Raw genomic sequence first — 126788 nt, 5'->3', positions numbered from 1 at the left:
TCTTCCCCCAGGGCAGTGCTGGGGGAGAAGAGCCTGCGGTTAAAAGCTCTTGAGTGAACTGATACTGCTACAGAGTTAGTTTTCCCTCTGACCTTTCTCCGAGAGTAGGTGTTTCTGCCTCCAAAACAAGCAGAGACTCTACGATGGAGGCTGGTGCTGCTTTGCTCCCGCTGAGGTGGTGTGAGGCTCTGAGGATGGCAGCGCTAGATTCTGAGGCTGCACCCTGAGTTGGACCCAAAGTACCTGCAAAAGGCACAACAGCTCAGGCTGATCTTCTGTGAGCAAAGCTGGGCACCTCTACACTTTAAGTATCCTGTCTCTAGTCTCTCCTTTCTCCATTTTGTAGGTCCCTTTACTTGTGCTGAGTCCTCCGTTGAGTCTATGCACCAGTAACATCCTTTTTGTCAGCTCGTTTCTAGCTTGCTGTAGGTTTTTCCCCCTCTAATTCAACCCTTCTGGAAAGAATTGAAGCCTATTTATAGCCTATAAAATACATAAGCGAGGCAGATGAAAATTCAGGTCTTTTATCACTCAGCCATTAAATTCCTGAATTGTTCACTGTACCTTTCCTCAGATCCACTGGTGACTGAACCATTCCCTGAGCTTGGAAGAGTTACAAACAGGAGGAACTAAGTATATTGCCCATAAATAGTAATTAAAGAAGCACCTAACGTGGGAGAATGTGTTTAGATCTCCCTCAGCATAGAGAGTTAAGGTCTGCCCATAAGCTGAGTGTCCTGCCTAGTGAGGTAACTGGCATGAGGGTGTGGTTTAAATGGCTTAGCATCCTACCTGCAGGCAGGCATGAAGGGTTAAAACTAACAATGCAAAGTTGAGCTCCAGCTGCCTTACCACAGCAGCTAAATCCAGGAATTTCCTGCACCAGAAAGTGTGAAGCAAACACTGATGTAGCCTGTCATTAGCCATACTAGACCAGGGGCTTGATTATGGGGGTGCAATAGTCCTGACTGCTTAGACATGACATCAGATAGGACTGAGTTCTAGCTTCACCTACAAGCATACAATTCTTTTCTAGCCCAATGTAGGTTTGAATCTTTGTGAGAGGAAATCAACTTCGGCTCCAAGGCCAACAAACACCTCACCATCATGCCAGGGCTCTGAGGATCAGGGTGCTTTCTAGAAGGGCAAGAGCAGTGGGCAGGAAATTCCCTGAGAGAGAAGAGGAGGTGAACTTGCCTCTCACACACTTGGTAAGCAGCAGCACTGCCATTTTAGAAGCAAGTTGCTTTTCTGTGTCAGGGCAGACTTGACCTGTAAATGACACCAAATTGCCAGAAGGCAGCAAGCAGGTTTGAGCAATGAGTTCAATGTGCATCAGTATCGCAGGATCAGAGTGGTAGGGGTTGGAAGGGACATCTGAAGATCATCCACTCCAATCCCCTGCTAGAGCAGGGTCACCGCAGGAACACATCCAGGTGGGTTTGGAACACCTCCACAGAAGGAGACTCCACACCCTCCCTGGGCAGCCTGTTCCAGTGCTCTGCCACCCCCCAAGTGAAGATTTTTCCCTGTGTGTTTGTGTGGAACCTCCTATGTTCCCCTTTGTGTCTGCTGCCCCTTGTCCTGTCACTGGACATGAGTGAGTCTGGCTCCACCCTCCTGACACTCACCCTTTAGATGTTGATAAGCATTGAGAAGATCTCCCCCTTAGTGTCCTCCAGGCTGAACAGTCACAGCTCTCAGCCTCCCTTCATAAGGCAGATAGATGTTCCAGACTCTCATCATCTTAGTGGCTCTTCACTGGGCTCTCCAGTAGCTCCTCGTCCTTCTCAAACTGAGGAGCACAGAACTGGGCACAATACTCCACATGAGGCCTCACCAGGGCAGAGCAGAGCAGAGGTGGAGAACCTCTCTTGACCTGCTGACCACACTCTTCTTAATACACCCCAGAATACCACTGGCCTTCTTGGCCACAAGGGCACATTGCTGGCTCACGGTCAACCTGTTGTCCACCAGGACTCACAGGTCTTTTTCTCCAGAACAGGTCAGCCCCCAAGCTGTCCTGCTGCACGGGGCTGCTCTTCCCCAGATGCTGGACTCCACATTTGCCCTTGCTGGATTTCATTAGGTTTCTCTCTGCCCAGCTCTCCAGCCTGCCCACATCTCCCTGACTCCAAGCTGAACACAGTGATACTGGCCACAGACAATGGCTATGGATCCAGTTCCTATGCTTGAAACCCCCTACCCAAGTACAGAGTAAGGATATTGTTTGCTGTGTCCTGGTTACCCATTTTCTGGGTCTAACTCCTGCTTCTTGTGTGTGCTGGGCTGGATTGGCATGGGACATCCTCTTCTGCCAAGCATAAAGAGGTGCTTTCTTGTGTTCAGCTCTGAAAATTATCCCTTCCCTCCTGTAAAGCAGTAGAGATATGAAATCATCCATGCTCCTGTAAAGCAGTAGAGATATGAAATCACCTCCTCCACTCTGGGGCTGAGGTGAACAGGTTATTAATATTTTAATAGCTTGTGCTTTGAAACCAGCACGCTCTAAAGTGCATTGTTGGGTACTTCCCTGAGAGCTCAAATGAATCTAAAGACAAAACCCACAATCTCTTCTGTGCCTTGGCTGTTTTTTTTCTGGATCCTGAAGAGAAGCAGAGTGTTAAAGATGCAAAGTTATTGCCTGAAGCGTTTTTCAGAGGGGAGAAAACAAAACCAAAACGGCAGGGGAAGATGTCGTTGAGGATACAGCATGATTTATAGCAGGAGTTAAGTTCTGCCCACACCATGCCATGAAAGATAGTGCAGAGAGGGCAGAGATGTCACCACCTAAGGCTCCTTCAGAAGGAGAAGATACAGAGTTATCATGCTGAGCCTGTCAGCTCGGTGCCCTTTGCTTCACCTTTCCTTAAGCCCTGCAGAGCACAGCCCTGTGCTATCTGGATTTGGAATTTTTTCAACACATACTTTGTGTGTTTCTAGACATGTACCTCCAGAATCAAATGAGCTTCACTTCCATGAAGTCCCTGAAACACTGCAGTTCTGCAGAGAGGTCACAGGCTCACAGGATGTTAGGGCTTGGAATGGACCTCTGGGGATCTTTGAGTTCAACTCCCCTGCCAGAGCAGCACCAGAGAATCTAGCACAGGTTGCACCGAACACATCCAGACAGGGCTGGAAAGGCTCCAGAGAAGGAGACTCCACAACCTCTCTGGGCTGCCTGTGCCAGGGCTCTGGGACTCTTAACAGTCAAGAAGTTCTTCATTGTGTTGGGATGGAACTTCTGTGCTGCAGTTTCCATCCATTGGTTCTTGTCCTATCCCAGGGCACAAGTGAGCAGAGGCTGTCTCTGTCCCTTCCTTCCTGACCCCCAGCCCTCAGATATTTATAGACGTTGCTCAGATCCTCTCTCAGCCTTCTCCTCTGCAGACTCTCAGCCCCAGGGCTCTCAGCCTTTCCTCCTCAGGCAGTGCTCCAGTACCTGCATCATCCTTGTATCCCTTTGTTGGACTCTCTCCAGCAGATCCCTGTCCCTCTTGAACTGGGGAGCCCAGAGCTGGATGCAACATTCCAGATGAGTCCTCACCAGGGAAGAGTAAAGGGGGAGAAGAACCTCCCTCCGTCTGCTGGACCCTTGTCACTACTTGTCACCCTGCAACCTACTCCACAGTTTTGCAGGGATGCCTACAGACACTTGTGAAGTTCATGTTGTCTTAGAACCTGATGGCTAAAATTCACTGCATCTAGATGCCCACCTTGCTCAGAAATCAGCCCATAGTGCACCTTTAAATAGTACTCGTTAATCAGGAGAGTATTAGCATAATTTTGATTTAATGGGGGAGAATGTATCAGGTGCAAAGTTATTAATTGGATTGAACCCAGATGTTAAAATAGCTGAGTTTTAATAATGTCTCAGCCTTGAATAGCTCAGAAGTAAAGAGGGTTCCAGTTGCTGGATTTAAGAATTTGTGATTCCTAAGAAACTTTGGTGCTTCAGCTGTTTTCCTGCTCTGAAATCAACGTATGGAACTTGGTGGGAAGTGGCTGAAATTGACTCTTCAAAGCTGGCTTCCCAGACTATGAAGCCTGGATGGCTCTCAGGGTTAGAGAACAGGTAACCTTCAGCCTTGGGCTGGCAGAGCATGGCAGAACCTGAGAGGTTAACCACATTTCAGGTAACACTTTAGGTGGAATTTCTATCCCAGATTTAAAAAGTCTTCAGCTCTCATCCAGTCACCCTGGCTGCCAGTGGAGAGAAGCAGACATTCCTGGAGGTGCTTGGGCCTCTTCTGTGATGGTCTGGGAGCTACCTGACCCCCCACTCTGATGAAATCAGCCAGGCTAGCCTCAGCCAGCTGGAAATTCAGGATTGAAGCTTTATATTCACAGCTTAGCACAGTAAGCAAGCAGATATTTACAATCTATTGCAGCTATATACAGAAACATACAAGTTAAAGGTAATACACAAACACAGCAGCCCTCTCAGAAAGCAGAGTCCCCAGGAGGGGCTCCCAACCACCCTTCCACCTTCTTTCCACCCCTCTACCTTATCCCAGAGTTTGCCTTATGTGCAAGGTGAGTTTAGAGGATCAGCCAGGGGAGCTAGAAGCAGAAGGATTAGTTACACAGAAGCAACCCAGGGAGAAATACAGACTCTGACAGACAGAGATACACACACTGTCTTATCTGTGTTTTGTTCTTGCTTTCATACAGCAAGCCTGTGAGTGAAGTACACATCACCACAGTTTCCTTTTCACAGCCTAGAATATCCTTTTTCTCATTAAAACATTCCAATTAACTCCCAAAGCATCACATCATCTCAGACTGGGGTGAGCTGAAGAAGGTGAGTCCCTTTGTAGGTTGTTTGTGCCTTCCCATGGACTATAAAAGGTCAAGAGGATAACCATCTCATACCTGAGTGTAAGGAAGTCAGGCACTGAAGAAAGGAACTTGAGTGTTGTTTTTCATTAATGAGAACTTCTCAGCAATGTCCAGCTCCATTTGTGCCATCTTCAATCAAAGCTAAAAAGAGGAAGCCATTCTATGATCCCCTGAATGTATGAATCTAAGCTACACATTGACATTACAGCAACAATCCTTATGTGACACTAAAGTTCACAGAATCAATCACAGGATGCCAGGTTGGAAGGCACCCCAAGGATCTTGGAGGTCTCTTCCAACCTGGTTGCTTCTATGATCATCTGGGCCAACCTTTCTAGGTGATAGTGGAGTTGAAATGAGCTGCCCCAGCACCCTGGCAAGCTGAGGAGTGTTTAAACTGACCAGTGTAGGGGAATCCAGCACTTCCCTTGGAGGATAATTCCAATGTCCAATTGACCTCATGGCAATAAATCTTCTTCTGGATTCCAGTGGGAATTTCCTAGGGGTAACTTGTCCCCAGCTGCTAGGGACAGGAGCGTGTAAGCCATAACTGAAAATCCTACATGTGTGGGAGAAACAAGATTATATCACACCAGCCTGGAATGGGTATTAAATGTCTTGCCAGCCTTGCAAGCTCTCTGCAATTGGAAGTCTGATCAATAACTATTGTGGGCTTACCCCACGAGTGGCATGAGTCATATTTTCTGACGCCTTGAGCTTTTACTGCCTGGCCCCTGAAGCCAGGAGTTGTAGGGTGACACCCAAAATGGTGAAAAAAGGTGAAAGTAATAAGATTTATAGGGAAGGCTGCATCTGAAATGACTTCCAGCTTCTGTACAGCAACTTAACTGGAGGCCTGAGATATTAGAGGCAGTACATTTTTCTTCCAGTTTCTTGGTTCTTCCTTTACTTCTGTGCAGAGGCTGAGCACCTGGTGTTAGATGAATTATTGACATTGTGACATCCCAGCCTTATCTCTGTGGGTGCTGAGCAGCTGAAATACACTGAAACCAAAAGGGGGTGGTGTGTCTGCGCTCCTGAAAACTGAGCCAGAAGCTCTCTAAAACGAGAATGGGATCTTCATCTTTTCTGAAGTGGCATCATTCTCTGCACTCAGCGTTGCTGAGGCCACACCTGGAGAACTGGGGTCAGATTTGGGACTGCAACACTGCACTGCAACAAAGATATTGAGGTGCTGAAGCATGTCTAGAGAAGGGCAGCAAAGCTGGTGAAGGGTCTCGAGAACAGGACTAGGGAGGATGCTGAGGGAACTGGGGGTGTTTAGTGTGGAGAAGAGGAGGCTGAGGGAACTGGGGGTGTTTAGTGTGGAGAAGAGGAGGCTGAGGGAACTGGGGGTGTTTAGTGTGGAGAAGAGAAGGCTGAGGGAAGTGGGGGTGTTTAGTGTGGAGAAGAGAAGGCTGAGGGAAGTGGGGGTGTTTAGTGTGGAGAAGAGAAGGCTGAGGGAACTGGGGGTGTTTAGTGTGGAGAAGAGAAGGCTGAGGGAACTGGGGGTGTTTAGTGTGGAGAAGAGAAGGCTGAGGGAACTGGGGGTGTTTAGTGTGGAGAAGAGAAGGCTGAGGGAAGTGGGGGTGTTTAGTGTGGAGAAGAGAAGGCTGAGGGAACGGGGGGTGTTTAGTGTGGAGAAGAGAAGGCTGAGGGAAGTGGGGGTGTTTAGTGTGGAGAAGAGAAGGCTGAGGGAAGTGGGGGTGTTTAGTGTGGAGAAGAGGAGGCTGAGGGAACTGGGGGTGTTTAGTGTGGAGAAGAGAAGGCTGAGGGAAGTGGGGGTGTTTAGTGTGGAGAAGAGGAGGCTGAGGGAACTGGGGGTGTTTAGTGTGGAGAAGAGAAGGCTGAGGGAACTGGGGGTGTTTAGTGTGGAGAAGAGAAGGCTGAGGGAACTGGGGGTGTTTAGTGTGGAGAAGAGGAGGCTGAGGGAACTGGGGGTGTTTAGTGTGGAGAAGAGAAGGCTGAGGGAACTGGGGGTGTTTAGTGTGGAGAAGAGGAGGCTGAGGGAAGTGGGGGTGTTTAGTGTGGAGGAGGCTGAGGGGAGCCCTCACTGCTCTCTAGAGCTCCTTGAAAGAAGGTTGGAATGAAGTGGGGGTCAGTCGACTGTCCCCAGTAACAAGTGCTAGAATGCTAGGAAATGGCCTCGACTGCCCCAGGGGAGGTTTAGGTTGGAGATTAGAAGAAACTTCTTGACTGAAAGGATTCTCAAAGACTGGCACAGGCTGCCCAGGGAGGTGGTTGAGTCCTCACCCCTGGGAGTGTTTGAAAGCAGCAGAGATGTGGTGCTGAGGGACACGGCTCAGCATCAGCCTCTCTAACTCGAGAATGGTTGGACTCATGCTCCTAAATGGCATTTCTAAAAGAGATTTTCCAAGAAAGATTCTCTAATGATCTGATGCCATCCCAGCATATGATGACACTTCATCACCAATTGTGTTTTCTTGAGAGCTGTTAGTAAATTTGTGTTGTAATTGGAAATACAAATGAGTACCTGGGAGGTACCTATCAATTAAACAGCTGGATGCAAACCACTGAAGACATTTCAGTCAGCTTTGCTGTCAGTCACAGTTGAGTTAGCTCAGGAAAAAGCCCACCCCATGCTGCACAGCTGCTGTGTACACATACAACTGTGCTTTAAGCCACCACATGTATTTGGCCACTGTATTCTAGTGTGAATTACCATGCAGGACAGTGTAGGTGTAGAATAGAAGGAAATGGAAAGGCCACCTGGTTCCAGTGGAAGAGATCTTAAAAATGAACTGCATTGCACTTCCCAGGCTCCCAGCAGATTTTCAGCTATTTAAGGCTCTGTGTGTGTGTTCCAACATGAGCCTTTTCATTTCCATTTATCTAAGACTGGGCTTTTTTGAACAGAGGGACTGGGAGATGGAACTTTGTGAGTCATGCGCTTGGCTCGCTCAAGCTTTGAGGATAAGAATACCACCAGTCTTAGGTAGCAGTGGTCCTCCATGTCAAGCCAAGAAGAGGAGCAATAATCAGATACAAAATCAGTTGTGAAATGATAAATGTGAAAGGCTGGGGGGAAATACGAAAAGCAAACACAAAGAGGGACACCTGAGCTCCACTGGCATTACTCTTTCATGTGCTCCTGGGCACAAGGCAGTCTTTCAAGCTTAGAAACGTCTTGTGGGTGGGGTAAACAACAGGACAGACACTAAAGCTAGGCCAGGTTTTGATCCTGGCTTCACATGATTTTAATTTTAGCTCCTCAGCAATAGGAACTGTGATTCATACAGCCTATTGTTTTTGTTGCCCCAGTGAAATCATGAACTTGCAGAGAGTGCAGGTTAAAGCTCAGCTGACTGAAATGTCTTCAGTCGTTTGCAGCCAAGCCTCAGACTGTTGTGGGCAGAAGAGAATCTCTACATACAGAACTCTTGAGATGGTTTTTCCTTTGAAATGGTAGATTGGTATCTTTTCTGCAGTTTAAATACTAATGCAAATAAAATCTGTGTGCACCTTTGAAATGCCCCAGCAATGAATAATCACATGTTAGAGCTTACCGGTTTGAAAGCCTGCAGCTGTCCTGCCAATGCTACCTACTTTTCTCTTGGTAGAAACTTCCTCAGAGAAGCAGAAATGTTGAGGAGGAACATCAAATACTTCCAATTTTGCTTCTTTTTGTCCTTCAAGAGAAGGAGTATACTGGGGGTAGTCCAAGGAGGTGGGGTCACAGCAAATCATACTGGCTTCTGGGTTTCTCTGAAGTCCAGGGATGCAGAAGAAGGATCATTTCTGCTTCAAAAGCTGGATATTTTTAGTGAGCAGGGAGGCTTTTATCAACAAAAGGATGTCCAAAGCACTCACAAGCTGAGCTCCTATCTGCAGGAAAACATTTCTCCTCAGCTGCTGGATACTCAAGAAAGGAGAGAAAATGATTTGCTGTAAAAAAGAATAAAAAGAGAATCTCTTCCTTCATCCCTTCTGTGGTCAGACACTTGAGGAGAAACACCTTTGGATGTGCTCACAGGGCAGGGGCTTCATCTGGCAGCTAAAAAAGTCTTTTGGGTGGCTGCCTCTGGAATCATGAAGTCAGGGATGGTTGTTGTGATGTTTTCCTTGGTTTGTGTGCAAATTTTGCAGTTGTGTTGAACAGGAATCATAGCATCACAGAATTGGTTTTGTTGGAAAAGACTGCTGAGATCATTGAGTCCAACTGTCAGCCTAACACCACCATGGCCATTAAACTGGGTCCCCTTGTGCCTTGGCCACAGGTTTCTTGAACACCTCCAGGGATGGTGATGCCTGGGATCACCAGAGACGCTTGTTGGGGATTGCCTTTAGCTTCTGAACTTGCTTCAACTTCAGACTGACTTTGGAATTCCCTCCAGATCAGGTTTGCAGTCTGTGGTTCATTCAAGGAATAGGGAAGTTGGTGTGGAAACTCCCTTGTAACTGCATTGCCATTCAACAAAGACTTCTCTCTCAGTGCAGAACCTGTGTTGGTCCTTTGCCCCTCAGCTGCTGTGTGGCACTGGCTGCTCCTTCCTGCCATGTTTGGCTTTGCCCAACATTGGCCCAGGCAGATACATCTCATGTCATCAAAGAGAGGAATTCCTGGCTGGAAAGCAGCCAGGAGGAAAGGGACCCGAGGGTACTGATAGATAGTAGCTGAACATGAGGCAGCAGTGTGCCCAGGTGGCCAAGAGAGCCAATGGCATCCTGGCCTGGATCAGGAACAGTGTGGCCAGTAGGACAAGGGAGGTTCCTCTTCCCCTGTACTCAGCACTGGTCAGGCCACACCTTGAGTGCTGTGTCCAGTTCTGGGCCCCTCAATTCAAGAGAGATGTTGAGGTGCTGGAAGGTGTCCAGAGAAGAGCGACAAAGCTGGTGAAAGGCCTGGAACACAAACTCTATAGGGAGAGGCTGAGGGAGCTGGGGCTGTTTAGCCTGGAGAAGAGGAGGCTCAGGGGTGACCTCAGTGCTGTCTACAACTACCTGAAGGGAGATTGTAGCCAGGAGGGGGGTGGCCTCTTCTCCCAGGCAACCAGCAATAGAACAAGGGGACACAGTCTCAAGTTGTGCCAGGGTAGGTATAGGCTGGATGTTAGGAGGAAGTTGTTGGCAGAGAGAGTGATTGGCATTGGAATGGGCTGCCCAGGGAGGTGGTGGAGGCACCATCCCTGGAGGTGTTCAAGAAGAGACTGGCTGAGGCACTTGGTGCCATGGTCTGGTTGATTGGACAGGGCTGGGTGCTAAGTTGGACTGCATGAGCTTGGAGATCTCTTCCAACCTGGCTGATTCTATGATTCTATGCAGTGTCTCTGTGTGCTTTTATTACTGCAGCGTCTTTGCCACCCTACTCCAGGCCTTTGATGTCCTGCTCAGAGCATGAGCACAGTAAAGCAAGAGGGATTTTTCTAAAAGCAATATGACTGCAATTGTTTAAAAATAGCTTTTATCTCCAGAAAACATATCAAACTTTCTCTTTTATGGCTTAAAGATTTGCTGTTGTGGCAGACTTAATCCATCTGATGAGTCCACGTTCAGCATTCTGGCAAATACCATCAGCCCTGTAGTGTTTTCTTGCTGTGTTTCTGTGTTTCTTTCATCCTGATGAAAATCTGGCAACCATGTATCGGTCTTGAAGAGAAATGGACTGTTCTGACACAGACATTAAAAGCCATGTGTTTCATTTACTGAAGGTGAAATCCCCTTTTTTTTGTTTTGAAGACAAAAGGCAGATGTTCTTGAACAAAAAGGTGCAGCTGGGTAATGAGTTTGGCAGTCTCAGAGAGGAAAAAGGAAAGGATTGACCATACAAAAGTCACAGGGCAGATGGAAAGCCTTTTTTGTGGTGGTAAAAAAGACAAGTCCCCTGCCTCCTTTCTAAAAGCAACCTGTGCAATGACCATAGAGTCACAGAATGGGCTGGGTTGGAAGGCACCTCCAAAGGTCATCCAGTCCAACCACCTCTGCAGTAAGCAGAGGCATCCTCCACTAGACGAGGCTGCCTAAAGCCCTGGTGAGTCTCACCTTGAGTATCTCCATGGGCAACCTGTTCCAGTGTTCCACCACCCTCACGGTGCAGAACTTGTTTCTAACATCCAATCTAAATCTGCTGTTCTCTAGTTTGAAGCCAGTGGTTGAACACTGGAAGATCTGCTTTCCATGACTGCTTTCTTGCTCCTGAATCCTCAGTTTGTATTCTTTAACGTCCCTTGTCTGCCAGATATTCTAAGGCCCTTTGAAGTGCAGCAGCATGGTCTATTTTCAGGCTGTACTCCCATGCAGAGCTCCAGTATGCACTGCAAAGCTTTGGGGGAGGGATTCTGTCCCCTGAAAAAAGGTGAAGCACATTGCTAAGTACTACAAAATAATGAAGATAAAGGAAAGCAGAGAGATTCTAGATGAAAACACATACACAGATAACTGATAGTCTTGCATGTGATGTTGAGTCTGCTGAAGGGGATCATAGTTAACAAGCACTGTTAAATAGATTTCAGTCCCTGATTCTGTGCAGTGCCTGGAGCAGCAGAACTAACCTTTTCTGGTCCTCAGAGGGTGCAGGTCAGAGCTTATCCTATGGAGTGGTGTAGAATCATACAACTGTTTCTGTTGGAGAAGACCTGCAAGACCATAGAGTCCAACTGTCAACCCCCAGGGCCATTAAACCATGCCCCCAAATGCCTGGTCCACGCAGTTCTTGAACACCTCAGGGCTGGGGACTCCACCACCTCCCTGGGCAGCCTGTTCCAACCCCTGAGCACTCTGGCAGCAAAGAAATTTTTCCAAACCTCCAACCTAAACCTCCCTTGGTGCCACTTCAGGCCATTTCTTCTCATCCTGTCACCAGGGAGATGAGACTGACCCCCACCTCACTCCAGCCTCCTTGCAGGGAGTTGTAGAGAGCCAGAAGCTTCCTTTTCTCCAGACTAACCAATCCCAGTTCCTTCAGCTGCTCTTCCCCAGCCCTATTCTCCACACCCTTCAACCAGCTTGTTGCCCTTTTCTGGGCCCCCTGCAGCCCCTCAATGTCCTTGTAGAGAGAGGCCCAAAACTGAACCCAGTATTTGAGGTGTGGCCTCACCAGTGCTGAGTACAGAGGGACAATGCCTTCTCTGGCCCAGCTGGCCACACTACTGCCTACCCAAGCCAGGATGCTGTTGGCCTCCTGGGATACCTGGGCACACACTGGCTCATCTTCAGCCAGCTGTCGACCAGCACCCCCAGGTCCTTGTCTGCCAGACAGCTTTCCAGCCACTCTGCCACAAGTCTGGAGCATTCATGGAGCTGTTGTGACCCAAGTGCAGCACTTGGCACTTGTGCATCTCCTGTTGCAGGAAGGGAAAAAAAAACCTTTTAAGTGATGCTGTAGCCACTGCTGCCTCATGCTGGTAGCTGTAGTACATTGCTAGACCCTGACTATGTTCTTGGATCCCTGCATCCTTTCTTAGTGGCAGCAGTTGCAGGAACGACTTGGAATGTGCAAATTACTGCAGTAAGGGAGGTTCTCCTCTCCCTCTAATCTGCCCTAGTGAGACCCCATCTTGAGTACTGCATTCAGCTGTGGGCTCCCCAGTTGAAGAGGGACAGGGATCTGCTGGAGAGAGTCCAAGGGAGGGCTGTGAGGATGATGAGGGGACTGAGCACTGCTTGATGAGGAGAGGCTGAGGGCCCTGGAGCTGTTTAGTCTGGAGAAGAGAAGACTGAGAGGGTATTGAATCAATGTTTATCAATATCTGAGGGCTGGGGTCGGGGTGGGGGGACACAGACTCTGCTCACTGCTATCTGGGACAGGACAAGGAGCAATGGATGGAAGCTGCAGCACAGGAGGTTCCAGCTCAACACAAGGGGCAACTTCTTTATTGGAAGTGTCCCAGAGCCCTGGCACAGGCTGCCCAGAGAGGCTGTGGAGTCTCCTTCCATGGAGCCTTTCAAGGTCTGTCTGGATGTGTTGCTGTGTGACCTGTGCTAGATTGTGTGGTCCTGCTCTGGCAGGGGGTTGGAGTGGATGATCTCTTTGGGCCCCTTCCAACCCCTGACATCCTGTGAGCCTATAAGCCTGTAAGGTGTCCAGTGGAACACTTGAATACTTCATGTGTCAGGTAACTTAGAACTCTACTTAATTGGTGTTCATACAACACATTTAATTATGGCCTACTACAAGGCAGGACATCATTACCTGCTCTCCAAAGGGTAATCTGTAATGAGCAAGGTTACCCTTACAGCTGATGATGTGAGATCATCTGTGAGTCATCAGCTGAAGTGACACACCCAAGGTCAGGCCTTATCTCTGTGTGTCCATGACAGCTCTTCAGTTCCAGGTAAGACTTTTGGTTGTCTCTTTAGTATGAACTTTGAGTGGTCAGCCTCAGCACAAGGGTCTTAATCATACCACAGAATGGTTTGAGTTGGGAGGGACCTCACAGCTCATCTAGTTCCATGGGCAGAGACATGTTCCACTAGATCAGGTTGCTCGAGGCCACATCTAGGCTGGCCTTAAACACTTTGAGGAAGGGGAATGAATTTGTTCATTAATAAAGGAATTAGCAATAGCAAGATTAAAATGAAAAGCTTGTGTACTTTCAGCTGATGTCTATTCATTTGTATAGATCACTCTAACAAATCTCAGACCTTCCCTAAATATAACAGTTGTTAAATTATGATAATCATGCAGCTATACAAAATGTCACCCTTTGGACCTCCTGTTCAGCAGAAATGCTAAGTGAAGTGCTAAGATGTGCTGCTGAACCCTTCCAGCTCACTCAGCAGAGACACCATCAGAGGATGGCTTCTAAGCAAGGGAAAAATGCACAACACAAATGGATTCCAACTGCATCTGAAGGAAAGGTATTGCTGGACAGGTGTCTTCTGCTGCTGTCCCCAAGGAAGAATGTGCTTAGACTTGCACACTAATAAACACTTTGTTTCATTTCTAATTTGGGGCTGTTTCCCACAAGATCAGCACAGAGTTCTTCTGTCTCCCTGATGGTTCTGAAGTCCCCTGTAAATCAAAACACTGCAAGCAATTTACAGCTTCCTCTGGTTTCAGCTGAATCTTGCTGCCTGCGCCTCCGATAACCACGGAGCTGATTTCCCTCCCTGAATGTCACACCAGCATTGGAATTTATTCCTGTCAGTGTTACACAAGCTCCTTACATTCTCTGTGACTTTCTCTCTTTGCATTTCAATAGTTGAGGACGAGGTTTCATGTCCTTCACGAGACGTGACAGATTTAACCAAGCTCTTTTAAGTGGCTCTCTAATTTCAGGCAGGTTTGCATGACACTGATGCTGTAATTCCAGACTACAATTCTGAGCTTTTTCATCACTTTTTGTAGCACACATTTCCATAACCTACTTGTATCATACAAAAGGAAAGAAAGAAAAAAACATTTCCTATGGCTTTTTTCTTTCCCTTTTTTGCCTGAAGATGTAATTTACCAATTGCAGCAAGCTCCCTTCTCCCTGTACAGAGGCAGAGTTGTCAGCACATGGAATGTGGGTTTCCTTCTGCATCCCTGCGATGTGTCTGGTGGCTGTAGGCAGAGAGAGCATTTCTGTCTGGGTGAAGTGGGTCTGATCCAATGCAGTATGACTCAGGTCTAGCTTGGCCAAGTCATATGGCCTCCAAGGGCTTTGTTTCCCTAGCTATAAGATGCAGATAATGTACTGGCCTTGTTTTAAAGTGACAGCAGATTTAGAGAGGTGAAGCACTCCTAAAAGAACCTTTCTTTTGGTCATGTCCTGCAGCCCTGGAGCTTGGTTAGGGTGGAACTATTTGTGCTTTCTAAAATATCTATCTGCTTTGTATCTATTTTTAGCAGGTGGCATGGATTTTGAGGCTCAAGGAAACACTTGCTTCCTGCCCTTGAGAGCAGCTCTCTCTCAGTGTTGACCCTTTCCAGCATCAAGCTGGCCAGATACTGGAGAGATTCTGGCATGACTCATCCTGGAGCTGCTCAGGGGAGCAGAATTGGAAGGCATGGAGATGTTCCCACTTCTGATCCCATTTCTGGCTGAGACTGAAATACCACATGTGGCTTAGTTTCTGTATCTCCTAAGCTGAAGACCAACTGGTCTTCACACACCTAACTCACAAACCTGCCTGGGGGCTTTAGAAGACAGCCTGATGCATAGCTCCAGATTACCTTGTGCAAGATACGACTCAGAACCATCGATATGAGAAACAGCAATTAACAAGGAACTCTCACTACTGCTCTCCTCAAGCTTCAATCCATTCCCTCTCATCCTGTCACTCCAAGCCCTTCAAAACATAGAATCATAGAATCAAGCACGTTGGAAGAGACCTCCAAGCTCACCCAGTCCAACCTAGCACCCAGCCCTGCCCAAGCAACCAGACCATGGCACTAAGTGCCCCAGCCAGGCTTGGCTTCAACACCTCCAGCCACACAGACTCCACCACCTCCTGGGCAGCCCATTCCAATGCCAATCACTCTCTCTGACAACAACTTCCTAACAACATCCAGCCTAGACCTGCCCTGGCACAGCTTGAGACTGTGTCCCCTTCTTCTGTTGCTGATTGCCTGGCAGAAGAGCCCAACCCCACCTGGCTACAGCCTCCCTGCAGGTAGCTGCAGACAGCAGTGAGCTCTGCCCTGAGCCTCCTCTGCTGCAGGCTGCACACCCCCAGCTCCCTCAGCCTCTCCTCATAGGGCTGTGCTCCAATCCCTCCCCAGTCTTCAGATACTGAAATAAAGCTCTAAGGTCTCCCTGGAGCCTTCTCTCCTCGAGGCTGAACAGCCCCAGCTCTTCTCAGCCTGTCCTCACAGGAGAGGTTCTCCAGCACTCTGATCATCTTTGTGGCCCTCCTCTAGACCCACTCCAGCAGGTCTATGTCTCTCTTGTGTTATGAGTTCCACAGCTGAATGAGAGTTGTGAAATACCAGAACAGGTAGCCCAGAGATGTGGTTGAGGCCTCATCCTTGGTAATACTCAAGGTCAAACTTGCTGTGGCTCTGGGTGACCTGCTCTAGTTGGAGGTGTCCCTGCTGCCTGCAGAGGGGTTACCTTTTAGGGTCCCTTCCAATCTGATGCATTCTGTGATTCTGTGTCAGATGAAGGATGCTAGCCTAGCTGTATTTCAAGTCTAATTCCATGTGTCCCCTATCAGGATTCCTCTTTCATGACCACAAAAAACATGCATATGCTCAATAGCTCTTCAGCAGTGGAGATGAAAGATTGGTATTGGAAGTGTTCAAGAAAAGCCTGGATGAGGCACTTGGTCCCATGGTCTGGTTGACTGGATAGGGCTGGGGGATAGGTTGGACTGGATGAGCTTGGAGGTCTCTTCCAACCTGCTTGATTCTGTGATTTTATGATTCTATGATTCTATTGTTTGACAGCAGTTTGGATGTGCCTGCAACTTTTTCAGCGCTCAAAATGAGATCAAATTTTTACATGTCACAGAGTCACAGACTGCCAGGCTGGAAGGGATGCCAAGGCTCATCTGGGCCAACATTTCTAGGTGATGGTGGAGTTGAAATGAGCTGCCCCAGCACTCTGGCAAGCTGAGTCTTGAAACTGTCCAGTGTAGAGAAATCCACTGCTGACCCTGGGAGATGATTGCAATGTCTGACTGCTCTCTGGGGAAAACATTTTCTTCTGCACTCCAATGGGAATCTCCCCAGCAGTCACTTGTCCTCATCACTCCTTGTGTTTTCCAGGGCACTCTCTGTAAAAAGGGAGTCTCCCCCTCCTGGTAGCCATCCTTTATGTCCTGGTCCACGGCAGTAAGGTCTCCCCTAAGCTTTTTCTTCTCAAGGCTGAACGAACCCAGCTCTCAACCTGTCCTCACGAACTAACCAAACTCTCTAAGGAGCACCACATTAGAACCATTACATTAGAATTGTTCTCTACCAAGCCTTGATGCCTTGTGAAAGGGTTTCATGAGGAGTCAACCTCCTACACAGGGATTAAATCTGCAAACATCTCTGTATCAGGTATAGACACATGAATCAAGGCTGTGCAAATGGATGCAGACAGTCATCTTCTAGAAATGGTTACAGTTCTCAGCTTCAGCTCTGAGTGGGAGGCTGTTATTGAAATAATTTCCTCCCATGGAGAGGAACAACATACGTATTTTGTCTTGCCAAAGAGGACCAGAGAGGAGAACCACATGTCTGGGACTTGGAGAAAGAGCCTGGAGCCCAGATCTGTGCAACACCTGAAAGCATTCACAGAATCACAGCACTGGTTTGGTTGGAAAAGACCTCCAAGATCATCAAGTTCAACCATCAACCTAACACTACCAAGGCCATTTGGGTGGTTCAGAGGACAGCCTGGGCTCAGCAGTCTGCAGAGCCTATCTGCTCCTGGAGAGGACAACACTGGATACTGCTAAGGGAGTGTAGGGTATTCTACAGATGGTGAGACACTGGAATAGGTTGATCAGGGAGGCTGTGGATGTCCCCTCCCTGGAGCTGTTTCAAGGCCAGGCTGGATGAGGTCTTGAGCAACCTGGGCTAGTTGAAGGTCTCTCTGCCCATGGCAGGGAGGTTGGAACTCGGTGGTCTTTGAGGTTCCTTCCAACTCAAACCATTCTGTGATTCAATGATTCATCCTACAACTGCCTCTGATAAGACATCTTCATTAGAGATAGCCTACATTAAAAGCCAAAAATCCAACCCACAACACAGGCCTAGGAAAGGTGTCCAGGAACAATGCAGCCTCCTGACCACTTGTGAAGTTTCATGTGTCTGGCTGCCCTGGGAGAAAAAGCAGGCTAAAAGCAGAATGTTTCCTGAGCTAAGCAATGTTTGTTCCCACATCTTCTAGGAGAGAGTGGATTGTCCCTGGCTTTCAACTGGAAGCTAGAAACACACCATCCTTTGTTCTTTCACCTCTCACGAGAAAGTCACACAGACTGAAGCTTTGCTCAGCAAATACATTAAGGTTTTTTACTTGACAGTTTTATCTTCATATTAGCTGCCTCTCTCTCAGCAGCACGGTGGATGAAGACTGTTACTTTGCTGCACTTCACCCTTTCCTTGCTAGGGAAAAAACTCCCCCAAACTACCACAGAACCACAGAATTAACCAGATTGGAAAAGACCTCTAAGATCATCAAGTCCAACCTATCAATTAACCCTTCTAATGAACTAAACCATGGCACTAAGTGCCTCATCCAGCTTCCTTTTAAACACCTCCAGAGATGGTGATTCCACCACCTCCCTGGGCAGCCCATTCCAGTGCCAATCACTCTTGCTGTGAAGAATTTGTCCCTAATGTCCAGCCTAAACCTGCCCTGATGCAGTTTGAGACTGTGTCCCCTTGTTCTGTCACTGGGTGCCTGGGAGAAGAGACCACCCCCTGCCTGGCTATAACCTCCTTTCAGGTAGTTGTAGATAGCAATGAGGCCTCCCCTGAGCCTCCTCTTCTCCAGGCTGAACAACCCCAGCTCCCTCAGCCACTTGTTGTAGGGCTGTGCTCCTGCCCCCTCACCAGCCTTGGTGCCCTTCTCTGGACACGTTCAAGCACCTATATAAAACCATAAGCACTGAGTAGATTTCAAAGACAGAGTTGCAGACTCAACAGGTACTGTCTGTTAGTGGAGAACTGAAGTTCAAACATTTCAAGGCTTCCTGTTTCTCCTTACCCTCTGTACTACTTGCTGTGTGGAGCTGTTCAATCACAGCAGCTACAGCCTGCTCACTGCCTGTGTCTGTTTTGAGTAATCACAAAAATGCAACCAACTTCACCTTTTGTATTTGACCTCAGCAGACTCTCACTTAAAATTTGCATGTCTCTTTCCTGTGTTTTGCAAGAGTTCTGCAGCTGCTGAGACTGGTCTGGGTGGATGCCAGTACATCAAGGCCTGGGCTCAACTCTTAGGCTTGCAGTTACCCCAACATAAATATATTTAGTGTCACCCTCTTGGCTAAGTGCTGTTTTAGGCATTTGTTTGGGAGGTGAGTAGGCAGAAGGAATTTAAAGGCTGCTGCCTTCTCATTTTAGGGAAGCAAACTCCAAGAGCTGGCCCAGAATGTCTCCTTCTCTGCCAGCAGCAGCATCTGGGAGGGGCACAGGCAGCAAAAGCACTGCTGGCCTTGTTGCCCCGGTGCAGCCTTCCCTCTGAGGAGGATGTGAGCTTCACTCCTCATGTTCACTGACACCTTGTCTGCTGTCACCACCACAAGGCTGATGTCTCTCTAATAGTGGTGTCTCCCTAATAGTGGTGTCTCCCTTAGGACAGCTGTTCACACAGCCTTTAAAGTGAATGCAGAGGACACACTTAGGACTTCCTTCCCCATCTGTCAAGAAAAATTGATCTCCCCCTACTCAGGCAGACTACCTTTTAGAAGCACCACCTCTTGCCACTGCAACTAATTAAGAAGCAAGCACAGATGGCTTGGTAAGTGACTTAATTTGGAAGCAGCTGATTAGAAGAGTCCCATTGTAAGTAACAGTTCAATACCTGGCATCTAGAACTAACCTGATCAGCAGCTCTTCTCACAGCTCACCTGCCTCTGGAAATGCCATCTGTGTGCTGTGGCCAGGTATGGCAGCTTTACTGTAAATACATGTCTTAAGCAAAGGAGACAGCAAAACTCAGCTGGCCTGACACAAAACACCAACCACCAGCTACACAGAGCTCTGTTCACATGGCATGTCAGAAAAGCATGAAAGCAACCACAAACCTTTGAGTTCGTGGTCACCATCAGCACACAGAAACACATCTCCAGTCGTTGCCTTAGGCTCTGACTTGCTCAGTGCCATGAACCATTACCAAAAACCCTCCAGAACTTCCAAACCCTTTTCTCTTCAGCAAACACACAGCTCTGCCACTTCCCTGACACTTCAGGACAAGGTGTTGTGATCCCTTTTAAACAACACCACCAAAATAAGTGTCAGAAAAATCAATGTCACTACAGATCACTGGGATTTGTCATCATTTATTGCAGTCAGCTGCAGGAGTAGTAAAGTTTTATAACAGTCTAAGGTTCTTTCCCAACATCTGCTACCAGAAAGGGTAATTTTGCTCTGATCCAATTATATCATAAACCTTTGTGGTTTAATTTCATCAAATCAGGTTTGAAAGCCCTTCCAAACGAGGCAATACACAGCAAATGTTTTAACTGTAGAGTGCAACTTTATGTATTTGGTATTAAAGTGATTACAGAGCAATTCCTTCAGGCAATAAAGGCTGCATCATTTTAACAGTGCACCAAATCTGTGCAAACTAGCAGAAACAAGTTCAACCTCAGAAAAAGAAAGCACAACATCCAGCTTTTTAGGAGAGGAAGTTAAAGAGAGAAGCAGGCATCACAGAATTATGGAATGGTTTGGGTTGAAAGAGATCATTGAGTTCCAAATCCTCTGCCATGGGCAGGGGCATCTCCCACTAGCTCAGGTTGCTCAAGGCCTCATCCAGCTTGGTCTTGAACACCTTCAGGGAGGGGGCATCCACAACCTTCCATGGCAACTTGTTCCAGTGTCTCCCTACCCTCACTGTAAAGAATTTCTTCCTAATCTCCAGTCTAAATCTGCCCTCCTCAAGCTTCAATCCACTGCCTCTCATCCTGTCACCACAAGCCCCTGTAAAAAGTCTCTCCTCAGCTTTCTTGTAGCCCCCTTTAGGTACGGGAAGGCTGCTCTAAGGTCTCTCTGCAGCCTTCTCTTCTCCAGGCTGAACAGGCACAGCCTGTTCCCATAGGGGAGGTCCTCCAGCCCTCTGATCATCTTTGTGGCCTCCTCTGGACCTGCTTCAAGTCTGATGTCCTTCTTGTGCTGGGGGCACCAGAACTGGATGCAGTGCTGCAGGAGGGGTCTCACAAGAGCAGAGAGACAGAACCCCCTCCCTGTCCTGCTGCTCTCAACGCTTCTGATCAGCCCAGGACACAGCTGCCTTCTGGGCTGCAAGTGACCACTGCTATCTCATATTGAGTTTGCCATCAACTGAGACCCTGAAGTCCTTCTCCTCCAGACTGCTACTGAACCACTCCTCATCCAGCCTGGATTTGTGCTACAGCACTACAAGGATTTGCTTAGAAAGGCTGAAATTTTTCCCTTTGTCTTGCAGAAATATAACAGAAAAAGGATCCAACCCCTGCTGCTTTACACTAACAGAGACCTACAAAAATAGATTCCAGCAGTATTTGTGATAAAAACATTTCTGTGGCTAATCTAATGCCTTATGCCACAAGCCTAATGCTGTAAGTCAAGGAATTGCTCATATTAATCACTTGGGAAGAGCAGGAAGACAGCAGTGAAAAAGTGCTGAAATGCTTCTTTCCTAACTGCAGACACTGCAAGAAAACAGACCAGAAATGATGCTTTGTGCCCTGTGCTATCACTGCATGCAAACCATGATCACTTTTGATAGATGCCATATGAGATTTTACTGAACCATAGATTCACAGAAGCAGTTTGGCTGGAAGAAATCTTTAAGGTCAAGTCCAACCATTACCTAACTCTACCAAGTCCAGTGCAGCACCACAGGATCTTATTTTTGACTTCATTATTACCAGTGCTGCTCTTTTTTGGCAAACACCAGCTTGCCAGACCATACAAAAGGCCCTTTAGCATCCACTCTTTTGCTGTTGCCTGCTATTTCCCCAGAATGTAGAGGAACCAGATGAAGTTCAACAAGGACAAGTGTAGACTCCACCAGTACAGTCTGGGAGGTGATCTGCTGGAGAGCAGCCCTGTGGAGAGGGACCTGGGGGTCCTGGGGGCTAACAAGTTAACCACAGCACAGCAATGTGCCCTGGTGGCCAAGAAGGCCAATGGGATGCTGGGGTGTATTAGGAGGAGTGTGTCCAGCAGATCAAGGGAGGTTCTCCTCCTCCTCTACTCTGCCTTGCTGAGACCTCATCTTGAGTACTGCCTTCAGTTTTGGGCTCCCCAGTTGAAGAGGGACAGAGATCTGCTGGAGAGAGTCCAGCAGAGGGCTTCAAGGATAATGAGGGGACTGGAGGGCATGGCTGATGAGGAGAGGGACCTGGGACTTTTTAGTCTGGAGAAAAGAAGACTTAGAGGGGATTTGATCAATGTTTATAAGTATCTGAAGGATGCCAGGAGAGGGGGGGACAGGCTCTGCTCACTGCTCCCTGAGATAGGAGAAGGAGCAACGGGTGTAAGTTGCAGCAAAAGAGGTTCTGCCTCAATACAAGGGGCAACTTCTTGACTGTAAGGGTCCCAGAGCACTGGCACAGGCTGCCCAGAGAGGCTGTGGAGTCTCCTTCTCTGGAGCCTCTCAAGGCTTGTCTGGCTGTGTTGCTGTGTGACCTGAGGTAGATTGTGTGGTCCTGCTCTGGCAGGGGGGTTGGAGTAGATGATCTCTTTGGGCCCCTTCCAACCCCTGACATCCTGTGATCCTATGTTCAGTTTCTTACTTTTTACTGACACATTCCCTAACCACATTATGCAAATACTCAGTGGCTTGGCACTAGCTTGGCAGGTGGCAATTCAAAGGGCCTGGGAAAGCAAGGCTGGTTTGTTACATGCCAAAACCCAAAGCTCTGCAGCCAGGGAGAACTGCAGCTGCAGTCTGTGCCGAAGGTGACAATTAGAATTGAAAATCAGGAATGTGAGGAAGTGGCACTAGGTAAGGTGTGCTGGGAAGGGTAAAGCCTGGTAGGAGAAGATAATGAGCTCACGTGAGAAGCTGTGGGTAAGGAGAGGAAGGTTTAGCATGAAAAAGTATCTGTGGTAGCATTGCTGCCTCTTCGCTAATTAAGATGTTCAGCCTGTTAATAACACTGCAGAAAAGGCAGAAGTTCCCAATTAAAATTTCTGCTTCCTGTTTGGAAAGGTAGTGTGGGATGAGTGTTTTCCAAGTCACCACACCAATTGCAGAAGCAGAAAACTAGCAGAAGTATTTTAATGAGCAGCCTATCTGCAAGCTGAGAGATGGCTGACCCAGCGCATCTTCGGCTAGCTGGAAACATCACTTACCCTGGGAAACCAAACTGCTGCCTTGCAGAAAGGAAGCTGGGGTGAAGTTCTGGGCCCCTCAATTCAAGAGAGATGTTGAGGTGCTGGAAGGTGTCCAGAGAAGGGCGACAAAGCTGGTGAGGGGCCTGGAACACAAACCCTATGAGGAGAGGCTGAGGGAGCTGGGGGTGTGCAGCCTGGAGAAGAGGAGGCTCAGGGGTGACCTCGTTGCTGTCTACAACTACCTGAAGGGAGGTTGTAGCCAGGTGGGGGGTGGCCTCTTCTCCCAGGCAACCAGCAATAGAACAAGGGGACACAGTCTCAAGTTGTGCCAGGGAAAGTATAGGCTGGGTGTTAGGAGGAAGTTCTTCACAGAGAGTGATTGGCATTGGAATGGGCTGCCCAGGGAGGTGGTGGAGGCACCATCCTTGGAGGTGTTCAAGAAAAGACTGGCTGAGGCACTTAGTGCCATGGTCTGGTTGACTGGATAGGGCTGAGGGATAGGTTGGACTGGATGAGCTTAGAGGTCTCTTCCAACCTGGTTGATTTCTATGATTCTATGAACCAGGTAGAAATGTAGACCAGGTTCCAATACTCAAACCATGCTGCAGAATGCTTCCAGAAAAGCAAAGATTCAAAATGTCACCAGCACTGATTAACAGCTGCTGTGGAACCCAGGATTTGGTTAAAACTCACTTTGCTCTCCAAGGAGGTATTTGGTTGGTAATAGTGTAACTGAACGGACACAGTGCTTCTGCAGAGCAGGACTGCAGTGACTCAAACACTCAGAGGTAGCATGAGACTATGGCAGTACAACACCCACTGTGCCACAAGCTGGCAGATCTCAAGAAGCTCCCTCACCCACTGCACACTGAGTGAGCTCTAGGGAGGTTGTACAGATTTGTGATAGAATCACAGAACACTTCTGGATGGAAAAGACCTTTACGATCAAGTCCAACCATTCTCCACCTCAGGCTGGTGCTAAACCATCTCTCTCAGCACCACATCTCTGTGGCTTTTAAGCAATAGGGATTCAAGCACCTCCCTGTTCCAGTCTTTGAACCAGGACTAACACACTTTGATTGCTCTAATAAAATCATGCCAAAGGCAAAGCTGGGCAAAGCCATGATCTTACATAGCACATCAAGTAGAGCCACCTTTCATTCAGGTATGACAGCAAAAAGATAAACCATCCACACAGGGAAAAGAAATGAGGCCAGAAAACAGGATATTGTCCTGGGCTCCCCAAGAAACTTTTCATAGGATGGGTTGGAAAGGTCCTTAGAGATCATCCATCTCCAACCCTCCTGCCATGGGCAGGGACACCTCCCACTAGCCCAGGTTGCTCAAGGCCTCATGCAAGCTGGCCTTGAACATCTCCAGGCAGAGGGCATCCACAGCCTCCCTGGGCAATTTGTTCCACCACCCTCACTGTAAAGAATTGTCTCCCCACTCTCACTGTAAAGAATTCCTTCCTAATCTCCAGTCTGAATCTCCCCTCCTCCAGCTTCAATCCATTCTCAGTTGTAATGGCCACTGTGAGGCTGTGGCAAAAGCAGCTAAAAGGAATCATCAATAGGCAAGCTGGAATGTGTAGAGTAAGAGAGGCTGGAACATCAGCAAAACACCAGGAAGGGATGAAGAAAACATTTGAAGACTAGAGATCCACTTGCCCAGGTCCTCAGAAAGAACCTGCAGAGAAGCAGAGCCTATGTTCACACACTTCAATAATGACAGCTTATTGTTATTAGGAGGCACCCACACAAGTGGTAGATTTAGACTCTACTACAGTGTTTACAACTAGGCAAATTCCTGAACGAAGAACTGAGCTCAGTTTGACTGAAATTTCGATTCCAGACCTGTAGGATCAGGCCAGCTAACATCCTTGAGGCCCCTTTAACCAGGTGTCAGGAAACAAGGTTATTTTTCCCTAGGTAGCCTTTAGCCAGATTTCCACCTCTGAAGCAAACGACAACACAAGGAACAGGCAATGAGCAAGGCTGTATGAACAGCGCTTCAGAATCACACACAGAGCACCCCTACAATCACCAGCTGACATGCCTGGAATTAAGTCCCTGCTTCCATCATAACATTTACAGCCATCACTCTGAGTCAAAGTGGAGTTTCCATCTCCATAGAGGACAGAAGCCCCAGCCTGCTCCAATGGAGACAGAGGGGCTGGCTCCACTAAGTCAGCAAGCACCAATCTCCTCAGAGGTGGCTCTAATTTTGATGAGCAGTACCAGGCTCATGAACTGTAAACCTTCCACCACCTTGAATACCACATCCACCTCCGGTATCCATATCATAAGAGAGACACAGAGCTGCTGGAGTGAGTCCAGGAGGCCACAAAGATGATCCAAGGACTACAGCACCTCTGATGTGTGGACATGCTGAAGGAGCTGGGGTTGTTCGGCCTGAAGAAGCCTCCAGGAGGACCTCCAGGAAGCCTATAGGAAGGCTGGAGAGGGATTCTTCACAGGGGTGTCTAGCAACAGGACAAGGGTGAATGGTTTGAAGCTGAGGGAGAGTAGGGTTAGACTGGATCAGTACACAAAGCAAGTAACAGCTCCAAAATGTGAACTGCAGAGTAGTGTTTATTTACATAACATCCCTTCAAAAATCCACCACAAGCATGACAGAAAGGAGAAGCTTCCAAACAAACCAAGGGGGGCTTTTCTGTACCTTTTATTGTTCAACAACCAGCAGTATTTCATCAGCAGTACAGACACATTTACACATTAAAAATCTATACAGCGTCCTTTTCGCTCCCAGTCTCCGTACCGTGTAGGTTCAGGGCCTTTTGGTCCACCCCTCTCTTTTGTAACAGGATTGATCCCATCAGGGAACTCTAAAATGACAGAGAAATTTCATCACAATGCCCACAATGTTAGAATGCTGACAAGCACAACAATGCCAGAGTCACAGAACTGTCAAGATTGGAAGGGACCTCAAGCATCATCCAGTTAATGCCCCTGCCATGGGCACAGACACTTCACACTAGACCAAGTTGCCCAGAGCCACATCCAGCCTGGCCTTTAAATCATCCAGGTATGAGGCTTCCACCACGAGCCACATCCAGCCTGGCCTTTAAATCATCCAGGGATGAGGCTTCCACCACCTCCCTGGGCAAGCTGTTCCAGCATCTCACCACCCTCATGGTGAAGAACTTCTTCCTAACATCCAATCTGAATCTTCTCATTTATAGTTTTGCTACATTCCCCCAGCCCTATCACTACCTGATACCCTAAGAAGTCCCTCCCCAGCTTTCTTGGAGCCTGCCTTCAGTTACTGGAAAGCCACCATAAGGTCTCCTTGGAGCCTTCTCTTCTCCAAGCTGAACAATTCCAGGTCTCAACCTGTGACGTCTGCCTCTCAGGTTCATTTCCAAATGCAAACCCAATTCTCTTTTCTTTTTAAAAGGCAGCCTCGAGTCAAACATTTCCCACAGTCAGGCAAAAGTCATTTCAGAGCTTTTTTCATCTGACTACAGCCAGCAACATAAATCATCATATTCAGTTATGCAAATAAAAAAGCAACTCCATGCCCACAGGCACTAAAGCCCCAGCTTCTCACAAACTCACAGCAAGAACTCGTGTCCCTCAGGTATGCTGACTGCCTGTTTGCTACAGCTAAAGCATCAAGTCACACTCTGCAATTGCTCAGGGGGTCCAATTTTAAGCACTCAGGTTTTAATTTTAGCTTGAATTTCAGTCAAGATTCTGTTCCTCTGTTTAAAACATCACATTTTCATGGATGCTGAAGAAGAAAGCACATTGATATTCATCAACACCATACTAGATACTACAATCACAGAAGATACTGCAAGATCTCAAATAGCTAAATTAGACTTTTTAACCTTCTAAAACTTAAATCTAAGCCCACTAAGTCTGAGTCTGGAGGACAGGTCTTGTGAGGACCAGCTGGAGCTGGAGAAAAGGAGGCTGTGAGGAGACCTTCTCACTCCACTGCTCCCTGCAATGAGGTTGGAGCCTTCTCCCTACTGAGAAGTGACAGAATGAGAGGAGTTGACCTCAAATTGTACCAGGGGAGGTTTAAGTTGGTTATCAGAAGAAACCTCTTGACTAAAAGGTTTCTCAAAGATTGGAACAGGCTGCCCAGGGACGTGGTTAAATCCTCATCTGTGCAAGTGTTTAAACACTGCAGAGATGTGGTGCTGAGGGACGTGGTTTAGCACCAGCCTCACCAGTTAATTAATGGACTGGATGACCTTAAAGGTCTTTTTCAACCAAAATAGTTCTTTGATTCTAAGTCACAGGTTTGCCTTTTCAGAAGAGAAGACTTTTTAAAAGTGGGGTGTGAATGGGACTCTCAGATCCACCCTGGGTGACCCTGTTTTGGCACAGGGGTTGGACACTGACACTGTGATGTCTCTGATAAGCCATATGCTTATCTTACACATCAGCAGTACTTCTGTCTCCATCACTCTACTTGTTCATGCCATCTACTGTAATGCCAGGAGGCTACCTGCAGCTTGCAGCTAACATCCTTATAGCACTCTGTGCTCCCTTACTCAGGGTCTCCACTCAAAGAATCATAGAATCAACCAAGTTGGAAGAGACCTCCACGATCATCCAGTCCAACCTAGCACTCAGCCCTATCCAGTCAATTAGACCATGGCACTAAGTGCCTCATCCAGTCTTTTCTTGAACACCTCCAGGGACGGTTCCTCCACCTCCTCCCTGGGCAGCCCATTCAAATCCAATCACTCTCTCTGTGAAGAACTTCCTCCTAACATCCAGCCTATACTTACCCCGGCACAACTTGAGACTGTGTCCCCTTGTTCTATTGCTGGTTGCCTGGGAGAAGAGGCCACCCCCCACCTAGCTACAATATCCCTTCAGGCAGTTGTAGACAGCAGAGTCTGAGTAGTAACTCAGGTCACCTATGCTACACCATGGCCACCCCACTTGGCATCGCCCAGCCATGAAGTGCTTTTTGGCACAGCACCACCCTTGTCCGGACGCTCTCTCACCCTGCAGCTGACTGCAGGGCTCCCTGAAGCTCCCTGTACCCCACACCTTGCCTTAGCCAGGCTGACTTCCAGTCTCCCATACACTGCCTAACTCTGGGCTCTCTCAGTCAGATCCCCAACTCAGCCCTCGTGAGCAACACCAGAGGTTTACAATGAGGAAAGACAAGAGAAGGCTTGGAGAGCAGAGGAAAAGGAGAGTGATGGAGGGGACTCCTGCAGCTACAGGCCATACAGAGTGACACATCAGGATGCCTGCTTCAAAATACACGCTGGCCGGGGTAGGTGCACCTGAGCACCTCTGGCAGAATGAGGAGCACAAACAGATCTCATATTATTCTGTAGATGTCACCATCCCAACATCCAGGCACTGCTGATGTACTGACAGTGGATGCAGAAGAAAAAATTCCTCACCATAGCTACACAGCTGTGGGAATTCAAATAGCCAGCTGGAAACTCTTGTTTCCTAATTACACAACAGGCAGTCAGCACTCAACCAACTACTGCTGGTGTTACGACTTAAAAACATCCAGGTGCAGCTAAATTTAAAGCCTGAAGAAACCTTGAGCTCTAAATGCAGAACACCTCAACAAGAAAAAGCAAAAGATAATCATTATGCATTTATTTTAAATGAAGCAGTGAGGGCATTTCTTTTCCTGGGAATAAAAGGGCAAGAATTAAATAGCTGCTTGCACAGTAACTCCAACTCTGAGTCAGTTCTCAAGTGAGTCACAATCTGAAATTGCCTGCAACCATTTTCAGAGATGATACTATAATTTTTCAGTGGTTTTTTATGTCACTTGGATATTTGGTAGTAATCTATTAATGTACTGAAAAAGCTCATCCTAGAGACTTTGAAATTAATCAAACTGGGTTATCACCAGTGGTGAACAGCAGCAGAACATCACACCATGCTGAATAAGAGAAAGGGCAACTACAAGTTTTAGTTAAAACAGCTCATTAAAAAGAATTTATATCTTTCTCCTGAGGAAAATAAAAAGTAGTACGTTTTTTTAGTGACTTCTGCCTCAGTCTCATCAGCTTCTCTGAATGCAGCTCCATGAAGGCAACACAAACAGCAGGTTGTTAGGTCTCCCTGGGCCCCATCTCAGAATCATAGAACCATAGAATCCAGCAGGTTGGAAGAGAGCTCCAAGATCATCCAGTCCAACCTATCCCCCAGCCCTGCCCAGTCAACCAGACCACGTCACTAAGTGCCTCATGCAGTCTTGTCTTGAAGACCTCCAGGGACGCTGGCTCCACCACCTGCCTGGGCAGCCCATTCCAATGCCAATCACTCTCTCTGACAACAACTTCCTCCTAACACCCAGCCTATACTTTCCCTGGCACAACTTGAGACTGTGTCCCCTTGTTCTATTGCTGGTTGCCTGGGAGAAGAGACCAACCCCTACCTGGCTACAGTGTCCCTTCAGAAGTGCTCAGTAAATCCAGTACCTGTTACTGCTTTTCCAAACACCACTGCAAGACTGAGAGAAAGCCTGACCATGAAACAGAGCATGACTCAGAACAGGCTTTATGGGTAGTAAAATTAGCTGCTTTCCTCAGGAGTTTATGACTGCCATGTACAGCTGGAGGATAGACCAGCAGCAATGACATTTCTCAGCATCATGCAATGGGTTATGGCAGGTATCTGAGCCCCAGCCTTGCTCAAAGTAAGGCTAAGTCATGCAGGAAAATGTTGCTGTCTCCAAGAGCAGAGGGGTCACAGATTCCCCAGGTGACTTGTTAACAGCGATTGACCAGCTTGGTCTCAAAGACTTTTCCCCTCATATGCCATTGGCTCCAACTTGTGCCCACTGCCCTGTCTTGATGCTTCTAATGAGAGCCAAAAGCTTCAGAAGTGAACCTGAGGAGTGCTGAATGCCCACCCGCTTCCCTCAGACTGTGACCAGCTGAGTCTTGTCTTCAAAGCACATCTGTTGGCTTTGCACAACTTAACTTACTTTCCAGGGGCTCCCTCTCTAGACTGGACTCCTCTGGTTCATCAAATCTCCCTACTGGCAGCTTCGGTTTCTTAAGTGGTTGCTTAGCAGGTTGAGGTCTTCCTCCTGACTTAGTGCTGGTGCTCCTCAGAGAGCTGCAAAGCAGCGCTGCCCCTAGCAAACAAACAGAGAGAAGCAGCATTCATGTGAGAGTTTAACACTGAACAGCTCCATGAGTGTTGAGAGCACCTCTGAAAACCCCTCGCTTCAGACAGCAGAGGACAAGAAAACAAATCCCCAATATTAGTTGAACATTCAACTGCCAAACACCCAAGAAATCAGCACAGATAACTATTTTTGGCCCTGGAAACATATGCAGGCAAAAATGGTGTTAGTTGTGTAACTCAGTTCATATAAATAGTGTACTTTAAATGGCTGAAACTTATCTTCACTGCTATCTTCTTGCATTTGGGACTCTGAATAGTAATTATGCTAGCATAGACTGGGACATTCTGTTTTCCCAGAGAAAAGTCCTAACCTCCCCCAAGAAGCCTGTCGATTTCCAGCCCTTGGCTCCTTTCCAGCAGCTTTGGAGTCAGAGAAAAGCTTCTGCTTTCCCCCAAAGTTAAAAAAACCCAAACCAAATGTTGTTGTTCCCTTAGTAACAGTGCTTCCAGAATGCTGGTAGAGAATGGTTGGGTTTCCCTTATGATGGGAAAAGAATTCAGCCAGCAGGACAAACTTGAAGCACACTTTAAGTTCCATTATGTAACTGCATTCAAATCACAGAATTTTCAGGGTGGGAAGGTGCCTCAAGGATCCAACCCCCCTGTCATGGACAGGGACACTTCCCACTAGATGAAGTTGCCCAGAACCACATCCAGCCTGGCCATAAAAATATCCAGGGATAAGGTTTGACCACCTCCCTGGGCACCCTGTTCCAGTATCTCACCACCCTCATGGTGATGAACTTTATCCTAACATCCAATCTGAACCTCCCCTAGCTTGGATTCATTCCCTCCCAGTCCTGTCACTACCCGACACCCTAAAAAGTCCCTCACCAGCTTTCTTGTGGCCCCCTTAACATAATGGAAGGCCACAATAAAGCCTCCTTGGAGCATTCCCCTCTTCAAACTGAATCACCCCCAACTCTTTCAGCCTGTCCTCAAAGGATAGGAGCTCCAGCCCTCTGATCATCCTCATGGCCCTTCTCTGGACATGCTCCAGCTCCAATTCAAAGCATAACCTTTGGCATTTTTTTTTCCTCTTTCAAGCCCTACTAACGTTTTGTTTTAATGTAAATACAAGCCTCCATGTAGGGAAACCTACTAATATCCACACTCAAGCTTGCTCAAAAAAATGGAGGTGCACAGCTATCCATTTGTAATTCCAGAGTCATAACCAATCAAACCTTCCTCATGAAGCTCTCCCCAAATGACTGATATTGCTGCAGCTGGTTAAAAAGCACACAGTGCCCACAGAGTACCCTGTAAAACCATTTCAGCTGTGGACACTTGCCTAAAGCAGCTCTGACTTCACTGAAGGAGGAAGATACAGCCACAAATCCTCCCTGCGCCTGCCTGGCCGCAAGGCACTTGAAAGAACCTTTATCGTACCTTGCTGAAGAGCATCAGGACACCTTCTCAGGCAGCAGGGATTTGACTCACCAGCCAACAATGCAGTTGCATTCCCAGAATCTGCATATTCATGTATTCTAAACTACCACAACCTTAGCATGAAACCCTCCAGCCACATAAACTGTGTTATGCCTGCCAGCTGTTGCCAATGGCCCAAAGGAATCAGTTATTTCCTTTCTGGCTTTGCACAGACCACAGTGGAGCAACAACAGTGAAGAATCTCATCTTTATGCATACATTGGATCTCTCCACTCTTGCCAAGCATCTTGTCACACCAGCAAGCTGGAAGAGTAGCCAATACATTAAATCAAAGCTGATACCCTAGTCCAAGGTCAGAAAAGTCAGATTTAAGGCACTGATATGAAATTGATTCTCTCAGTCAGCAAATGCAAAATTCATTCTGCTGTTTGCTGTACTTGATCTTGTTGACCAAGACAGAGCACTCTTGACACAAAGGTGGCCAAAGCTCAACACTAAGCACCTCTGGAGGTGAAATTCATGATTATCAGTAAACCACATTCTACAAACTGATCTTTGACTCCCTCATCCTTAGTCATCCAGTTTTTTAATCCTATAGCTGAATTTGGAAAGAAGGTGAAAATTCCAAGTTGTTACATCTGCTGCACAGCTAACATCCACCACACCCAAGTCTTCTGCAGTGGTCCACAGACCATGATATATGCAGGCTACTTTATTTGTCCTCCAGCCTCAGTTCTTCCACAGGTAAACCTCCTGCATTTTCTCACAGAAAAGGGCACAGAATTGTAACAGCACAGAAAGAAAACTTCTGGAATCAAGTGACAGCAGGCCTGCAGTATCAGAAAAAAAACATTAATAGCTAGAAAATATTAATACACAGAATGCTATTACCAGGAAAGCACATCAATGGATAGTATTCCAGAACATCTGGAGTCAGTCATGAGGTTTGAGAGCAGTAGGCCTGCAGTTATCAGAGAAATAGTACCTAGAAAATATGAGCCCCTGGATCATTAATAGCAGGAAATAGAAACATCTAATAACCCAGAACTGCTGTAACCAATAATGAGGTTTGATAGCAGTGGGCCTGCAATACCAGAAAACACAGTACCTAGAAAATTAGAGTATCTGGAATATTAACAGCAGCAAACAGAAACATACAATAGCCCAGAACTTCTGTGATCAATAATGAGGTTTCATAGAACCAAGCAGGTTGGCAGAGAGCTCCAAGCTCAGCCAGCACAACCTAGCACCCAGCCCTGGCCAACCAACCAGACCATGGCACTAAGTGCCCCAGCCAGGCTTGGCTGCAACACCTCCAGCCACACAGACTCCACCACCTCCCTGGGCAGCCCATTCCAATGCCAATCACTCTCTCTGCCAGGAACTTCCTAACAACATCCAGCCTAGACCTGCCCTGCCACAACTTGAGACTCTGTCCCCTTGTTCTGGTGCTGGGTGCCTGGCAGCAGAGCCCAACCCCACCTGGCTACAGCCTCCAGTGGGTCTGCAATATCAGAAAGGTTAATATCTAGGGAAGATAAACGACTAACACATTAGTATCAGAAAACACCTAACATTCCCCAACTTCTGGGATTCACAGTAAGGTTTGACAGCAGTTAAGTTTGCAGTATCAGGAAAACGATTACAGTAAAACAGCGATATACAGACTGTTGGTGTAAGGGTTCAGGTACAGCATGCCAGAACCTCTGCAATCAACAGCGAGGTTTTGACAGCGCCCAGTTTGCAGTATCGGGGGAAAGATTAATCTGGAGAACCCCCCGAAAAACACAGAAAGCGGCAAAGCTGTAAAATAAATGAGGGAGACGGAGGGCATGGAAGGAACACAACTGTGTCGTCCGCCCCCGCCCCTGGGCCATGCCGCGGGCGGGAGAAGCGGAGCGCACCCCGCGGGGCTGCACCCGCCGCCATCTTAGGCACCCCTCGGCAGCCCCACCGCACCGGCAGCCGCCCCTCCGGCGCCAGGAGAGGGGACACAGCAGAGGAGCCCCTCCGCCCGCAAAGCCAGGCCCCTCCCGTCCTCCGCCCGCCGCTTACTCGCTGCTCTGGGCGCTCCGAGCAGCAGCCGCAAAGCCATGGCCACGCCGACCCGAGACCCATGAAGAGTCTGCGGCGCAGCCGCAAATGGCGGAGGCGGGCAGGGGCGGAGCGAGCGCGGCCTGCCACCGAGCCCGGCCCTGCCCCCTGCAGGGGGGAGGCGGGAAACGCAGGGCGGCCCCTGCCAGCCAGGGCAGCTCCTGTCAGCCAGGGCAGCTCCTGCCAGCCAGGGCGGCCCCGGCCAGCCAGGGCGGCCCCGGCCAGCCAGGGCAGCTCTTGCCAGCCAGGGCGGCCCCTGTCAGCCAGGGCAGCTCCTGTCAGCCAGGGAGGCTCCTGCCAGTCAGGGCAGCTCCTGTCAGCCAGGGAGGCTCCTGCCAGTCAGGGCAGCTCCTGTCAGCCACGGAGGCTCCTGCCAATCAGGGCAGCTCCTGTCAGCCAGGGCAGCTCTTGCCAGCCAGGGCGGCCCCTGTCAGCCAGGGCAGCTCCTGTCAGCTAGGGAGGCTCCTGCCAGTCAGGGCAGCTCCTGTCAGCCACGGAGGCTCCTGCCAATCAGGGCAGCTCCTGTCAGCCAGGGCAGCTCTTGCCAGCCAGGGCGGCCCCTGTCAGCCAGGGCGGCTGCCGGCGCGCCGCTATCTGCGTGCGGACTAAGGACTCTGGATGAGGCACTCGGTGCCATGGTCCAGTTGACTGGATAGGGCTGGGGGTTAGGTTGGACTGGATGAGCTTGGAGGTCTCTTCCAACCTGGTTGATTCTGTGATCCTGATTGTATGATTCTGTGGCTCTCCTCAGTGGCGATAAGGAACCTCCTCTGGCACAAATACCGCCTGGGCTGACGGAGCGGAGCTGCAGTCAAATCAGCTCCACTTCTCGTTCTGAATACGGCAACGTTTGCTTTGCCCTCACTCCTCTGCCTTCCGCACGCCAGAACGAGAATCACTCTGCCCGCAAATACTGAACCGCAGGAGGTGACTTTAAGGCGGTAGAGGCATTTTTGTGTTCATATCTGCAGCGTTTAAGAAAGTAAACCTCCGTGGGTAAATTGGCAGCAGCAGCAGCAGCAGCAATGCTCGGCTGAATTTATTGCACTGCATCTGGCAGTGCCTGCACACTCCAAGGGATTAAATTTAACTGACTGCCTTATGGGTGACATTTCCCCGCTCAGCTTTTTATGACATGGTTAATTGAACATGAAAGACCCAAAATAACGGCAAGTCTTTCTTGTAATTCTGACAGCAAGATGCTGGGCCTCTGGATCTGAGAGAACGAAGAGGAATGTTGGTGGCTTATGCAGGGGGGAAAAAAGCTCTTCTACCCCAAAGCAGCAAGAAATCCCCCCACAGATCTTACCCTGATCAGTAAACGATGATGAAATCCTTCCCTTCAAGACACTTACACCCAGCTGTCTGCAGACACCAAGTCACACTAAGCTCTGCTCCCAGGCCACTTCATACGGTCCATGAACGATCGCCCTAAAAGTGCCATCTCGAATGGTGAGCATGAAATAACAATGTAAGACTAATTAGGAACTGCTCTACCTCAAAATAAGCTGGAGGGGAGGAGGTGTCTTCAAAACATTCTTCCCCCTCCCTTCCTAGTCTTCATTTAATGTGCAGCTGTAAAAGTGCAAAATTCACTTTCCACTCCTGAATGAGGTATTTTTGGTTGAGGAGGAATTAAATCTGAACATTGGTAAATAGAAGAATGTAGCAGCCCCAGGCACGCATCCAGGCTGGGTGCAGAGTGGGTCAAGAGCAGCCCTGAAGAAAGAGCCTTGGGGGTGTTGGGTGCTGAGCAGCTCCCCAGGAGCCAGCAGTGCCCTCCTGCAGCCCAGCAGGCAGCTGTGTGCTGGCTGCAGCCAGAGCAGTGTGGGCAGAGGACAAGAGAGGGGATCCTGCCCCTTGGCTCTGCTCGGCTCAGACCTCACCTCCAATCCTGCCTCGAGTGCTGCTGTCCCCAGCAGGACATAGAGCTGCTGGAGTGAGCTCAGATGAAGACACAAAGATGCTCCAAGGGCTGGAGCAGCTCTGCTGTGTGGACAGGCTGAGGGAGCTGGGGGGGTGCAGCCTGAAGAAGACTCCATTTAGAGCTGCCTCTCAACACCTGAAGGGATCCTACAGGAAGGTTGCAGAGGGATGTTCCATAAAAGTGTCTAGAGACAGGACAAGGGGGAACGGTTTGAAACTGGGGGAAAGCAGGGACAGATTGGAACTGAGGAAGTTCTTCACTAAGAGGGTGGTGAGACTGTGGAACAGGCTGCCCAGGGAGGTTTTGGCTGCCTCCTCCCTGGGGGTGTTCAAAGCCAGGTTGGATGAGGCCTTGAGTCTAGCTGAGAGGCATCCCTGCCAATGGCAGAGGCTGGAGTGGATCTCTAAGGTCCTTTCCAACCTGAGCCACTCTGTGGTTCTGCCAGGGTATTTCTGCTTTGCTAACCACAGAGACATGCTTCCACCGTGGGATTTCCAGAGAGACACAGCAAGACAGACGTGTTTCAGCAGTGAAAGAATCAATACTTCTGTGCTGGGACTGCTTCAGCTTCCTCATTACGAATCAAGGAACATTCTGTAGACCTACCTCTCTAAACTGACACTCAAAATTCAGCCAACAGCCACCAACTATTATAGTGTGAAAGAAAAGACAATTGAGATGCCAGAAGGTAATTTACATATTTAGAACTTAGCAACACTGTCATAGTAAGAAATGATTAAGAAATAATAATCATAATTGTTAATTAAAGCAGACATTGTTATAGTGGGAAGACAGAAGGACACGGGATTCTAAAAAAAGACTCTTTTTAAGTGTCCATTGCCAAGCTGTAGATGCTCATTTGAGCAGGAGGGGGGAAAAAAAAGGGTATGACAAAGATTGCATTATACAAGAAAATGAAAATCACTTCATTATAAACTCTTATTGCTCTGTTCATTTTGAATAATACAAAATTATTAACTACATGAAAAAAAAAACCAAAACCAAACAAACTCACAACCCCAAACCCCCCAAAAAATAAAACCTCCCCAGAATTTTGGTAATTAGCAGAAGGTTTTGCTTTCTTTAATTGCTTCCATCAGAGCCATTTGTTCATTTTATTAACAGCAGATGCAATAACACAAGGCTAAAAAGAAACATGCAGTATACAACCAATCTCTAGTTTGCAGAATAAAAACAATTAGTGAATGCACAAGGAACTCTTTCCCTCCCCCCCACCTCCCTCAACTTCAGTTTGAAACAGGAAAAAGGGAAGGAAGGAGAACCCCAACTTAATGCTGTGCAGCACCAGTAGAAAGTCAGTAGACCTTGGACATTCCTGTATATCAAACCCCCTTTTGCCTGCGTCATTGGACAGGTCAAGTGTACAAGATTGTCCTGTTGCATGATTTGTATTTACAACGCTTTGTAGTCAATAAAACATCTGAACAGTATTATTTAAAAATTGCTTGTAACTGATAAAAGTATTGCAGAAATCTCTACCATTTCCTTCTGTGATGCAGACGGAAGAAGTCTGTGCAAAACTGTCCACGTTCACCTGGAGAACCGGCAGAGGAAGGAGCCATCTTCAGACCTCGACGATTGGAAGGCAGCTGTCATTAAACATGAGCAAAGATCCTCAGTTGCCATTTGCTTCTGAAAAGTGAAGTGTTCCAGTAAGAAAACTCAGCATGTAAACTACCACAGCTCTGAGATCAGTAGAAAGTCTCCTCCCACAGGCTATTTACCGACCAGGAGAAGGACGTGGCAGGAAAGCGCTAAGCTGTGGTGAAGTCTTGACAAAGACCCATGGACAAAGCAATTCTCAAACCTCCACTATTTCAGCAGCTCGTTGTGTTTCCAGTTTCAACTTCTTACAGTGCTAAAATACAACAAATGAACGCTTAAGACCTTCTGAGAACTTTAAAATCCAATTTATTTCCACATCTAAAGCCTCTTGGGGGGGAAAAAAAAATATGGAACCAAGTAACAATGACTTCTGTCGTCTAAGAGCTGAGAAATAAACCAACCAAACCCACTCACTGTGCTTTAATCTCCAAATAGGTACCCAAAATGAAGGAGGGGGGGAAAAAAAAAGTAATAGAAAAGTAAAAAGAAACAAAGAAAAAAAAATATTGCACAGCCACATTACCTAGAAAGTAAAAGTTGATGTTAAAAAGCCCTAAGTGTGGATGATATAAATTATCTTCCATATAAAAAGTATAAATATCTCTTAAAATACAGCTGCAGCTAGACTTTAATACCACACATTATTTGATTCATCTGTTAATGAGGTAATAAACCAAAGTTTTGTTTTCTTTCGTTTTCTCTACTGAAAATATTTGAGGGCAGCAACGAGAAAGAACTTCTCTAGAAAGATTTCTGAATCCAGGACCGCGATGTGCGCGGCTCTGCCGATCAGGGAGTCTGCCGTGTTGGGCAGCGCGTTGATCACGTTGTAGCGAACCAGATTGCACTCCTTCTTCTGAAGAACTGGAAGGAGCAGGTTCTGGATCATTTCAGCATAAATTGGTCCTGGAGAGGAAGAAGAAAAAGTTGGACTGTGTGAATTTCCAGGCAGAAATAACACTTGGCAGAATCACAGAGGTTGGAAGGGATCTCTAGAGATCATCGATGCCCTCCTGCCTGGAGGTTTTCAAGGTCAGGTTGGATGAGGTCTTGAGCAGCAGTCTAGTTGAGAGGTGCTCCTGCCCATGGTGGGGAGCCTGGAGAAGAGAAGGCTTCTAGGAGACCTTGCAGTAGCCTTCCAGATTCTGAAGTGGGCTATAGGAGGGCTGGGGAGGGACTACTGAGAAGGTCTTGTAATGCCAGGATGAGGAGGAATGGGCTTAAACTGGAAGCAGGGAGATTGAAACTGTATGTTAGGAAGAAGTTCTTTCCAGTGAGGGTGGTGAGACACTGGCACAGGTTGCCCAGGGAGGTTGTGGAGCACAGAATCACAGATCTTCGATCACATTCCGGGCTTCTGTGCTCCACAACCTCCCTAGAGGTGTTCAAGGCCAGGCTGGATGAGGCCTTGAGTGACCTGTTCTAGTGGGAGGTGACCCTGCATATGGCAGGGAGTTGGAGCTGGATGAACTTTGAGGTCCCTTCCAACCTAAACCATTCTATGATCCTATGATGTCTAAGATCCCCCCCAACCTAAGCCATCCTAGGATTCCTTACCTGATTGTTTATCCTTTAAAGCTGTTTTACACATCTCAATGCGAGCTGAGTGATACGGAACGTAACGATCCTGCAGAGATCCTACCAACACAATGTTCTTGAAGTAATGAAGACCTACAGAAAAAGAGGAAAAGGTATCCATTAGAGCAAATCCCAGGACAGAGGGGGGACAGAGTGGCTGGAGAGCAGGTAGGAAGATGGAGGCCTGGGAGTACTGATAGATATTAGGCTGAAGATGAGCCATCAGTGTGTCCAGGTGGGCAGCAGAGCCAATGGCATCCTGGGCTGGCTCAGGAGCAGTGTGGGCAGCAGGACAAGGGAGGTTCTTCTGCCCCTGTGCTCAGCACTGCTCAGGCCACCCCTGGAGTGCTGTGTCCAGTTCTGGGCTCCTCAATTCAAGAGAGATGTTGAGGTGCTGGAAGGTGTTTGGAGAAGGGCAGCAAGGCTGGGGAGGGGCCTGGAGCACAGCCCTGTGAGGAGAGGCTGAGGGAGCTGGGGGTGTGCAGCCTGCAGCAGAGGAGGCTCAGAGCTCATTGCTGCCTGCAGCTGCCTGCAGGGAGGCTGTAGCCAGGTGGGGTTGGGCTCTGCTGCCAGGGAAGCAGCACCAGAACAAGGGGACAGAGTCTGCAGTTGTGCCAGGGCAGGTCTAGGCTGGATGTTAGGAGGAAGTTGTTGGCAGAGAGGGAGATTGGCATGGGAATGGGCTGCCCAGGGAGCTGGTGGAGCCTGTGTGGCTGGAGGTGTTGAAGCCAAGCCTGGCTGGGGCACTTAGTGCCATGGTCTGGTTGACTGGCCAGGGCTGGGTGATCTTGGAGGTCTCTTCCAACCTGCTTGATTCTATGATTCTATGACAATTAGTACAAACTAATGAATATATTCCAATATGATTAATATAGCCTAATATAATTAATGTGGCCCTAATATAATACATTCTAATACATGAATTTAATTAATATAGAAATAATTTATATAGAAATATCATGTATATAGAAGGACAATCCAGAAATATAATTTATATAGCAATATAATTTATATGTACTGCATCATTGTCTGTGTTATTATCATTAATAATTTCACAGCTGAAATTTGGCACCAATTTATTAAAACATCTTGCACTAAAAGGCAAAATCTCCCAACTGCCTTCAACAGAGGTAGAGAATTACAGGATGTTTGCATCTTTTTGTCTGCACATACTGCAATCTATAGAGGCATGACCCAGTTGTGATGTTTCCCATTTCATGGAATCATAGAATAGTTTGGGTTGGAAGGGACCTTCAAGATCATCCAGTTCCAACCCCTCTGCCATGGGCAGGGATACCTTCTACTAGCCCAGGTTGCTCAAGGCCTTATCCAGCCTGGCTTTGAACACCTCCAGGGAGGGGATGTCCATGACCTCCCTGGGCAACCTGTTCCAGTGTCTCACCACCCTCACTGTAAAGAAGTTTCTCCTTATACTGAGGTAGAAGCTGCTGTGTTCCAGCTTGTATCTGGTAGTCTTTGTCCCATCATTGGGCACCACCAAAGAGAGTCTGGCACCTTCATCTTGACATCCACCCCTCAGATATTTATAGCTGTTGCTAAGATCCCCTCTCAGCCTTCTCCTCTCAAGACTAAACAGCTACAGATCTCTCTTCATAGCTGAGATGTTTAAGTCCCTTCACCATCCTTGTAGCTCTCTATTGGACTCTCTCCAGCAGATCCCTGCCTCTCTTGAACTGGGGAGGCCAGAACTGGACACAGTATTGCAGGTGTGGTTTCACCAGGGCAGAGAAGAGGGGGAGGAGAACCTCTCTAGGCCTGCTGGAGGCACTGTTGTTGATGCACCCCAGGATGCCATGGGCAGTCTAAGAGATAAGAGAGTCTGGTCTGCTGGGCATTCTGTTTTGGTCACAGTGACTCCTTTCTATGCTGTATATGCTGGTTGACTAAAGATCCTGCTTTGGCTTTGTTTTAGACATAACAAGGATCAGGAATCTCTTGTGATGATGTAATGAGGTAGGGATTGGTCTCTTCTCCCTAATATCAAGTGACAGAACGAGAGGAAGTGGCCTCAAGTTGCACCAGTGATGTGCCAACAAATCAGCTGGCATTTCCTAAGCTACCTGACTTCTACGTTTGATGTTGGAAAGCAAACATGAAGGTGCAGCTATCACTTACAGAAAATACTGAAGCATAACCAATTAATTAAGAGGAAACAGTAATCAGGAGCTGTGCAAATTCCAGAGCTTGTTGCTGAATCCCTGCATGGGACCAAGCAGCACTGGTTTCAAAGAACACTTACCTCATTGCCAGTTATCCCTTTAAGGACAGGTCTCAGGAATTGCAATTATGTAAGTTTTGGGACAAATGTCAACTATTTCAGCTTCAAAATGGAGTTTGGTTTATCCCTGGCCACCATACATAGGTAATGAAAGATGACTGGTTAGCAGAAACTCAGCCTGACAGGGTGCTGGGCCAGCTCATTTCAACTCCCCCATAACCTAGAAAGGTTCAATCAGATGATACTTGGGGTCCCTTCTAACCTGGCATTCTGTGGCTTGTAGAATATCTTAGAATGGCTTAGGTTGGAAGAGACCTCAGAGATCATCTACTCCAACCTCCCTGCCGTGGGGCAGAGATACTTCTCAACTAGCCTTGGCTCAAGGCCTCACCCATCCTAGCCTTGAACACCTCCCAGGACACAACCTCCTTGGGCAACCTGTTCCAGAGTCTCACTACCCTCACACTGAAGAACTTCTTTAGCTCCAGTCTAACCCTGCTCTGCCTCAGCTTTGAACCATCCCCTCTTGTCCTGTCTCTAGAAATCCTCATGAACAGTCCCTCTGCAGCCTTCTTGTAGGATCCCTTCAGCTACTGAAAGGCAGCTCTAAGGTCTCTCATCCTATGACAGTGAAATTTCATTACCAAAGCAATGCAGAAATGTGCACCACGCATTTATTTCAAAGACAAAATTCTCTCCTCTGATTTAGACTGGATCTCAGGAACAAGTTCTTTACCATGAGGGTTGTGGAACACTGGAACAGGTTGCCTGGGGAGGTGGTTGGGGCCCCATCCTTGGAGATATTCAAGGTGAGGCTGGACAGGGCTCTGGGCAACCTGATCTAGTTGAGGATGTCCCTGCTGACTGCAAAGGGACTTGGACTAGATGACCTTTGGAGGTCCTTTCCAATCCAGACCATTCTATGATTCTAATTATTTCTAGGTTTCCTGGTCACATTTCTATATGGTGGCTTTCAAAGACAAAGTACCAAAGCAAGGACCCCCAAAGCAAGGACCCCCAAAGCAAGGACCCCCCCAAAGCTTACCTGCTTTTTTACTGAGTTTGTATAGGAAGGTTTGGCGTGGATCCGAATGGTCTCGACAGGTCAGCTGCAACAGAGACCCAGACTTCTTCCATTTCTGCATAAACCACAGTCCTGCATTGTTAGGTACAACATCAGTATAGAGCCACAACAGAACATGAAGACTCATTCAACATGAGCCAAATATGTAAAGTTCATATATTTAGCCTCTGAGATGTTAATTTTTTCCCTGTCAGCGATGTCAAGCCCAGAACTATTCACAGAATCAAGCAGGTTGGAAGAGAGCTCCAAGCTCATCCAGCCCAACCTAGCACCCAGCCCTGGCCAACCAACCAGACCATGGCACTAAGTGCCCCAGCCAGGCTTGGCTTCAACACCTCCAGGGATGGTGACTCCACCACCTCCCTGGGCAGCCCATTCCAATGGCAAAATTCTGATCATCCACTCCAACCTCCCTGCTGTGAGCAGGGACACTTCTCAACTAGATTTGATTGTTCAATCTCTCATCCCCCTAAGCTGATGGCAGTGGAAGAAGACTTTACCTGTGTTAACAAGAGCACTGCTGTTGTAGAGGGTACCAAGGTGTGGTCCAGACAGAGACAGGAAGGTGTGGAGTTTGCTGAGGTAATATTTAAATCGAGGTCTTGTGAGCACTGAACGGATTATTAAATTTCCCAGTGAGTGTCCAATAAAGCTGTTTAAAGAGAAGGGAAAATAAAAACAGAGAAAAATATAACTGGTGTCATAAAATGCTGGAAGAGCAGAGGGAGAACATCATCAAGTTTTCATTCAGCAGCCTGTATTTTAGGTGACACAAAACACAGCTTGTCCACATCTCCCAGGCTGCTTACAAACATGCTTCAGAGCTCCTTATACAGCACTCTTGGAACGCTGCATCTCCCACTCAAACTCCAGATGATTTCTAGGTGTATATCCCACTCAAACCAGAGGTTGTTCAGCCTGGAGAAGAAAAGGCTCCAGGGAGACCTAATAACAACCTTCCAGTACCTGAAGGGAGTCTACAAGAAGACCTGTAAATCTGGAGAGAGATTGTTTACAAAGGCCTGTAGTGACAGGGTGAGATGGGCAATGGCTTCAAACTAGAGCAGGTCAGGACTGGATGCTAAGAACAAGCTCTGCACCATGAGGGTGGTGCAACACTGCAACAGGTTCCCCAGGGAGGTGGTTGAGGACCCATCCCTGGAGGTATTCAAAGTGAGGTTCAACAGGGCTCTGAGCAACTTGATCTAGTTGAGGATGCTCCTGCTGGCTGCACAGAGGGTTGGACTGGATGACCTTTGGAGGTCATTTCCAACCCAGACTATTCTGTGATTATTTCTGGATTTCTTTCCCTTAGCACCAAGGCTTCAGGAAATATTTGATGAGCTGTGGTATGAGTGAATAAATTGCCACTTTAGTTTGTGTGTGAGACCCTCACTGTGTGTGAGAGTCACTGGGACAGCTTAGTGGAGAAGGATTCCAAAAGTAATCCTATAAGGAGAAAAATCATTACTTAACTGGATCTGATTAAAACAGAAGCAACATCTCAAATCTGCTTAACAGCTGGACCAAGGTAGGTGATGATCACTTTGAGGGAGGCAGGAGAATACATTTAGTTGTTTCTCCAGGGGGCAGATGGATGGGACTCCAGTCTTGTGTACCTAATTGTTATCACTACTTCATCTGAGGTGCCTACCATCAAACTCCCAAGTCTGTGTAAAGGGACATCACAGCACTGCAGCACTGCTTACAGATCTCTGCTGAGGTAAGGACCACAGCACCCTAAGCGCTGTCTTAAAGAAAAGGTAGATGATCTTGAGGGTCCCTTCCAACCCAACCCAACCTAACCCAGTCTATGAATCCACGGTGTCTGGGTTGCCTCCATGCCACACTTACATCCCTAAGATCACCTGCTCCTGTGACTAAATTCACCAGCCAAAAACCAGCTGAAGCAAAGCTACTGCTGATTGCTGGGCAGAATACTGAGCTAAAAACCTCTGCTCCCCTTTAACTGATTCCCAATAAAAAACTGCTGCCTCTGAAAGTTCCAATTTAAAGCTAAATGAGAACCTTCGATCCTTAGGTTGTGGAATGGCAGAGCCACTTCTGAGCGTTAGAGATGTCTACGACAGAATGAGCTACTTCTGCCTTGCCTCTTCCTTCTCCCTTCCAGTCTCAGCACAAGTGGAAGGTTTTCCTGTGTGCTTTTACTACTCCATGTTCAAAATTGCTGCAGCATCAGGAATTTTGCCACAGCTTGCAATGTTTACCTGACTGATCACAGAATGGTAGGGGTTGAAAGGGGCTCCTGGAGATTACTCAGTCCAGCCCCCCAGCCAGAGCAGGATCACCTAGGGCAGGTCACACAGGAATGCACTGAAATGGGTCTTGAAAGGCTCTAGAGAGGAGACTCCACAGCCCCTCTGGGCAGCCTGCTCCAGGGCTCTAGTAAAGAAGTTCTTCCTCATGTTGAGGTGGAGCTTCCTATGTTCCAGCTTGTGTCCTTTGCCTCTTGTCCTATCACAGGACACCACTGAAAAGAGTCTGGCACCTTCTTGACAGCCACCCTTCAGATATTTATAAACACTGAGATCTCCTCTCAGCCTTCTCTTCTCCAGACTGAGAATGGCCCCAGGGCTCTCAGCCTTTCTTCATAGCAGAGATGTTCAAATCCCTACATCATTCTTGTAGCTCTCCATTGGACTCTCTCTAGCATATCCCTGTCTCTCCTGAACTGAGGCACCCAACACTGGACACAGTATTACAGTTGTGGGCTCGCTAGTGCAGAGCAGGGAGACAGGAGAACCTCCCTAGACCTACTGGGCACACTTTTCTTGATGCACTCCAGACATTTAATAAGCTTTGATATTATTTTCTAACAGAGAAAGATTTAAGGGATTTGCTCAAATCAAAAATGGAAGTGGAGGAGAAGGAAAACCCTTCAAAGAGAGTTGTGAAAGTGCAGGACAAAAGCATGTCCCATGCTACTCCAGAGAGATACCTGCTGCGGTGGGCTGCAGCTCCCAACACCAGGTGGCACTGCTGTCAGCTCTGGAATAGCAGAGATCAGTTCAGACACTGAAGTAGCAGAGTGATGCTGGAGGGTTTCTGTGGCACAACTCGACTCATTCAGACCACAGTAAAACCTCACTCTTCTGTGCTAACAACTGCAAGCTGCTGTCCAAGCATCACAATTCACGGAAGAAAGAATTAAAATATCCCTCAAAAGCCACAGTCAAAGAGGTGCTGAAACAGTGAGCAGATGTTGTAACACCTACACAGCACTATCAGTGACTTCCATTTTTTTGTGAGCCAGTTAGTTAGGGAAGAGGATGTCCAGCTGCTTAATCCCACTGAGGATGAAGTCTGCTACAGGTCACCAGAAAACCAGCTAAGACCTGACAGGTGGAAAACAGCTTCTGAAACTACACTCTAAAAGCATGTGCTTTATTTCCTAGCTGTGTGATGGGCTGGAAAGGCTTCCATCCTCACAGGTACTCAAGACCTGAATGGGTAAGGCTGGGCCACAAAGATGATCAGAGGGCTGGAGCACCTCTCCTACAAAGACAGGCCGAGAGAGTTGGGGCGGTTCAGCCTGGAGAAGGCTTCAGGGAGACCTCTTAGCTGCAGTTCAGTATCTGAAGGGGGCTACAAGAAAGCTGGGGAGGGACTTCTTACAAAGGTTTGGTAGTGATAGGATGAGAAGGCATGGATTGAAGCTTGAAGAGGGCAGATTTAGACTAGAGAAATTCTCTGCAGTGAAGGTGGGGAGACACTGGAACAGGTTGCCCAAGGAGGCTGTGGATGCTCCCTCCCTGGAGGTGTTCAAGGACAGGCTGGATGAGGCCTTGAGCAACCTGTTCTAGTGGGAGGTGTCCCTGCCTATGGCAGGGAGATTGGAACTAGATGACCTTTAGGGTCCCTTCCAACTCAAACCATTCTAGACAGCAGCTCCTTCCATGCAGTGCTTAGCTCTGCCTTAACCCCATCAACAGGCCTGGGAGAGTTCCAACCGTGTGCAGTCTTCTTTCAGTGGCGATTTCCCTCTTTCCTCTTTGTCCTCCTCTCCCCTCCCTGAATTTCTCTTTCCTATCTCTTTTTGGGCCTGCTCCTGAGGCTGACAGTTTCAGCAGAAGGCAGGGCTCTAGTTTGCTTTCTCTAAGTGGCAGAGAAGGGACCTTACCTGATTTTTGCAAGGGTCAGGTTATAGATCTGTATATACTGGATGATTTCATCTAGGAGGCGATCTGTCATGGAATCAAAATCAGCAAAGGTATCGTTCTGCAAAACAAAAGTAAGCCACCAGTAACTCCATTTTCTGCTGCAGTAATACACATATCCTGCATTCACTCTGAGTTCTTGTTCCCCAGTGTTTTGATCAGCAGCACACAAACTCAAGCATCCACAATCACAAACACTACAGCCAGATATTGTGGTTTTTTTCCTGCCCATTTTTTCCTGTTTGGAAGATGGACTAAAGTGATACCCATTGTGCTGCAAGACCCATTTTCTTCTAATATAGCCAACCAAATCTTAGCACTACACAGCCAGCCTCACTCCTAAGCTTTCATCTGTACATAACCTTATCTGCAGTGAAACAGGAGAGCAAACTGCACATTCACAACTAAATCACGCTGCCCATGGAATAAAAATGAGACAAGTGCTGCAACAGCAGAAAGAATCTATGTTAGCACTCTTTATTCCCAACAAAACAACCCTGTAAAGCCTTATTCCCCCTTCATAGCTGAGTCTCTACAGGCATTACCAGCTGGACATCAAAAAAGAGGTAGGCAAAGGCTGCCTAAAACGTCTCAACACAAGCTCCAAAGGATCTGTGCTAAAATCTGTTGTGTTCAACATACTGATGAATGAGCTGGCAAAGGGAAGGAGGCGGTGTGAGATCATAGAATCAACCAGGTTGGAAGAGACCTCCAAGATCATCCAGTCCAACCTATCCCCCAGCCCTATCCAGTCAACCAGACCATGGCACCAGGTGCCTCATCCAGTCTTCTCTTGAACACCTCCAGGGATGGTGACTCCACCACCTCCCTGGGCAGCCCATTCCAATGCCAGCAAAGAGCCACGTCTGAAGATGTGCACTGGTCACTGCTTTGCAGAGCTGAAGATGTGCACTGGTCACTGCTTTGCAGAGCTGAGGTTTTGTTGGTTTTGTTCTTTGTACCTGATTCCTTTCAGACATCAGGAAATCTATCCTCCCTCCAGGCAGCCCCAGCTCTATGTAAGTCTTCACCAATCGGAGATCTGCGCTGTTACCTTAACAGGAAAAACAACCAAGAGTTAGAGACTGAAGTGAGCTTGCATTAAAAGCACTTAGAAGACTTAAATGAACTTGCTTTATATTTAAACACAGTTAATGATATCCTCAACCCTAATTAAAATGCAGAAAGCTGTAATCTGCAAAGCCAAAAGCGGTGACAAAGTGGGGCTGTAAAAATGACACTCAACACAGACATGGGTTTAGGAAGTCCTGTCCCTTTTTGTCTTAACATCCTGCAGATACACAGCACCCTGAACACTGCAGTCTTGAAGACCTCATTAATTGTGATAAAAGTCAATTAAAGAGCTCAGAGCTAGCTTAAGGAGCAAAGAATAAGGGCAAGCAGTAGGTATTTTGGTGGAATAAAAGGGCAGAGTGGGCTGTTAGCAGATAGATACATTTAGAGAGGTACCCAAACCAACAAATCACAGAGTATCTTTGGGTGGAAGAGACCCTCAAGATCACCCAGGTCCAACCTTTGTCCCAGCACTGCCAGGTCACCACTAGAGCACATCCCTAGCATTTCTCTACAGCAGCAGTCTTGTATGCTTTCAATTCATGAGCACCATTGCTGCCTTAATTACAGAACAAGGCTTTGATGCAAATCTGTTAGCAATGGGACAGAACTTGTATGAAGAACTCAGCACTTCAGGCTGCCTTGAGCAACCTGCCCTAGTGGGAGGTGTCCCTGCCCATACCAGGGGCTTGGAACTAGATGATCTTTAAGGTCTCTTCCAAGCCAAACCATTCCATAATTCTATTAAGTTGCTCAAGGCCTTGGTCTAGTGGGAGGTGTCTCTGCCCATACCAGGGAGTTGGAACTAAATGATCTTTAAGGTCCCTTCCAAGCCAAACCACTCTATAATTCTATTAAACTGCTCAAGGCCTTGGTCTAGTGGGAGGTGTCCCTGCCTATACCAGGGGGCTGGACCTAGATGATCTTTAAGGTCCCTTCCAAGCCAAACCACTCTATGATTTTACAATTCCAAGAGAAAATGGGTCTATGTGCATGAAAATTTTACTGAAGACAAATGTTACATAAACTTCTGAATTTAACTGATTCTGTGGAACAGGCTGCCAGGTGTAGTAGCAAAAAAGTCAGATTCCCATTCTATGGAACAGGCTGCCAGGTGTAGCAGCAGAAAGTCAGATTCCCATTCTGTGGAACAGGCTGCCAGGTGTAGCAGCAGAAAGTCAGATTCCCATTCTATGGAACAGGCTGCCAGGTGTAGCAGCAGAAAGTCAGATTCCCATTCTGTGGAACAGGCTGCCAGGTGTAGCAGCAGAAAGTCAGATTCCCATTCTGTGGAACAGGCTGCCAGGTGTAGCAGCAGAAAGTCAGATTCCCATTCTGTGGAACAGGCTGCCAGGTGTAGCAGCAGAAAGTCAGATTCCCATTCTGTGGAACAGGCTGCCAGGTGTAGCAGCAGAAAGTCAGATTCCCATTCTGTGGAACAGGCTGCCAGGTGTAGCAGCAGAAAGTCAGATTCCCATTTCCCTCCAGTGGCTATCTCAGAAAGGTTCCCTTCAGAGCTCAGATGACAAAAGCTAAACCCCAGGGGTAACCTGAACTGCTGTCTCACTCAGTATCACATTCCCCAGCCTACCATCCAGGCCATGGACACAGACTATGAGATGTATTCCTTCTTCTGAGCAGTCATCCTCTTCCATACTGAAATAAGGTATTGAAGAAGCCAGTTTGAAAACATCACTGTACATAAATCCAGGAAGTTTTAGTTGTTTCAATTCTTCTTTAGCCTGCAGGAAACTGGAACAAAACCATATTGACAATAAATCAAAATTTACTCACAGGGGTCTCCTAGGAGACAGTTTGCTACTTTATTCTTGCTTTGTCTTCTATGTAACTGACACAAAGGAAAACAGATTTAGCAATTCATTATCTTCAAGCCAGCTCCTCAAAATCTTTTTCACTGCAGCTTCCTACAGCCCTTTTTCCTGGGTAGCAAAATCCATCTATCAAGCTCTACTGACTCCTCCACTTTGAGCACCTCTGTGAACCCTGAGGGTTTCTGCAATCACTGGAAATCGTGGGTTAGCTCTGCTCTTGAGCAAGCAACAGCTTTGCTGAACTGCAGCAACAAGAAGCCAGCAATTAAAGCCAATCAGAAGTCGGGGCAGAGATTTCCAGTGACTTTTGGTAACCCTTGTCAAACTTAAAACCTATTTCCTAGCTCAGCAGAGAGCTGGAGCCAGGGCTGTAACTGCTCACCAGAAGTCCCTCTGGTAGGCTGAAGAACTGCTAACTTGATTCAGCAGAACTCAGACGCAGACCTCTGATCTTCTGCTTATTATCTGAGGATGTGCACTGTATGGTTTTTAACAGCTGAGCTCCCCATATGCTGAGTGTTCCTCCCTTTCTTCCCCTTCCCTTAGTTTTATTGTGTAGGACCTTCCTACCTCATTCACTGTGTATCAGCTTCCCTGCAGCACTTCAAACTTGATGCTTCTTCCCCTCCTTCTGTGTGCTCCCTCGCAGCCCCATGCTGTCCTCCATCCTTTCTACTTTTTGTTCTCTTTTCCCACTTAGCTCATTCCTCACTAACTGGCAAGAGAGAGCCTCAGTGAAGTCAGTCTCAACAGAAGCCACTGCAGTCAGTTGGTCTCACCACTCTGCAGCAGAAGTGACTTAGTTTGTACTCAAGGTCTCTCTCCTGAGCAGAATGTGCCAAGGTTGCTCTCTCCAGAGCAGATGGTGCCCTCCCCAACCTCAGTGATCCCACACTCCAGAAGACTCTGCTTTCCCCAAGGCCAACTCCTTGATTTTACTCCAAGTTCACTTTTAATGTTACAGAACAGCCTAAAAATAGTTCTCAGCTTTTCATCCCTTCCATTCCACACCAGTACCCACCCTCCAGCATTTCAGAAGCAGCTGCTCTGTCCACTTTAACCTGCTTTACTCCAGCACTGCTCAAAACTTTCTCCTGTTCTCAGCTGCTTACCATCATTTTTTTGCCTTTCTCTCTTTGGTTTTGCCTCTTTTCTAAGCTGCTTTCTGAGCACTGCAACACACAAAGCTGCCACACCTCATGCCCACACAGCTGCAGCATCCAAACTGCAGTGCACTGTGTTAGAGTCCTGTGCTCTCGGTTGGCTGTCTTAAGATTGAGAACTGAGGCTCCCATTGCACATCTGCTTCATTCAGCTCATTATTTGGACAACCTGTTACAGACTGATTTTGTTTTTAAACTCAAAGCACATCTTCTTATCATAGAATCAAGCAGGTTGGAAGAGAGCTCCAGGCTCATACAGCCCAACCTAGCACCCAGCCCTGGCCAGCCAACCAGACCATGGCACTAAGTGCCCCAGCCAGGCTTGGCTTCAACACCTCCAGCCACACAGACTCCACCACCTCCCTGGGCAGCCCATTCCAATGCCAATCACTCTCTCTGTGAAGAACTTCTTCCTAACATCCAGCCTATACTGCTGGATACAATGCTTATATTAACACTTTCCACTTCATAAAACATCATTTTTATGCTCAAAATTTTGCTTTACCACCAAAAAATTGATTGAAACTGGATGTTAGGAAGAAGTTGTTTGCAGTGAGGGTGATGAGACACTGGCACAGGTTGCCCAGGGAGGTTGTGGAGCACAGAAGCACAGAATGTGATGGAAGATCTTTCCAGTGAGGGTGGTAAGACAGGTTGTCCAGTGAGGTGGTGGAGCACAGAAGCAAAGAATGTGATCTTTGATCACATTCTTTGCTTCTGTGCTCCACCACCTCCCTGGAGGTGTTCAAGACCAGGTTGGACAAGGCCTTGAGTGACCTGTTCTAGTGGGAGGTGACCCTGCCTAAGGCAGGGGGTTGGAACTGGATGAGCTTTGAGGTCTCTTCCAATCTAAACCATTCTGTGAATTCAATGCTAAGACTCTTTCTGTCTGATCATCTAAAACATGATGCTGCTTGAGCAGGTGGAATCCAGGAGGCACATTCCAGGGGGCACTCTAAGCATGCTCCTTTCCCATAGCTACATCCCCTCCACCAGCCAACCCCTTAGTTTAAAACAATCACTTACGCTAACATTTGAGGTTTCGGAGAGCTTTCATACCAGCAAGCAGCCGAGGCTGAGCTGTAGGATGTGCTGCCTGGCTGCTGTGTAATTGCATCAGACCTAGTCCGTGCAGCACAGATCACGTTGCAAGGAGAGTCTCTCAGGGCAGAGGGGAAGGACAGACAGCCAGGAGCACAGACAGGAGGCACACTCATTCCATCTCGCAGGTGCCCGCCATCGATCCTTTCAGACCTCAGAGCTCTGTCTTCTGCTGAGCCATGATCCTGCTCAGCACTGACAGCTCCATCTAACAGGCTGTAGTCTGTTTCTTCATAATACCCATTTTCAATCATTTCTTGATCCTCCTCCTCCTCCTCCTCTTCCTCATCTTGCTGGGAAGAGCAAACCGTTTGCTTGGCGTACGTGTCCTTCTGCGGGCTAACAGGATTGCTGCTGTCCAGAGGCCAGATATCTGAAATGTCTGTGCTGCTTCGAGACCCAAAATAGTTTTCCACAAGCCCCTGCTTTACTATGTCAGTACTACTGGTTGGAGAAGGATTCTCAGTCCCAGTTTCACTCGGAGCTACTTCGGTCGTCTCCTTCGGTTCTAAAGGCTCGCTGTGTTTTCCTTCACTTGCTTCTCCAGCCTCAGGCGCTGCACTTGGAGCTGGAGAGCCTGAACCAGCAGACTGCTCACCCACACAGCCAGCTCCCAGGCTCAACTCAGCTCTTTCCTCTGCAGCCTTAGGCTCCCTTTCGGGACCCTGAGCAGCCTTGCAGGCTGTGCCAAGCTCTGCCTGCGGGCTGTAACTTCTTGCAGGGGCAGATGTGTCCTCACCTGCCACCGCTAAGCCTAAAAGATCCTTTGTTCCTGAGAGAGAGGAATGTACAGGCAGAGCTCTGTCACCCGAGCGCCCTGAAAGCGCAACGCACTCCTGCTGCGAAGCGCTGTTGCTTCTTCTGCTGTCACGGCATTTTGGCCAGTCCACCTCTCCCATATCTAACACCCTTTTGCTGTCACTTAGCTGGCACTCAGGTATTACAGAGATCTTTGAATTCTCCTCGGGTGACAGCTCGTCATCATCCGAGGGCAGGGAGTTGATGGATGTGAGGGATGATTGGATCTCGCTCACGGCGCTGGTGCTCTCCGTGCAGTGGCTCTCTAGCGCCGCTTTCACAGCACAGTCTGGCTTGAGTAAAAGCTGAGGAAATGCTCTCTCCCCGTTATGTGCACTTTGCCCTTGGACGTTGTCAAACACCTGGTCGGGGTTGGGGTGAGTCGCAAAGGAACTGGGTTCACTTTCTACCCCTGAGTCTGAAAACCTGGAGGAGGCGCAGGTTATGCTGACATCCGGTACCTTGGCGGCGTCGGCGCTGGCTGCAAGCTGACTTTCTTTGGTGGCAGGAGCAGCCTGATTGCTCTTCACTTTGGTCAGGATGTCACTGCTGTGTGGGACGTCTTCCTTTTCCAGCACTGCTTCCTGCTCTCCCAAAGTCAATGCATTTCCAGATTCCAAGGATTGGATGTTAGGTACCTGCAGGTTCCCTCCCTGTGCTCCATCGTGCGGAAGCTCAGCCCACGACCCGATGTGCACGGTGACCTTCTCCCCTTCATAGGGATCCTTAGCACTTGGTTTGACCTCAATTGTCCTGACTCCTGAGGGAGCTGGTTGACCTCCATGACAGCCTTCAAGTGTAGCTCTGGCCTGTAGAGCACTATCTGCCTGTAGAGCTCCAGAGCCAGGCTGGGAGATGGTAAGTCTACCAAACCCAGCCACGTTTTCACAGTGCAGGGGGCTAAGAGGACCTGGTTGGACACCTTCAGTCTTGGCAGCCTTCTCCTCAGATCCAGATGGCATAAATGGAAGTTCTCTTTGACTTATTTGCCTGCTGCAGGTCTTTGTATCACAAGGAAATGCACCTAATGCAGGGTCCAGCCCTTCACTGGCATTGGATGCAGTCCTGCCTTCTGAGCTTCGAGAGGCATCTTCCAGCGCTGCGCTTTTCAAACACTTGTAGCCCACTAAGACCACAGAGTCCTTAGAGTTCTGCTTCACAACTTTTTTTGTGGTTTCAGGTTTCATCGTTTTCATGAGCTTAGTAACCTTAACTTTGGATTTATTTGCATCTTCGTTCTTCCCTTTCAAAGTTTTTGTTAGCATCTTCTCACTTTCTGGATGCCAAAGGTTGGAGGCAGCTGCAGGTCTCATTTTCAGTTCAGGGCTAGTAAAACCAGCGACAAAACTTTCTTCAGCTTCAAATTTATCCAGTTTATTGGACTCTGACCTGGGGAGACTCTGAACTGCCAACCAGGGTACATCCACATCTTGCACCCAGGAGAAGAAAAAAAGAAAAAAGACTGCTTACAACAAGCTCATGCAGGTAACTGAAGCTGTAAACCACTAATTACAGAGCTCTATCAAGCCCTCAAAACTCAAAGTAAAGAAACATTTCTCCCACCCCTCTACTCTGCCCTAGGGAGACCACAGCTGGAGTATTCTGGGCTCCCCAGTTCAAGAGGGACAGGGAGCTACTGGAGAGTCTAACAGAGGCTACAAGGATGGAAGGACTGGTGCATGTCTGACGAGGAAAGGCTGAGCTCTAGGGCTGATTAGCCTGGAGAAGGGTGAGAGGGTATCTGATCAGTGTCTACAAATGTCTGAAGGGTAGGTGGCAAGAAGAAGGTGCCAGGCTCTTTCTGTGCTGCCCTGTGATAGGACAAGGCGCAATGGATGTAAACTGAGAAGGAATGGATGTCAAGGTGAGGGGGAACTTCTTTGCTGTGAGGGTGCTGGAGTTCTGGAGCAGGCTGCCCAGAGAGGTTGCAGAGTCTCCTTCACTGGAGACTTTCAAAAGCCACCTGGATGTGCTCCTCTGTGACCTGCCCTGAGTGATCCTGCTTGGGCAAGGGGGTTAGACTGGATGATCTCTGGGGGTTGCCTCCAACCCCCTATCATTCTATGATTTCCTAGCAGATAAACATCCCCTTGGAGCCAGAAAGAAACATATACATAGGAAAAAATACACCAGGCAGTGAGCTTTTACAGGGCTTTTTAACCCTCTCTTCAAAGAGAAAGCTGCACTGTGAGGTGAGTTTACCTTCAGTGATTGAATCCAAATAGCGATCTTCAAAGATGATAGGCAAGGAGTTCATATCTCCATCCAGTTCACTGCACTCGATGGGAAGGGGTGGAAGAGCACTGCAGAAAGAAGTGTTTTTGATGGCTGCACACATCTGTAGATGACTCTGAGCACTGCAAAAAGGAAAAAGAGTAGTCCTACATGAGAGAAGAACTGTTTGTTTTTACACCAACAGGCATCAGCAGCAGTTTAAATCACTTTATGAGAAGTTTTTTCTAACAGGCAGTTACTTAATAAGCTTTACAATCACAGAATCATAGAACCAAGCAGGTTGGAAGAGAGCTCCAAGCTCAGCCAGCCCAACCTAGCACCCAGCCCTGCCCAACCAACCAGACCATGGCACCAGGTGCCTCATCCAGTCTTCTCTTGAACACCTGCAGGGATGGCAACTCCACCACCTCCCTGGGCAGCCCATTCCAGTGCCAATCACTCTCTCTGCCAGGAACTTCCTCCTCACATCCAGCCTAGACCTGCCCTGGCACAGCTTCAGGCTGTGTCCCCTTCTTCTGGTGCTGGGTGCCTGGCAGCAGAGCCCAACCCCACTGGCTACAGCCTCCCTGCAGGCAGCTGCAGGCAGCAATGAGCTCTGCCCTGAGCCTCCTCTGCTGCAGGCTGCACCCCCCCAGCTCCCTCAGCCTCTCCTCACAGGGCTCTGCTCCAGGCCCCTCCCAGCCTTGCTGCCCTTCTCCAAACACCTTCCAGCACCTCAACATCTCTCTTGAATTGAGCAGCCCAGAACTGGACACAGCACTCAAGGGGTGGCCTGAGCAGTGCTGAGCACAGGGACAGAAGAACCTCCCTTGTCCTGCTGCCCACACTGCTCCTGAGCCAGCCCAGGATGCCATTGGCTCTGCTGCCCACCTAGGCACTGCTGCCTCATCTTCAGCTCTTCTCTCCCAGCACCCCCAGCTCCCTCTCTGCCTGGCTGCTCTCAGCCACTCTGGCGCCAGCCTGTAGTGCTGCTTGGGGTTGTTGTGGCCAAAGTGTAGAAGCCTGCACTTGGTGGCGTTACTTATAGTTTTTAATAGTTACTTAAGAGTAGCAGTTTAGTACTTTAGTAGTTACTTAATAGTTTCTTACATAACTGTCAGTAAAAAACAACAACTTCATATCTGTATTTGCAATCTGAGCTTCTCCCAACTTTTTACAGAGGATAGGCTACAAGAGTTGGGGCTCTTCAGCCTGGAGAAGAGAAGGCTTCCAGGAGACCCTGGAGTAGCCTTCCAGTATCTGAAGTGGGCTACAGATGGACAGGGGAGGGACTATTGACAAGGTCTTGTAATGACAGGACAAGTGGTAATGGGTTTAAACTGGCAGAGGAGAGATTGAAAGTGGATGCTAGGAAGAAGTTGTTCGCAGTGAGGGTGGTGAGACACTGGCACAGGCTGCCCAGGGAGGTTGTGGAGCACGGAAGCACCCGATGTGATCAAAGACCCCATTCTGTGCTTCTGTGCTCCACAACCTCCCTGGAGGTGCTCATGGCCAGGTTGGATGAGGCCTTGAGCAACCTCTTCTAGTGGGAGGTGTCCCTGCCTATGGCAGTGGGTTGGAACTGGATGAGCTTTGAGATCCCTTCCAGACTAAACCATTCTAAGTATTTTTGCAACCCACTACAATACTCCTCAAGATAAGCACATTGGATACTGTGCTACTTACTGTAGCTCCTGATAGGCAAGGGCAGCCTGCCTGGGATGCTCGAGACAGAAGAATGCCTCTGCAAACCTGCGCACCTGCAAGAGCCAAAAGGGAAGTTAGAACTCATTGTGTGTCCCATGCACTCTGGGAAAATCCACCAGCACTCCTCCACAGCAAGGTTACAACTTCTGTTTGGCCACATGGTTAGGCAGAGTGGGAGGGAAGAGGATGCCACAGACAAGAGCAGTGACTGAAAGGAGTGAGAGGGAGCGATATGAAATTCAGCTGCCTGCTGAAAACTTGATTACCAAGAAGTCAATCAATCAATCAATCAATCAATCAATCATCCCAATCAGGCTCAGCTGAAACAATAACACAAATATTAGGAGCTATGAGAAGAAAGGGAATGATTGAAGGACACTTCTGTGTGTGCTTGAGGATTACCTGCAGAAGTACAAACCCATTGGCCCCAAAATAGGGAGAACTGTGTCTCAGATTTTTCACTGAACATCTCCAGCCCACAGTAAGCTACTGGGCAAAAAACCATTCCCTTTGTAATCTTTCATGTAAAGCTTTTGAGTGCAGATGACAAAGACAATAACCAAATATATGCTGGTTATAAGCATTCCATTCACAGGCTCACAGGATATTAGGGATTGGAAGGGACCCAAGGAGATCATCGAGTCCAACCCCCCTGCTACAGCAGGACAATCCTATCTAACACAGATCACACAGGAACACATCCAGACAGGCCTTGAAAGGCTCCAGACAAGGAGACCACACAACCTCTCTGGGCAGCCTGTGCCAGGGCTCCAGCACCCTCAAAGGGAAAAAGTTATTCCTTCTGTTCCCATGCCACCTCCTCTGTTCCATCTTGCCCCCAGTGCCCCTTGCCCTGTCCTTGGCCATCTCTGAGCACAGCCTGGCTCCAGCCCTGCACATCTTTAGCACAGCACTGAGGGCAGCCCTCAGGCTTCTCTGCTCCAAGCTCCCAGCTCCAGCTCCCTCAGCCTGGCCTCACAGATGTTCCACTGCCTGCAGCAGCTTTGGGGCTCTGCACTGGACTCTTTCAAGCAGTTCCCTGAGGTCCTTCTTGAACTGAGGGGCCCAGAACTGGACACAACATTCCAGAAGTGGCCTCCCCAGGGCAGAGTAGAGTGGCATACAACAAAGACAATTTTACAGGTTAAAAGATGTATTTTAAACCACCTGCTGGTGGGGAGCAGACTGATCACTCATCTAAACTACTCACTTAAAAATGAGTAACACAGCATCAGGAACGTTGCCCAATCAGTAGGTGTCTATGGCTCAAGTTAAGAGCATGAAGGTGTTTCTCAGGAGGCAAGCAAGGTGGTTTGGACTTCAGAAGTGAGCATTCACATAAAGGAATTCTCTGCAGATGAGATCTTTAGAGTCCTGCCGCCCTCTCCAACAGAAAAGGAAGGCTTGGGGTATTTTTTGTTTGCAACAAACTTTGTTCACAATGAAGTAATTCTAGTGCCTTGGAAGGAAATCTCATTACCAGCTCCAGACAGCTCTTAGCCTAATAGCAATGGTATAAAAGGAGCTGAAAGCAAGCTCCAAAAGCCCACATAAATCAGTGTTATGGAGGGGAAAAAAAAGCCCCAAACAACAAACCAGCAGTAGCTGACTGTGTTTAATCACTGCTTAACTTACAGAAGGGCAGAGGCACTGGCTAGGAGGCTGCTGAAGAGGCTCTGCAGAACCACGAGGATCAGCTGGTGCTGCTGACTCAGGCTCTACCGACTTGGGCTGACTCCACAATGACTTTGCAGCAGGAAATTGTATCCATTGCCTCTAGACAGACTGCCATGGAATATGTACAGAGTGCCTGCATCTGCCAGTGAGTTCTCTTAGCTCTCAATTCCCAAGAAACTGAGAAGAATCAATTTGGACAAACACAGAATCGTTTTGGTTGGAAAAGACTTTTGAGTCCAACCATTCTCTACCTCTACCAAGGCTGGGGCCAAGCCATGGCCCTCAGCACCACACCTCTGCCTCTCTGAAACACCTCCAGGGATGGGGATTCAACCACCCCCTGGGGAGCCTATTTCACTTTTTGAGAACTCTTTCAGTCAAGAAGTTTCTTCTGATTTCCTACCTAAACCTCCCCTGGTGCAACTCAAGGCCATTTCTTCACATCCCATCACCTGTTCCTAAGAATAGACCAACACTCATCTTGCTCCAAGCCCCTTCCAGGGAACTGTAGAGTGAGGAGGTCCACCCTCAGCCTTTTTACCCCCCAGTCTAAACATCCTCAGTTCCCTCAACTACTCTTCACTCTTCTCCAGATCCTATACCAGCTTTGTTGCCCCTCTATGGACCCACTCCAGCATCAGAAGTGTCCTTGCAGTGAGTGCCCCACAACTGAACCCAGTCCTGCAGTTGTGGCCTCCTCTGCACCAAGCCCTTCCCTGCTGGGCAGCTTCCCAGCCACTCTGCCAAGCCTGTTCAGGGCACTGCTGTGCCCACAGTGCAGAACTCAGCACTTGGCCTTTTGCAGTCTCACTCCATTGGCCTTGTGCCATCGATCCAGCCTGCCCCTCTGTAGAGCCTTCCTACCCCCAAGGAGATCAAGACTGCCTCCTATCTTTGTGTCACCTGCAGAGCTAGTGAGGCTGAGCATGTTCAGACCTACCAGAAGATGTCAGTGTGGAACAGAGAGGTGAACCACTGCAGCATTCCAACTTTTCCTACTCTCAACACATCAGGCTCAGCACTCCCCTCAATAAACCAGAGCTGTGATGGATGTCTTAGCATACCCTAAAGCTCTCCTGTCTCAGTGGTGCTTAATATTCAAAGTACCTGACAATTAATTTCATATTTAAGGAAGGAAAACAAGAAGTAAAAATGTTAAAACAAGTGAAACCAAGAAGTAAAATTCTGAGAGAGTATTTTAAATTAGAAATAAATGTATTTCAACTTATTACTTAGAATAAATACAGTCCTGCATTAAAACCTCATTTTCAATCAACACTGCAGCAGAAGTAGCTGCTTGTAAGTCAGGTAGGTGCAAGTCATTGGACCAGGCACCAATACAGGTCAGGAGTTGTCTTGCTGGAAAGCAGCTCCATGGAGAAAGGCCTTGGCATGCCAGGGGACAGAAGTTCTCCACGGGACAGCAATGTGCCCTTGTGGCCAAGAGGGCCAATGGCATCCTGAGGTGCACCAAGAAAAGTGTCCAAAAGGTCTAGGGAGGTTCTTCTCCCCCTTTACTCTCACAGAATCACAGAATGAAGCAGGTTGGAAAAGACCTTCAAGATCATCGAGTCCAACCTATCACCTAAGCCTTCTAATTAACTAAGCCATGGCACTAAGTGCCTCGTGCAGCCTCCTCTTAAACACCTCCAGGGATGGGGACTCCACCACCTCCCTGGGCAGCCTATTCCAGTGACAATTACTCTTGCTGTGAAGAACCAACCAGACCATGGCACTAAGTGCCCCAGCCAGGCTTGGCTTCAACACCTCCAGCCACACAGACTCCACCACCTCCCTGGGCAGCCCATTCCAATGCCAATCACTCTCTCTGCCAGGAACTTCCTAACAACATCCAGCCTAGACCTGCCCTGGCACAGCTTCAGGCTGGGTCCCCTTCTTCTGGTGCTGGCTGCCTGGCAGCAGAGCCCAACCCCACCTGGCTACAGCCTCCCTGCAGGCAGCTGCAGACAGCAGTGAGCTCTGCCCTGAGCCTCCTCTGCTGCAGGCTGCACACCCCCCAGCTCCCTCAGCCTCTCCTCACAGGGCTCTGCTCCAGGCCCCTCCCCAGCCTTGCTGCCCTTCTCCAAACACCTTCCAGCACCTCAGCATCTCTCTCGAATGGAGGAGCCCAGAACTGGACACCGCACTCAAGGTTATAGCAACCCTCAAAATCTATCATCTCTAAAGAGTGGTAATACAAATCACAAATTGTTACACTAAGCACTACAAAAAAGGACCTAAAAATCAACCAACCAAAAGTCAAGGCTTAAATTTGGCATCTTCCTTAAATTAAAGGTTGCCTGAACTCATGGATGTTGGCTCCAGCTTCAGTGCAGGGTAGGCAGCCTGGTGGAGCTGTAGTTTCTTACCTACATTTTCTTTTACCTGCATTAGCAAAGCATTAACAGGAGCTCTTCATGTCTTGGGAGCACAGAAAATAAGTGTCACAGATGCAAATCACCCTTTGTAAAACTAATGATCATATTGCTGCTGCTCTTGAATCAGGTGGAATGTCCTTCTCAGTGCCATATTACTTCATTCTTAAGGAGTCAGCCTGCTTGCCCTTTGCTATCAGGCCCTAAATACAAAGTAAGTTTACAATTACCCATGTCCTGCATCTCCTTTTCAGCCCTTGATGTTTGGGGAGATAATAAAGTATCCAGTAACTGCAGCACTCAGTAAGCAAAAGCCACCAGACACTTCTTGCCACCATAAAAGAAGCTCAAGCTTGTTTCGAGCTGGGGTTGTTCAGCCTAAAGAAAAGAAGGCACCAGAGAGACCAGACAGTGGCCTGCCAGGACCTGAAAGAGGCCTTCAACAAGGCTAAAGAGGGACTGTTTGCAAAGGCCTGCAGGGATAGGATGAGGAACAATGGTTTGAAATGAGAGATTTAGATTGATGTTAGGAACAAGTTCTGCACCATCAGAGTAGTGAAACACTGGAAGAGCTTGCCCAGGGTTGAGGCTCCACCTCTAAACATATTCAAGGTGAGGCTCAACGGGGCTGTGGGCAACTTGATCTAGTTGAGGATGTCCCTGCTGACTGCAGAGGGGCTTGGACTGGATGAGCTTCAGAGGTCACTTCCAACCCAGAGCCTTCCATGATTCTATATATTCTCATTAACCAGACCTTAGAATGAGCTCTCTGTAAATGCTTGGACAAGAGAAATGCCTCCAGATCATCTCTTAAAATCATCTGTTCTCTAATGTGTGTGAGAGAAATGCAGAGGTGGTGAAGTCAGTAAACATTTGGGTTCATAACTGGGTATATTTCACTCTGAGAGTCAGTACTGCTGTGGTTTGCTATGTAGCAAGCCCCCAGCAACTTTATTTACACAGCTACAGATCAGCTGTCTGAGTAGCTATTCACTGGAGGTCTTTTTATACATTTGTACACACACTCACAGCTCTCCCTTACCAAAATCCCACTTAAGAGACTTTGCAAAGCTTGTGGAGGTCATAAATTCTTAATTGAGAAGGAGAAAAGACTTTGGCTTATGATGGAAGCAGGCAGCCTAAATGCAGCAGAGAAGTAAAATGCAGAGTGGGCAGCAGGGGTGGCTCCTGCAGAACAATATCTCATTCTGCACAAACAAATCTCATTGCACAGGCTGCAATTTGCCTTCTGAACTGCATTTCTGAATGAATTAGCTGGTTTGGAAACACAAATGATGTCATTTGCTGTATTAGATTCCAAGGAGAAGCTCTAACAACATGATGCACAAGCTAACAGATGCAGTCCAACAGCTCCCTTCATGACTGCAGTTTTCCTACCTAAAACTAGAAAAATGAGAAGCTGGAGTCTCACTCTGACAAAAATTGCCCTAACTGTGCCCCAGTAGGAGCATGGAGATGTCAGATGCTAAAGCCAGGGTCAATACTTACCCTCAAGGTGTGATGCTCTTGAGCTAGCAATGCTGTGACCTCCTCTTGCAAGGTAATGACCTCCAGAAATTGCCCCCAGAGAGCCATTAGAAGGGAGCAGAGCTGAGCAAGATTCATATTTATGAGTTCTGCCAGTTCATCAGGATTTTCCATTTTCTAAAGTCAGGAAAAAAGAGGTAAAAGATTAACAGATGAGACCACAATGTCCAGAGAAGAAGAAGAAGAAAGCAAAGTGAACTTTATCTTAGGGAGAATTTTAATGCACAAAGTCATTCCCAACTCAGAGCTCTTTTGTCTAAGGATCAGAACTGAATTAATCTGTGTTACAACACTAATAGATTGGTTTATGTTGCTTTAAAGAGTATCTGATTGTCTTGTAGGACTCCTGACCTTAAATTAAGGGTTCAATTACATTAAGAAACGTCTGACCTTGAATTGTAACTGTTGTTATCTTCTAACATGCAAAAGCCAGAGTGAGCCTGAAAGGAAGAGCAATCAGGCCCCAGAAAAATCGATCCTGGCTATGTCAGTCCAACTTTGGCACAATCATAACAGCTTCATAATGACATCTCCACCTCAGAGCAGTCACAAGAACACTCACACACCTACAGTCACTTTATGCATAATGGACAGGAGCCAACAGAGCTTGGCAGCCCAGAAGGCCAATAGCAAACCTGAGCTGCATCCAAAGCAGCGTGGGCAGAGATGGAGAGAGGGGATCCTGCCCCTGTGCTCTGCTGAGACCTCACCTGGAGTATTGTGTCCAGCTCTGGAGCCCTCAGCATATAAGAAAGACACAAATCTGATAAAGGAAGCCATGGAAATCATCAGGGGGCTGGAGAACCTCTGCTATGAGGGCAGGATGAGGGAGCTGGGGGTGTTCAGCCTGGAGAAGGCTCCAGGGAGACAGACCTAAGAGCAGCCTGCCAGTACCTGAGTGGGCTACAAGCAGGCTGCAGAGGGACTGTTTGCAAAGGGCTGCAGTGATAGGATATGGGAAAGTGGTTTGAAACGAGAGAAGATTTAGCTTGGATATTAGGAACAAGTTCTGCACCATGAGGATGGTGGAACACTGGAAGAGGTTGCCCAGGGAGGTGGTTGAGGCTCCCTCATTGGAGATATTCAAGGTGAGGTTGCACAGGGCTCTAAACAACCTGATCTAGTGGAGGATGTCCCTGCTGACTTGCAGGGGGTTGGACTGGATGAACTCTGCAGTTCCCTTCCAACCCAAACCATTCCAGGATTCTGGGACAATCAGAAAGTAAAAACAGTAAAGATCCAGCTCTGGTAATATTAAAGAGCAGGGAGAAGAAAGGAGTGCAAATATCCAAACACCAATTCAGCAGGAAAGAGTGGAAATTGTCACTCCTGGCAACAACTGCACCCAAAAAAAAGAAGATGGAAAAATAGAAACACACCTTAGCAAGCTAAGGGAGAAAGTGAAGAGTTCACAGGAGGTATGTAAACACAGAAACCCTTTTCATCATAGTCATGGAATCATTCTGGTCAGAAAAAACTCTTCAGACCATCAAGCCCACCTATTACCTAACTATGAAGGCTGGTGCTAAACCATGTCCCTCAGCACCACATCTCTGCCTCCCTGAAACAGAGATGGGGATTCAACCACCTCCCTAGGGAGCCTCTTCTACTCTTTAGGAACCCTTTCAGTGATGAAGTTTCTTCTAACACCCAACTTAAACCTCCCCTGGTGCAACTTGAGGCCATTTGCTCTCATTCTGTCCTTTGTTCCAAGGGAGAAGGGACCATGACCCATCTTGCTCCAACCTCCTTTCAGGGAGTTGTGGAGAGTGAGAAGGTCTTCCCTCCGCCTCTTCCTCTCCAGCCTAACCAACCTCAGGTGATCCTCCTCACCAGCCCTGTCCTCCAGACCCTTCAGCAGCTTTGCTGTCTTCCTCAGGACCTGTTCCAGCACCTCAATGTCTTTCTTGTAGAGAGGAGACCAAAACTGAAAGCACTCTTCAAGATGTGGCCTGATCAGCGCTGAGTAGAGGGGACAATCACTTCCCTGGTCCTGCTGCTTGTACTGTTGCTGATCCAGCCCAGAATGCTGTTGGCTTTCATAGAGAAGACTGTCAGCTGCCCCCAGGGAGCTAACTGTTAGCTCTGTCTCCAGTGACACAAGTCATTTGCTTTCAAGGCCAGGTCCTTGCACTTAGCTACTACTGCAGCAGCGAGGGTCAGGCAGCTGCTGTTCAGAAGCCAGGCAGATGGCTCACTCAGCAGCAAAGCATGGACAACCTCCCAGAGAAGTTCTACAACCTGTGCTTTAAGCCATGCTGTCACCACTGATTCAGCTGCTCAGCTGGGGCTAGCTGTGACTAAGAGGAGAGGAGACAAATCTAAGCTGAGGCAGACAGCTGTTTCCTTCGTGCAGGGAAAACAGGAGACAGCATCAGGAGGCCTGCCAGAGGAGAGGATGACTTGGAGAATCTGCTTTTGGGCAACCTACTACTACTGTTTCACCTTCTCTCTTTGTTATTTGAGACTATCAAAAGGAAAGAACTCAACATTCGAAATGCAGAGAAGTAAAAATGTGATTTTTATTCTATGTAATGCACCTTTCTAGGCTCTTCAGCTTCCTGACAGAAAAAGGTCACTGTGCCTACTACTGACATGCCAAGCCCCCAACTCACTTAGTGAAGCTTTGGAGGTAGCTGAGCAATTTCACAGAATGGCTCAGGCTGGAAGGGAGCTCAGAGATCATCTACTCCACCCTCTTCTGCATGGGCAGGGACACCTCTCAGCTAGGCTCAGCTGCTCAAGTACTCATCCAACCTGGCCTTCAACACCTCCAGAGAAGAGGCATTCAAAACTCCCCTGGGCAACCCATCCCAGTGTCCCACCACCCACATATTAGGATCCTTAGCTCCAGTCTAACACTGCTCTGCCTCAGCTTCAAACCATTCCCCCATGGCCTGTCTCTAGACACCCTCAGGAAAAGTCCCTATGCAGCCTCCCTGTAGGATCCACATCTTGAGTACTGTGTTCAGTTCTGGGCTCCTCAATTCAAGAGAGGCTGTAGCCAGTGGGGTTGGGCTCTGCTGCCAGGCAGCCAGCAACAGAAGAAGGGGACACAGCCTCAAGCTGTGCCAGGGCAGGTCTAGGCTGGATGTTGTTAGGAAGTTGTTGGCAGAGAGAGTGATTGGCATTGGAATGGGCTGCCCAGGGAGGTGGTGGAGTCTGTGTGGCTGGAGGGGTTGAAGCCAAGCCTGGCTGGGGCACTTAGTGCCATGGTCTGGTTGGTTGGGCAGGGCTGGGTGCTAGGTTGGGCTGGCTGAGCTTGGAGCTCTCTTCAAACCTGCTTGATTCCATGTGTCTATGATTACATCATTCCTTCAGATATTGGAAGGCAGCTCCTAGGTCCCCCTGGGGCCTTCTCCTCTGCAGGCTGCACCCCGCAGCTCCCTCACTCTGTCCTCACAGCAGAGCTGCTCCAGCCCTTGGATCATCTTTGTGGCCTCCTCTGGCCACACTCCAGCAGCTCTGTGTCCTTCTGCTGGAGACACCAGAACTCGAGGCAGGATTGGAGGTAAGGTCAGAGCAGAGCAGAGCCAAGGGGCAGGATCCCCACTCTCTTACCCTGCTCCCCACACTGCTCTGGCTGCAGCACAGCACACAACTGCCTGCTGGGCTGCAGGAGCGCACTGCTGGCTCATGGGGAGCTGCTCAGCAATCAATGCACCCAAGTTTCTTCCTTCATCTGAAATAAATGTTGGCAAAAGCCACTCAGTATTACCACTGGCACAAAGTGTTTCTTCCCAAGCTGTCCATGAAATTAGCCTACTCTCCTTTTCTAGTTACTTCACGTGGAAAGGAAGACATAAACTGGTACCTTTACTTCTTCACACAGTTCTGCAAGGCGAACTTCTACATCTATGTTTTCTGAAAGGTGAGAGGATAGAGCCATTGAAAAATGCACTTTCCAAGCTGCAGAGTAAAACCAGTTGTCCCACAAACCAATTTTACAAGGTGAAAACGACCCCAGCAGGTAAAACCTGAAGCCACATTAAGTGCCTGTGTCATCCTTAAGTCAAGTAACTCCTAAACTCTTATTAAAACCATTCCATAGCCATTTCTGAGCTTGAAGGCAGAGCACAAGCAACGAAAATATGGGTTGCAGTTGAGTATCAAGATCACTCTCCATGATACCCTGTCAAGGATCCCAATTTTTCCCTTCACAATTAGACTACACTTTAGATTTTACAGCTGGCAATGATCTGCTGAGACAATTTCTTGTCTATTGCCAATTAGACCAAGCTAATGCAGCTCCTCTTCTACCTCAGATTTTCCAGAGATGCCTTTTTCCAACACCATTTCTCTACAGGTAGGTTTATTTACCTCTGCCAATTTAAGTAACATTCTTTAATTGACTGAGGAATTCCATTTAGGAATTCTTTAATTGCCTGAGTGACTCTAATTCAGTCCAACAAAACTCCTCTCTAACCAATCTTTCTCTCAGTGTTAAGAGCAAATGGAATTTGTGTGGTGTGGCAGCTTAGACTGGATCTGACACTTGGGGGATTTAGTTATAAAGAAAAGAGATCTATTACTTCATGTAAGACCTTCCTCCTTGCTAATCATCCCTGCTCTACTTAAAGGATCTGTTTAATTAAAGAACAGTTTGGTACTGTGTTTTGATTCCCTTCTACAGTTAACAAGGGAAGGGCTCCATCTTCAGAATTGAGTAAAAAGCATTCAGCCTGGGGCCATGATCAACCTGCTCTAGTGCAGGTGTCCCTGCCCATGGCAGAGAGGTTGGAACTAGATGACCTTTGAGATCCCTTCCAACCCAAACCTATCTAAGATTCTATGATGTATAAACCCTAAAACTGTCTCTAACAATTTCTCCTTCAATTAATGTTGGAAATGTAGTATTAAAATTGTCTCTAACAACTTTTTCTCCTTCAATTAATGTTGGAAGTGTAGTATTAAAATTGTCTCTAACAACTTTTTCTCCTTCAATTAATGTTGGAAGTGTAGTATTAAAACTGCCTCTCACAACTATTCTTCCTTCCATCCATGTAGGAAGTGTAGTATTAAAACTGCCTCTCACAACTATTCCTCCTTCCATCCATGTAGGAAGTGTAGTATTAAAACTGCCTCTCACAACTATTCCTCCTTCCATCCATGTAGGAAGTGTAGTATTAAAACTGCCTCTCACAACTACTCCTCCTTCCATCCATGTTGGAAGTGTAGTATTAAAACTGCCTCTCACAACTATTCCTCCTTCCATCCATGTAGGAAGTGTAGTATTAAAACTGCCTCTCACAACTATCCCTCCTTCCATCCATGTAGGAAGTGTAGTATTAAAACTGCCTCTCACAACTATTCCTCCTTCCATCCATGTAGGAAGTGTAGTATTAAAACTGCCTCTCACAACTATTCCTCCTTCCATCCATGCAGGAAATGTAGTATTAAAACTGCCTCTCACAGCTATTCCTCCTTCCATCCATGCAGGAAATGTAGTATTAAAACTGCCTCTCACAACTATTCCTCCTTCCATCCATGTTGGAAGTGTAGTATTAAGGAAGAAACCAACAATGTTTCAGGGAAACATTCACTAACAAACTGCCTTGAAACCTGCAACAACAAATTTGGGATAGAGCTGATGAAGGAAGCTTTGCTGAATGGCAGCAGCACATTTACTTGGACTTGTCTAGGGATTGGCACCAGCTAAATGTGGGCAGTTTGTGCTGATTTTCACCTAATTGCACCCATTATAATGAAGGTTAAGCCTCATGCCAAAGCAGCTCATACAACCTTCTGAGAAACCACCCAAACTGCAGCAGTGCCTCAAGTTTGCAACATATTGCAAAGATACCAACACCTCTATTAGCTCAGTGCTACTTGATCATTACTCTGATAATTAATTATGAAACCAATTGAAGGCAGGATACAACTTTTGGTGTGTTTGTTGCCACACAGATTGTGCCACTAGGGAAAACAAAAATGATTTCTTTTTATTTCTGAGGCAGGTTCTTGACCTGATTTGCAAGCTCCAGAGATTTAAGTATCATTGTTTAATTGTCCAAGAATTCTGATTTAGTCAAATAAAACTGTTCATTATTCTACCTTATTTGTCATGCTGTGAGTGAGAACAGGCATTGAGCAACATTTAAAACTCTGATTTTTTAGGCAAAATCCCAAACTACAACTTTATATTAAAATAAAAGACAGATTAGAGACAATGCAAGACAAAAGGGAACAAAATACTAACATTCTACAGCAGCAATGCTCAACTCAGCAAGCAGCTGATGCAGCTTTGCTGGCTCTGCTAGAAATTGGGGTTTTTTGATCTCTAAAACAAACCCAAAACACATTTAAGAGATGATGCAGCTGATGACCTACCATGAGACTGAACTGCTGTTTTATTATTGTCCCATCACAAACTTTACCAGCACTGGCACCTTCTGCCCAGCACCAGGCCACCTTTCAAAGGGAGTAACTTGGATAAGGACCAATTCACCTTAAGCTTTGAGTATATCTTGGGTTATGTTTGGAAGAATTGAGCTTTGAGAGATCAGGAGTGACCTGTAAGATTTCTCAGGAAGTAAAGGTATGAATCTAATTGAGCCTGTGATGAATTAAATGAAATGACAAGGAAGGCTGCTGAGACACTGCTTGCCCAGGGAGCTTGTGGATGCCCCTTCCCTGGAGGCTGGATGAAGCCTTGTGCAACCTGGGCTAGTGGGAGCTGTCCCTGCCTATGGCAGGGGGGTTGGAATTGGATAATCTTTAAGGTCCCTTCCAACCTCAATCCCTTTATAAATCTATGAATCTCTAATTTTCATCTGTTTTGATGGTGACAACTGACTGAAATCTCGACCTGTTTAGAAAAGCAGGACAACAATAAACCCAAAAGCAGTCATAATTCCTCATTTTAGTAGCTGCATTTAATGATCTAAGCCTGGAAATAACTCAGTTCTGCAGACTTCTGAGCTCAGCAGACATTGGCTGCAGCTGAAAAGTGAAAAGAGCATTCCTATTTCCCAACCAAAGTAATATTTGCTAGGATTAAGGAGAAGAAGAGCTGTGATATTATTAGTACAAATCTGAGGGGTTATATCCCCCCCTGCTTTGCCAACATACCTAGGTAGGCGTCTCTCTGGGTTCGTGGATACTTTCTTCTGAGAAGGCGTTCATAAAGGACCTGCATGCTGGCCTTGGCTAGTTACAGGGATTGCACACACATCACTAGTTACTACACTCCTCCTCTTTTTTCCATCTCTGATTTATTATTTGCCTTTAAAGTTAGTAAAGAAAGCTTATTGCTAGCCTAGCAAATAGTGCAGTTAGAGCAGTACACGAAAGCATAGAGTCCTGCTGTAGTTTCTCGATTAGGCATGACTCAAGATACAGATTTAAGCAGCAGGTTTTTTATTCCCTCAACCCAACAGCAGCTTCATTTACACTCAGTGAATCCAACATTTGTCTGCACATGCTTCTGCAAAATCACTGTCCTGGCTTAAAACGATGGGGCAGAGCAATAGGAAAGCAAGTGGAGGAAACACTGTTAGAGAGGTGTTTATTCTAGAGCACAACAGGAACATAAATGGTGCTGCTGGGACTTAAAGAGCATTTGAGATTCTCCTCTGCAACGCTCACTTGAACTTCAGACATCAAAACCCCACTACAAAGCAGTTGATTTACTTTAAAAAGTGAAAAAAGAAACAAAAAAAATCAATGCAATTTCTAAATCAAAATGTTAAAACCAATGCCATTTCTGAATCAAAATGGAAAAAATCAATGCCATTTCTAAACCAAAATATTAAAATCAAGGTAATTTCTGAATGAAAGTGAAAAAAACCCAATGCAATTTCTAAATCAAAATCTTAAAATCAAGGTAATTTCTGAATGAAAATGAAAAACTCAATGCAATTTCTAAATCAAAATATTAAAATCAAGGCAATTTCTGAATGAAAGTGAAAAACTCAATGCAATTTCTAAATCAAAATATTAAAATCAAGGCAATTTCTGAATGAAAGTGAAAATATCAATGCAATTTCTAAATAAAAATCTTAAAAATCAAGGGAATTTCTAAATGAAAATGTAAAAATCAAGGCACTTTCTAAGTCAAAATCTAAAATATCAATGCAATTTCTAAGTAAAATTAGATACAGTGATAAAAAATCATCCATTTTCTAAATCAGAATTTTAAAATGCACTTTCTAAATCAAAATCTAAACAATCAGTGCAATTTCTAACTAAAAATTCTATAGCATTTCTGACTAAAAATTCAAAATCAGTGTTATTTCTAACTAAAAATTCAAAATCAAAGCAATTTCTAACTATAAAATTCAAAATTTGTGCAATTTCTGACTAAAAATTCAAAATCAAAGCAATTTCTAACCAGAAATTTGGTATCAGTGCAATTTCTAACTAAAAATTGAAAATCAGTTCAATTTCTAACTATAAAATTCAAAATCTGTGCAATTTCTGACTAAAAATTCAAAATCAGTGCAATTTCTAACTAAAAATTCAAAATCAAAGCAATTTCTAACCAGAAATTTGGAATCAATGCAATTTCTAACTAAAAATTTAAAATCAGTGCAATTTCTAACTAAAAATTCAGAATCAAAGCAATTTCTGACTAAAAATTCAAAATCAAAGCAATTTCTAACTAAAAATTCAAAATCAAAGCAATTTCTAACTAAAAATTCAAAATCAAAGCAATTTCTAACCAGAAATTCGGAATCAATGCAATTTCTAACTAAAAATTGAAAATCAGTGCAATTTCTAACTAAAAATTCAAAATCAAAGCAATTTCTGACTAAAAATTCAAAATCAAAGCAATTTCTGACTAAAAATTCAAAATCAAAGCAATTTCTAACTAAAAATTCAAAATCAAAGCAATTTCTAACCAGAAATTTGGTATCAGTGCAATTTCTAACTAAAATTTGAAAATAAGTGCAATTTCTAACTATAAAATTCAAAATCTGTGCAATTTCTGACTAAAAATTCAAAATCAGTGCAATTTCTAACTAAAAATTCAAAATCAAAGCAATTTCTAATCAGAAATTTGAAATCAGTGCAATTTCTAACTAAAAAATTCTTCTACACAATCTCTGACTAAAAATTGAAAAAGCAAATCCTAGCTAAAAATTGAAAATCAAAGCAATTTCTAACTAAAAATTGTAGAAAATTTCCAATTAAAAATTGAAAATCAAAGCAATTTCTAAGTATAAATTCAAAATCAGTGCAATTTCTAACTAAAAATTCCATACAATTTCTAACTAACCACTCAAAATCGATGCAATTCCTAGCTAAAACCTCAAAACCTCTGGGAAGTGCTGAATGAAACTGCAAACTGCAGCAAGTGTGTGCTGTGTGAGAGCCTCAGGTGCCTTGCAGACCTCAGAGCAACACAACTCCTTTTCTTTTCCCTGCTGATGGATGTTAGAGGCATTAGCGTTAATGGCAGGCGTTAGTTATGTGAAGGAGCAAAAGGTGAACAACAACAGCAGCAGCATTAATATTGCCATTTTTAGTCTTTTTTCCCTCCTTCTATCTATTCTCCCAATCAATGCATATAACAAAATAACTGAAATAAATGAAAAACAGAAAAGTTTAGAGGTAAGAAAACAAAAGTCATTATCAGCAAAGGCTTAAAAACCAAGGAAAATAAACCCAACCCCCAGGGGAAACAAAGCATCAGCTGAGTATGTGCAGTGAATGGTAAATGGAAAGTGTCATTTTCTCTGCAGAGATGAATTTTGGGGCATTTCTCTTCTAGCTTCCGTTCCAAAGGCAAGCTCAAGTTCTCACAGAATGACAAAAAAGTCTAACTCGAGTTCTGCTGAAACTTCCCCAAATGGTTTTGGTGACTTTAACGAGGTTTTAAAGATGCAGCCCCCACCTGCAGTACTGTGTTCAGTTCTGCTGCCTCCAGAGGAAGAGGGACATGGAATTGTTGGGAGTGGGTCCAGAGGAGGCCATGAGGATGATTAGAGGGCTGGAGAACCTCTGCTATGGGACAGGCTGGGAGAGTTGGGGTTGTTCAGCCTGGAGAAGAGAAGGCTCCAGGGAGACCTTAGAGCAGCTTTCCAGTACCTGAAGGGGCTACAATAAAGCTGGGGAGGGACCTTTTATACAAGGGCTAGGAGTGACAGGACAGGGGCGAATGGGTTGAAGCTTGAGCAGGGCAGATTTAGATTGGAAGAAGAAATTCTTTCCATGAGGGTGGTGAGACACTGGCACAGGTTGCCCAGGGAGGCTACAGATGCTCCTTCCCTGGAGGCATTCAAGAGCAAGGTGGAGAAGGCCTTGAGTAACCTGGGCTAGAGGGAGGTGTCCCTGGCCATTGTGGGAGCTTTGGAACTAGATGATCTTTAAGATCCCTTTCAACTCAAACCACTTTATGAAACACCTTCTCTGAAAGCATACTTTGACTACCCATTTGGTTTAGAAACAGTTCTCTCTATTCAGAGCTTTCTCTAATTCTTAGCTAAGGAAGTCTGATTAAAAAGTTAGACCCCGAACTGAGCAAGCAGCAGATTTCTTCCTGTAGGTCTTATTTTTTTCCTTATAATTTCCTGCTCAGACCAAAGCTTGCAGAGTTTCAATATCTACAGAAATATACAAAGTTTCCTTATAACAAACAACTGCAGCTTATTAGCCTCTTTCTCACCACTACAAAGTGGTTTGAAAGAAGAGGGCAAATCAAGACCAATAAGGCAAAATAAATCATGTATTTGCCTAAATTCAGGCTCTTATCTCCTGGTTTTATCCCTAATGTGACAGGTCTTTTTTAGTTCTTTTTTTCCCCCTCCCTTATTATTCCAGCTCAATTAAAAAGATGCACAAGAGGTATGAAATCCATGCCAGATTAGCCTAGGAGAGGGAAGGTCGACAGGAAAGTGACCTATGTCAGTAAATTCAACATACCCAGTTCAATACGGTGGGAAGAGGGCAGCTCCTTGGTTACCATGAGGAAATAGCTGTGCAAGCCTTTGAAAGCAAGCAGCAGACTGGCACAGAGGGTATAGTGGAAATTATAGGCATGGCTGAGGAAAGACTCTGAAATGACAAAGCTGCAACCCTAAAAAAAGGAAAGAAAAAACAAAGAAGGCAGGAGAAGGGAGGAAAAAAAAAAGGGGGGGGGGAAGGGAGGGGGAAAAATGAGAGAAAAAAATGGGAAGAGAGGGGGAAAAGAGTAGGAAAGGGGAGAAAAAGGCAAGGGAAATAAAGAAAAAAAAAGAAGGAATAAAAAGGAGGGAAAGAGAGGGAGAGGGGGAAAGAGAGGGAGAGGGGGAAAGAGAGGGAGAGGGGGAAAGAGAGGGAGAGGGGGAAAGAGAGGGAGAGGGGGAAAGAGAGGGAGAGGGGGAAAGAGAGGGAGAGGGGGAAAGAGAGGGAGAGGGGGAAAGAGAGGGAGAGGGGGAAAGAGAGGGAGAGGGGGAAAGAGAGGGAAAACAAGAAGGACAGAGAAGAAAAATAGGGAAAGGGAAGAAAAAGAAGGGAAGGAATATAAAGAATGAAAGGCAAGAAAAGGGGGAAAAGAAGGAAATGGAAAAGAAGGAAAGGACAAAAAAATGAAAAGGGGGGAAAAGAAAGAAAAAGGGGAAAAAGAAAGAAAAAGGGGAAAAAGAAAGAAAAAGGGGAAAAAGAAAGAAAAAGGGGAAAAAGAAAGAAAAAGGGGAAAAAGAAAAAGGGAAAAAGGAAAGAAAGAGGGAAAAAAGAAAGAAAAAGGGAAAAAAGAAAGAATAAAGGGAAAAAAGAAAGGGGGAAAAAGAAGAGGCACAATTTAGTTTTGCACAACGAATGCAGTGTTAACACAGAACAACTCCAGAGTAACAAACTGCTCTTTTCACAAACCTCATCCCTGCTATTTGCAAACTGCCATGGATTGCAGTGTATTAAACCAGAAGGTTAAGCACTGCTTACTGCAAACTTCCCCAGCATTTCATACTGCAGACTTTCCACCTGTGTGCTCCTCAGGTGTGCAGCACAGCCCTTTTGGAACAACAACCACTTTTCTCATGCCTAGACAGTAGTAATAACATTCATTCTTTAGCAAATTATATTTCTGGAGGGGAGGGGAGATAAAAAGTCACAGCACACATCAAAAGACCACTTAAACATCAAACTGATAAGATTCTTACATCTGCTGATAACTGCTTTGAGTAGTTATTGCCAAAGACCACGCTTTCAAGGGAAGGAATCACAGAGTCCCTGTTTTGTGCTGGTGCATTCCTGTTCAACCAGGTGTTCTTCACTGGGCGAGGGAAACTGCAAAGAGCACAAATGATCATCTGTTGTGATAAAATCTTGATGTTCTTCAGAAGCAGGAGAAGGAAGGATGATCAATAAGATCCTGGAGGTCCCTAGCATGGTGGGCTGTCTTCTTAAAACACCTCTGATGGCCCAGATAGCTCAGGTAACTCTGCTGCTGTGCTGAGGGAGAGGTGCCCGTTTGAAACCTGTCTTCAGCTGGCTGGAGAAATCTAAGGGATTCATGGATTCAGAAAATGGGTTGTGTTGGAAGAGATCTTAAAGATCATCTATTTCCATCTCCCCTGACACGGGCAGAGGCTCCTCTCACTAATACAGGTTGCTGAAGTTCTCATCCAGCCTGGCCTTGAACATCTCCAGGGAGGGAGCATCCAAAACCTCCCATGGCAACCTGTGCCACTGTCTCACCACCCATGCTGTCAAGAATTTCTTCCTAGTTTCCAGTCTAAAACTGCCCTCTCAGAGCTTTATTCCATTCCCTCTCATCCTATCACTCCCAGCCCTTGTAAAAAGTCCCACCCCAGCTTTCTTGCAGGCCCCACCTCGGCTACTAGAAGGCCACTAGAAGGTCTCCTTGGAGTCTTCTCTTCTTCAGGCTGAACAGCCTCAGCTCCCTCAGCCTGTCCCCATGGGGAGAAGAACTCCTGTCCTCTGATCATCTTCATGTCTCTTTCTGAAGCAGTATTTACCCTCGGCTGTTCTGTTGCTATCTCTCACCACAGAAGTCAGCAGACTCTGTGCCAGGAGACTGTGCAGGCTCCTCCTCATTAATTCTAGTGCAAACCTCACAGAATGCAAACAATATTCCTGGAAGTTTAAGCTGTAGAGATAAATCACAGAATGACTTGAGTAGGAAGGGATCTTAAAGACCACCTAGGCAGGGACACCTCCCACTAGATCAGGGTGCTCAAAGCCTTATCCCAGCTGGGATGTGTTCTTGAGCAACTTGAACTGGGTGAACCTGCTCTGGCAGGGGGGCTGGATTCGATGATCTTCAGAGGTTCCTTCCAACCCCTACCATTCTCTGACTCTGTGATTTCATGTTGCAGAATACATATTGTGCATCACAGGCTCACAGGATGTCAAGGGTTGGAAGGGACCCAAAGAGCTCATCCAGTCCAACTCCCCTGTCACAGCAGGACCACACAATCTAGCTCAGGGCACACAGGAACACATCCAGACAGGCCTGGAAAGGCTCCACACAAGGAGACTCCACAACCTCTCTGGGCAGCCTGTACCAGTGCTCTGGGACCTTTCCAGTCAAGAAGTTCCCCCTTGTGTTGAGCTGGAACCTCCTGTGCTGCAATTTACACCCATTGCTGCTTGTCCTATCCCAGGGAGCAGTGAGCAGAGCCTGTGCCCCCTCTCCTGACCCCCAGACCTCAGACATTTATAAGCATTTATTAGATCTCCTCTCAGTATTCTCTTCTGCAGACTAAGCAGCCCCAGGTCCCTTAGCCTCTCTTCATCAGGCAGTGCTCCAGTCCCCTTATCATCCTCATAGCCCTCTGCTGGACTCTCTCCAGCAGATCCCTGTCCCTCTTATCAGCCTTGCCTTGCCATGAAGACTGTCACCAGAAACATGATCAGTGAATTTAGCTTAGGGAGGAAGTAAATGACAGTGTAAGACAGTACTGATCTAGGAGAACATGCTTCAGCAGGGGGGTTGGACTCAACAACTTCCAGAAGTCCCTTCCAACCCCTCCCACTCTGTGATTCCACAGTTCTAATTTTAGAAGATTCCCATCTGGACACTCAATAATTTGTCTGCATTTTATGAAGAGGAGATTACCTTATCAGGGGCTGGTGCAGAGCAACCAAAGAAGCATGGACTATAACAGATATGACTGAGAGGTGGAAGTAATCAAACATCACATTGACGTAATGGTGAAGGCCCCGGTGTAAGTTAAAGTGCAGCTTTAATGTTCGGCTACTAATTGGCTGTAGTGTGCTCAGGTCATCTGGCCTAGAAACAAATGAAAAACAAAACAACTTTACCAGTAGAAGGAGCACACTGAAACTGCAGCTTATTAATCACTAAGCAATTTAGCTTAGGTCTGTGCTTTGGAATGTGACAGCATCTCCTGCAGAGAAAAAGAGACACTAAAAAAACCCCCAGGATGAGAAAAATCAGTGGTGAAATCTTAACAGAGCAGCACAGGATTTCTTTGCTGGCTTCATATATGTCTAAAATGAACATGCTGCATTTATATGTAATAATGATTTAATCAGGGTAAAGAGTTTACATATATTGTTCTAATAAAATCCATGGTTGAATTGAAATCACCTCCATTTGAACTGTAATCATCTACACTTAGATTGAAATCTTCCACATTTAAACTCAAATCTTCCACATTCAGATTGGAATCTTCCACATTTAGACTGGAATCTTCCACATTTAAATTGGAAGCTTCCACATTTAGATTGAAATCTTCCACATTTAGGTTAGAATCTTCTGCATTTAGATTGGAATCTTCTGCATTTAGACTGGAATCTTCCACATTTAGGTTGGAATCTTCCACATTTAGGTTGGAATCTTCCACATTTAGGTTGGAATCTTCCACATTTAGGTTGGAATCTTCCACATTTAGGTTGGAATCTTCCACATTTAGGTTAGAATCTTCTGCATTTAAATTAAAATCTACATTTAAATTGGAAGCTTCCACATTTAAGATTGAAATCTTCCACATTTAGGTTGGAATCTTCCACATTTAGGTTAGAATCTTCTGCATTTAAATTAAAATCTACATTTAAATTGGAAGCTTCCACATTTAGATTGAAATCTTCCACATTTAGGTTGGAATCTTCTATAATTACAAGGAAATCTTCCACATTCAGAACAAAATCTCCATTTAGATTGGAATCTTCCACATTTAGGTTGGAATCTTCTGCATTTGAATTGAAATCTTTTGCATTTACATTGAAATCTTCTACATTTAGAACAAAATCTACACTTAGATTGAAATCTTCCACATTTAGATTGAAATCTTCTACAGTTAGAACATAATCTCCATTTAAATTCAAATCTTCCATATTTAAACTGAAATCTTCCACATTTAAACAGAAATCTTCCACATTTAAACTGAAATCTTCCACATTTAAACTGAAATCTTCCACACTTAGAACAAAATCTACATTTAAATTCCAGCCTTCTGCATTTCAATTGAAATCTTCCACATGTAGAACAAAAACCTACATTTAGACTGGAATCTTCCACATTTAGACTGGAATCTTCTATACTGAAAATGAAATCTTCCCTATTTAGATTGAAATGACCTACATTTATACTGAAATCAATTACATTTCAATCAACATCTGTTCCATTTAAATTGGAATCTCCCACATTTAGCACAAAATCTACATTTAAATTGAAATCATCTGCATTTGAATTAAAACCTTCTGCTTTTAAATTGAAACCTTCCATATTTAGATTGAAATCTTCCACATTCAGACTGAAAATCTGTATTTCAATCTTCCACACTGAAACACAACTCCTGTGGGTTTCAACTCACGAGTAGTCCGTGTCTGTGAAGTGCAGGTCTAATGTCAGCAGGAAATTCATTTCATTCAGGGACTCCTCAATCTAGAAAGAGATTGCACAAGCATGAAACCTTTTCAGCTCTCTGACTTCTGTTCAGCCAAACTGTGCACAAGGAGTATTTCATGGCCTGCCTGTTAGCAAGCAGAGGTGACTGGCAGCTCACCTTCCTCTCATCCAACAGCATTTTGACTTTGAAAATCATCACATCATTGACAGCAACTTCCTCATTTTTGTAAAGGATCTGAAAGGTTTTGCTGCAGACTACGTTGTCGTGGATGGAAGCGGGAAAGGCAAGGTCTGCTCCTGCAAAGAGAAACAAGGACTGAGAGCGTTGCCCTGCAACCTGCTGTACTAGTTTGAAGCAGGCTAGAATGTTTTGGTGAGAAGAACTAGATTACAAGCCCTGAAAGGAAAACAATGGTGATGTCTACTTCACTCATAGGCTTGCTGAGATGTATAAAACCATAAGTCAAAACATAGATAAGACACTAGGCACCACTCTCGCTTGGGCTGCTGGCTGGGCTGTATCTTACTCTCTAACCTCACCCTCCATTTTTGGGACTAATCACTTTGCTTCCTAACCTCCTGGTCGAACCTCTATTCTTCCCTGGGACTGGGGTAAGGTTGAGAGGGGTAGGGGGAAGGTGAAGGGGTGGTTGGGAGCCCCTCCTGGGGACTCAGGTTTCTGGGAGGGGAGTTGTGTTTCTGTATTACCTTTTACCTTGACTATTTCTGTCTATAACTGTATATACTGTAAATATCTGCTTGTATATTGTGCCAGCTGTAAATATAAGCTTCATTCGTATTTCCAAAGCTGGCTGAGTCCAGTCTGGGTGATTTCTAAAGTGGGGGGGGGGCAAGGAACACCCAAACCATCACACCCGCAAACCCCACAGCACCCAGCAAGTGGAATTGCCCTTCCTATCGGTTTAGCATGACAGCAAGGGCTTATCACAGTATCACAGTACATCAAGGTTGGAAGAGACCTCACAGATCATCAAGTCCAACCCTTTACCACAGAGCTCAAGGCCAGACCATGGCACCAAGTGCCACGTCCAGTCCTGCCTTGAACAGCTCCAGGGACGGCGACTCCACCACCTCCCCGGGCAGCCCATTCCAGTGTCCAATGACTCTCTCAGTGAAGAACTTTCTCCTCACCTCCAGCCTAAATCTCCCCTGGAGCAGCCTGAGGCTGTGTCCTCTTGTTCTGGTGCTGGCCACCTGAGAGAAGAGAGCAACCTCCTCCTGGCCACAACCACCCCTCAGATAGTTGTAGACAGCAATAAGGTCTCCCCTGAGCCTCCTCTTCTCCAGGCTAACCAATCCCAGCTCCCTCAGCCTCTCCTCGTAGGGCTGTGCTCAAGGCCTCTCCCCAGCCTCGTCACCCAATACCATCAGGTATTGGAAGGCAGCATATGAGGTTGCCCTGGAATCTTCCCTTCTCCAGGCTAAACAACTTCACCTTCCTCAGCCTGTCCTCACAGCAGAGATGTTCCAGCCCTTGGATCACCTTTGCAGCCCCCCTCTGGACACACTCATACAACACACTGGGTTGGAGGACATCTCTAGAGGTTATCTAGTCCAACCCCCAGCAGTAAGCAGGGACATCCCCAACTAGATCAGGTTGCTCAGAGCTCCATCAAGCCTGCCCTTGGAATGCTTCCAGGGATGGGACCTTCACCAGCTCCCTGAGCAACCTGTTCCGGTGTTTGAGCACCCTCATGACATCTCCACAAAGCAGAAACTTGTAAATACAGCACAGAGATTTGCTGAAGTGCTTTCATGTGTATCATCAGTTTAGGATGCAGTGCTTCCAAGGCCACAATCTATTACAGTTCAAGTCCCCTGTGGATAATGGCACTTCCAGCTTGCACCCAGGGGTGCCACGGGCCCAGGTGAAGGACGGAGCGGGTCTGGTTTCACAAGGCATGGAATCTGATACGGCTGCAGGGCATCAGCAGAAGGGAACTCCCCCTCCCCTCTGACACAAAAGAAGTTCTGGAGATACCTGGCCACAGGCCCACTTCCTGTGCAGCATCCAGCTCCAGAGCTGCAGCCCTCGGCTCTGCTGACTGCAGTGTAATGTGAAACAGCACCCTCAGAAGCGACAGAGAGGAGGCGATGAGGAAAAGCTGACACTGAGAATAGGCTGAGCCACTGCCATGTGAAGATGCTGGAAGTGAAGCAGAACCACTACTACCTTTTAAGTCTATTAAGTCAGCATAAGGACTTGCAACTGCTGGAGCAGGTCCAGAGGACGCCCACAGAGATGGTCACAGGGCTGAAACACCTCCCATATGAGGACAGGCTGGGAGAGTTGGGGCTGTTGTTCTAGGTATAGGAATGCTATGAGGAAGATTGTGTTAGGCCCGGCACCACCAGAACAACAGGAAGAAGAGGAGGAAGATGACATCCAAGGCTCAAAGGATCCACTCAGAGAGGTCAGGGAAGTTAGGAAGGAATACACAAGGGAATCAGGTGAGCCAATCCTAAGCTGGCTAGTGAGATGCCGTGGCATTGGTGCTAATGCTCTGCAGGTAGGAGACAAGTCTGCCAAGCAGCTGGGACCACTCACTAAGGAGAGTGGAGTGGACAAACACCTGGCAAGTCCTCTTGGTAGGGTTAGCTTGTGGACACGCCTTCTGTTGGCTGTGGCTATGAGATATCCTTCCCGAGATGATCTGCCATGGGCTGCCAAGAAGTGGAACACTGTTGAGCAGGGAATTAAGCTTCTGAAGGAGTTTGCTGTGAAGGAAGTGCTTTATGGAGATCATGGCACTCATGAGCCTGATGATATTCCTTTGGGGACAGGTCTCATGAAGAAGCTGATTAAGCTTGCTCCTTCATCCTATGCTAACATCTTGGCCAGTAAATTCCTAGCAAGGAGTGATAATGGAAGATCTTTCACTGTTGGTGAATTCACTGACCAGCTCAGGCAGATTGAGGACAGCTTGTCCCATTCTGGTATAATCTGTGCCATAAAAACTATGACTTCTGAAATAAAGGGCATGAAAGAAGGTATTGAGAATGGCATTAGAAATGGCATGAAAGAACTGAAGGAGGATCTCGAAAATCTGGTAAAGGATACCGTTCCTGCATCATCTGAATGGGTGCATGTTTCTGCAATCAGGAACAGACGTCCACCTCCTGCAAGGCAATTCCAGCCTAGGAGGAGACAAATTCCACCCAGACAGCAGCAATCACGTGCGTCACTGTGGATACTTCTGCGTGACACATACGGTGAGAACATGAACAAATGGGATGGTAAACCTACTTCAGCTCTTTCAAAGAGGGTCAGGGATCTGCAGAGTGGCAGAAACAGAGGCAGTAATGCCAGGAAAGTAGCTGTCACTTCTTCAGCTCCCGAGAGCAACTGCAATTGTTCCAACAGTTGCAATTTCTCTCACAACAACACCAATCACTGTGTACACCCTACATGCCATGTTCAGCATTAGGGGTGCCCTGCCTCCAGCCAGGAGGAGGAAAGGGATAGTGGAGAGAACCGAATCTATTGGAATGTATTCATTAGGTGGCCTGGCAGTTCAAGAGTTCGGAAATACAGGGCTTTGGTTGACACAGGTGCTCAGTGTACTTTATTGCCATCTAATTGCAAAGGGACAGAGTCCATATCTATTTTTGGAATCACAGGTGGATCTCAAGAGTTAACTAAGGTACAGGCTGAGATCAGTTTAACTGGTAAAGAGTGGAAGACACATACTATTGTAACTGGTCCTGATGCGCCTTGCATTCTGGGAATTGACTTTTTGAGACAAGGTTGTTTCAAAGATCCTAAGGGTCACAAATGGGCTTTTGGAATAGCATCTGTAGAGATTGAGGATGATAAATTGAAATTGTCCATTAGACCTGAACTTTCTGATGAATCTGCAGTTGTAGGACATCATGACATAGAGGACCTGGAAGTGCCAATCGCAACTCAAACTGTTCATCATAGGCAGTACAGAACTAACCGTGACTCTTTGTTGCCCATTCATCAGCTGATTCGTCAATTGGAGAGTCAGGCTGTCATCGAGAAAGCTCATTCACCTTTCAACAGTCCCATCTGGCCTGTGCGTAAACCTACGGGCGACTGGAGACTGACAGTTGACTTTCGTGCCCTCAACGAGGTGACGCCACCCATGAGTGCAGCTGTGCCAGACATGCTGGAACTCCAGTACGAGCTGGAATCGAAGGAGGCTAAATGGTATGCAACCATAGACATTGCTAATGCTTTCTTCTCTATAACCATAGCAAAGGAGTGCAGGCCTCAGTTTGCATTCACCTGGAGAGGAATCCAGTATCAGTTCAATCGTTTGCCTCAGGGGTGGAAACACAGCTCAACCATCTGTCATTCAGTCATCCACAATGCACTGGAGAAAGGTAAAGCTCCAGAGCACATCCAGTACATCGACGACATCATTGTGTGGGGCCAAACTGCTGAGGAAGTCTTCGAGAAAGGTAACAAAATCATTGACATTCTGTTGCAAGCAGGTTTTGCCATTAAGAGAGACAAGGTCAAAGGACCTGCCAGAGAAATTCAGTTTCTGGGAGTGCGGTGGCAGGATGGTCGCCGTTACATTCCTCAGGATGTGATCAACAAAGTCTCTACCATGGCAGTTCCCACCAGTAAGAAGGACACACTTTCTTTCCTTGGTGTGGTGGGATTTTGGAGACTGCACATTCCTGGTTTCAGTCAGATTGTCAAACCTCTGCATGATGTGACTCGTAAGAGAAACAATTTCGAGTGGGGACCTGAACAACAAGCAGCCTTTGATCAGATCAAACGAGAAGTAGTCCATGCAGTGGGCTTAGGACCTGTGAGATCTGGTCCGGACATTAAGAACATTCTGTACACGGCTGCCAGTGACAATGGTCCAACTTGGAGTCTTTGGCAGAGAGCTCCAAATGAGACACGTGGTCGTCCACTTGGTTTCTGGGGACGTTGTTACAGAGGTTCAGAGACAAATTACACTGCAACAGAGAAAGAGATTCTAGCAGCCTATGAGGGAGTGAAAGCAGCTTCTGAAGTGATTGGAACTGAGTCACAATTGCTTTTAGCTCCTAGACTGCCAGTTCTTAACTGGATGTTCAAGGGCAAAGGTTCATCACCACATCATGCCACCGATGCAACCTGGTCTAAATGGATGGCTTTGATAACCCAACAAGCACGAATGGGTAATCTTGACCGACCTGGTCTGGTAGAGGTGATCACCAACTGGCCAGAAGGCACAGACTGTTCCAAACCTCCAGAGGAGAAAATAACTCGTGCTGAGGAAGCTCCTCCCTATGGTGATCTCTCTGATCAGGAAAAGAACTATGCTTTGTTCACAGATGGTTCCTGTCGTCTTGTTGGGAACACGCGAAGATGGAAGTCTGCGGTTTGGAGTCCAACCAGGAGAGTTACCGAAATGAAAGATGGAGAAGGAGAATCCAGTCAGTTCGCTGAGGTAAAAGCTGTTCAACTTGCTCTTGATGTGGCTGAACGTGAGAATTGGCCTATCCTTTACCTCTACACTGACTCGTGGATGGTAGCCAATGCTCTATGGGGTTGGCTGAAGGACTGGAAGAAGAATGGTTGGCAGAGGAAAGGAAAGCCTATTTGGTGTGCTGATCTATGGCAGGACATTGATGCACGGCTGGAGAAAATTCCAGTGAAGGTGCGGCACGTAGATGCACACATGCCTAAGAGCAGAGCTACTGAGGAACATCAACATAACCAGAAGGCAGACCAAGCTGCTAAGATTGCTCAAGCTGATACCAACTCTGAACTTGACATTGACCTTGATTGGAAACACCGAGGTGAACTGTTCTTAGCTCGGTGGGCCCATGACTCATCTGGACATCAAGGCAGAGATGGAACATACCGATGGGCTCGCGATAGGTCAATTGACTTGTCCATGGACGCTATCACCCAAGTCATCTATGACTGTGACATTTGTGCTGCTATTAAGCAGGCTAAGCGAATCAAGCCCTTATGGTATGGTGAGAGATGGTCAAAGTACAAGTATGGTGAAGCCTGGCAGATTGACTACATCACTTTACCTCGATCTCGTTCTGGCAAGCAGTATGTGCTAACGATGGTAGAAGCCAGCACTGGATGGTTGGAAACCTATCCAGTTCCACATGCAACTGCACCTAATACCATTCTTGGTTTGGAGAGACAAATCTTGTGGAAACATGGAACTCCAGAGAGAATTGAGTCAGACAATGGTACTCATTTCAAGAACAATCTTGTGAAAAACTGGGCCAAAGAGCATGGTATTGAATGGATCTATCACATACCCTACTATGCACCAGCTTCAGGGAAGATTGAGCGCTACAATGGTTTGCTGAAAACCACCCTAAAGGCCATGGGGGGTGGAACTCTGAAAAACTGGGACAAACATTTAGCACAAGCTACTTGGTTGGTAAATAGTAGAGGTTCAGTAAACAGAGCAGGACCCGCACAATCAGATTTGGTCCAAACAGTAGACGGTGATAAAGTTCCTGTTGTACGTGAAAAGAATCTGTTAGGGAAAACTGTTTGGGTATTTTCTCCTTCGGGCGAAGGGAAACCTGTCCGAGGGGTGGTTTCTGCTGAAGGTCCTGGTCATACATACTGGGTAATGCAGGAGAATGGTGAAATCCAGTGTATTCCACAGAGAAATCTAACCTTAGCTGAGAGAGTTTAAATCCAAGCTGTTAGGAGTTGTCTGTTCTAGGTAACATCGGCGCCCAACACTGAGAGAATCTACAATAGAATCTACAGTACGTGAGCACGAACCCAACATCACCTGGGAGTCCCTGTTCTGAGCTTTTGAATCACCTACATCTGATTGAAGTGTGAACTGAACTTGTATATATTGTTTTAGTGTAAATATTGGTTTAGATTAGATTGGATAATTCTCAGCGATACTCTGAGCGAAGTAGACAGGGGTGGATTGTGCTAGTTTGAAGCAAGCTGGAATGTTTTGGTAGAAGAACTAGATAACAGGCAGTGAAATGAAAAACAATTGTGTCTACTTCTCTCACAGTTACGCTGAGAACTCTGGGAAGAAGAAAGACTCTTTCTCCATTTTGTCTCTCACTCTTGCTTTGGCCTTGGACCTGGTCACATCTCATTAACCCTGCTCCTACTAACCTTGCTCCCTAACCTCTTGGCTGCACCTCTTTTCTTCCTGAGAACTGGGGTAAGGTTGAGAGGGCCGGGGGGAGGTGTTGGGGTGGTTTGAGAGCCCCTCCTGGGGACTCAGGTTTCTGGGAGGGGAGTTGTGCTTTCATATTGTTTATCCTTTGTATATTTCTGTATATAATTGTATATAACTGTATATATTGTAAATAGCTGCTTGTAAATTCTGCTAGCTGTAAATAAATTGCTTCATCTATATTCCCAGGGTCCATCTGAGTTAGCTGGGGCAAATACAAAGTGTGGGAGGGGCGGGGTAACCCCCAAACCATCACACCCTACCACTCTGTGATTCTGTGAATGCTCCAAGTAGGCAACATGGCTTGTACTGGAGTGGGAAAACCACAGCACTGTCAAAGGGAATAGAATCACAGAATCAACCAGGTTGGAAGAGACCTCCAAGATTATCCAGTCCCACCTGACAGCCAGCCCTATCCAATCAACTAGTCCATGGCACTAAGTGCCTCATCCAGTTTAGAACAGACAAGTACGAGGAAGACAGTAGAGATAGAAAAGTACAGGATGAAGTACCTGACATCATCCTCAAGAGCCAGAGTTGTGAGCTCCTCCAGCCTCCTCCATGGCCAACAAGCAAGAGGCACTTTCAGACAGTGGATCAGTCCTCTTAGTGCTAGGCCATGCATAGCCTAAGAACAACCATTTTCTACAAAGAGCTATTTTCTGCTGGTGCCTCAGCAGCTGGCACTGGTGCCAGCAGAAAATAGCAGTTTGAGCAGGAGAGATGAGTTCTGAGCTGGTGGCCAGCTCTGCTAAATTAAGCAAGCAGCTGAAACAAATGGAAGGCAGAGCTCCTTGGCAAGACCAAGCCCTATCATATTCACAAGGACAAACTGCTGCCCCTTCCATTGACCAGCTTGCACCTTCCTCCCTGCTTTGTTGTGGCACAAACTTTACCAGGAGCTACCTGGAAAGCCAAATGGAGAGACTGATCTAGAGAGGACCTCAGTCTGGGGATTTGGAGGGATCTGGGGGTTTGTAAAACAGCTGGGTGAGTTCCCCAGTTGAGCTCCCAAACCAAATCAAGACACTTGTGTCAACAGTAAGAGGGTAAGGAGGAGTGGCCAAGGGGAATCATGAGCTGCTTTGGGTTTATTTTTTGATAGTGCTGCTGATCTCAAATCACAACATCATGGAATTGTTTTGGTTGGCAAAGACCTCTAAGATCATTGAGTCCAACTCAACCTAAGACCACCACGGCCACGTCAAGTCGCAGTCCTTATGCTCAGTAACAGGAGACAGAAGATCTAACAGACACACCACAGTTTACTGACAAGATTGCAGCTTTCTGAGAGAAACAACTGAAGACCATTCTAAGATACACTTTGAAGTGGAAAATGATTTCTTTTTCAGCAATACTAGTCACATTATTAATTAATTAAACAGATGAGGAACTGTCCTGCTGGAATGCAGCTTCATGGAGAAAGAGCTTGAAGCCTATAGTGAACAGCAGGTTATGGGGACAGAAATCCTGGGGTGCACCAAGAAAAGTGTGTCCAGCAGGTCTAGGGAGGTTCTCCTCCTACTCCACTTTGTCTTTGTGAGACCACACCTGGAATCTTGTCTCCAGTTTTGGGCTCCCTAAGTCGAAAGAGACAGGGAACTACTGGAAGGATCTACTGTAGGGATCTACTGGAGAGCTACAAGGATGATGAGGGGACTTAAGCATCTTTCCTGTGAAGAAAGACTGAGGGCCCTGGGGCTGTTTAGTGTGGATAAGAGAATGAGAGGGGATCTGATCAATGTCTGTAAATATCTGATGGGTGGGTGTCAAGAAGGTGCCAGGCTCTGTGTGGTGGTGTCCAGTGATAGGACAACAAACAATGGGCACAAGCTGGAGCACAGGAGGCTCCACTTCAACAGAAGGAGAAAGCTCTTCACTATGACAGTGGCCAGGGAGGTTGTGGAGTCTGCTTCTCTGGAGACTTCCAAACCCACCCTGGCTGCATTCTTGTGTGACCTGCCCTAGGTGATCTTGCTTTGGCAGGGGAGTTGGACTGGATGATCTCTGGAGATCCCTTCCAACCCCTACCATTCTATGTCACCTGCACAGATGGGCAGAGTCCAAGGGGATGGCATTCAATGGCTCCAGGTGCAAGGTGCTGCACTTTGGCCACAACAACCCCATGCAGAGATACAGGCTGGGGTCACAGTGGCTGGAGAGCAGCCAGACAGAGAGGGATCTGGGGGTGCTGATTGATACCCGCCTGAACATGAGCCAGCAGTGTGCCCAGGTGGCCAAGAGAGCCAGTGTCATCCTGACCTGCATCAGGAATGGTGTGGTCAGCAGGAGCAGGGAGGTCATTCTGCCCCTGTACTCTGCACTGCTTAGACCACACCTTGAGTGCTGTGTTCAGTTCTGGGCCCCCCAGTTTAGGAAGGACACTGAGATGCTTGAGCGTGTCCAGAGAAGGGCGACGAGGCTGGGGAGAGCTGTGCCAGGGCAGGTCTAGGCTGGATGTGAGGAGGAAGTTGTTGTCAGAGAGAGTGATTGGCATTGGAATGGGCTGCTCAGGGAGGTGGTGGAGTTGCCATCCCCGGGGGTGTTCAAGAGAAGCCTGGATGGGGCACTTAGTGCCATGGTCTGGTTGGTTGGGCAGGGCTGGGTGCTAGGTTGGGCTGGATGATCTTGGAGGCCTCTTCCAATCTGGTTGATTCTCTGATTCTATGATAAGAAACAAGTGTTTTGGCAGGTCATCGTGAACCAACTTCCACCTAAACATGAGGAGCAACTTCTTTAACTAAAGGGTGCCAGAGCCCTGGAGCAGGCTGCCCAGAGAGTTGCTGCAGTCTCCATCTCTGGAGAGATTCCAAACTCACCTGGATGTGCTTCTTTAGGTGAGTGTACCTTGGCAGGGGGGGTTGGACTAGGTGATCTCCAGAGGTCCCTTCCAACCCCTATCACCATTCTGTGATTCTGGCTTTGTGGTATTAATGGCAATAGCCCCACTTTTCTATTATCTATAGCAAAATAAGACAAGAAGCAGCACCCTCCCCTCATTAGCAAGGCAATGACCTCAGCTGTGACACTTACCAGTGGCATGTAACAGGCTGGCTTCTAATTTGTGTGGAATTCTTGGAGGAATCTTCATAGATGCCCGGATCTGGTAAAAGCTGAAGCAAGAGACAGTGATTTGCAACACATATGGCACAGTTCATCTCATTTACCACACACAGACAGGCAGTGACAGAGGCAGGAAGGGAAAAGGGGAGGGAGGAGTAATATATGGAGGTCTACCAAACTTAGAACTGTTTTATTTTCATAGAATCATAGAATCACAGAATGGTTTGGGTTGGAAAGGACCTTAAAGATCATCTAGTTTCAAGTACTCTGCCATGGACAGGGACACTTCTCACCAGCCCAGGTTGCTTAAGGACTCATCCAGCCTGGCCTTGACCATCTCCAGGGAGGGAGCATCTGTGTCCTCCCTGGGTAACCTGTGCCAGTGTCTCACCACCCTCACTGTCCAGAATTTCTTCCTAATCTCCAGTCTAAATCCACCCTCCTCAAGCTTCAATCCATCCCCTCTCATGCTATCACTCCAAACCCTTGCACATAGTCCCTCCCAGCTTTCCTGCAGGCCCCTTCTAGGTTCATTTGCACTGCATTAAAAAAAAACAAAAGATGACCAAGCAATAAAGATTAACATTAAGTTCTCACTACCATCCTCTCTGAGAGTGTGAGGAATTGAGGAGAGCCTTCTCAACACAAATCTAGAAGGATGCAATCTAGTACAGGGCTGGATGTGACTTCCAACACTGATTTCACCCCCACTGAGGACTCACAGTGCACAAAATGATACAGAATAGTCTCAGCAAGGAGACACTTTCCATCAGCTCCACAGGCTCATTTCTGCAGCCACAGCAAACATTTATCAAGAGCCTGAGAATGTAAAAATTGGTTACTATAGTTTCTATTCAATATTATGTCTCAGTAGCTTAGAGCCATGCCAGACACTTTACTTCATCTCACCCTACCCTACCAAACTGCACTGCTGTAATAGACTTAAAAATATCCCAAATCTGCCTCATTCACAGCTCCTGCTCAGAGCCACGTGACAGCTCTGCAGAGCAGGAATTCATCTCAGCCTGAACAACTTCCCTGGCTGTGCAGAGATTAATGAATTCAGAGTGTAACAAGGTAAAATGAAAGGCAAAATAAACAGCGAGCACAGAAGATAGGTGCAACGTGAGACTGCTGTGACTTACTGCAGCGAGACTCATGTGTCCTAAAGATGCTATTAAATGACTGTTTACACTCTGGGCCACAAAGAAAGCAATCAATAGAACTGTTCATGCTTAGAATGCAATTTGTGAAAGCAAAAGGCTGTTAGGACATCTTTCTTTTTCCTACTATTAGTTGCTAGTGATTAGTCACAAGCAGACTACTCCTCTCTTTATTCAGTGCATTCTTCACCTGCAAGCAAACACACTTCAGTCTGCCCTGAAAATGACTAAGGGATGACTGAGGACAGCTACATGGAGCAGTTTCAGATGGAAAAGATCTTTAAGATCACCAAGTCCAACCATTCTCTAACTCCATAAAGGCTGGGGCTAAATCCTGTCCCTCAGTGTATCTCTGCCTCTCTGAAACACTTCCAGGGATGGGGATCCAGATGGCTCCAGTCTTTCAGAACCCTTTTGGTCAAGAACTTCCTTCTAACATCCATTCTAAACCTTCCCTGGTGCAGTTTGAGGCCATTTCTTCTCATCCTAGAGGAGGAGACCAACCCCAACCTCTTGCAGCTGTAGGGAGCAATGAGGTCTGCCCTCAGCCTCATCTTCTCCACACTAAGCTTCCTCAGATCCCTCAGCTGCTCCTCCTCAGCCCTGTTCTCCAGACCCTTCACCAGCTTTGTTGACCTGCTCCAGCCCCTCAGTGTCTTCCTTGGGGAGAAGGGCCCAAAACTGATCCCACTCCTCAAGCTGTGACCTCACCAGCAGCAAGTCCATCTCTACTGGGCAGCTTTCCAGGCACTGCTTTTCAGACCTGCTCTTTAATGTGGATTAGTGGGGAGATGAAGGTGAAGAGATTGTTGGTTTGTTTGAAATGGGAGCCTTTGATTTTCAGCAGACCTCTGCTTTAAACACTTCATTCTTTATTTTTTACATGAAATGTTCACCTGTTCATCTGAATAATAAAATCCTGTAGGAGTTCAGCTCGGGGCAGATATGTAAACACCAAATCATAACCTGACACCTAGATCTGTGAAACAATTACTCAACAGCAGCAAGATGTTTAAATAAGAAGGGGAAAAAAAGAGCCTCCTACAGAGCATTTACCTACATTAGTCACTGTCACTCATCTTCAAGGGCTGTATATTTCAAGGCTCTACCTGCAAATGAAGAGCTATGATACTCCAACAGGGTATTTCAGTCACAAAGGAGCTGCAGTTGTAACACATAAAAGCAGGAAATGCTTTCTAAAAAGTTAGGAAAATCTCAATGCAGGAAGTTTTAAAAGAAATGGTACAAGAAAATGTCTCAGCACTCTCCCCCACCCTAAGCCCTGCCTTCCTTGTCTTCCTCCCGTCTCTGGTTCACATCTTTAAGGCTCTGGGCAACTTGATTTAGTGGAGGTTGTCCTTGCTGACTGCAGAGGGGGTTGGACTGGATGACCTTTGGATGTTCCCTCCAGCCCAGACCATTCTGTGATCCAAGATCAGACATGATGTGGTCTTGACAGCCTGATCTAGTGCCATGGTCTAGTTAATCTAGTTAATCTCCTAAGTGTTTATCAAGACCTAAAGGGTGGGTGTCAGGAGGATGGGACCTAAGCCAGTGGCAGGACAAGGAGTAACAGGGACAAATCTGAACATACTAAGTTCTATCTAAACATGAGGAGGAACTTCTTTAATTTAAGGATGTCAGAGCACTGGAGCAGGCTACCCAGAGAGGTAGTGGAGTCTCCAGGTCTGGAGTCATTCAAAACCCACCTGGATGTACTCCTGTGTGACCTTCTTTAGGTGACCCTGCTTTGGCAGGGGGGGAGGACTCAATGACCTCCAGAAGTCCCTTCCAACCCCTACCACTCTGTGATTCTGTGAAAATGAGTAAGTTTCTTTTTGTCACTAGGATCATCACTTAGATGATTATTTAACCAGAGCCTGGGCTGCAGCAGAAGTGTGGCCAGCAGGCCGAAGGAGGGGATTCTCCCCCTCTACTCCACTCTGCCAGGACCCCACCTGGAGTACTGCATCCAGTTCTGGAGCCCCTATTACAAGAGGGATGTGGAGATGCTGGAGTGTGTCCAGAGCAGGGCCAGGAGGATGCTGAGAGGCTGCAGCAGCTCTGCTGTGAGCACAGCCTGAAAGAGTTGGGGCTGTGCAGGCTGGAGCAGAGGAGGCTCCCAGGTGACCTTCTTGTGGCCTGCCAGGATCTGAAGGGGGCTACAAAAAAGATGGGAAGGGACTTTTTAGGCTGTCAGGGAGTGGCAGGAGTGGGGGGAATGGAGCAAAGGTGGAGGTGGAGAGAGTGAGGCTGGAGGTGAGGAGGAAGTTGTTGAGCAGGAGAGTGGTGAGAGGCTGGAATGGGTTGCCCAGGGAGGTGGTTGAGGCCCCATGGCTGGAGGTGTTTGAGGCCAGGCTGGCTGAGGCTGTGTGCAGCCTGCTCTAGGGTAGGGTGTCCCTGGGCATGGCAGGGGGGTTGGAACTGGCTGCTCCTTGTGCTCCCTTCCAACTCTGACTGATTCTATCAGTCTATGATGCTTTTCATCACATTTCTTGAAAACTACAAATTGTAATGTGAGTAGGAAGGAGGTTCATTGATAACCAGAGTGTCTCTTGCCACCACCCAAAAAGGAAATGTAGGACTTGATGGTTATTTGACTTTCTAATGCTCCACAGGCAGTAATGTGTGCAAATGAGTCACAGAGGTCAACCACTATTAAAAAATAATAATAACCTCATGCATTATAAAAAGCAGAGGTGCTTTACAGAGAGCTACACAAGCACTTCTGTGAAAACCCACTCATCCTGCCAGCTAAGAGACACTCCCTGGGAAAGCTGTGTCCTGAAAAAGCTCCATAACACAATTTACTGTTGAGATGAAACTCTGCTGTAGTTCCTGCAAAGTAAAGGCAGAAGCACATGTGGCAGAGCCACAGAATCATCACTGAATGGTTTAGGTTGGAAGCAACCTGAGTGATCATCTACTTCAACCTCCCTGTCGTGGGCAGAGACACCTCTCAACTAGGTTTGATTGCCCAAGCACTCATCCAACCTGGCATTCAACACCCCCAGGGAGGAGGCAGCCACAGCCTCCCTGGGCAGCCCAGTCCAGAGTCTTCTATTGAGTAATACACCCTTATATTGAATAACTTCTTCCTAATAGCCAGCCTAACCCTGCTCTGCCTCAGCTTCAAACCACTCCCCCTTGGCCTGTTGCTAGACACCCTTATGAAAAGTTCCTTTGTAGCCTTCCTGTAGGATCCCTTCAGGTACTGGAAGGCAGCTGTAAGGTGCCCCTGCAGCCTTCTCCATGCTAAACAGCCCCAACTCTCTCATCCTGTCTTCACAGCAGAGGTTCTCCAGCCCTCTGATCATCTTTGTGGCCCTCCTCTGGACTTGTTCCAGCAGGTCTATGTCTCTCTTGTGTTGGGCTCCCACAGCTGGACAGAGCACTTCAGGTGAGGTCTCAGCAGAGCAGAGCAGAGCAGAGCAGAGCAGCGCAGCGCAGAGCAGCAGAATCCCCTCTCCTGCTCTGCTTTTCTCCTTAGAAGCAAATGACTTTGAGAAGCATTTCCTCTCTACAGCAGGCATTACTTCTGACAATTAAGGATACACATAAACAAACCAATTCTTAGGCCAAAAGTTTGATGAGAATTATTTGGGAGGCTAATACCTCAAATCAGTCCCTGCTGCTCTCGTTATGAAACAGGATTAAGTTCCACCAGACAGGAGAGAGGGAAAAGCAAATGCAGCTGGGGAATTCTGCCTTATTATTACAAAAGCCTTCTCCCCATGTTCTTACCACAGGCACAGAGTTCCTGCAGTGGTTATGAAAATTTACTTAACCCCCTGAAACTCTCAAAATAAAATTGGCTTTTTTAAAGAGCCATAGAAACATCCAAGAACTTAGATTAGCTCTTATTTAATCAAATATATCTTAATTTATAGTAGTCTGCTTATAATGTTAGTTCCTCTCTTATTTCCTGTTATTACTGAAAGGAACAAGAAAAGAAAGTCATAGTAAATTACCTTGCATCTGTAAATCATCAGAGCTCCACGAAGCTCATCTGCAGGGGGAATGATTTTCTGGGTTCTCTTCAATTGCAACTTTTTAACTTTATTTATTTAGCTTGAAAGTATTTTTCAAGTGCAATTTTTGATTCAACAGAGCCTTGGAGCAGGCTGCCCAGAGAGGTTGTGGAGTCTCCTGCAGTGGAGACATTCATAACCTGCCTGGGTGCCTTTCTGCAGGACCTGCTCTAGGTGATCCTGCTCTGGCAGAGGGGTTGGATTCGACCTCTGGAGGTTCCTTTCAATCCCTAACATTCTTTGATACCACCACTTTTTAATCACTGAGTGGGTATGGGGCATTGGAGTTTTCTGGTAGCCAAAATCAGAGGTTTGCAAAGGTCTACCCCTTGCAAATAGGCAGAAGGTTTTACTGAGACCCATCGATAAGACATCGATATTGAGGTGCTGGAGAGAGTCCAGAGAGGGGCAACAAAGATGGTGAAGGGTCTGGAGAAGACTGCTGGGGAGAAGCAGTTGAGGGTTGTGAGGTCTCCTCTGGAGCCTTTCAAGGCCTGTCTGGATGTGTTCCTCTGCGATCTGTGCTAGATTGTGTGGTCCTGCTCTGGCAGGGGGGTTGGATTGGATGAACTCCTTGGGTCCCTTCCAACCTCTAACATCCTGTGAGCCTGTGAGCCCATGATCCTGTGACCTGGTGGTGTTTGGTATGGAGAAAAGCAGGCTGAGGGGAGACCTCATTGCTCTCTGCAGCTCCCTGAAAGGAGGCTGGAGTGAGGTGGGGTTCGATCTCTTCTCTCTAGTATCAGGTCCAGAGGAAAAGGCCTGAAATTGCACCATGGGAGGTTTAGGTTGAGTATCAGGAACAATTTCTTTCCTGCAAGAGTGGTCAGGGACTGGCACAGGCTGCCCAGGGAGGTGGTGGAGTCCCCATCCCTGGAGGTCCTTAAGCGATGCATGGCGATGGCACTTCAGGACATGGCTTAATGGCCACGGTGGCTTTAGGCTGATGATTGGACTTAGTGATCTTAGAGGTCCTTTCCAACCAAGCCAATGCTGTGACTCTATGACAACATGTTAGTTGTGAAAGCCAGGGTTAGCACAGACAAGAGATGGGAGAGCAGAAGACAAGTCTAACAAGCAGCTCTCTAGCATTTATTGGCCTTGCAGAGTTTTTAACCTTTGCAGCTGTGCAATTCTGTTCCTCTCATCTGTCACTAAGCAAGGACCCAAGCCCTGAAACTCACTCTGCAGCTCACTGTACTGCAAAGCAACCTCTGTTTCCATAGCTAATACAGCACATATTTAAACAGAGGTGGGAACTCAGGGACCACAATGAACACTGTTGCCAAAATATAATGACAAGAAAGCCCAGGTGAACTCCTGTGTCTTAGGTAAGGATGCATCAAGTCAAGGGCATCATTCAACTTCTCCCTTCTAGAAAGTCACATTAGGGCAAGCCACAGGGAAGCTGCACTCAGGGAAGCCACAAGAGCTCCTCTCCTCCAATTGTTAAAACTGAATCACCACAGTGTCAAATACACAGCTCTGAGATGTTATTAGGACACTGAGGAAGGTAAATACTTTCAGAATTAGAAGCATCTATCTTTCTTCCTTCAAGCAAGGTGCAGTTTTCTTACTTAAGTCAGACAGGAGGAGCAATTTGCAGCCCCAAACCCCTTTTCATATGGTTTTGCTCCTCAGAAAAGTTCTGATGTTCCAGCAACTGTACAGAACCACAGAATCAAGCAGGTTGGAACAGACCTCCAAGCTGCACACCCCCAGCTCCCTCAGCCTCTCCTCACAGGGCTGTGCTCCAGGCCCCTCCCCAGCCTTGCTGCCCTTCTCCAAACACCTTCCAGCACCTCAACAGCTCTCTTGAATTCGGGAACCCAGAACTGGACACAGCACTCAAGGGGTGGCCTGAGCAGTGCTGAGCACAGGGGCACAAGAACCTCCCTTGTCCTGCTGCCCACACTGCTCCTCAGCCAGCCCAGGATGCCATTGGCTCTGCTGCCCACCTGGGCACTGCTGCCTCAGATTCAGCTCCTCTCTGCCAGCACCCCCAGCTCCCTCTCTGCCTGGCTGCTCTCAGCCACTCTGGCCCCAGCCTGTAGTGCTGCTTGGGGTTGTTGTGGCCAAAGTGCAGAACCCTGCCCTTGGCCTTGTTCAATCTCATCCCCTTGGCCTCTGCCCAACCATGCAGCCTAGCCAGGTCCCTCTGCATTGCTCTCCTACCCTCCAACAGCTCCACAGCTGCTCCTAGCTTGGTGTCATCTGCAAACTTACTGATGACAGACTCATTCCCTGGTCCAGATCATCAATAAACATACTGAACAGGCCTGGGCCCAGCACTGTGGAGCATCCACAACTTCCTTGAGCAACCTGTCCCAGTGTCTCACCACCTTCACTACCAGAACAATGTTACAAGCAAGCAATGAAAAGTTAGCAGCAGAAGCCAAGACCTGTTTCTCTGAACTCCAAAACTCACATTCTTAAGAGGATCCTAAAAGCTCATGAATGTCAAGGAGGAAGCTGAGCATTCAAGATGTGAAACCAAAATGCTCTCAAACACTTCTTACCCCTTCATGAAAGAGAAGAAGTTGCTGATCTGGAATGTATTTTTTATTTGTGCCACAATAAAGTCCCACAGCAAAACCATCTCTGGCCTCCTAACACCTCCTTCATCTAGTACCTGGCAAAGAAGCCTTAAAAGAACAAAGTGAAAAATCCAAACTCCTAAGGATTAAAACTTTTGATGCCAGCAGAAAGAAACAAATCAGATGGGCACAAAGAGACTAAGGAGCCAAGCTCCTTTTTCTCTTCTGCCAGGTTCCCCAAGCTGGGTACCCAGAGGACATGCAGTGCCCACTCAACCTGTCCAACAAGGTTAAAAACCTAAACCAACAAACAAACAAGTCTCATTTTTCTGAACTCTACATTTTGCCAAAGGCTTTTGTTTGGAGAAAACTGTAATGAGCAGCAAACTCCAAAAGAATTTGAAGTAAGTTGTGTGGAGAAATGCATCTGGGAATGGTATGAAGCAAAGTGCTGAAGGGAAGGCAAGGAAAAATCCTAAGGGATGAAGACTGAGAAAGGCAGAGAAGTATGATGGGAGAGAGGGAACAAGTCCCTAGAGGAAGCACTAACCACAGTGAACATGACTGGAATGTAGAGCTGATCATCAAGCTGATCACAGACCACAGTGAGGGTGGTCAGACATAGGAAACAGGTTGCCCTCGAGGTGTTCAAGGCCAGGTTGGATGAGGCCTTGGGCAACCTGAGCTAGTGGGGGTGTCCCTGCCCATGGCAGGGGGGTTGGAACTGGATTTTCAACCCAAAGCATTCTATGACTCTGGAAGCTGATGGTGCAATGTACTTTGTATGTATCTGCAGAAGAGGAGGCTCAGGGGTGATCTTATTACTGTCTACAACTACCTGAAGGGACATTGTAGCCAGGTGGGGGGTGGCCTCTTCTCCCAGGTAACCAGCAATAGAACAAGGGGACACAGTCTCAAGTTGTGCTGGGGGAGGTCTAGGCTGGATGTTAGGAAGAAGTTCTTCCCAGAGAGAGTGATTGGCATTGGAATGGGCTGCCCAGGGAGGTGGTGGAGGCACCGTCCCTGGAGGTCTTAAAGAAAAGACTGGATGAGGCACTTAGTGCCATGGTCTGGTTGACTGGATAGGGCTGGGGGATAGGTTGGACTGGATGAGCTTGGAGATCTCTTCCAACCTGGTTGATTCTATGATTCTATCCTTCTATGGGCAAAGAATCTTTGTGCTTCCTTTCTGAACTGGCCTCCCATTACTGCTTCCCTTTAAGCTGGGATATGCAAATGCCATGGAAGAATCCAAACTCTCCTTAAGGAGCTGCAAGCTGGAAGTCTCTGCTCTCTGGAGAGCTGGCCTACAGAAAGGGACTTTGCATCCCAGGGGTGATTAGGGCCCTTTCCTCAGCAGGTACCATAGAACAGAATTATAGAATCAAGCAGGTTGGAAGAGACCACCAAGCTCACGCAGCCCAATCTAGCACACAGCCCTGGCCAAGCAACCAGACCATGGCACTAAGTGCCTCATCCAGGCTTGGCTTCAACACCTCCAGGGATGGTGACTCCACCACCTCCCTGGGCAGCCCATTCCAATGCCACTCACTCTCTCTGACAACAACTGTCTAAGGTTCTAGGTGGGACTTGGTGATCCTGAGGGGCTTTGCCAACCTGGGTACCTCTGTGACTGTGTGAATTAAGAAACACATCAAAGAACACATTCTGTCAATCTGTGCTCCACAGCCTCCCTGGGCAACCTGTGGCAGTGTCTCACCACCCTCACTGCAAACAACTTCTTCCTAAGAGCCAGTATCAACCTCCCCTATGTCAGTTCAAACCCATTCCTCCTCAGCCTGTCATTACAAGACCTTGTCAGTAGCCCCTCCCCAGCCCTCCTGTGGCCCCCTTCAGATACTGGAAGGCTGCTCCAAGGTCTTCTGGAACCATTCTCTTCTCCAGGCTGAAAAGCCCCAACTCTTGTAGCCTGTCATCACAGGAGACGCGCTGCAGCTCTCCGAGCATCTTCATGACCAGAAGATGATCATTTCTCCTCTCCAGACCATTCCTTTGAGTTGACAGCCCACCCTCCAAATCTTAAAGCACTGTGTCACTGCTATTTGTATTTCTGCACAGCCCTAAGCTGAAGAACAGAGCTCACCTTGCAACTGTGAGCCACGTCTGGCAGCTTTCTTCTCCCTTTGTTAAAGAGCGCCTTACACTAAGCAAAGATCACAGCACAACACTAAGCTATGTGTCAGGAGGCAATTCACAACACTTATTTCCAGCAAGCTATGGCATAGAGAAGTGTGGTTTGAAAGTAAAAGTATGACTTGAGTGCATGACTCAAAGAGAAAACCAAACAGCTGAGCCTGAATGTTCCTTTGATCAGATGCTAACAACAACAACCAAAAAAACCCATCAGCAGAGGTTCCTTTTTCAGTTGAAGACAAAACCTTTTCATTCCTGTCATAGCCAAGAGAAGGGAAAAGTATTCCTTTTAAATGTGTTCTCTTCTCACTTTAATTCACAGATTCCACTGGGCTGGAAAGGACCCTCAAAGGTCATCTTGTCCAGCCTCCCTGCAGGCAGCCAGGACACCTCCAACTAAGCTGTGCAGGGCCACATCGACTCTGATCTTGAGTGTCTCCAGGGAGGGGACTTCGACCACAGCCCTGGGCAGCCTGTGCTAATACTTTACCACTCTCACTGTTAAGAGCTTCCTCCTAACGTCCAGCCTCAATCTTCCCTGCTCCAGTTTCAAACCATAGCTCCTTGTCCTATCACCACAAGCCCTTCTAAACAGTCCCTCCCCAGCCTTCCTCTAGGAACCCTTCAGATATTGAAAGGAAGCTATGAGGTCTCCCTGGAGCATTCTCTTCCCTAGGCTGAGCAGCCCAAACTCTCTCTGCCTGTCTTCATAGCAAAGGCTCTCCAATCCCCTGATCATCTTTGTGGCCCTCCTCTGAAACCACTCCAGCAAGCCCATGTCTCTCTTCTGCTGAGAGGACACAGCCTCAAGTTGTGTCAGGGGAGGTCCAGGCTGGATGTTAGGAGGAAGTTGTTGGCACAGAGAGTGATTGGCATTGGAATGGGCTGCCCAGGGAGGCGGTGGAGTTGCCATGCCTGGAGGTGTTAAAGCAAAGCCTGAATGAGGCACTTAGTGCCATGGTCTGGTTGCTTGGCCAGGGCTGGGTGCTAGGTTGGACTGGCTGAGCTCGGAGGTCTCTTCCAACATGCTTGATTCTATGATTCCTGTTAATAACTGATAAAATAAATATAGACAACTCTGTATCCAGAAAAAAAAAACACCCTGATTTCCATCTCTTGCAGTATCTCTCATTAAATTAGGGTGTAATCACAGGAAGGTTCATTAAAATTCCTCCTCTGATTCAGTATTTTCTTTCACGCTGCATTAACTGACTGCACTGCACACACGGAGCAGAAAATGTCAGTGCTGCTCCTGTACACCAGGAGCTGCCTGCACACAGGAAAAACACCAATCTATGGAACAGTAAAATACCCAGAAAGACAAATTTCCACTAAACTCTGAAGCTTAAACTTCTTTGACTTTCAATGGGACTCAGGTTCACAAGCAACTTATTGCTTCTGCAGTCTTAGCAATAACTTAACCTCTGACCTCACAGCATATTAGGAGTTGGAAGGGACCCAAGGAGATCATCGAGTCCAACCACCCTGCCAAAGCAGGACAACACTATCTAACACAAATCACAAAGGAACACATCCAGACAGGCCTTGAAAGTCTCCTCAGTGATCTTTAAATTCCTTTGCAATGAAAATGCTGCTACGACTGTAAATAACATTCACCATCAGCAGCAGGCAATGGCAGGAGACAGAGCAGCAAGGGTTATATCTAGGGAAACATCCCAAACTTCTCTTACAGACACTGCTAAAATTGCTTCTGCCCTCCCCACAACCTGCACTTTTAAACCCCAGAAAAAGAGAGGCAAAAATCTCATTACCAGAAAGGACATCACACCTTCTGAGCAGTGGTGCTCATGTAGAGCACCACTGGAAGACAAAAACCCCACCAAGAATGCAGTGCTCTGAGTGCATGTGAGCGTGTTTCAAGAGAACACTGTCACCCATTCCACATCCAAACCCCACTTTCATTTTGGTTCCCTGGAATGAGCTTGTTGACAAAGTATTAAAAGGTTATTCTCATTAGTGATTATTGTAAGTAGGCAGAACAGGCCTTTCAGTAATAAACCTAATCAATTAACTAGCTGGCTGTTGTGCAAACAGAGAAGAGCCCTTATGCTAAAGTGCTTACAGGAGGGAGAGACAGCATGTGAATGGGAATATAAATAGGCAAGCACAGGCACAGGGTTTGCCAGTGTGGCAGAAAAGGATCTTAGCAACAGCTTTTGGCCAAAGACACTGACCAAAGAGATTAAAAACCAAACAAACCAAAATCAAGCAAGCAAACAAAAACCCAAAACCAAAAAATCCCAAAGCCAAATCCAAAGCAAGGCACTGATGCCAAACCCAAAGCAAGGCACCGAAGCCAAACTCAAACCAAAGGACCAAACTCAAACCAAAGCACCAAATCCAAACCAAAGCACCAAATCCAAACCAAACACAAACCAAAGCACCAAAAGCAACTTCTGCCTATTCCCAGCAGAGGAAGTAACATTACACTGCTCATACAGGGAATGGATTGAAGCTTGAGGAGGGGAGATTTAGACTGGAGATGAGGAAGAAAAGATTTCCAGTGAGGGTGGTGAGACACTGGCACTGGTTGCCCTGGGGAGGTCATGGATGCTGCCTCCGTGGAGCTGTTCAAGGCTAGGATGGATGAGGCCTTGAGCAACTTGGGCTGGTGGAGGGTGCCTGCAGCTGGGGGGTTGGAACTAGATGACCTTAAAGATCCCTTCCAACGCAAACCATTCTATGAATCCATGAATTCTATACATGTGCAGAAACCCCAGGCTCTGGTCAGTAACTCATGACAGAAGCTCTGTATCTCTCATAGTCCTGAAGTGTATGAGACAGGAGTTTGCAGAAAAAAACATAAAGGTATTTGGTATCCATCTTGCAGGCCTCTCAAAGATTAAAATCAGCATGGAAAGAAGATTATCTGCTTTGAAAACTGAGTATGTGAGAAATAGAGCCTGAGCTGCAGGTAGGAGTCAGGTAGCGTTACCCAGGCAGGAAGGAGACCTTGCTTTTGCTAACTGCCTGCTGCTCCACTCTGCTATTACAGCTCAGCATGCAGGTGGCCTTCTGCTAGCACAAGGCCCTGCTGCTCATCTTTAACTTACTGTCCACCAGGGCACTCTGGTGCTTGCTTGGCAAAGGTGCTTTGCAGAGAGCTGGTGCCCATCCTGTACTGACAGCTGAGGCCATTCGACCCCATCTGGAGGACTTTTCATCTGTCCTTAACTTCACAGAATCACTTAGGTTGGAAAAGTGAGGTGTTTGCTTTGTGCATTTCTCCTCCACTTAGAACAGTAACAGTTACCTAAAAGTAAAAAAATAAGTCTGCTTTAAAGGATCAGTTAGGAGAACAAAGTGGTTGTGAGGCCATCAGAGAACCCTTTGGGTAAATCTGACCTAGAGTGAAGTACTATGAGACACTTTGGCTGAGTCTGCACTCTCAGTTGGTTCAGATCAAAGTGATTTTGAGCCACTTTCCCCAATGATCCCAGTTTGCTGCATGCTGGTTCAGTTCACTCGGAGCTTTCCTAGAGACAGCTGAACCACAGGCTCCAATCTACATGTCACAAAATGCACTTCAAACCCCTGGGGACACAAAAAGGTCTCGAACAACTTCAAAACCCAGGCACGAAGCAAAACATCTGGTGCAGAGGACGTGATTAAATCTAGTCTGAAGTAAGCCTGGAACCACAAAGATAGAGGGAGACCAACACAGCTCCTAGTGATTCATTCCTGGAGTACAAATTAATTGTTAGTCTAAACACAGTCAGAAGTGCTTCTGGCAACGCTGTCACTACAGATAGAGATGCAAGAAAGCATGCTGCAGTTGCATGCAAGAGCTGCCAGACTCCCTCCATCGCTTACAGACCCAGGAAGGATAATAATGGTTTTGATTGGGTGTTGGACTATGTGGGCTCTACAGACAGGCAAGGGGAGGGAATGTGCCCAAAATTCAAACTACCAAAGGGATTCAGTTCATGTTTCACAAAAGAGAGGGAGAAAAACTGCCCTCTACAAATACATCAGGGGAATACTGGGACTGATAAGCTCATTTTCAGCACAGCACAAAGCTGCTGAGAAAAAAACAACTCCCAACTGATCAGAGGGAAACTTAGCCTGGAAACTGTGATGCCTCCAACAACTGAATGAGTGAGGATCTGGACCCAGTTCCTAACCAAACACTTTAGATAAGAATCTACCAACTTTTAAGCAAGGGGTTGCTGACTTTTAGGCGGGAGCCTGCTCACCTTGGGGCGGGAGCCTGCTCACCTTGGGGCGGGAGCCTGCTCACCTTGGGGCGGGAGCCTGCTCACCTGTGAGGCGGGAGCCTGCTCACCTGTGAGGCGGGAGCCTGCTCACCTTGAGGCGGGAGCCTGCTCACCTTGGGGCGGGAGCCTGCTCACCTTGAGGCAGGAGCCTGCTCACCTGTGAGGCGGGAGCCTGCTCACCTTGAGGCGGGAGCCTGCTCACCTTGGGGCGGGAGCCTGCTCACCTTGAGGCGGGAGCCTGCTCACCTGTGAGGCGGGAGCCTGCTCACCTTGAGGCGGGAGCCTGCTCACCTTGAGGCGGGAGCCTGCTCACCTGTGAGGCGGGAGCCTGCTCACCTGTGAGGAAGGAGCCTGCTCACCTCTGAGGAGGGAGCCTGCTCGCCTTGAGGCGGGAGCCTGCTCACCTTGAGGCGGGAGCCTGCTCACCTGTGAGGCGGGAGCCTGCTCACCTGTGAGGAAGGAGCCTGCTCACCTCTGAGGAGGGAGCCTGCTCGCCTTGAGGCAGGAGCCTGCTCACCTGTGAGGCGGGAGCCTGCTCACCTTGAGGCGGGAGCCTGCTCACCTTGAGGCGGGAGCCTGCTCACCTTGAGGCGGGAGCCTGCTCACCTGTGAGGCGGGAGCCTGCTCGCCTGTGAGGCGGGAGCCTGCTCACCTGTGAGGCGGGAGCCTGCTCACCTGTGAGGCAGGAGCCTGCTCACCTGTGAGGCGGGAGCCTGCTCACCTGTGAGGCGGGAGCCTGCTCACCTTGAGGCGGGAGCCTGCTCACCTTGAGGCGGGAGCCTGCTCACCTGTGAGGCGGGAGCCTGCTCACCTGTGAGGCGGGAGCCTGCTCACCTGTGAGGCGGGAGCCTGCTCACCCTGGGGCGGGAGCCTGCTCACCTTGAGGCAGGAGCCTGCTCACCTGTGAGGCGGGAGCCTGCTCACCTGTGAGGCGGGAGCCTGCTCACCTTGGGGCGGGAGCCTGCTCACCATGAGGCGGGAGCCTGCTCACCCTGGGGCGGGAGCCTGCTCACCTTGAGGCGGGAGCCTGCTCACCTGTGAGGCGGGAGCCTGCTCACCTGTGAGGCGGGAGCCTGCTCACCTTGGGGCGGGAGCCTGCTCACCTTGGGGCGGGAGCCTGCTCACCTTGAGGCGGGAGCCTGCTCACCTGTGAGGCGGGAGCCTGCTCACCTGTGAGGCGGGAGCCTGCTCACCCTGGGGCGGGAGCCTGCTCACCTTGAGGCGGGAGCCTGCTCACCTGTGAGGCGGGAGCCTGCTCACCTTGAGGCGGGAGCCTGCTCACCTTGAGGCGGGAGCCTGCTCACCTTGGGGCGGGAGCCTGCTCACCTTGAGGCGGGAGCCTGCTCACCTGTGAGGCGGGAGCCTGCTCACCTGTGAGGCGGGAGCCTGCTCACCCTGGGGCGGGAGCCTGCTCACCTGTGAGGCGGGAGCCTGCTCACCTTGGGGCGGGAGCCTGCTCACCTGTGAGGTGGGAGCCTGCTCACCTTGGGGCGGGAGCCTGCTCACCTTGGGGCGGGAGCCTGCTCACCTTGGGGCGGGAGCCTGCTCACCATGAGGCGGGAGCCTGCTCGCCTGTGAGGCGGGAGCCTGCTCACCTGTGAGGAGGGAGCCTGCTCACCTTGACGTGATGCCTTGCAACAGCCAGCTTTTTCTTTCCCACCGCTCAGAAGGTCGTTATGCCTTTAACCCCAGGGGCCTGGCATGCTAAACAGAGCAGGCTCAAACGCACACAATCCCAAACAAAACCAGGACACAGTCAAGTCCACACCTGGCTTCTGCTGAGACAAACTATGCTCAGCACATTGGGAGCTCAAAAATGGGAAGCTGACAGCAAAGGTAAAGGTTTGGGGGTTTTCTGCAGGTTCAATCCATCATGCAAGAGCTTCCCTGGCAATGTACATACTGCAGCCTGCCTCCAATGAATAAAGACAGTCCTCCAGAAAAACACCAGAACTTCCCCAAGCTGACAGAAATCACTGCAGCAGTCACACTACTCAGTCTTTCCAACTACTCTGGAAGCTCCCTCTCCTTCCTGACACCTGCCCAGAGCTAAAGGTTCAGCCTGAAAGGAGAGAGGCAGCATCTACTGACATCACTTTTCTCATGATGTCAGCATCCCACTTCTCTGAACTTGCCCTCTGAATTGACTGCTTTTGAACGAGTAAGCTCAAAAGAAACAAGCCAAGTGCAGCCCTGATAATTCCACTGCTGTGCTCTGCTTCTCAGCCAACCTTCTGAGGAATTACTTGAACTGGAAGGTTAAGACAACAAAAATACTGTCTCCTCTTCAGGCCCTTCCCTTTTAGATTTAACATGTTGCCCATATTCTACACTGCCCCTCCCCACCTATTGCAGAGATTGAAAACAGGCTACAGTTTAAAGGGGGGGGAAATAAAAAGCACAGGCTGTGCTTTTTTTGGTGAAGTAATTTGAATATACTCAGTGTTTTCCCAGATCTCTTAAGCCTTCCTTAGTGCTCTTCTTCTGATGAAGAACAAAATTACATTCTTCCCTAAAAAGGAGACTTGAAACAGTTTGCTGCATACACTTTGATAGCAAATATAATGGCTGATGGCTTCTGGCACTACCAGCTTCAGGTCCAATGTAGAGAAAAGCTAACTCTAATAAAGGGAGTTGAAAACTAACAGTAACATGGCAATGGCAAAGGCTATCTGGTCACAGATCCAGACATTGCATCAGCATGGAAGGGACTCTCAAAGGTCATCCTGCCCAACCCCACTGCTGGCAGCAGGAACACCTCCAACTAGAGCAGGCTGCCCAGGGCCATATAATGTCTGAGCTTGAATGCCTCCAGGAATGGGGCCTCACCCACATCCCTGGGTAGCCTGTTCCAGTACTTCACCACTCTCAGAGAACTTCCTCCTGATGTCCAACTTAAACCTTCCCTGTTCCACTTTCAAACCCCTGTCTCTCATCCTATCACTCCAAGTCCTTCTTAACAGTCCCTCCCCAGCCTTCCTGTGGGCTCCCTTCAGATATTGAAATGCAGCTCTGAGGTCTCCCTGGAGCCTTTCTTCTCCAGGCTGAACAGCCCCAATTCTTTCAGCCTGTCTTCAGAGCAGTGGTGCTCCAACCCTCTAAGCATCTCTGTGGCCACTGTTTTAGGAGTATTTTTTGCCTTTTTCTCCTAGAATCAGTCAGAGTTGGAAGGGACCACGAAGATCATCTAGTTTCAGCTCCCCTGCCATGGGCAGGGACATCTCACACTAGATCAGGCTGCCCTCAGTCTCATCCAGCCTGGCCTTAAACACCTCCAGGGAGGAGGCTTTCACCACCTTTCTGGACAACACCTTCCAGGCCCTCACCACCCTCATGCTGAACAACTTCTTCCTAACATCCAGTCTGAATCTACCCATTTCTGGCTTTGTTCCATCCCCCCCTCCCCTATCACTACCTGACAGCCTAAAAAGTCCCTTCCCAGCTTTCTTGTAGCTCCTGTAGTATAGTGAAAGGCCACAGTAAAGTCACCTGGGAGCCTTCTCCTGTCCAGACTGAGCAGCCCCAACTCTCTCAATCTCTCCTCATCAGACAGCTCCTTCTCAGTGCTGCCTTTGATCTGTATCACTCTTCCCTAAAATACCCACCCCAGCGGGTTAACAACAGGTGCATCCCAAAGCAACGACATCTTCCTGTGACTTTAACTCCATCAACTCACTCTGTCCAAAAAACCCTTCCAAATAAATCAAAATAAACCCCCAAACCCCAACCCTACAACAAAAAAATAACCTTTCCTCCTTGCCCCCTGCCTTGAACCAAGACAAGGCCACAAACAAAAACGTATGTTTCAAAGGAAAGTCCTTCTGGAGTGTCCTGGGAAAAGGAGCTATTGTAAATCAGCCCTGATCTATATGGTTCCTTGACTGCAAATACTGACACAGCCTCACCCAGCCAGAACAAACATAAGAACTCCAGCACTGACAATCTCATTTCACTGCCATCTGTTAGAAGACTGGCAGAAGGGCAAAGTCCCAGAGTAATCTTGGCCAAGTGACCAAGCATCTTTAAGAAGTCAAAAATCAGCTACAAAGGATTATTTGCTATGCAGCCACGGGAAAGAGAAGCCCTCAGAAAGTTATCCAGGGACAAGCAGGTAAGAGCGAATGGAAGGTGTATGAAAAAGCCTCTACAGAGACCAGATGGAGTAAGAGATGGTTAGGAGAGTCTGAAGAGGCAGGATGCAGCTGTGGAGGGACAGAACAGCAAGAGGAGGAGGGAATCTGGTGAAATTCTCCACTGCCAGATTGACAAAGGAGTAAGTTAAGTGTGGCAGCAAGAGTTTTAAATGATTCAAGAGCAACACCTCTCATACTGCAAAGTGAACCATAGAATGGCTTAGGTAGGAAAGGACCTCAGAGATCCTCTACTCCAACCTCTCTGCCACGGGCAGGGACACCTCTCAACTAGATTTGGCTGTTCAAGGTCTCATCCAACCCAGCCTTGAACACCACCAGGGGGAAGGCAGCCACAGCCTCCCTGGGCAGCCTGTTCCAGACTCTCACCACCACTGCAGTGAAGAACTTCTTCCTAAGATCCAGTCTGTTCCTGCTCTGCCTCAGCTTCAAACCATTCCCCCTTGGACTGGGGACAAGTCCCTCTGCAGTCTTCAGTCCCAATTCAGGCAACGGCAGACAGCTCTAAGGTCTCCCCAGAGCCTTCTCCTCTGCAGACTGCACCCCCCCAGCTGCCTTAGCCTGTGTTCACAGCAGAGCTGCTCCAGCCTTTGGAGCATCTTTGTGGCCTCCTCTGAACTTACACCAACAGTTCCTCTTTATGATGGGGACACAGTAAAGGGATTAGAGAAATTAAGATATGAAAGGCCTGGAGAAGAATATAATCTCCCCTCTAAATCTACAGAACTTCCTTCTTTCCCAGTTAGAAAATACATCATAGAATCATAGAATCTAGAATCATGGAATTATAGAATCAAAGAATTGTAGAATTGTGGAATCATGGAATCAAAGAATCTAGAATCATAGACTCTAGAACCACAGAATCACAGAATCATGGAATCATAGAATCTAGAATTATGGAATCAGTCAGGTTGGAAGGGACCACAAGGAGCAGCCAGTTCCAACCCTCCTGTCATGGCCAGGGACACCTCACACTAGAGCAGGCTGGCCACAGGCTCAGCCAACCTGGTCTTAGGCTCAGCCAGCCTGGCCTTAAACACCTCCAGGGATGAGGCTTCCACCACCTTCCTGGGTAACCCCTTCCAGGCTCTCACCACCCTCATGCTGAACAACTTCTTCCTAACATCCAGTCTGAATCCACTTGTTTCTAGCTCGGTTCCATTGCCCCCAGTCCCATCATTACCTGACAGCCTAAAAAGTCCCTCCCCAGCTTTCTTGTAGCCCCCTTCAGAGAGTGAAAGGCCACAGTAAGGTCACCTGGGAGCCTTCTCCTCTCCAGACTGAACAGCCTCAAAGGCCTTAAACACCTCCAGGGATGGGGTCTCAACCACCTCCCTGCACAACCCCTTCCAGCCTCTCACCACTCTCATGGTATTATTATTATTACAACATAAGTTTCAGACCAACTTATCAGAGTATTTGATTTTAATTCTCATAAAATATCCACCTTTCCAATAAGGAAAGGAATTGGTTCAGGTCACCATCAAAACAGTCAACAAGATAGGAAGCAACACCCTGTGACAATACCCATTAAAGTCTTCCCAACATCAGCCATCCACCATGGGAAAGTTTGCAAGCAGGCAGCACCTACCCTCTTTGAAACAAATCCACATTGAAGAATTTGTGGAGCTCCACGGAGAATTCTACCATAGCCTGAACTTCACTCATGTTTATGAGGATGAAGAAGTCAGAACTTGTCAGCACCTTGGTTACTGAAAACAAACAGAAAAGAAGCTTTTTTTAGAACAGAAGCTGGGGATAATGCCTGGCCAGCCCTTAAAAAGGACAATGCTGGACACAGCTTCCTTAAATATACAGCCCCCAGAGGAAAGAAGAACATAGGAGATACCAAATCCTGCCCACAACAATTTGTCTCTTTGTTTTGAATGAATCAAATGTTATCAGAGAAGTTTCACAACACCACCATCAGCATAATACAATCCTGGCACTCACTGATACCTACAAACTGCAGCTCTGCTCTGATGCTTGGCTGGAGATGGAAAAGTACTGCAAAGGAGGAGAAAGTTAGCATGGGCTGCTTCCAGCCCTCACTGAAGCAGAAGGATTGTGCAGCAGCAGTGCCTCAACTCCAACATGAGGACAGGGCCAAGCTGAGTTACAGTGGGACCAAACAAGGCAGAGAAAGTACCTGCCCAGGTTATGTAAGAATCATAGAATCAGTCAGGGTTGGAAGGGACCACAAGGAGCAGCCAGTTCCAACCCCACTGCCATGGATAGGGACATCTCACACTAGAGCAGACTGCCCACAGCCTCATCCAGCCTGGCCTTAAACATCTCCAGGGAGAAGGCTTCCACCACCTCCCTGGGCAATCCTTACCAGGCTCTCACCACCCTCATGCTGAACAACTTCTTCCTAACATCCAGTCTGAATCTACCCATTTCTAGCTTGGCTCCCTTGCCCCCAGTCCTATCATTACCTGACAGCCTAAAAAATCCCTCCCCAGCTTTCCTGTAGCCCCTTTCAGAGAGTGAAAGGCCACAATAAGGTCACCTGGGAGCCTTCTCCTCTCCAGACTGAACAGCCCCAAGGAGAGACTGCAGGAGGAAGGCAGGAGCTAAGGAAGCAAGGTGCCCATCTTCAGTCAGTCTTTAGTAGTAGTGAAGTGTTAAGTCTCACTGCCTCAGACTGGCACATTCCTGCTCATTTACAACTGCCTGCTGATACTCTAATTAAAATCCTCCAGCCTCCACTGAATTTTGCTGGGTTTCCTTCAGCACCATCAACTTCATTATTAAAGAGCCTACACTTTTTGCAAACAGCTGCCTTCAAACTTCCCAGTTCTTGCAAGCACTGCCTGGTTTGAGGAGCAAGCAAACCAAAAACTTTAAACCACTCTATCCTTCCTGCACACAGGCCATGCAGAAGCAGTGGACATAAAGAAAAGAGCAAGCCTGGCTCAAACCTGAATGGCTCAGGGTTTTCTTTTGTTTCTTCAATTTTGACCACTCCTTTGGATGTCTGTGAAGCAAGAGCCAACATAAACGTGTCTGTGAAGCAGCAGGCACTACAACTGAGACTCAAACACAGGAGCAGTCAACCAATGTCCCTGGCACAGCAGATATGAGTCACCTGAATGCAAAGTTACCTTTAGGAGCTGCCTCCAGCCTACCAACTAAATTATCTTGGCAAATGACTCAAGATAAGATTTACCTTTCTGTACACACTCTAGAGGAGCTGGGAGGCTTCAAGCATCACAGCAGAGATTTTATAGTTACAAACAAGAAGTTAATTCTGACCTTGGTTTAAGAGTCAACACAAGGATTCTGCATGCACTTGACAAAACCAGAAACTGAAGTAACAGGGACAGAGAAAGAGCAACTCTGCTTCTAGAGCTCTAAGGACTCAGATCAAGGGCCCTGTAGTCTGCAAGATTCAAACTAGGGCATTTGTAGTATTTAAGTTCTTCACAATGAGGGTGATGGAACACTCGAACAGGTTGCCCAGGGAGGTGGGGGAGGTCCCATCCCTGGAGACATTCAAGGTCAAGCTTGATGGAGCTCTGAGATACATGATCTAGTTAAAGATGTCCCTGCTTACTGCAGGGAGATTGGATTACAGGACCTTTAAAGGTCCAGTTCAAAGCATTCTATGATTCTGTGTGCATCACCTACCAAAACACAAGCATATGGAACCTGATCTGCCATAGAGCAGAGATCCAGAGATCCTAGACCCACCATGAGGCTTGGCTGCTGGGCAACAAGCCCTGTTGGGTTGTGTCTACATGTAACCTGTGATGTAGCTATCCAATACCTCAGGAAGGAGCTCACTTTAAAACACTTAGAAAAAGTCAAACATCATAAAGGATGCCATGGAGCACTCTCATCCAGCCTGCATTTGATACAACTCTACTTTGCCCTGAGGAGGCCCCACCTAGAATACTGCATCCAGCTCTGGGCTCCTCAGTTCAAGAGGGACAGGGATCTACTGGAGAGTGTCCAAGGGAGGGCTACAAGGATGCTGCAGGGACTGGAGCACTGCCTGAGGAGGAAAGGCTGAGAGCCCTGGGGCTGCTTAGTCTGCAGAGGAGAAGGCTGAGAGGGGATCTGAGCAATGTCTACATGTATCTGAAAGCTGGGGGTCAGGAAGGCAGGGACAGGGACAGCCTCTGCTCACTTGTGCCCTGGGACAACACAAGAACCAATGGACGGAAACTACAGCACAGAAGTTGCACCTCAACGTGCAAGAAGAAGAACTTCTGTACTGTAAGGGTCCCAGAGCTGCACAGGCTGCCCAGAGAGATTGTGGATTCTCCTTCTCTGGAGCCTTTCCAGCCCTGTCTGGATGTGTTCCTGTGTTACCTGTGCTAGATTGTATGATTCTGCTCTGGCAGGGGGGTTGGGCTGGATGATATTCAGAAGTCCCTTCCAAACCCTAACTTCCTGTGATCCTGAAATCTATTTTCAATGCAGGAAGACATCACATGCCTCTGACTTCCCAGTGCAACGAGTGGTATTATGTCCCTGAACAGTTTGTCACTGCTGAGAGGAAAAGAACCTGTTCCTGCAGGAGCTGCTGGGCCAGACAGCCATTCCCAAATGCTTCATGGTCCTTCAGGCCCCTTGTAGGAAAACTCAGAACAATCTAATCTAGAGATTGTCCAATCAGACAAGTTCAAAGGTCCATTTTGTGAACGAGTTAACAAGAAAAGCACTGCTGCCAAAAAGGGCTCTCCAGTGACCTTGTGGTATTTCTATTGTGCCTTGCACGGCTCTAGTTGGGGCTACTCCCTCCTTCCTCTGCCAAGCTGACATCCCCTAACAGCCCCCTAAAAACTGCCTGCAGGTCCAGCAAACAGACTCACAGACTGATAAGTGTTGGAAGTGACCACTGGAGATCACTGAGTCCAACCCCCCCACCAATGCTGGTTCACCTGCACAACATAGCAGCAGGTAACACAGCTCAACTACCAACAGTATGTGGCAAAAGGGGACCCACACTTTGCTCCAGTGGCCAAGCACAAAGCCAGCCCTGGGCTGACATCAACCAAGTCATTACTTTTGTGTCAAAATCTTTCATACCAAAAAGGGGAGGGACTTTTTAGAGGGGTTTGTAGTGATAGGATGAGAGGGAACGGACTGAAGCTTGAGGAGGGCAGACATACAATGGGGATTAGGAAGAAATTCTTGACAGTGAGGGTGGTGAGACACTGAATAGGTTGTCCAGGGGGGCTGTGGATGCTCTCCCCATGGAGGTGCTCAAGGCCAGGCTGGATGAGGCCCTGAGCAACCTGGGCTGGTGAGAGGTGTCCTTCATTTCTAGGTGATTATTTATTAAGCTGGAAAGCCTCCTACATACCCTGGCCAGTCCATCCCTTCCTTACACTAGCTCATCACTTCTTTAGTTACCCAACCTCATCTGTTATGAAGCCACAGCACAAAATGTATCAGAGGACATCAGATTTTAAAGGACTATTCGAAGGAAAAAAATGTTTCTTGGCCTTGTTTTGGTTTAGTGATACTTTACAGCAGCAGCAGCAGAGCCCCCAGGAGTGCAATGAAAAGACAAATGGAGGTGTACAGAAACCTCCTAAGCCAGCTTTGTTCTCCCAAGAAATGCTTGGGTAACAGTGCCATGAATCTAGTTCCTTGGATTGGGGACTGCAAGACAATAAGGTACAAAACCACAGGAGGTTCAAAGAATGTCTTACCTCCAGGGGTAAACACTCCATTTTAGTATCTTCATTAACCAGTCCTCCAGTTCTTCACTACTGCTGTCAAAAGCATCCTGTTTGAACTGAAAAACAAACAAAACCATATTTTACTACTAGCACTGTCTCTAGAACTTCTCAGTGCTCACGTTCTTCAGTTCCTTCTCCTGTGCTCCAGAAACAGACCCTCCCTTATGCAACAATCATACATTTACCACCTAGCAGTATTCTCCAGTCCTAGAATGGCTTAGTTTGGAAGGGTCCTCAGAGGTCACCTATTTCAGCCCCTCTGACATGCACAGGGACACCTCTCAACTATACTCAGCCGCTCCAAGTCTCAGGGGAGCCAGACTGCATCCAACCTGGCTTGGAACACCCCCAGGGACGAGGCAGCCACAACCTCCCTGGGTAACCTATTCCAGAGTCTCACCACCCTCATACTGAAGAACTCTTCCAGTCTAAACCTACTCTCCTCCAGCTTAAAACCATTCACCCTTGTCCTATTGCTACCCAGCCCTCTGCAGCCTTCCTGTTAGACCCCTTCAGCTATTGGAAGGTCCTCTCAGAGCCTTTCTTTCCTTCAGCTATTGGAATGCAGCTCTAAGATTCCCCTAGAGCCTTCCCTTCCAATCCTAATTCTATGATGCTATTGGAAGGCAGCTCTCAAGGTGCCCCCAGAGCCTTCTCTTCTCCAGGCTGCACAGGCTCCAGCTCTTTCAGCCTATCCTCACAGCAGAGGTGTTCCAGCCTTGGACCACCTTTGTGCACCCTCAGTTCCTGTACTGCAATTGTCCAACACCTATTTTTGCAAAAGAAAGTTTTAAAAAGCCACCAACTTGTGACAGGATGAGAGGGAATGGATTGAGGCTTGAGGAGGGAGGATTTAGACTGGAGACTAGGAGGAAATTCTTGGCGATGAGGGTGGTGAGACACTGGAACAGGTTGCCCAGGGAGACTGTGGGTGCTGCCTCCCTGGAGGTACTCAAGGCCAGGCCAGATGAGGCCTTGAGCAACCTGGACTAGTGGAAGCTGTCCCTGCCCATGGCAGGGGAGTTGGCACTGCATGATCTTTATGGTCCCTTCCAACCCAAACCACCCTATGAATCTCTGAGTTTCTCAAGAAGTCCATGCTCTGGCACAGCTGTGCCATGGGCTGAGCCAATCCTGCTGACGAAGCAGGTGAGCTGGCATTGCATGTTCAGCCCAGCTACCACTGTCTTCACTAAGAGATTCTAAAATGCAGCTCCCAGAGGACTTTGGCACACCCCCAGCCACCGATCAGCCTCCATGATCTCCATCCAGTGAGACTCGCAGCTCATCAGCAGCGATGCAGCGAGAAGGAGGTAGGAGGAGATTCTGGCCTGAGTCATCAAACACAGCTCATGCCCCCACACAGTCCTAACATAGCTACCAGGGAGAAACCTCATGGGAACAGGTCAGATGAAATCCTCCTCCTAGTAAATTGTGGGTCCCTTTCCCTTAGGGGACAAAAATGAGGGAGGGCCCTAAGCCCAAAAACTCACTGTCTTAAAGCAAATGTCACAGGTGGGTCACACCACCTCATATGCTGGAGCTCTCCACGAAGCTCCTGCTAAAGAACTACCTCAGAGCTGTCTGTTAAGATGCAGTCTGGCTCCCCTGTGTTTTTAAGCCTCTGGGGTATTAAATAAATGCCCTAACTAGTAACTCAAGTCTGTCTTTTATCTGACAACCACTACATTCCAGACACTAAGAAATGAGAAGACTTCATTATCCCTTCTTAGAGGAATTTAGTGTCCTCTACAAACAAGTCTGTCCCAGCTTCTGCAGATGAGCCACAAAGCTAAACTTTTGCCTTAGCTTTGAAGAGAACAGAGCAAGTGAGGAGAGAAAAAATACATCACCTGGAATGAAAAAAAAAATGCCATGTGAGGTATTGCATCTTTTACATCACAAACTGTTACTCATGGAATGGCCTAGACTGAAGGGGCTTTAGAGGCAACCTACTCCAAGCTCCCTGCCTCATCCAACCTGCCCTTGAACTGCCCCAGGGAGGAGGCAGCCACAATCTCTCTGGGCAGCCTGCCCCAGTCTCACCACCCTCATACTGAAGAGCTTCTTCCCCTGATCCAGTCTGCTCCTGCTCTGCCTCAGCTTCAAACCATTCCCCCTTGGCCTGTCTCTAGACACCCTTAGGAAAAGTCCCTCTCCTGCCTTCCTGCAGGATCCCTTCAGCTATTAGAAGCTATAAGGCCCCCTCAGAGTCTGCCCTTCCCAACTTCGGCTCTCTCATCCTGTCCCCACAGTGGAGGTGCTCGAGCCCTCTGATCCTCTTCATGGCCTCCTCTAAAGCCAGCCTAGCCCTACAGCAGAGGTGCTTGAGCCCCTGGATCACCTTGGTGGCCTCCTCTAAAGCCAGCCTAGCCCTACAGCAGAGGTGCTTGAGCCCCTGGATCACCTTGGTGGCCTCCTCTGGACTCTCTCCAACAGCTTTGTGTCCCTTTTATGCTGGAGACAGCAGAACTGGATGCAGTACTCAGGGTGGGGTCTCACAGTAGCAGAGTGAAGGGGCAGAATCCCCTCTTGCCCTGCCTGCTGACACATTTAGCTTCTCATCAACCAACACCCCCAAGTCTCCTTCTCCAGAGCTACTCCCAACCCACTCTGTACCCAGCCTGGATTTGTGCTTGGGGTTGGCCCAACCCGGGTGCAGAACCTCGCACTTTGACTTGCTGAGCCTCATGCAGCTGGCACTGGCTTGCTTCCCAAGCCTGCCAAGATCCTCCTGCCCTCAAATCATTCCTTCTGAAATCCCAAGAGCACAATGCTCTTGGGCACCGACATCAAACCAATTTGTTCAGCACACAGCCTGGCTGATACCAGCTCCCTTTTTGAAAAGGGCCAAGGTCTTCTTTTTAAGAGAGAGAAACTAAGCAAAATTCTGAGCAGCTGAACCTCTTCCACCCTTAGAGTTAACATTTTGTGTTTGCTGGAAGGCAAAACCAGAGAATCCTGCATACAAACATACAGCAGAATGTTTGTTTTCCTCAGGGGTTTTTTCCCCCCCTAGCTGCTCATTTATCACAGTCTTCAGGTAATTTTTGTTCTTCTAATTTGCTGGAGGAGCTCTGCACACCTCCATCCCCAACCCTTTTCCTCTTGTCCTCTTCTCCTTTACGCTCAGGAGAGTCAGAAGCTGCCAACACAAATTCGCCTGTGCTGATGACTCACAGGTTTGTCCCCCTACCTGAGAACTACCTTCAAACCCAACTGTAGCTGTTTCTTGGACACAGCCTTCAGCTGAAACTCAGTGTAGTGGAAACAGAGTTCTTGACCTAGCCTGCAAGGCTGTTTGTAAGACCTGCTTTCTGAGAGTGCCTGATAGCGCAGTCTGCCTGTAAGCCTAGACTTTGGCAAGCCTATGCACAAAGCCTGCCAAATTTTTCTGCCTGTGATTAGAAATACCTCCCACCCAGACAGCCAAAAGTCATCCAAGTCACTATCCTCTTTTGTTTTAATTACTGTGAGGCTGAAAAAAAGTCAAACCATAATTCAATGTATGTATTAATCCAACAAAGAACCAGCCTGGATCCCCTGCAAGGAAAGCCTGGACTACTGCATCCATCAAGCACAGCCTTTCAAATGCCTCTGCACCTGGCAGCAAAGTGTCCTGGGTGAGGACTTGAGCTTCCCAGCACTACAATTCAAATCTGGTTCTCCATAATTAAAAAGCTGAAGGTGTAGAAAATGAAGGCTCAGTGAATTTGGGATTGCATGCTCATCATGTTGTAAAAGAAGGAAACAAACAAAACCCCCACCTTTAAGTGGAGATATTTAGGATTCCTAAATAGGCAAAATCTGGACCAGAAGATCCTTGAGGTCTCTTCCAACCTGGCATTCTGTGATTCAACTCATTATCAGGAAAAGATTGGATGAGGCACTCAGTGCCATGGTCTTGTTGACGGGATAGGGCTGGGTGCTAGGTTGGATTGGATGAGCTTGGAGGTCTCTTCCAACCTGGCTGATTCTATGATCCCAGTTTTAAAAAGGCAATATGATTATCACTTACAAAAAGGCAGCAGAACAGGCTGCTTTGTATCAGGATTGATTCAATATATTGTCTTTAAAGCTTCCCAGTTATAAATCATAGGATCACAGAATGGTCTGGATTGGAAGGGACCTCCAAAAGTCATTCAGTCAAACCCCCCTGCAGTTAGCAGGAGCATCCTCAACTAGATCAGGTTGCTCACAGCCCTGTCGAGCCTTGCCTCGAATACCTCCAGAGGTGGGACCACAATCACCTCTCTGGGTAACCTGTTCCAGTGTTCCACTACCTTCATGGTGCAGAACCTGTTCCTAACATCCAATCTAAACCTACTCTTCTCTAGTTTGAAGCCACTGCCCTCATCCTGTCACTGCAGGCCTTTGCATACAGTCTCTCTCCATCCTTCTAGTAGCCCCTTTCAGGCACTGGCAGGCTGCTCTTAGGTCTCCTTGGAGCCTTCTCCTCTCCAGGCTGAACACTCCCAACTCCCTCAGCCCGTCCTCGTAGCAGAGCTGCTCCAACTCCCTGATCATTTCTGTGCCCCTCCTTTAGACAAATAATTATATCCCTGTAAATAACCACAGTTACTTAAATACAGTTTTAAAAAATGACCTCATTTCAGGGCTCAGAGCAAAACTCAACTATTAGTTTTCTTCTTGGCTGCTTCTCTAAGCCCAGATTACTTCCCAGCCAGCCACTGCAAGGTTTGATTCACCATTTCTAACACAGCTAACACAAGCTATCTCTGACATTTTAACAGGCTAGATCAACAGCCAGCTTCATCAAGCATTAAAATTCAAATTTGCCTACTTTTGGCTTTAAATTTAGCACCAATATCTGGCCCTCTGAGCAGCACACTGATAAAAACAACATACTCACTACTTTGAGCTGACAACTTGATTATTCCCACCGAGGCTGGAAGTCATTAATATGTTGCATTTATTTCTTTTCTTCTCCCCTATTAATAGATTCTGGATGTGATACAGTAATTCATCTTCAACGTTTATTAGGCTTCTTCCCCTCTACCCTAGCATTGGTCTTTGTCTCTTCTGACAAATGACATATCATTTCTAAGCTGCCTCATTAAAAAGTTGAACATGAAAAAGTTCTGTGAGCAGCAGGCTCTAAATGCTGCTTCCCTACTGCTGTGGCCCTTTCTCCCCTCAATTCTAGAGAGATGCTGAGGTGCTGGAAGGTGTTTGGAGAAGGGCAGCAAAGCTGGTGAGGGGTCTGGAACACAAACCCTGTGAGGAGAGGCTGAGGGAGCTGGGGGGGTGCAGCCTGCAGCAGAGGAGGCTCAGGGCAGAGCTCATTACTGTCTGCAGCTGCCTGCAGGGAGGCTGTAGCCAGGTGGGGTTGGGCTCTGCTGCCAGGCAGCCAGGGACAGAACAAGGGGACACAGCCTCAAGCTGTGCCAGGGCAGGTCTAGGCTGGATGTTAGGAGGAGGTTGTTGGCAGAGAGAGTGATTGGCATTGGAACGGGCTGCAAGAAAACCAGGAAGGGACTTTTTACAAGGGCTTGTAGGCAGAGGATGGGAGGGAATGGATTGAAGCTTGAGGAGGGAAGCTAGAGATGAGAAAAAAATTCTTTCCCGTGTGGGTAGTGAGACACTGGCACAGGTTGCCCAGGGAGGCTGTGGATGTCCCCTCCCTGGAGGTGTTCAAGGCCAGGCTGGACGAGGTCTCAAGCAACCTGGGCTAGTGGGAGGTATCCCTGCCCATGGCAGAGGAGTTGGAACTGGATGAGCTTTAAGTTCCCTTCCAACCCAAACCATTCTATGAATAAAATAATTTTACTCTGCCCAACTGAATTAGGTTCTTCACAAAATGTTAAGGGATTCTTTTAATGTACTTAACACACACTTCACTCTCCTAGTTATACAAGAGGAGAAAGCAGTTTCTCTTTGAATTCCAAGTACCAAGGAATGCCATTAGACAAAGAATAAGTCTCACATGGATGAATGAATTTGGCATTAAAACATCTGCTGTGACTGCTGAAGTCATTACTCTGCCATATTTTACGAATCAGAAGAGTATCCAAAAGAAAGATACTTCACTTCCATCTCAAGCTAACTTATTGTCAAAAAAATAAAGCTTTGATTTCAAGAGAGGGGAAAATAAATCTAACTGTGCATGCTCAGCAGACTATTTTTAATAGGCAATGATTCCATATTCTTGTCCTCTCTGAACAAAACAGCACAACTTACACAGTTGACTTTCTGTTCCAATATCTGCTCTGAAGTCAAGGTTTGGGAAGACAGCTTAGATTTGACAGGTTGGTTTTGTATTACTGGAAAGCTTTATGCCAATAGTTACCTATTCCACTCCCCCCACCCCTGCAGTAGAATCACAGAATCAGTCAGGGCTGGAAGGCACCACAAGGAGCAGCCAGTCCCAACCCCCTGCCATGCCCAGGGACACCCTACCCTAGAGCAGGCTGCACACAACCTCAGCCAGCCTGGCCTCAAACACCTCCAGCCATGGGGCCTCAACCACCTCCCTGGGCAACCCATTCCAGCCTCTCACCACTCTCCTGCTCAACAACTTCCTCCTCACCTCCAGCCTCACTCTCCCCACCTCCACCTTTGCTCCATTCCCTCCACTCCTGCCACTACCTGATGTCCTAAAAAGTCCCTCCCCAGCTTTTTTGTAGCCCACTTCAGATGCTGGCAGGCCACAAGAAGGTCACCTGGGAGCCTCCTCTGCTCCAGCCTGCACAGCCCCAACTCTTTCACTCTGTGCTCACAGCAGAGCTGCTGCAGCCCTCTGAGCATCCTCGTAGGCATTAAGTCAGAGCAAATGATATATTGTGTACTCTTATTAACTTAAGAAATGGGATAGTTTGCCTGCCTGATCAAAGTTACATTAGGAGATAATCTGGTAGTAAATCTGATCTGGGCTCAGTGGTCACAAAACCACTTCCCTCAGTACTTTCTGCACTACTATCTCGGGTGACAGGCTGCATGTGCAACATGGAAAAACTCCACTAAGGCTTTCACACAAATTTGAGTTGCTTTAGAAACATGTGGGAATAATGCAGCAAAGCCCATTTTATTTCTTAAAACCTAATGTTAATAACCCAACAGAAAGTCAGCTGATATGAAGCTGGCTGTGCAGTACTGCATCTCTAACAGAATCCCTGATTTCACTTTTTCCCTTGGCTTTTCTTCCCTTTTCCCTTTCAGTTTCAAGGCACTTAGTGCCATGGTCTGGTTGATTGGACAGGACTGGGTGACAGATTGGACTGGATGAGCTTGGAACAATGGCACTGGCAGTTGTAGAAGGCAAAAAAACCCAACACCATCAAAAGAAACTCCTACAGGTGTTCTGGGGGTTACTTTGCAAGGTTTGCTTTGCTGGGGGCTAACAAGTTAACCGTAGGACAGCAATGTGCCATTGTGGCCAAGAAGGCAAATGGGATCCTGGGGTGTATTAAGCAGAGTGTGTCCCGCAGATCAAGGGAGGTTCTCCTGCCCCTCTACTCTGCCCTGCTGAGACCTCATCTTGAATACTGCCTTCAGTTTTGGACTGCTCAGATTAAGAGGGACAGGGATCTGCTGCAGAGGGTCCAGCAGAGGGCTACAAGGATGAGTAGGGGACAGGAAGGCTGTCTGAAGAGGAGAGGCTGAGAGACCTGGCGCTGTTTAGTCTGGAGAATAGAAGACTGAGAGAGGAATTAATCAATGTTTACAAAGATCTGAGGACTGGGGGACAGACTCACTGCTCCCTGGGATAGGACAAGGAGCAATGGATGGAAGCTGCAGCACAGGAGGGTCCAGCTCAACACAAGGGGCAACTTGTTCACTGGAAGGGTCCCAGAGCCCTGGCACAGGCTGCCCAGAGAGGTTGTGCAGTCTCCTTCTCTGGAGCCTTTCCAGGCCTGTCTGGATGTTCCTGTGTGCCCTGAGCTAGATTGTGTGGTCCTGCTCTGGCAGGGGGGTTGGACTGGATGATCAACTTGGGTCCCTTTGGACCCTGAACACCCTGTGAGCCTGTGATATTGCAACACTTCAGTCATTGCGGAGCAGGGCTCTGCAAACAGCTGCACTGATATACCTGACAGAGTACACCAACAGCAACACCTAACCCTGAAGGTGTAAGCAAGGACACAGCAAGACTTTAAGCCAGCTTTGCCTGTGAACCTACAAGGAGTCTTCCACACCAGCAACAGCTTCAGAAGTTTGTGTCTCAGGTGCGCATTCCCATCTTCGCAGCAGTAGATTGCCCCCGCACCACTGCCAACACAGTGCTCGTGGGACAGCATTTAAAATGAATTAGTTACCATATTGGAATCATCTATTTTTGCAGAGCTTGATCAGATCCCTTCCTTATCCTGTTTCAAAGCACAGCTCCACAAATAGCAGTGCCACCAGAGCGACAGCAAAGGGAAGGTGAACACAGCGGTTCCCTGGATAGCTGTCCCCACCCTGTGCCCATCTCTTTAGGCCACTGCTTTGGCCTGGGAAAGCAAAGAGTGTTTAAGTGGCAGAGCAAGAGAAGCTGCCCATTCCTTAAGTAAAACAGCCTCCACTCCTTTCTTAGATGCACAGGATCACAGGATGTTAGGGGTTGGAAGGGACCTCCGGAGGTCATCCAGTCCAACCCCACTACCAGAGCAGGACCATAGAATCTAGCTCATGCCACACAGGAACGTGTTGAGACAGGGCTTGGAAGTCTCCAGAGGCTGAAAGAGGAAGGAGACAGCACTTCTCCTACCCAGAGAGGGCCACAGCCCCACAGCACAAGCACTGGCCCAGTCCAAGCTCTGTCCTCCTCCATGCTCACAGGTCTGGCTGCCCAGGGAGGCAGCCACTCACCTGGGACCTGGCCTGGCAACTCGGACCAGAGATATTTCCTTCCCGCAGGAAACACAGGAGACTGGAAAGCTGAGCAGCTTCAGAGCTCTTTGTCCACACAGGACTTGAAACTTGCTGCTGTTGGGGAACAGGAACAATTTTTGCTGAGGAAGGGCTCTTCCACTGCCTGTTATGGAATGAGATAGGGTCACCCTGGTCACCAGAGCTTGCTCCAGCCCCGTACCCACCAGAGCTCCACAGCCTGCCACTCTTACAGCACTGCCATTGCTTCCTTCCCCACTACAATGCCAACACAAAAATCACTTTTCAAGCTATTAAACAGCCTTATCAAACTCAACTTGTGCTTCTGTTTATTTTGCAGCTTGAAGCCTTTCTGCCCCTCTTGCCTCCCCCTTCCCCGCCTGGCATTTAACTGACAGAGCAACACTGCTGCGGGAGATGCTGCTAAAGCAACTGACACGAACCTAAAACGGCACAGTTCTGTTTTCCAAATAACACATTCAAACCAAAACAAGTCTAATAATCAGCTGCAGTTGCTTCCAGGGCTAGACTTGAAGGGTCCCATCAAAACAAAGCAGGAAATTGATTTCTGAATTACTCTGAACCTTTACCAATCCCTATTAAACCAATCTTTGAGGATGTTTCATATGAATCAGATTGGGTTGGGTTGGTTTCTTTCCACTTCTTTTCTCCTACCATTTACTTGTCATATTGAGTCAGAAATTCTTGTACTGGCACCTCAGAAACATCAAATTCCTTATATGTTGCTTTCACATTTGATGCAATTAGAAGAAAAAATGCCTTTTAAATACCACATCACCTATCTGGGGAAGAATGCCCAACAGCTACCCTGTAACAGCATAAGCTGCTCTGCTCACAAACAGCTCCTTCTTCCCTCTTGCCATAGAATCAAGCAGGTTGGAAGAGACCTCCCTCCAAGCTCACCCAGCCCAGCCTAGCACCCAGCCCTGGCCAAGCAACCAGACCATGGCACTAAGTGCCTCATGGTCTAGCCTTGAGCTCTGTGGTAAAGGGTTGGACTTGATGATCTGTGAGGTCTCTTCCAACCTTGGTGATACTGTGATACCTCCAGCCACAGAGACTCCACCACCTCCCTGGGCAGCCCATTCCAGTGCCAATCACTCTCTCTGCAAACAGCTTCCTAACAACATCCAGCCTAGACCTGCTCTGGCACAACTTGAGGCTGTGTCCCCTTGTTCTGTCCCTGGCTGCCTGGCAGCAGAGCCCAACCCCACCTGGCTACAGCCTCCCTGCAGGCAGCTGCAGGCAGCAATCAGCTCTGCCCTGAGCCTCCTCTGCTGCAGGCTGCACACCCCCAGCTCCCTCAGCCTCTCCTCACAGGGCTCTGCTCCAGGACCCTCATCAGCTTTGTCGCCCTCCTGTGGACACCTTCCAGCACCTCAGCATCTCTCTGCAATGGAGGAGCCCAGAACTGGACACAACACTCAAGGTGTGGCCCGAGCAGTGCTGAGCACAGGGGCACAAGAACCTCCCTTGTCCTGCTGCCCACACTGCTCCTGAGCCAGCCCAGGATGCCATTGGCTCTGCTGCCCACCTGGGCACATTGCTGCCTCCTCTTCAGCTCTCCCTCCCCATCTCCCTATCTCACTCTCTCCCTCTCCATCTCTCTCTCTCTCTCTACATAAGCACAGCTGTATCTATGTGAAAATGTACTGATTTCTTTCTATACCTAAATACACAGACATTTCTATACATACACATGTATAAATAAAGCTTGGTGGGGCACACAAATAGGCAGGCAGGCAAGCAATAAATACTGCAGTTTAAAAGTACTAGCTAAACAAACACCTCTCCTCCTAAAAGACAGCAGCATTAACTACATTGTCTGGCTGGAAATTCTTCTCCATGAAAACATACAATCATTATGCAGAAAAATCATCAAGTGACAAGAGAACTGACAGCCTGGAGAGAAAGTACTGCTCCTTAGAGTGATATCTCTTAAACCAGCAGCAGAGCAAATACTCTCACATGGCTCTTGTAAGCCAAAAGAAAAAGAAGACAAAAGATATGCTGAAAAAAAACAGTCAGCTAAAAAAAAAAAATCCAACTCTCTTGCTTATTAACTTCAGGAATTCTGAAGTCATCCAAAGGAGACAGAGATTTCAGTCTATTTTGTAGCTGAAGAGCCTGACAAGCTTATCTGCCTTCACAGCCTGTACACAACAGGTAATCTGTGTCATGCTCAGTAACAGGCATCTCTTAAAGGTCTTTTCCAACCATAACGACTCTGTGACAGATTCAGGACATGACAACACGTGAATGAGGCTGTGATTATCACCAGGATCTGAAAAACAAACCAGTTTATGATTTCAAAAGGTCAGAAGTCAGGCATAAGGCTTCCTGCATGGCTGATGAACACTGTAGATCAATGCTTCATTCGAAGGAGCCAAGGATGTGGTGTGTGAAGGTTTTCTCACAGCTGAGATTCAGCAAAGCATTTGCACAAATATATTCTGTGTAATTATATAGAATTAGAGGCAACAAATGTGTAACTTTTCACTTCAAAACACAAACCAGCAAAAATGCTTTTCCCATTTTCCTGATGCAATCCAGAAGTGAGAAATCTTCTCGTCTATGTTTAGTAAGAAATGCTGATAAGAGAGACTCCATATCTTGGAGGGCTGCAGCAGCTCTGCTATGAGGACAGGCTGAGAGAGTTGGGGCTCTGCAGCCGGGAGAAGAGAAGGCTTCCAGGAGATCTTGGAGAGGCCTTTCAGTCTCTACAGGAGGGCCAGGGAGGGACTATTGACAAGGTCTTGTAATGACAGGACGAGGAGGAATGGGTTTGAACTGGCAGAGGGGAGATTGAAACTGGATGTTAGGCAGAAGCTGTTTGCAGTGAGGGTGGTGAGACACTGGCAGAGGTTGCCCAGGGAGGTTGTGGAGCACAGAAGCACAGAATGGGATTTTTGAACTGGATGAGTTTTGAGGTCCCTTCCAACTTAAGCCATTCTATGGTTCTATGAACCTTCCCTGGTGTATTATCACAGAACACAGATTTCTAGAATGGTTTGGGTTGGAAAGGACCTTAAAGATCCACAACCTCCCTGGAGGTGTTCAAGGCCAGGCTGGATGAGGCCTTGAGCAAGCTATTCTAGTGAGAGGTGTCCCTGCCTATGGCAGGGGGCTGGAACTGGCTGAGCTTTGAGGTCCCTTCCAGCCTGAACCATTCTATGATTCATTCTGTGATTCTTGTTTCCAAGAAAATTGCTTACAAACCCCAAAATTCAAGATTCTTAGCACTGCAAATGTTTCCAGTCCTAAAACTTCTGAAGCAAAATCAATGAAACAAAAAAGAAGAGGGCAGAGAAGCCATCTAATGAGAAGTAGAAGCTGTGTGTTTTCAAACTGCTTTTCCATCTTGTTCTGCTTGTAAGCTGAAGTCGGTGAGGTTTCATCCTGCTCCTCATTGCTCTGCCTGCTCTTTCCAAGAACAGTGCTATCACTGCTTTCCTGTTTGAAGTAAACAGTGTGCTCACCTGACTTCTGCCTGACCCTAAGCTGTGGTGAACTTCCTCTCTGATTTCATTTTTCTTGCATACTCTTTGTTGTACACTCTTGGTACCACAAATATCCCACAAATTGTTCTCTGAGGAAGAGGACTTTGGAGGACAGGCAGATAGCAGCCACGCTGTGATGCCCACATACCAACTGCCTCTGCTAGACATGAATCACTGAAACACAGAATGGAAGAGGTTGGAAGGGACCTCCAGAGATCATCAAGTCCGAGCCCCCTGCCAAAAAAGCAGGATCACCCAGGGTAGTCCACACAGGAATGCATCCAGGATGCAATCCTGGGAGGGAGAAACAGGGATCTGCTGGAGAGAGTCCAGTGGAGAGACATGAGGACAACTGGGGGATTTGAGCATCTCCCCTGTGAGGAGAGACTGAGAGCCCTGGGCTGTTCAGTCTGGAGAAGAGAAGGCTGAGAGGGGATTTATCAGTGTTTATAACTATCTGGGGGCTGGGGGTCAGGGGTGGGGGACCACTACTCCCTGGGATAGGACAAGGAGCAATGGATGGAAGCTGCAGCAAAGCAGGTTCCAGCTCAACACAAGGGGCAACTTCTTGACTGGAAGGGTCCCAGAGCCCTAGCACAGGCTGCCCAGAGAGGTTGTGGAGTCTCCTTCTCTGGAGCCTTTCAAGGCCTCTCTGGCTGTGGTCCTGTGTGCCCTGAGCTAGACTGTATGGTCCTGCTCTGGCAGGATGATCTCTTTGGGTCCCTTCCAACCAACGACATCCTGTGAGCCTGTGACAGCCACCCCTCAGATATTTATAAACATTGATTAATTCCCCTCTCAGCCTTCTCTTCTCCAGACTAAACAGCTACAGGCCTCTCAGTCTCTCCTGAATTGGGGAGCCCAAAGCTGGACACAATACTCCAGGTATGGTCTCACCAGGGCAGAGCAGAAGGGGAGAAGTACCTCCCTAGACTTGCTGGACACACTTTTCTTGGTGCACCCCAGCATAGCACTGGCCCTTTTGGCCATGAGGGCACATTCCTACCCTACAGAACTTGCTGTCCACCTGAATGCATAAACAGTTAACTGCTCTCTTCATGTCTCCACAGTGACACCAGTTTCTACACACAATATTTTGTGGCTACCCAAGGAGGTGGTGGAGTCACTGTCCCTGAAGGTGTTCAAGAAAAGACTGGATGAGACATTTAGTGCCATGGTCTGGTTGACTGGATAGGGCTGGGTGCTAGGTTGGGCTGGATGAGCTTGGAGCTCTCTTCCAACCTGCTTGATTCTATGAACGAAGGTGATCAAAAAGTGCTTAGTGCAATGCTAGAAAGGGCATCATCAGATGTTTAGCAAATGTAATGGCCAAGTCTCCTACTGCATAGAAAACACAGGGTGAAAGAACACTGACAGAATGTAAAGCCATCATTTACTGCTTTGCCTCACTGAAAACCACAGAAGTAGCATTTATTCAGAAACCAGGTCTGACTGTAGTAAGTGCACAGGGACAAGAAGTGGCTTTTGAGTGGATTTAACCTGTCAAAGTCAGTCTCTCACTCCTGAATTAAAACAGCAAGATTGTGACTTGAAGGTTGAAGGATGTGCACAAAATTGAACACAGGAAGATCTACCCAAGGTTGGGCACAAAATTGAACACAGGAAGATCTACCCAAACATGAAGATGAAAATTAATTACTGTGAAGGTGTTGAAGACTGACACAGGCTGTCCAGAGAAGTGGTGGATTCTTCTTCTGTGGACCAGCAACAGAAGAAGGGGACACAGTCTCAAGCTGTGCCAGGGCAGGTCTAGGCTGGATGTTAGGAGAAGTTGTTGGCAGAGAGAGTGATTGGCATTGGAATGGGCTGCACATGGGTGGTGGAGTCTGTGTGGCTGGAGGTGTTGAAGCCAAGCCTGGCTGGGGCACTTAGTGCCATGGTCTGGTTGATTGGCCAGGGCTGGGTGCTAGGTGGGGCTGGACGAGCTTGGAGCTCTCTTCCAACCTGGCTGATTCTATAATCATTCAAAACCCACCTGGACACTGCTCTGTGCCATCTGCTCTAGGTGAACTTGCTCTGTCAGGGAGGTTGGACCAGCTGATCCTTAAAAGTCTCTTCAAACCCCTACTGTTCTGTGACTCTGTGCTGCTATATAGGATCCTATATCACATAAAAGCACACATAAAGCATTTAAAGGTTGCTGTGTAAACAAACTTTCCATTTAAACCCACACTTTTCCAAGCTTTTTCACTAGGAGAGAAAAACAACACACTCAGGAAGCTTTAAGTTATGCTCGTAGATTAGCTAAGAGAAAATAAATGTGCTGGTGGTTCACATGCATACTTTATTTTGGCTACAAGCTCCCTGATCCAGTGGCCTGTCAGAAGTACCTGACAGCCAACAGCAGGCTGGGAAAACAAATAATCACCAGGAGCAACTGCTGGTCAACACACAGATGGTACTTGTCTATATCGTCAGGAAAACAACTGAAGCAAGAGCAAGACTGTATTTTTCCATAGAGGAAAAGGGGAGGCAGGGAAACACCACCCAACAGAAGTGCAACTCTTCCACCTTGGTTAACAAGGTCCTACCCCATAGTCTGTAGGGACAAAAAGATTTCAAGCCAGAAGACACAAAGTGTAATCTGACTCATCCAGCAAGCAAGGGAGAGGTGGTCTGCATCAGCAACAACTTCAAACACTGAAACAAGGCCAATAGAAACAACAACTCACAGCCATTTATCACAGTTCTCACACTGGGGTCCATTTTTGGTACCAGTTTAACTTCCACAGAGTCAGGCACCAGCACGTTCAGCATTACATTTGAAAATATTTAGGGGCCTGCCTCTTAGGTTGGTTCTCTGCAAAGAAATGGACTAAAAGTGCCAGAGGTCAGGCAAGGCTCCCATATCTCTACCTGCAGTAGTTCTGAGGCTTGCCACTCACACTAATCTGTCTCACCCCTCTGCCAGACTTTCCTATCCATCTCCACAGCTAGCTAAATGGCTGTGGCACATATATCCCATCCTGAGCAC

At 47.5% G+C, this 126788-nt stretch overlaps 2 protein-coding genes across 6 annotated transcripts; both read right to left on the bottom strand.

Moving 5' to 3' along the window:
- Positions 1-25284: 25284 nt before the first annotated feature.
- Positions 25285-33408, bottom strand: SDHAF4 (succinate dehydrogenase complex assembly factor 4). 2 transcript variants are annotated; one of them, XM_064164157.1, is made up of 4 exons: positions 33313-33366; positions 32149-32242; positions 29663-29815; positions 25285-25556 (listed from the first exon to the last, which is right to left on the bottom strand). In XM_064164157.1, the coding sequence occupies exons 2-4, from the start codon at positions 32159-32161 to the stop codon at positions 25447-25449; spliced, it is 276 nt and encodes a 91-aa protein (XP_064020227.1). In that variant the 5' UTR covers positions 32162-32242; positions 33313-33366; the 3' UTR covers positions 25285-25446. The 2 variants fall into 2 exon arrangements, with proteins under 2 accessions (XP_064020227.1, XP_064020226.1); XM_064164156.1 differs by lacking the exon at positions 32149-32242 and having other exon boundaries at positions 33313-33408.
- A 2772-nt stretch (positions 33409-36180) lies between these two features.
- FAM135A (family with sequence similarity 135 member A) lies at positions 36181-111494 on the bottom strand. Of its 4 annotated transcripts, none has more exons than XR_010306975.1 (22): positions 111411-111494; positions 107333-107453; positions 87438-87517; positions 77387-77526; positions 77195-77265; positions 75475-75648; positions 73553-73679; positions 72339-72492; positions 68544-68621; positions 65287-65336; positions 61434-61589; positions 55852-55925; positions 54154-54308; positions 51079-53380; positions 48649-48809; positions 46946-47037; positions 45947-46044; positions 42306-42457; positions 41767-41877; positions 38462-38575; positions 37028-37810; positions 36181-36931 (listed from the first exon to the last, which is right to left on the bottom strand). XR_010306975.1 is itself a non-coding variant. In XM_064164154.1 (21 exons), the coding sequence occupies exons 2-21, from the start codon at positions 107407-107409 to the stop codon at positions 37605-37607; spliced, it is 4572 nt and encodes a 1523-aa protein (XP_064020224.1). In that variant the 5' UTR covers positions 107410-107453; positions 111411-111494; the 3' UTR covers positions 36181-37604. The 4 variants fall into 4 exon arrangements, 2 of the variants coding, with proteins under 2 accessions (XP_064020224.1, XP_064020225.1); XR_010306976.1 differs by having other exon boundaries at positions 36181-37157; positions 37428-37810; XM_064164154.1 differs by having other exon boundaries at positions 36181-37810.
- Positions 111495-126788: the final 15294 nt, after the last annotated feature.

This window comes from Pogoniulus pusillus, chromosome 25, assembly GCF_015220805.1.
Source record: "Pogoniulus pusillus isolate bPogPus1 chromosome 25, bPogPus1.pri, whole genome shotgun sequence".
Lineage (NCBI taxonomy): Eukaryota > Metazoa > Chordata > Aves > Piciformes > Lybiidae > Pogoniulus > Pogoniulus pusillus.
Note: the sequence above shows the minus strand (reverse complement) of the source record. Positions and strands in the feature narration are given on the sequence as shown.

Excerpts from the sequence above, each read along its gene's own strand:
- SDHAF4 (XM_064164156.1), bottom strand. The coding sequence starts at position 33,352 with ATGGCTTTGCGGCTGCTGCTCGGAGCGCCCAGAGCAGCGA. Across the intron at positions 29,816-33,312 it reads CGGAGCGCCCAGAGCAGCGA|GGGCAGCGCTGCTTTGCAGC; the intron begins GTAAGCGGCGGG and ends TTTGTTTGCTAG. Across the intron at positions 25,557-29,662 it reads AGAGAGGGAGCCCCTGGAAA|AGTTCCCTGATGGGATCAAT; the intron begins GTAAGTTAAGTT and ends CTGTCATTTTAG.
- FAM135A (XM_064164154.1), bottom strand. The coding sequence starts at position 107,409 with ATGAGTGAAGTTCAGGCTATGGTAGAATTCTCCGTGGAGCTCCACAAA. Across the intron at positions 68,622-72,338 it reads TTCCCACCGTATTGAACTGG|CCAAGGCCAGCATGCAGGTC; the intron begins GTATGTTGAATT and ends CCCTGTAACTAG. Across the intron at positions 42,458-45,946 it reads CTGACCCTTGCAAAAATCAG|CTTTATTGGACACTCACTGG; the intron begins GTAAGGTCCCTT and ends CTCTTTAAACAG.